This window comes from Abramis brama, assembly GCF_963993115.1.
Source record: "Abramis brama genome assembly, chromosome: 1".
Classification (NCBI taxonomy): Eukaryota; Metazoa; Chordata; class Actinopteri; order Cypriniformes; family Leuciscidae; genus Abramis; species Abramis brama.
The window spans coordinates 8964400-9091801 of record NC_139963.1 but is presented as its reverse complement, the minus strand read 5'-3'; the positions used below and the strand labels follow the sequence as shown (position 1 = coordinate 9091801).

The 127402-nt window shown below is 37.9% G+C and overlaps 8 protein-coding genes and 1 long non-coding RNA gene across 15 annotated transcripts; 3 read left to right on the top strand and 6 right to left on the bottom strand.

Moving 5' to 3' along the window:
* Positions 1-13225: 13225 nt before the first annotated feature.
* Positions 13226-17633, bottom strand: cenpx (centromere protein X). The gene is made up of 5 exons (XM_084134956.1): positions 17529-17633; positions 17330-17381; positions 14337-14390; positions 14164-14252; positions 13226-13384 (listed from the first exon to the last, which is right to left on the bottom strand). Exons 1-5 carry the CDS (start codon positions 17562-17564, stop codon positions 13370-13372), a joined length of 246 nt encoding a protein of 81 aa, XP_083991082.1. The 5' UTR covers positions 17565-17633; the 3' UTR covers positions 13226-13369.
* A 1541-nt stretch (positions 17634-19174) lies between these two features.
* On the bottom strand, positions 19175-23643 carry LOC311091853 (putative RNA-binding protein RbpA). 2 transcript variants are annotated; one of them, XM_084127960.1, is made up of 5 exons: positions 23330-23643; positions 23061-23149; positions 22466-22561; positions 20736-20882; positions 19175-19439 (listed from the first exon to the last, which is right to left on the bottom strand). In XM_084127960.1, exons 2-5 carry the CDS (start codon positions 23130-23132, stop codon positions 19386-19388), a joined length of 369 nt encoding a protein of 122 aa, XP_083984086.1. In that variant the 5' UTR covers positions 23133-23149; positions 23330-23643; the 3' UTR covers positions 19175-19385. The 2 variants fall into 2 exon arrangements, with proteins under 2 accessions (XP_083984086.1, XP_083984085.1); XM_084127959.1 differs by having other exon boundaries at positions 23061-23643.
* A 146-nt stretch (positions 23644-23789) lies between these two features.
* tmc6a (transmembrane channel-like 6a) lies at positions 23790-40971 on the bottom strand. 5 transcript variants are annotated; one of them, XM_084127928.1, is made up of 20 exons: positions 40819-40958; positions 38762-38798; positions 37297-37411; positions 37071-37208; positions 35496-35642; positions 34760-34868; positions 34522-34609; positions 33243-33506; positions 32895-33061; positions 32674-32818; positions 31246-31413; positions 30390-30538; positions 29421-29505; positions 29116-29213; positions 28949-29044; positions 28790-28865; positions 26482-26615; positions 25224-25400; positions 25058-25136; positions 23790-24736 (listed from the first exon to the last, which is right to left on the bottom strand). In XM_084127928.1, the coding sequence occupies exons 3-20, from the start codon at positions 37394-37396 to the stop codon at positions 24641-24643; spliced, it is 2316 nt and encodes a 771-aa protein (XP_083984054.1). In that variant the 5' UTR covers positions 37397-37411; positions 38762-38798; positions 40819-40958; the 3' UTR covers positions 23790-24640. The 5 variants fall into 5 exon arrangements, with proteins under 5 accessions (XP_083984054.1, XP_083984056.1, XP_083984055.1 ...); XM_084127930.1 differs by having other exon boundaries at positions 38762-38801; positions 40819-40952; XM_084127929.1 differs by lacking the exon at positions 40819-40958 and adding an exon at positions 40699-40781 and having other exon boundaries at positions 38762-38801.
* Positions 40972-44534: 3563 nt separating this feature from the next.
* On the top strand, positions 44535-52042 carry syngr2a (synaptogyrin 2a). The gene is made up of 4 exons (XM_084130299.1): positions 44535-44751; positions 46633-46870; positions 48590-48723; positions 50674-52042. The coding sequence occupies exons 1-4, from the start codon at positions 44653-44655 to the stop codon at positions 50866-50868; spliced, it is 666 nt and encodes a 221-aa protein (XP_083986425.1). The 5' UTR covers positions 44535-44652; the 3' UTR covers positions 50869-52042.
* A 777-nt stretch (positions 52043-52819) lies between these two features.
* On the top strand, positions 52820-62849 carry LOC311093129 (soluble calcium-activated nucleotidase 1-like). The gene is made up of 4 exons (XM_084130275.1): positions 52820-52947; positions 58042-58703; positions 60107-60310; positions 61718-62849. The coding sequence occupies exons 2-4, from the start codon at positions 58064-58066 to the stop codon at positions 62086-62088; spliced, it is 1215 nt and encodes a 404-aa protein (XP_083986401.1). The 5' UTR covers positions 52820-52947; positions 58042-58063; the 3' UTR covers positions 62089-62849.
* LOC311093135 lies at positions 62526-67339 on the bottom strand. The gene is made up of 2 exons (XR_014608367.1): positions 67083-67339; positions 62526-65098 (listed from the first exon to the last, which is right to left on the bottom strand). It is a non-coding gene; the product is annotated as an uncharacterized lncRNA (long non-coding RNA).
* Positions 67340-69744: 2405 nt separating this feature from the next.
* On the top strand, positions 69745-73910 carry LOC311083784 (galectin-3-binding protein A-like). The gene is made up of 5 exons (XM_084115532.1): positions 69745-69886; positions 70206-70412; positions 70507-70638; positions 70734-70995; positions 71142-73910. The coding sequence occupies exons 1-5, from the start codon at positions 69814-69816 to the stop codon at positions 72187-72189; spliced, it is 1722 nt and encodes a 573-aa protein (XP_083971658.1). The 5' UTR covers positions 69745-69813; the 3' UTR covers positions 72190-73910.
* Positions 73911-103211: 29301 nt separating this feature from the next.
* On the bottom strand, positions 103212-106000 carry LOC311067636 (galectin-3-binding protein A-like). 2 transcript variants are annotated; one of them, XM_084089636.1, is made up of 5 exons: positions 105884-106000; positions 105236-105442; positions 105014-105145; positions 104658-104919; positions 103212-104511 (listed from the first exon to the last, which is right to left on the bottom strand). In XM_084089636.1, exons 1-5 carry the CDS (start codon positions 105954-105956, stop codon positions 103452-103454), a joined length of 1734 nt encoding a protein of 577 aa, XP_083945762.1. In that variant the 5' UTR covers positions 105957-106000; the 3' UTR covers positions 103212-103451. The 2 variants fall into 2 exon arrangements, with proteins under 2 accessions (XP_083945762.1, XP_083945763.1); XM_084089637.1 differs by having other exon boundaries at positions 105242-105442; positions 105884-105993.
* Positions 106001-111933: 5933 nt separating this feature from the next.
* Positions 111934-116151, bottom strand: LOC311080894 (soluble calcium-activated nucleotidase 1-like; the record flags this gene model as incomplete). The annotated part of the gene is given in 4 exon segments (XM_084111078.1): positions 111934-112307; positions 112309-112561; positions 115234-115437; positions 116142-116151. Coding segments are annotated over 4 exon segments (582 nt in total). The 3' UTR covers positions 111934-112192.
* Positions 116152-127402: the final 11251 nt, after the last annotated feature.

The following is a 127402-nucleotide window of genomic DNA, read 5'->3' as shown; positions in this document are numbered from 1 at the left end:
AAAAAGTATATAAATGTTTTTTTTTTCTTTAGAACATGACCGATGGTTTCACTAGATCAGACCCTTATTTGTCGGCTGGGAAAGAAAGACATGAACATCTTGGATGACGTGGGGGTGAGTAAATTACCAGGAAATTTTTTATTCTGACGTGAACTAATCCTTTTAAAGTAATTCACTCTCATTTGTAATGTGTTGCCATCCTGTTCATTTTAGTGAATCGGATGGCCCTGACTTAAGCCCAAAGTTTGGTTTTCACATGAATGCGTACAGCGTGCTTGACATATATTTCATCATCAGCATAGTATTGCACATACAGCTCAACTTTTCTAACCGTGCGAACTCTGTATGTGCCTTAATTAGCTGGTCCACAAGGTGGCAATACTGGCCTGGACCGTTGTTTCACTGGGACGAAATAAACTGTAGAGACAGAACAGCATCATCACACTAGAGGCTATAGATGCCCGTGTTGACAAGAGTTTGTGTTGGAGTTAGAGATACCCGCAACTAGTTAAAAAGAGTAAGAATACATTTTAGAAGTCAAAACTAAAGTATACTTCGGGCTTCAAGCTGATCTACTTTTTAAAATTACGAGTAGTTTGGAACGCTACAGTTTCAGTTAGCTTCGGCAGAGATAGCTGTTGGGTACCTCTCAATTTCTCAGCAGCATTCATGGATGCATGCCTGACTAACATCTGGCTATGCGCTTGACAGCTCCCCAGACAACACCACCCTCCCTCCCCCATTATGCCAATTCATGTCCTGCTCTCTGTCCCAGCATGTTGTGAGATGTTTTTCATAGCCAATAGCTAAAGTCTTTTTGTTTTATGTACAAAAAGGTGAACGCACAGGCGGCTCCTTTGAAGGCTTTGCAAATTTATTGCTGTTTTTCCAGCGGGCCGTTTTTTAAATTACAGCTCATTGAGATTGGATCTGCACTGGTGCTGTTTTTGGAGTGGGTTTAATTTTCATGTCTGGGAAGGAGTAGAACAGTCAGATCAAGGAGGACGCTGAGTATGAGGGAGGACGGGGCCTGTATACAGAGGTTATTGCCGCATTTAACTATTTCCTTTCACATAGACTTGCCTCATCGGGTTATATATCCATATAATTACACTATAGCACCATTATACCTGTGCTAATATAATTATGGGTGGGGAGTTCAATCTACAATCTTTTATCATGGTATGAGTAATCATATTTTACAGTAATTATTATAATATAAGTTATCACTTGAAATTCAAATAAATAAAAAAACAAAAAAACATGTGGTATGACTACTGTTAGATAGTCCAGTTAATAAAACACCTAAATGCACTTTATCTCATAAAGATATATACAGTGCAATGCATAAGTTAATACACCCATGCTAAAGTTGACTAAAAAGAGGAATAAAAAATCATATTTTGGAAATTGAACTTAATGCCTTAATTTAAAAAATTAGGAAAAATCCAACCTTTTAGGACACCAATTTTCTTTGTGAATGAATAATGTATCGTAAATAAATAAATGTTCTTCCTTAAAATACATGGTGCATAAGTGTGTACACCCCTATGTTAAATTCCCATAGAGGCAGGCAGATTTTTATTTTTAAGTATTTTTTTATTATTATTTTTTAGGATACTATGCATCCTGATAAAGTTCCCTTGGCCTTTGGAATTAAAATAGCCCCACATCATCACATAGCCTTCACCATACCTAGAGATTGGCATGATTTTATTTCAGTTAGCCTAAAAGCTAGTTTGATTTGCATTGAGAGATGATCTTATGGAAAGTACCCCATGCCAATCTCTAGGTATGGTGAATGCTATGTGATGATGTGGGGCTATTTTAATTCCAAAGGCCAAGGGAACTTTATCAGGATGCATAGTATCCTAAAAATTAATTTAAAAAAAATACTTAAAAATAAAAATCTGCCTGCCTCTATGGGAATTTAACATAGGGGTGTACACACTTATGCACCATGTATTTTAAGGAAGAACATTTATTTATTTACGATACATTATTCATTCACAAAGAAAATTGGTGTCCTAAAAGGATGGATTTTTCCTAATTTTTTAAATTAAGGCATTAAGTTCAATTTCCAAAATATGATTTTTTATTCCTCTTTTTAGTCAACTTTAGCATGGGTGTATTAACTTATGCATTGCACTGTAACTATTTGAAACTTTACTGATGCAGTCTGGCATCATTGAAAAAACAGATTAGAGTGTGGTCACATGTTAGTTCTAGTTGAAAACAGAAGACTCAAAACAGTAAAACTTAAATTATTAAGGACATATTTGTGACTCTAAATTTTGATTGGAAAAGGTTTAACAATGAATTTTACTTTAAAATACTGTAAATTTTATGGTTTCTTGAAGAAAACTATGAATTGCTATATCATTTACAGTGGAAAAACAGTATAAAGAAAGATATTTCCAGAAGTCCCTGCGTGATTTCACATATGATTGTACTTTTTTTTAATAGTTTTATTTCTTTGATATTTTTGTTAATATGTACAAAGTGATGGCAAGGGTAAGTTAATATGTACAAAATAAGGGTGTTTTGTGTCATGCATTATGTAATTTAGTTTATGTTTATTGCATTATTTTAGTGTTGCGTGCTATCCCGATCGTGTTTTGTCTTCAGGTGTATGACCCTGTGCACATACAAACAGGTATTGTCCATTTTTTATGGATAAGATCATCGTGTCAGAGTGTTTCCACAGAACTGTTGAAACCATTATCTGACTGTTGACTTGAGAGCGAACTGCTATCAGTGTGTACTTGTGGTCATCATTTAATATACTGTATATATATATTGTATAAAGCACTATATAATTAAAGGTGGCTACTGCTATTGACTTGAGAACTACTGCCATGGGATCACCACTATACTTATGAATTGTTTTATCTGTTATACTTTATACTTCTCAGCATAAAGTCTTACTTTTTACAGTGTACAGTATAATAATTGTGCCCCTTAATAAGTTCATTTCCAGTCTGTAAAGCAGTCCTGCCTACTGATCTGCAAATTCATCTTTGCGGTTGGCACATTATTTCTGCCGTCGCGTGGTAAATATCTTCATGTATGGTCATGTGTTAAACTACTCTGTGAACCTGTCAGATGTGCCATGTGAGTAACAGTTCTACCCTCCTACTCCCTCAAACCAACCTATTTCCAACAGCTCTGCTTTATTTCAGCTCTGATGTCAAGACAGGTTGGTAAATCACCCCTGCCGCTCACTCTTTGTTTTATTAGATTTCCTGCCACAGAGACGTAAAAGAGGTTTGAATAGCGTCTCCTTGGTCTCTTGCCATGAACAAAAAAAAGAGGCCTTGCTTTTAAGTACCTACATTTTTCCTTCTTAACTCAACATTTTGATTCTTTTGAGGTTTTATGTCTTTCTATAATAATAAAAATCTTTATATCCATACAATTTAAATTACACAACAGGTGTACGTACTAACCACAATAAGACAAAAAAAATTAGTTACTAATATTAATGTAGAGTATTCACATGCCCAGTATTTCTCAGCTTTTTGTGAAATAAGTTTATGGTCACCATTTGATATAGCTACAAAGCCATTTGGCGGTCTGTTTTCAGCTAAGCAGGCAGATAAACTTGTCGCAAGGAAAATTTCTGCTTCATATAAAACACCTGTGAGAGGTCCAGTAAAAACAGCTAAACCCATCCTCAGTTGGTGTCTCGTGTATATGATCATGGCAGTCTAAACGGAGTACAAAGTTTGCACTGGCCTCCTTTAGGAAGACCAAGGACAGGTCATGTCAATCTAAATGTATAAAGCGCCATAAAAAGTGTATAAAAATGCTATATTCCAAGTCTTTGTGTAATGAACAGATCAAAAAGAAAATTTATTCACTGAAAATCTTCTCCTTCGTTGCAATTCTCAAATCAAATTGTGACGTTTGATGAAGAACCAATGGCATTTGACCCTATCATTTTGTAGTCCATTTCAGAGCTTCAGCAGTGAAAGATGCATAGTAAATCCGATTAACTCTTATGTATTTTGAGTGAATAAAAAACATTTCTGAATCAGTTGGAGAGTTTACTGAGACTTGGGATCAGTACCAGAATCAACAACTCAAATTGTCGATTCCCATCCCTGGTGAATTAAGGCTTAAATTTGTGTTATAGTGAGGCATTGTGGTTTGAGATGACTTGAGAGTGTAAATGGTGACAACTTTCATATCTGGGTGAACTTTTCCTCCAGAATTCCTCATTTACCATAACTGTGATGCATCACCTGTGAAATAATATGAAGGAAACAGTTACAATCCAACACTTTCTCAAACAATGCTGCGGTAACCTTTGCTCTAACGGATGAGGTCTAACTATGGTGTGACACCATACTGTGTTCACCACAAGCTCCCTGCGGGCTCCTAAAGAGATTTCATTCATTAGTTGCTCCTTTTCAAATATCACCAGGCCGTCGCCCTTTCATGATCTGGAGCACATGACATTATGATGCACTAGGTCTACTAAGCTTTGGAGAAGTACATACAGGGCCTCTGCAGTGGTGTTTTCAATCTTTGAAGGGCCTAAAAATAGAGCGCTCTGCTAACCTCCAGTCAAATCACTTCTAATTTGGGTTACCCATCGCCCCAGTCACTCCTAACCTTCTGACGTCACTCAAGTCAATGCAGCTCTTTATTTTTAGAGGCCTTCGCAAAACTAATTGAAAGACGGGCACTTACAGGCTGGTGTTATGTAAGGGGATTACCTTGTTACTGCATGCGCCTCAGGCGTCTATTGGGACTTGCTCAGTGGTTACTAGCAAAGGAAAGGGCAGAGTGCCTCCAGGAATAGCCCAGTCTACAGCCTAATTGTTCATCTCTTGTGCACTTTTTCCCCTCCTCAGCTGCAAGCCAAGGTCGGTGACCCCATCATCCACCTCGCTTGTTCCGGAAGAGTCTTTTCCGCCCCCCATGGCTCCAAGAGCACCAGCCAATAGGTAGAGCACAGCAGAGGTCCGACCTCAGGCCCAGACAAACAGCCAAGCGCCAAAAGCACTTAGCAGTGATCCCAGCAAAATGCCCTACTGTCAGAAGCTGCCAGGTATGTTCTTATTAGCACAAACACAGAGCCAGAGGCTCCCCATTGAAGCCGAGCCAGTCTTTGGAGGAAGGCCCCTCAGAGGCCAGGTCATACAGGCTTGCTTGTTGCCCCAGGTCAGGTCACAAAGGCAAACAGTGAGCTTCTCTCCAGGCATTACTGCTGAACATTTTATGTAGGTCTTTCCAAATTCATGAGATTTTCTCATCTGTCTACACTCTGAATCAGTTCAACTGGCTAATTCTACAACCACTGGAAATTGACTAGTTTCACATTCTCTTTTAAGGGTGCATTCACACCTTTAGTTCGGTTGTCTTGGTTCTTTCGGTCCGAACCAAAACAGAAAATAAAACATTTAGGCTACACCCGAAATCGCATACTTCCCTACTATATAGTAGGCGAAAAACAGTATGTGACAAAAGTAGTATGTCTGAATTCACAGTACTCATAAAAGAGTAGGCAAAACGTGCCCAGATGACCTACTACTTCTGCTGAGACTCTGAAGTGTGTATATGATGGACACTTTACTATCCCATGAGGCCACAGGAGAGGATTTGTGAATGACAATGAAGCGACACAACTGACGCTGGTAGGTCTTGTGACAACATGGTGGATGTAATATGTCCAGATTACATTCATAATACACACATTCATACTATATAGAACACAGGTCGTGAAGTAATTACTTACTCAAAATAAGCACCTACTCAAGAGAGAATGTGATTTCGGATGCAGACTTAGTCCTGGATCGCTTAACACTTTAATTTTTAACATTAAACCTAAAGAACTGCTTTTATGACGTATATTTTGTGATGGAACTTGTCGATCATTCAAAACAATGCCCATATTATTGTACATATTATGGTCAGGGTTCTAAATTAACTTTTTTGATCACCAGCCAATGTGGCTGGTAACTTTCTAAAGTTACCAGCCAATCTGAATATCCACTAGCCAAATTTTTTTCCGGTGAAAATAAGAGAAATTATAAGTGCCACTTAATGTATTTAATTATTTTATTAGAATTTCTGGCATGAAAAACACAAAGTACAATACAACAAAATATACACAGAAAGGCAATACGATCTGTCTTGGCAGTTTTAATCCTTAGGCTCTCCTGATGACTTCGGGAACTCTCATGGTCCTTACTGCCTCTACTTTAAAATTATTAGATCCTAGGCCTACTACGAAATTGTTTTGTTTTTTTCTTTTGCGTACATGACAATACATGACGATATTATTGTGATCAAACACTAGCCATCCCATACACAAAAGAAATGTATTTGAAATATGTTTTCACAATATATTTGAAATATATTTTTGGAATATATGCAAATATTCGAAATTGGCCCAATAAATATATTTTAGTTATATTTCAGAATATATTTCAAAATGATAAATATAAGTGAACAACAATGCAAATATATTTCAATGTATTTGGAATATATGCCACATATATTTTTGACACTTTAAAATATATTTCAATTTTTTTTTTTTCTGTATGGGATTCACGACCCGTCAGCCATTTGGCATTAAATGTTCTTTTCTTAGTTTCTCTGTCGATACCCTCCTCATCCCCTGCCTCGTTCCTCTTCTCGCCCCAGAAGTCTGTCCCAACCACCGCCGCATTTCGTTTAATATTAACCTACTTTACTACCAACTCCGTTCGTCTTATTTCTTGTGTTTTCTGTGTCCGTTCGTTTCCATGGTTTCTCGCGCTGGTTTCACTGCAAACTGCGCGAAACCAATGGGCGTATGAAACGTCATCACGTAGCATTACGGCACAGTGTTCATGGGAAATGTAGGAAGTACTGCCAGGGGGATAAATGACCGAGAACAGAGCGGAACAGAGCCTTATATGTATCATGCCTCATACATCACCGGCCAAACTGGCTAGTAAGTTTTTAACAACACCCGCCAAAATGAATTTTAACCCGCATTTGGCGGGTTGGCGGGTGTTAATTTAGAACCCTGATTATGGTATATGATGGAGCTGACAACTCGTGAAGAACTTATAAAATGTGTAAAGGAGTCTAAACAGGGGCAGGAATCCCTCCGTCACACAGGTATTTCAGGTATGCTTGAGATTCTGTCCTTTTTAGGGTCACATCTTGTGATATTATTTCCTGTGTTTGGTTCATTTAGTTGTCGTTGGTCCATGTTGTGTTCACATTTCTCCAACCGCACCAGAATTTGTTTGGAAGCGGACTGAGACCCATATTTTCAGGGGCCTCCATCCACACCAGGGTTCAGATGGCATTGTTCACACTTATTCAAACGAACCGCACTAACAGAGCAATTGCACCAGTTTGTTTTAATCCAACCAAACCTGCCAAGTGTGAACACACCCTAAATTAAGTTAAACTGAACACATGAGCTGCCAATAAAGATAGCAATTGTTGAATTGCATTTTATCTGATTTTATTTCATGATTTAAACAAGCTGCCTAATAACGTAGAGCTTGGAATAGAAAAGAAACTGGTCTGATGCAAACCCAACTGTTTCAGAATGACATCACCCAGCAACAAAGCACACAGTACAGCTTTTTACAAAGTTAGAGTCCATACTTACACCATATTTAGACATAACATTACAACACATACACAGAGTTCTGCATTCCAAAATTTCTTGAACACTGTTTTCTTGTTTCTTTCTTCAACATATTTTCTTTCCAAACAAGGGGCATAAGACAATAATACGGTCTTATGAGAAGTTCAGTGTTGTAGTCAGTGTTGTAATCGAGACCAGCTTATTGAAGTCTGAGTTTAGGCCGAGACCCGAGTAGGTTGAGTCAAGACAGAGACCTGAAGAGGGTCTGAATGATTCAGACAGTGTAAATAAGCTTTCCTTTGGCGTGAATGAAGCCTGGTTTCACATCAGTGTCACATGAACCACCACATCGCACACACACTGCGCACGGAGATACGACAGCACAGAGCGAATCATATGCACAAGTCGCCGCAGACCACAAAATGTATCCACAGTGTTGTAAAACTTGAGACTGAACACTGAGTCCAGGTCAAGACTGAGACCAAATGCACAAGTGTTCATGAAAATATGATCTTTGACTCTACACAGACTCAAAACTGAGTCCCGTCTCCAAAACGTAGTAACAATACGCGTAGTAACAATACATAGTATGGGTCAAAATTATCAATTTTTCTTTTATGCCAAAAATCATGAGGATATTAAGTAAAGATCATTTTCCATGAAGATATTTTGTAAATTTCCTTACGTAAATATAAAAAAACATTTATTTTTGTGAGTAAATGCAGCATAATCGCCAATAGAAATGGACAACTTTAAAGGAGATTTTCTCAATGTTTCGATTTTTTGCACCTTCAGATTCCAGATTTACAATAGTTGTATCTCGGCCAAATATTGTTCTATCATAACAAACCATACATCATTGAAAAATTGACCCATGTGACTGGTTTTGTGGTCCAGGGTCACATATCATTTCAGTCTGTTCCTCAAACAAAACTATGGTATGGCTTCAGAAAACTGGGAGAAATTATTTTTTCAGTGGCAGCAAAGGCTATTTTCATGGCATCAAATTAGTTTAAAATGAAAGCAAATAAAAATTAACTAAATTTAGATGAGCTGAGGATGGACCATATTATACTTCAGTAGCAATTCACTGTAACAGCATGGTCTTCAGAACTTCTGTAATAATCTAGATTCAACAAATTTAAAACAAAGGGCAATAACGGATTCATGCATCGGTTGTAAACATGCTTAATGTTTTACTCAACTACAACTTAATTTACAGTAATGCAGTTACAATAGAAGTAAGTTCTTGCTTTAAGGAGTTTTTTTAGTAGTCAACAACACCACAAATGCTGTCAAGTACAGCTTAACTTGAACCTGCATCCCTCAATCTATTCCAGTAGATAATGTCTTTGCCAGAAGTGACAAACCGATCAAGATGTACTCTGTGCTATGTTTTTAATGAGATTTACGAATCCAAGGGAAACTTTTGGGTGAAATCCCATGGAGCTACTGTAGAAGATTGATCTCCTGACTAGTCAGAACGCCACGCCGCTGTAACTCCTGCATCCATAACATCATATCTAATTCACTGCTCACAAACCACAGACCTGAATACTGACTTATGTGTAGACCCATCCAAGCTCTACTGCCGAATTGGAGACGGATCAGTCTCTGTCTCGCTCAGCGCTCCAGAGCTTCTCCAAAGAGTCTGGAATGGCTGTTGACACTCCCAGTCTTTAATGTAGGATCAAGAAAAGTCATTACTCTTTTCAACCCACCCCTCCATTCTTGTCTTAACTACTTTCAAATGTTTAATAACGCTGCCTTTAGGGGTAATTTGTTCCACTAAGATGCACAAAGAGTTGCAATGATCATACAGTATATGCCACTAAAATGGACAGGCTGCAACTTCGTTCTCTCAATAGACACATACCATAAAGATATAGAAAGTGATCAATTTAAATGAATTTGGTGCCTTCATAACATTAAGCAATCATCATTACCATGACTACATGAAATGGCCGCAGATGAGTGGTACTGAACAAAAATCTGTAACGGAATCAGAAATTTGTTTTTAATCCTGCATAATTAACAGTCTTTTAGAATAATCAGTTGTTTGAAATGACTCCCAGTGACTCATATAAGTAAGCAAAGCTGTTCTTGAAAGACAGAACCACCCAAGGTAATTAAACTAAGATGTTTTTGCTATTAAATGGAGCTTTTTTTTCCACAAATGGTAAATAAGCCATATACGCATGATCCACTGATGGATCTCTTTAATGATTTCCAGCGTACGTATTTTTCATCCTAAGTAAAAAGCTGTTTCTTTCTCTGACACGTTTGGACAAACCTTCAAAAAAGTTAAATTCTTCTATGTTCACGGGAATAATGAATGCAAGATAGATCAAATAAGGGCAATTATGCTCTTAGTGAGAAATCATTCCAATTCAAAAATTATGTTTTAAAAAAATGAATTATGGTAGGCCTAACATTTATCATTTACCTACTACTAAAGATTAATTACCAAGTTTGAAGTGAACCGTAAAGATGATTTTAGAGAGCATTTATGTTCATTAATATTTTGTAACAGTCTATGTTCATTAAGCACTATAGTATGTTTGGATTCCCACATTTTGACGCAATTTCTAAACTATAACATCGGTTAAAACATAAAACGGTTGGTTCCAGTCCTTGATTCTGATTGGTCACTATGACCGCTTCACTCAGCGGTTTTATGCATCACAACCAGGCGCGGATTTATGGGTGGGCCTGGGTAGGCACGTGCCCACCCAGATTTACCGGTGGCCCAACCAATCAGATTAATAAAAACTATTTACATTTTTAATTTTAATAATAATAATAATAATAATGAATTAATAAATAATATCATTTTCATTAATATCATTTAAATCAATATCATAATATTCATTTATGTACAGTAGCTACGAAAAATAGCTACAAAAAAAATATTATGTCGGCATATCACGTGTCAGTCCAGTGATGCTATCACGCAACACTGCTCTCTGTGCGCGTACTGACTTTCGTTGTGATAGTCTACATGCGAGTCGCGTGACAGACAGATGACCTTCAGGTTAAAAACAGCCGGGAGGGCTGAGTGACATGAGTACAAGGCATAGGCCTATTTAAATTCACTACCGAAGTACCGATCTGCTATAGTTGACATATTTATCAGGCGTGTACATAGGCGTAATTTGCGGGTGGGACATGTCCCCACCACTTTTTAAAACATCTCGAGGCACGAATGTGCCAATCATTAAAACATCTCCAGTTAACTGGCAGAGTTTTCATTTCATTCGTTTTTTTAAAGAGACGATCTAGCGCTGAAATGTGTTTTTTAAATCAAGTGATCAAAGTGCTTGTTGCCGCTGCGATCAGTGGCGCGGATACAGCGTTTTCTTGTGTGGCTCGCGCACACCGCACTGTCTTCACTAGGACGCGTGCTTCAATCCGTTGCGGATACTCTCTATTCGTTCTGGTGAAATCACAAAACATAATGCACACAAACATGTCCCTGCTTGATATACAACCACTGATGAACATAATCGGTTTTGATAAGAAAAAAAAACTATACGAGAAAAAAAAAAAAAAAAACGGATTAGAACCCAGAACCTATGACACGGTTAGCGAAAGTTCTACCACTGGACCATTAAGGTACACATTGTTCAAGTAGACGGATCTATGTATTTATTCACACGAAAATTCTCGGCACTGACAACATATATTAGGCTACATCTCATTAAACCCCATGTAGCCTACTATTTAAATCGATTGCTGGACATCGTAATGTTATTGTACATATATCTGATTTAGCAAAGTTACGCCACTGGGCGTGTAGGCCTATATAAGCTTAAAAAACCGAGGCCCCTCCGTATATTCACCAGGCCCACCTACATTCTGTATCCGCCACTGATCACAACACCCCTAGCAACGTAAACATGTTCTCATTGATATTGTTCATTGAAGCTTATAGACCTAGGCCTTTAGACCTTATGCGCCAGAGAAACAAGGGCGCCACTATCTTTAGAATATTGTCTTTGAACTTCCATTTTTGCGGTCGCTCTGTATATTCCTATGGCATTGCTGTCCAGGAGTAGCTTTTGAAGTGGATTTACTTAATGTAAAGTTAACATGAGGATTGTAATGTTTAAAGTGGATGTCTTAATGTCAGTAGACCAGGAAGATTTTAAAACGAGCCGTTCATTCATAAATACGCAAGATCGCTGTGAAAATACAGACCGGAAGTCAAAAGACAACGAGCTCAGCGCTGAAAAGGGGCGGGGCTACATACGGTCTATTACTACAGAATTGTGAGAGATCAAGTAAGTGAGTGTACCTGCATTTACAGTAGATTTGGCATTTTCCTTCAGGTCAGTCCTATATTTGTAATAAAAATCCGTTTGAATGTCCGCTGTGATATCTATCATTTTTACAGTTAAGGGGTTTTCCCGTGCCCTGACATTTGTCAGTTGCGTCTTGCTTTTCCGTCTTCACAAGTTTCGATCCTTTCAATATAAAAGTCTTCTCTTCTGACTGACTCATAGACAGTATTTGCTGCCATCTAATGGATAAATAATGTAATTTCTGTTACTGTTCACGGTCAGGGACTCTTTTTTTTTTCAGCAGAAGGAAGTAAGGCTTTAAATAATTTTACTTCATGAAAGTTAAATTGATACATATTTTTTGGCTTTAATATTTGTATTGTGTGGTAACCGTTTTATAAAATCAATAAAGTACTCGAGCCTACTGCTGTATTCACGATAACTGTTACATACATAGCTGAACGTAACTAGAAAAAAAGTATATTGACTAAACAAATTAATTTTCCACACCTGTAAACCACAATTATAAAATATCCCAGCATTTTCAGGCTTTCCATTAATGTAGAAACCTCAATTTAAGCAAATAGGCTTGTATCCAGCATAAAAGCAGTATTTTCTTGCTGTTGCCCTTAACTAGGATCTAACCAAATCCAACATGTTGATCTTTCCTTGTGCTCTGCTTACCCAACAACAAACCCATGCAAAGCAAACCCCTTAACCAACATCATTCACTACTGGAAACTCTCTGGCGGCAGGTTAGCACAATTATCAGAGCAAAATGATGAAAGACCGGGAGCCCCCTTGAGCAACCCGACGTCTTGTTTATTTACCCTCAAAATTACACCCCTCTCTCTTCCTGTGTCATGTTCCTCGGTCCCAATTTGTTTTGTTATGCTTCCACTAAAACTGAACAACTATGCGTGTGGTCGCCATAATTTTAACAGGCTGACACTCTCTCTCCACACACACACACACACACACATTCCGCCCTGTTGCCCTCTCACCCCCGTGACACCTTTAACCGCAGCACTTTGCAGGACAGCGAGGGGAAGAAGGGGAACTTCAAAGTGGCCGGAGGGGGTGCTTCTTTTTCCTGCCACTTGTCATCATCTAAGGGTCTTTGCAGCCTCCCTTATTACTTTAATCAATTCCAACTGCTTGGAGAGGCTTTGATGGGGGCCGGAGCAGAGCATGCTGGGAGCACCTGCCGCTGAGCAGAGCACAGGTGGCCCACAGAGACTCCAGACCATAATAAAAGCGCTGTTACCCAGTGATTTATGCACATAAATAAACCACTAAACAATACCAACGTTTGACAGATTGAGCACAGGATCACCAGTAAAATTACAATTTTATTAGTCATACATTTAATACATGCACACAGTCAAAATAAAGTTTGCTACATTTTGTAAATGTGCAAAAGTGAAGTCCAGGATGTTGGCGTTTCAGCAGAACTAGGTTGCATCGCCCTCTGCTGGCATCTCTAGAAGTCAAGAAGCTGCAAAGGGAAAGGAATTGTAAGAAATTCTGATAGTTTTGCTAGTATGCAACACACAAAACAACGCAGTCTGACACATTGAGAGTATTTTAAGGTTTAGTAAAAGCACAGAAACACGGCTAACCGTACAGAACTGTAACGGTTTTCAAAATCCAATATTAAGAAAGTCAGCTTTTAGAAAAACAACTGTTTTGTGATAATTTTTAATTTTGTGAGTCCATTGTTTGTTCAATAATTCAATATTGATGTAAATATATAGCACCAGTTTTGGAAACATAAAAAAAAAAATGTTTTTAAAAGAAAAAATGTTTTAAATCAAAACTCCAGTGAAAAAGTAATAATGAAATATTACAATTAAAAAAAAAAAATTATGTGAATATATGTTAAAAATGTAATGTATTCCTGTGATCAAAGCTGAATTTTCAGCATCATTATTCCAGTCGTCAGTGTCACATGATCCTTGAGAAAACATTGTTCTATTTAATAAATAAATAAATAAATATATATAATACTATATATATATATATATATATATATATATATATATATATATATATATATATGCTGTTCATTGAACTTTCTATTCAAAAAATCCTGATAATAAAAAAAATCCTTTGATAATACTCACAAATGTTTCTTGAGCATCAAATCATCATATTAGAGTGATTTCTGAAGGATCATGTGACACTGAAGACTGGAGTAATGATGCTGGAAATTCAGCTTTGAACACAGGAATAAATTACATTTTACAATATATTCCAATAGAAAACAAAACTCACCAATTGTGGCAGAATCTTCTCAAAGTGCTCAATGTCGACGGTGTCACAGTCTTCACTGCTGGCCTGTTTAACAGCTCTGCGCGTCGCCTCTGTGGCAGACAGACCATCCTCACATCAGTACTGAGAGAAACTGCACTACTGTATCAGACCAGGACAGGTAAAGTCTGTCTTACCTTCAACAAACACTTTCAGCATCTCCGTCACGAGGACGACAGCATCACTGCTGACTGCACAAGAAAAACGTCATGACTGAACACTGATACGAGTAACTGGAATGTTTCTGTCTTTATCCGACTCCTCCTCACACATGTGCAAAGCTACAAAACTGCACCAAAAACTAGTTCAGGAGAAGTGAACTGGAACGGGAACCGGCTGCAAGTGATCATGTTGCGTTTGGTGTTCAAATGTGAGGGGAGATTTCACAAATACATCAGACCGAAACGACCAGAGAGGGAAAAAAACTAAACTGTACTCAGAACACTTGACCTGAGAACTGAGAGTTTGTTCATTTAAAAGCCTGATTCCAACACAGAATAAAATAATAATAATAATAATAATAATAAAGGTAATTGCGAATTTATCTCTCACAATCCACAGGAAAAAAGTCAGAATTGCAAGTTATAAACTCACAATTCGGTCTTGCAGAGAAGTTATTTTTTTATTTATCTGATGTGAGAGGATCAATTAGTCACAAATTATGTACTAAATTAAAAAAAAATTTACCTCAAAACAAAATTTGCCACTTCTTTATACCTCGATTAATACATCTGAGATGATTTGATAGATGCCAGATCTTATAATCGTGATCACTGATCTATGGATAATTTGCTTCTTCAAACAAATTTGCTGATTTGCTTAAAATATCTGGATTAAGTTGTCTGAGATTACTGCGCGATCTTGTGTTTATTGGAAAGGCCAGATAGAGATACTCGAAACCACGATCAGCGATTGGCTAGCGGCTAGACTCTTTCATTGTCAATACAAGATCTTCACCAAAAACTCATGCACCTCTTGATGGAAATAAATGTTGTGATTTTACATTTACATTTAGCAGACACCTATATCCAAAGCAACTTACAAATGAGGAATGCAGCAAACGAGTCATCATGAAGAGGCAAACGACGCAAGAAGTGCTCAAAATACAAAGTTTCAGACAAGCATAAGAGAAGCACATGCCAGACAAGGGAGGGATTTCATTTAAGAGGTGCATCAAAGATCTTGTATTGACAATGCAAGAGTCAAGAATTTCTGGACCTTTATAATGAAACAGCCAAACGACCAAAACAACTCAAAAGTTATAATAGAGATAGGCTAAATGAAATGCACTGTTAGTAACATGATTCACAATTATTTCACGATTTCTAGTATTTCTCCAGGCTTTACATTTTTAATTCAATGTTGCATTTAGCAATTCATTTAATTTTACATGTGAAGCAACATTATAGGCTAATATTATTTGCAAATGTATTTTTAAATGATATATTATTGTTCCTGGTTCAATAGTGTACTCTTGTAAGAAAGTAGCAGTGGCTGGGACAGACTAAATTAAGCATCACCACATTTGAATCTTAAATGTTTCCAAACCCCTTTGGTCGAAACCTTGTGACTTTGAGTGTGTGAGTGTATAAATAACAAATAGGGGAAATGAAACTAGACAGATGTCTAAAAACACTTAAACTTGTGATTAACAATGAAGTAATCAAGAAAACAGAGTTTGCTTCTACCTAGTAACAGAAGGGTTTGCATATGAAGAACCAATCAAATTGTAGGGAAATTATTAGGGATGCACGATATATCGGCCACCATATCGGTGTCGGCCGATATGTGTTCATTTTTACTGTTATCGTTATCGGCCTGATAAGAATTTTTGGCTGATATATTAAAGCTGTATTAATTCCTGTATTAATTCCTTCAGCTGAGACACTTCTGATGTGCACTGTTCAACATGATGGATTTGAATCGCTTGAGTGGAATCACTTAAAAAAGGAAAATACGGTTCAGTGCAACATGTGCAGCGCAAGTCTGTCATATCAGCTTACATAAAATTATAATGAGAACATCATTATAATTGTGTGCTTGGGACGTGATTTTAATGGTGAGACTTTTGTTTTTGTAATCAGGCTCTCAAAAATGATATAAAAATTTGGGTTTATATTTATCTGCCAATATATCGGTTATCGGCTTTCAAATATAAAGAATTATCGGTATCGGCCAAAATGTTCATATCGGTGCATCCCTAGAAATTATTTAATGTATCACATCATTCTCGCCATGCTCCTATTTAATAAAAACTATTGTATTCTTTTTTCTGGTGGGATTCTCTCTGATCCTCCGGCCGTGATTAAAGCATATTTGTAGGCTTGTCTGAAGTATGTTTAGTTATTGCTGCGCAGCAAGTTAGGGTTAGCCGACGTCGATGAGGAGACGCACTAGAGTATAAATATTATTGAACGGGGACGTCGATTGTAGACGAGACCCAGATAGACTTAAATCAGGTGCGAAAGAAGAAAAATAAATCTACCACAAAGCACTTTGAGTTTATGGACCTGTTGCTATGACAGCAACTCCGCGATGAGCTTCGAACAACCAAACAATCCTGGATCATGTCAAATTATCAACAGTAAAATCCAGAATCCCAAGTACGAAGAGCACATGTACGTCTGCAAGACGTCTGTTAAAGATCACTTCATCTGGAAAGCATCAGCGTCTTTAAGATGTCAGTTTTACTGTATTCTAAATCATAAACATCTTAGACATTTTCTAAACATCTATTTGACATTTGACAGGAAACGTCTTAGAGATGTATTGCAGATGAGGAAAAAAAATATGTTGTCACGATGTAAACACACATCAAATATACGTCTCAGATGTACGTGTGCTATCAGATGTTTAGCTGGGAATACTAAAGGTTTGGTTTTTGTTTCATTTTCGTATTATGTATAAGTAGCACTCCCGGCCACAAAGAAAAATGAAGAACAAAATGATGATGCGTTTTGACATTATGACAGGTGGCCTAATCAAAATACGACGAGAAAGAAATATTTATATATTGTTTTAATTTGCCATGCAGGAACGTTTTAAATGCATAACAGTTTCCATAACCAACAGCTTCTCTCATTTTACCACATTGACAGGTGAACCCTGCGTGTGTCTGACTGTTTCTCACCTTTGGTTTTGTCCTCCTTAAAAGAGCGTGTCAACAGTTTGGCAACAGTCTCCTAAAACAGAGGGATAGATAGGAATCAATGCAACGCCGTGGCATCATGAAAAACGCTCATGACCTGAATGTGTTCGACTTGCTATGGCATTATGAGATGCATGTTAAAGACCCGAAGACGTAAAGAGTTAAACGTGTTGAAATATACCTTTTTAAACGCGATTTCATTTCCCGCGTTTGCCATTCTTTCCCGCTCGAGGAATGTCACTGGTGAATCGGCTTCTTCCTCGTTTGCTGGATGGTGTGTTGGACATGAGGCTGTTGCCCTCTAGCGCACGAACACAGGAGGAAATCACACGTGGCCTTCAAACGTTTATGGATACACATATTTAATGGGGAAAATGATAATTACCAGACATTTTAGAGCTCCTTGGTTGAAATATCAGCTTAATTAAAATCAAATGCCATTCAACTTTGCTGCTGCATTTGTAAGCCTAATGAATCTTGACACTGTCATCCTGGGAATGGCCATGATTTGTTTAATAAGAAATGAAAAGCTACACACTCCATCAATTAGGGTTAGAAGAACTGTTGTCAACAAACAGTTTTCACCCGTTTTTTATTTATTTTACTTGTGTGGTTCAAAATTGACACAGGCTATGGAAATGCTTTGCCTGTTTATGTTTTGACAGGAATGTCATGAGTGTTTAAGATGGAGCAGATTTTTCTAATTCAATCTGCATGTCTTATTCAACAGAGGTAAAAAAAAAAAAAAAAAAAAAAAAAGAAGATTGTTGCATTATAAAATGGTCAGAATTTTACTGCTGCTACTATAGTATTATAGAGGTCCTGAGAAACCCTATTGTGTTTGAAGCTACCGATTTGCTGCTTCTTCCTTAATTTTCTGCCCTAAAAGTGTATGGGCGTCAGAGACCATAATCGTAGAGACCCTAAAATTGGCAGGATGGTTTTGTGAACTGTACACAGTTACTCAGTGAACTCACCCATCCGACACTAGGTGGCGCTATAATATGACAATTTGCATTTGATTCCTAACTCTGTAACCCTAAGGGCAATAGAAGCAAAATAATTTTTCCCCAGAACAAGCAATGCAAAATACCCGTGTCATTTCCACCTATAATTTGTTTTTCTGCCATTCTGAACCTAGAAACGCACTTAGGCCTGTGTCTTTGTTTTCATTTTTGTTTTTAGGGGAAACTTGCAAGTGCAAATACTTTATATGAAAACATCTTTGTTTCCATGAGCAAATGATAACTGGGCTAAGCAAGGTGATGGACATTTTAACAAGCTCTTCAAGACTTATTTATGTGGGCATAAAAAAAATAATAATAATAAAAAAAAAAAAAACTTTAAAGGATACTTTAACAATAGAAACCAAAACAAAATGCAGATTTTTATTTTATTTTATTGAAAGACTGAGCTAAGATTAACATTCCCATTTCAAGTAATTTTAATCTTCACAAATTCAGAGGAAATTGCCATAAAAAAGACTTTTCACAGAAGCACATATATATATATATATATATATATATATATATATATATATATATATATATATATATATATATTTTTTTTTTTTTATTTTTATTTTATTTTTATTTTTTTTTTATTTATTTATATATATATATATATATATATATATATATATATATATATATATATATATATATATATATATAATTATAACACTGTTCTAAATTATTATAGTTCCCATTATTATCACATTCAAACTCTACTTAAAATCTCACTCCGTTGTAAAAGCTGAAAATAACCCTCAGTATAATAGGTATGTATGTATGTATACCATCTTTCTCAACAAAAAGACACCAAGAATTGTTCTGAGGATAAATTTATTCAGCATCTCAGGCATACATAAAAAAAGTGATCCTTCACAGTACAGGGCATTTCATAGACATTGAATGCAATAATGAATGTATAAAATTAAAAAAATGTACATTGAATTACAGCAACATTTAGTTCACATTTCTTCCAGTAAAAGGATAGGATGAGGTTTAGTGCAAATCATATTCCTTATATTCCACTTCTAGTTCACACACAGGTTTGGCTGAAAGGATCGGTGTTGAGTATCAAACCGGTTCTGGACAAACAGATAAATAAGTAACTTTATCCTTGGCTAGTCAATTTCACAAATAAGTACAAAGACACAGCAAGTATCGCATTGAATTAAATGAGAAACTTTAAAGTAAAGACTGAAATAGTATTTTCTTGTTTTATTTACAACTTTTGACTAATACTTGGAAATAACAACAATCCTTCAGTTTTCTCCTTTCATCTCAAGGGCAGTTGTCCGGCTGGTGCAGAAACATGTGCTATGAAATCTGCTGATGGCTATTCAGAGATGTAGAATTCTGCTGCCAGGTTGATTTGAGCCAATCACCTGAACATAAAATGCCATGTGACCAGGGGCGTGGCTAGCAGGGGGGAAGGGTAACTGTGTAAAGAGGCCCATAACAATCTCTCCTGAAGGCCCCCGCAATTTCCACCAATTTTCTCCCCCATACCATAATTTCTTCTGAGGGTTCCCAATGCAATAAACTGTACAGGGGACCCAGTTAACACTGTGATGCCACTGCATGGGACTACTGATACATGACAACACTGATTGACTGATCGCACCACAAGAATAAACGCGAACAGTCCCAAACCCCACACTTTTACAGCTCATATGTGACCCTGGACCACAAAACCAGTCACATGTCGCACTGGTATATCTGTGGCAATAGCCAACAATACATTGTATGGGTCAAAATGATCGATTTTTCTTTTATGCCAAAAAATAAGTAAAGATCATGATCCATGAAGATATTTTATAAATTTCCTACCGTAAATATATAAAACATTTATTTTTGTGAGTGAATGCAGCACAACCGTGAACATAAATGGCCAACTTTAAAGGAGATTTTCTCAATGTTTCGATTTTTTTGCACCCTCAGATTCCAGATTCTCAAATAGTTGTATCTCAACAATATCTAACAAACCATACATCAATGGAAAGCTTATTTATTCAGCTTTCAGATGATCTATACATCTCAATTTCATAAAATTGACCCATGTGACTGGTTTTGTGGTCCAGGGTCACATATGACTGGCTCAAAAAAAGTGTGCTCATGAGCAATGATGGCGGGCAGCGGGCAGCTGCCATTGAGATGAATGGATGTTATTGGATTGGGATGCTGGTGTCCCTACATGCTTAGCTAGCTTAATTAGCAGGCTTCCCTTTATCAACCAGATTAATCAGAAATACCATTTTTGGCTGGTGACAGATATGGTTATGCTGGTCCACCTCAAACCAACATACAAGCCAATCTGGACCAGAATGGAGGTCTAAGCAAGTAGTCTAGGCCTCCTTGCGACAAACAGTATTTTGACTCACTTTAGGCGTAACAATTTTGTTGATCCATATCGGAAAACCTCCAAGTGTGTGTGGCTCATCCGCTTTGGCTGCTTCAGCTTCCTCTGAAGACGAATATCTCACAAAGCCCACACCCTTCGGCCATCCTGACGACTTGTCAATCGTGATCTGTTCATTGAGACAAAGAAAAAAAAAAAGTCTACAAATTAGTAGAGCTGAAAACACATTTAAACATTACAATAAAGATCATCTAAGATACAAGATAATGAAGAGAAGGGTGGCAAAGTATGCTACACTCTAAAAAATGCTGGGTTAAAAACAACCCAATTTTGTGCCGTTTTGGCAACCCAGCACTGGGTCAAAAACGGACAAGGTCCGGCACTACTGTAGTGAAGTGCACGATGCAGGAGATTCTGTGAAATATACTGAATTTAATAATATTAAGGAGAACACAACCATTAAACAGAGATGATACCGGACACAGAACTACAGTACACAGTAAAACACGTTGGGTTATTTATTTAACCCAACCGTTGGGTCACACATATAGGGTCAATATGTTGGGTTATTTTCCAAAAATATTGGGTCATTTTTTAAATCGTTGGGTAATTTCTAGAAATAAACTAGGAAACTGTGGAGAAAATCAAGCTTTTAATGTTGTTTATTTGTCTATGTGGTGTTTTTAATATGCTTTAAGACAAACCATGTGTAAATTCATAAGTCGACACCATTGCTGAGTATTTTCTCCTTAAAACTGCAGTGAACCAAAGACAGTCTCAAAAACACGCTTTGAAATCGCTGGTGTTTCTGACGTCACAAACTACCTTGTAACCAATCAGATCAACGTGTGATCGTCAACGAGTGGATCTCTGAGCTGAGTGAGTGAGTGGAGGCGGGGCTCATTTGCATATTCAAAGAACCACGCATACTAAATGAAGCAAGGGTGTTGAGTTACATACAAGCTATTTTAAGGCATGAAGATGTGATTAAAGGAAGAATTTTTTTTTTTTAATGTGTCATTTTGGGGATCAAAGATGATTTTTCAGACGGGGGGGGGGCCCTTGTCTGAAGTTTAAAATCATTGGTTACCCGTAAGCCAATCACATAACGTTTGGTTATGGCGTGTGTTATGCGCATGCTCAGCCGCATCTAACTTCCACTGTAAACACATGTATGATGCGAAAACAAAACCATCTAGCGAAATACCGGAGTAAACATGGCTGTGAACGACTTTTGCAGATTATGTGAAGTAAATCTACGCATCCACGGTACAATCAGTGTCTACGTCACGGCTCTCAGCCCGCCCTCTGTTCGTTGATTGGCCGGCTGTTTTCAGGCCGGAGGAAAACGGAAAGCTCTGACGCGGTCTCAGACTGAGTACAGAAGCGAAATGAAATTGAGCGGAAGTACGAAGTCTGACGTAGTCAGGCTAAGGCAGATCTAGATGCAGGGTAACTTTAATGATATTCATGATGATGGTAACAGTGTTGCCAACTATTTTCCATGCTCAACAAGTCTCTAAATGTCGCTAGATGATGTAATATGCCACTTGTCGGACACACAGCTGGGAACAATGAAGACTAATCATCAACACAAAAATCTACAAAGCACAACAAACACGGTAACAGGGACACACTAAAACATAAAAGTCCAGGGCACATATAATGGAGACAGAAGTTGTTTTAGAGTCTGTGGGGGTGTATGTATACATTTGGCAGTGTAACACATCTGTACCCTGTTCAAGTACTTACATCAGATTCTGTAATTGTCCCGAACTTTTGAAAGTAGGCGTGAAGCTCACTTTTGGTCACGTGTGGATTCAGATCTGTGACAACAATTCCATGGTCCTATGAAGAAAGGTAGACAAGATGACAGATTACATTTACTTTCATCCATCCATTTTACAAACCACTTATGTGTATTACAGCATCTCAAGCAAAATCTTAAACTTACACGTCTTAAGACTGAAAGTCAATGACAGTGGTTATGGAATGGCACTCAGATAATATCCATTTAACCTTAAAGTTTTCATTGATTTGGCTGTCCTAAAATATCACACCTATAGCCTCTGTGTCGACTGCAAAACAAATGTGATTGTGTTCTTTTTTTATATTAGATAATTTTGAGGCTCTTTTTGCCTGTCAATCATTTTGCTTTGGTAGTTTATGTGTTTTGGATTATTCTGTTATGTTTTGTGGATTATTTCTGCCTAGTTTACTACCCTTGAGTTAATATTACAATTATTTTAATAGACATTTTATTTGATATTATTCCTCATAAAGAAAAAATCATTTTTGAGAAAAAAATTCCGAAAAAAAATTAATTTTTAACATTTGGTTAGCTTACCCACTCTCCAGATTTTAGGAATTCCTTATAATCTTCAGGAAGACGGATGTATAAACGCACCGTGGATTCCATTATACGACACTCTTTATCTAAACAGAATGAACACAATACAACGACTGAGGCAACATTTTTGAGCTTATAAACAGATGAAACATAACACAAGCTATTAATTAAAAATAAAAAACAGCAAAATTAACCAATTAATAATGGATGCAGAAAATGTAAAAGTAGTGGGAAAACGCCAAATTACAAGAGGAAAATAAACTCACACTGCACATATACCCTCCTCAGATGCCTGGACGGCTGTTGTAGTTTACAATGGTGTAGTGTTGATACAGATAAAAACCTCACCTTTTATAAGATGGAGTTCAGAGATGTTTAAGAAACGCCTCCCACAGAACTTCACAAGCTCTGGCCAGCACGTGACACAATTCCTCAGAATTTAGTCTTACAGGTTTAGACAAAACTTCCTCTACTGCGTAGCTTTATATTACCACATACCATACATTACAATGTCCTCAAGTACAATGACCTAAGCAGTCTTCGTGAAAATGAAATATACCGACAAATTAGTCAGCTTTCATCACAGAATCGATTAAAAAGAAATGAAAATAACACAGCTATGTTTGTAGGAAAGTTTGACCAATCAGACACACGCATTTCAGAAAGTCGTGTGATAAACAAGAATAGTAGTAAAAATAAAAAAAAAATCAGTAATTCACAAAAAAATTGTCATTTACAGATATGTTGCATTTATTGATTGTCCTTAAACCTCCAAAAGACAGCCGGTAGATAAATAAACTAAATCTAAACATACCAAAATCTACTTAAAATACATCTATTTCATACTAAATACTTCAAATCACAAATATCACTTACTGATATAAAATTATAATTAAACTTTATTTCTTTATTGCACAATGCACATTTCTTAATATTAAGCCTTAAAATGTCTTTTAATATCAGTTATAGTAAGGATAGTATGATCTCTGTATAATATCAGTCTTTAAATGCAAGATATTTTAAGTATACTTGCAAAAGTTTCACTTTAGCACAATCAAAAACACTTGAGTTTGTCTTTAGTTGCACCTCAGCACTCTATATTGTTTTTCACGATAGGGTATTCATAGCCTGTGTCTCTGAAACAGTTCTCCATCATCTAAAATTATCATCACATTATTATTAACACCACACAAAAAAATATAGATATAGATCTGACAAAAACATTTCCACAAGCAAAAATGAACCTTGTGCGTTTCAAAATATTTGTATGTGATTACATGACAGTGGCACTACTAGATATCAGTGTCATTTGCTAACTCCGAAATGCAGTGGTAATTGACTTCCATCTTCTACATAAGCAAACCAGTTTTTCAGGATTTATGTTTGTTGTTGAAGGTAAAGTGTATTCTTCCAAATAAGTTTTCTGTAGAATCCAGCCTTCCAGGGTAATAACAAGTAATCAGCAGGTGACGCGGTCATTGAAACACCTGTTCACAAGAAGGAAATCAGCCACAAGAAAAGCTGTGGAATGTGTCTTCATCTGTCAGACATCCTGAATGCATGAGGAAGAGTCAGATTTAAAGGAAGGACCAAATGTTGACCTCACGGCTGAGCGCGCTCGCCTCATTGAGGGCCTGTAGTTTAGCTATGAGGAACTTCTTATCTTCACCCTCCTAAGAAGACGGAGATGTTAGCAAGAAAACCCGAATTATTAAATCAACATCCTGACAGCAACTCAGAATCAATGCAAACACCACTCACAATTTTCTGTAAAAAAGTTGAAATGCTATTCTCATTGTGTATAGTGCGTCATTTGGGACACAACTGTTGATTATGAATTTAACTGTCATGTTATTCAATATTACATTTAAATTCATTATATTTTAAATATACTAAGTGCCCAAAACATTATATTCAGTTTGCACTTAAGTATATTATTTCCGTTATAAGTACCCTTAAGTAATGTACTTTTCCACAAGGGTCATAACACTCACATGGTCTATCTGTTCTTGTAACCTTCCAATGATCAACTTTTGGCCATCCAAAACTTGCATGTGAATGTATATAATGGTTCTGGAAAGAGATGGAGATGACAAGTTAAAAATGACCCAAATCTGAGATATTCACCCAGGAGACCCATGATGGGCAAGGGAAACTCACAGAAACAGGCCTGCCAAAATGAAGAGGAACAAAGGGTTGTCCACCAAGTGAATATACGCCCAGCTGAGCCATTTCAGACTGGGATTCGAGCGGTCCAGACCCATGATCCACTGCTTGCCTAAGAGGAGCATGTTGTGGAGGCTCCTGAAGGGCCCACAGTGTGAGGAGGGCTTGATCCTGAGAAAACAGAAGCAGCAAACAAAAAGCTTTTTCTTTTTTTTCTTTTTTTTTTAAACAAGCAAAAGTATCTGCCAATTTATTGAAAAAAATAAAACAAAAATAATAATAATAATAATAATAATAATAATAATAATAATATTAATAAAAATAATAAAAAATAAAAAATAAATATAAATAATAATAATAATAATATAAATAATAATAATAATAATAATAATAATATATATATAATATATATGTTTTTTCTGCTCATCAAGCCTGCATTTATTTGATCAAAAATACAGAAAAAAAAAGTAATATTGTGATATATTATTATAATTTAAAATAATTGGTTTTCAATTTATTATACTTTAAATTATCATTTATTTCTGTGATGCAAAGCTGAATTTTCAGGATCATTACTCCAGTCTATCACATGATCCTTTAGAAATCATTCTAATACGATGATTCATTATCAAAGTTGGAAACAGTTCTGCTGCTTAATATTTTTTCATAACCTGTGATACTTTTTTAGGATACTTTGATGAATAAAAAGAAAGAAAAAAAAAGAAAAAAAAAAGAAGCAATTTCTTTCAAAATAGAAATCTTTTTAACAACAATATACACTACTGGTCAGTAATTTGGGGTCAGTAATTTTCTTTCTTTCTTTTTTTGAAATAAATCAATAGTTTTATTCAGCAAGGATTCATCAAATATATTAGGCAGCAGAACTGTTTCCAACACTCATAATGAATCATCATATTAGAATGATTTCTAAAGGATCATGTGATAGACTGGATGTCACATGTGACACTGAAGACTGGAGTAATGATCCTGAAAATTCAGCTTTGCATCACAGGAATAAATTATTTTTTAAAGTATATTCAAATAGAAAACTATTATTTTAAGTTGTAATAATATTTCACAATATTACTGTGTTTTTTTTCTGTATTTTTGATCAAATAAACGCAGCCTTGATAAGCATTAGAGACTTCTTTCAAAAATATAAAAAAATCGTAATGTTTCCAAACTTTTGACCTGTACTGTATATATATTTTGTTGCAGTGAAGAGTGTATGTAATATTCTGAAGAGACAAACCTCCACATCGTATATATGATACACATAAGGGCCCCAATGAAGGAGGGTAAGAACAGGAGGCTGACGAAGACCGTGCTCATCTGAGTGGCCCTCCAGTGTTTCCTGGGCGCTTGGAAGTTCATCATCAAACTTGTCTATAAAGGGGGAGACACATACGCCCTTAATTGACAGAGGATATCATAATAATATCAATAAATCATATTACACAGGTAAAGACACAAGCTCTTTTCTACATTGCAGCAAAGGGAATAGTTTTGTCACCAAAATATGACACTTCTGACATCCTGCCATTGCAACCCTGTATTGTTCCCCGCTGTATTTTCTTTCTTCAATGAAACACAAAATTAAATGTTTATCAGAATGTCAGAGCTACCCTTTTCCATATTTCGAAATTGGATGTTGACATGTTCAAGATTTTCTTTTACAAAAATGTATAACAACTTGTAACTGGGGCAGTGCCCTTAAAGGGACAACTTTGTCAACCTCTAAATAATAGTATATTACCAGAGCCCGTCTACAGAGAGCCTGCCCACTCCCTATTAAGTCCTATTGTACCGAATGTTGGTTGTATTTCCACCAGAGTTCCACTGGGGGCGATCGCCCATGTGTGCAAAATGAATGGGAGTTTATGGGGCTAGACGGCTAAATTTGTCTCTTTCACACGATTGCCGTTGAGAAATCTCAGATTTTATTGTAGGTTTTGCAAGTTCAACATGGGTTATAGGTCGAAAGTTGAATGAACGAGTACTTATGTCCTTTCGATTTCTTACAGATTGAGTTGTTGTTGCCCATAACACACTAGCATTCTGCTAATGAACGCTGATTGGTCAGTGAAGGACTGATTACGACCAGAGATACCGCTTGATGGCCGCTTGACCAGTTCAGAAGCCGGAAGTGGAAGTTCAGTTCAGAGTGGAACTTCTCCCCTTATTAGACATTCTCTGATATTAATGTCATGATCCCGGCCTGTGTTTGCTTAGTGCCTTGTTTGTCGCCATACCCTAGTAAGTTCCCATAGTAACTAATCACTTACACCTGTCCCTCATCAGCCCCTTGCTACCCTGTGTGTGTTTAAACACCAGTGTTTCTCATGTTCCTTGTCTGGTGATGACCTACTTGGATGCATAATGTGTGTTTGTTTTAGTTCCGGTTGTTCCAGTGTATGGATCATCTTGTTCTTTGGCTGGACTCTTGTGTTTTCCGTCTGGATTTACCTCTGTTATTTTGTTTAAATAAACCCTTAAATTGCATTTGTTGTGTTCAGACCTTTATTTTGAAATAGCGATGATCATGAAAGAATAGTAGAAACCTTAGTTTGTTTTCATGCCAAGAGTTCAAAACATAGCATCCATTACATTTTTTTTATTTTTTATTTTAAAGGTCTGAAAATGTTTTAAATATAAAATAAAATAAAAAATAGATTCACCATTTGTGATGTGGCAGAGCTATAACGGACAAACGTGTTCTTTTTATGCGTTTCTTGGTTGAATTATCAAAATCTGCCAAACTTCCAATACTACTTCTGAATAGGATGTCTACTTCATAAATTGTATGAAAAATGATGAATAATGGTTCAGATCACTCAAACCACATATGGAAATGGAGGCACCCTTATATGGGCAGTGATGGAGTCTGGTTGTCACCTAGTGAAAAAGTTTGGTACTGCGCCCAAACAAAATCTTACTGAAAGCTAATTTTTTTTTAGATATCATCCTAAAATATGGAACACAATTTGTTCAGGATTTTTTTTTTTTTTTTTTTTTTTGCAGTTTTAGAGTCCAACATGTTTTGAAAATATATATTTTATATAAAATATGAATAATTAAATGTTTTACAGGACTCTTATTCTGCTGTGCGAAACTGAGGAAGAACTGATGATGGGACACTTTGATCTTCGGCTGACAAATCAGAGGAAAGGCTGCGTTTCATTCCCGCCCACATGTAGAAATCAAATATTCAAGCTGTTTATTAATTTTTCTACCTCAGAACGAAAACGAAAAATCAAGCTGAATTCTTGTTTTTCGTTTTTTTCGGAACGAAAAAGGAACCGTTTCCTAATTTTTCTACTTTCAATATTAAATCAAAAAACGACTGAACGAACGATGCACAGATTCAATTCAGCCTATCATCTCCTTTTGTGTTTCACTAAAGAACAACATGAGGGGTAAGTAAATTGTGACCGAATTGAATTTGGGGGGTGGGGACTACATCTTTACAATTAAAGCAATAAAGTCATTAAACGTAATCTCCTATCCTCAATGAACTGTCATCCAAATGAAGCCTATAAAAATACTAAGAAGATCGTGACCTTTTTGAAGTAGAACAAGAGACACAGTTTCCCAATTTGTACTGCAGGCAACAGGGGTGAAAACAGCACACCAAACCTATAACAAGAGGACACAGAAAAGACTGTTAGTGCGATGCCATCAGAACAAACTAATGTTTCTTCATGAGAAGGTGACAGTACCACACAAGCGTTTGACCATAGATGAGCTCCAGAACATCTCGTGCAATGTCAAACTCCAGTTTCCTCCCCCTAAATGTGAAGTTTCTAATGCACATCCTGAAGGGGCAGAAAGAGTCAACAACCCCCGCCAAACATCACTGCCATTATCTGGGATCACGAGAACTTACCCCCACAGAAACTCTGCTAAGATGATGTGCAGCACTGCAACTATTAGATCCATTAAAACCAAACGATAAAGCTCTTGACCAACATATGTCTCCCAGCACTGCAAGTACACAAATGAAAACAATCATGCTTTATTTCATATTCAACTAATAAGCACATAGATAGAAAAAAATATACCCTACAAACAAATCAACGCATGAACTGTGAGGATTGGCTGCTTGATCAACATTGCTTTGAATAATTTTGTCGAAATAACAACATTACTGGATTTTTAAAAGAGGTCTTCAGGTTTCATGATTTCGGTCACCTTTTGGCCTTTCTCGCCGCCATCGATTTTCGTGAGCCAGTAGTAACACAACACACTAAAAATGCAACCCTTCAGCAACAGGTTCCTGTGAAAGAAGAAACCGAAAGGTTGTTGCTGATATTTGACTCTAATGATAACAACCCGTCTTGAACTTGTGTGAACTGAACAAATATTTGACATCAGTTAGGTTATTAACATATATTCAAATGACAAATAAGCATGTCCAAAATAATGAAAACGAGATTTTATAGAAATCTTGTTTCAAATGCAAGATTCTTGTACATGTAATCTCTGTATTCATGCATTTAAATGATAAAGTATTACATATTTTAGCAACATTGTAAGGTAACAAGTATGTCTTACACATATTATGACTATCATTAAGTTTGATGAACAGAGAACAAAACGGAATTTAAGCACAGATACAAACAAGCTAATTAATCACACACAGCTGAACCAAACAAACTCACAATGACGGTCACCATGGTAACGAAGGAACAAACAAAGGAAAACAGGAACTGAGGAAATACAAACTAAAATTCCACAAACATCAGCATAATTCTGACTTTTGGGGGTTTACCATTTGACATGTGAGAGTTTTTTTTTTTTTTTTTTAACAACGTTTAAAAACAAACATTACTGTTTATGTGGAAAATGCTGTAAGATTCAATTTTAATTTTCCATCTTAATGGCTTGGTCGAATGACTTTCTCGCTAATTAAACAGACAAATGATGCGTCTAATAGGTTTGGAGTACTTTTCACGATAAGAGTCATGCAAGACTGTGCATAAAAATGTCACACTAGAGTGAGCAGCAAATCTAAAAGTGATCTAAAGGCCAAGGCAAATGAAGCATGCTGAAGTTGCTTCCTGCTGCACTGAATCGAAAATGCTCATAGCGGAATTAGACAGGAAGTGCATAAATAGTTAGCGAAAGTATGGTAAGCAAATAATTAATTGCGTCCCTGACCTCAAAATGGACACGTAAATGTGAACACTTGGGGAGTTGTAATCTTCCCCCTTGGATAGCATGTCAAAGAAACCAGGCAGTAGATGACTGATGCAAGACACGACCAAAGGCATGGTCAGCAAATGGACTGGATCATTTTTCTGAACAGACTTGATAAAGACATGCACACACAATATATCAGATAAAGTGTTCAAAAACAACATGCCAGATCATATATGCAGCCCATTCTAAGGAAATGCCATTTCATACTGAAGATTTTAGCTTTAAATGTCACAGCATAACAGGGTTCAGCAGAGAATTCAGAAATGCATTTTAGTGGAAAAATCTGTGAGCATTTCAATGACATTAAGGTTTTCTAAATAACCCATAAGAATGCAACTTGATGAATGGGGACAATTCTGCACATTTACATTTACAATTTAAATAGTATTATTTTATGACTTATTTTTGCATTGCACACTGAACAGAGAACTTTAATTTATCAATTGCCGTATCATACAAATGGTATTTTTTCTGGAGAATGAACACAGAAGTTCTGCAAAAGGCTAAACTAAAACACCCTGAAAACAAGTTACGGATCAGCAAGGCAACAGTCCAAAAAAAAAATCTAAAAAAATAAAACAATAATCTTCAAGACGTGGAGTCCAGATGATATCTGAAGACAACAGTAACCCAGAGAATACCGCTGAAGGACACATAAAGCTGTTTGCAATGTAATGAAGCATCAAAAATAACTGGTGTGTGACCTGAAGAGGAAGTGACTGGTCTTTTCCACCATTATTTGTGTGATTTTTTTAAGCGTTAAGTTTCCTGTTGCCTTCCTGTTGTCTATTCGACACTATGACCAGACCCTTACCATAGGTACGCCCTGCTCAATGTAAGGGTGGAAATAGTAAACAGCCGTCATGCAGGCACCAATGCAAAGTAGGCAAATGGACCATACTAGTAAGTGTACACTCAACCAGCCCAACGTTGAACACAAGTTCCTCTTCTTTTTTCTGCAGCTGAGCTCTGACAGCATTTCCTAAAAACACAAAAATTCAGCAGAGTGACTCAAATCTATGGTAAGAGTCAACTAATTATTATGCATTGTTAAAGCTGAAGTGCGTAAATTATGCACCACTAGTGTCTCCAAACGAAATTGTCCCTGTCTTCCATTGTTTGGACAAACATATTGTCCTGCTTCAGACTTTCCAGCAGTGGTTTTGCTGAAGATGCCAAGTCAGTTGTTTAAAAAAAAAAAAAAAGTGTTGATTGTGCAATGGGCTTGGAGGAAGTATTTTACATTAAAAATGACAGTAGCACTTTATACTGGTCCCGTCATTAATGAATTACTACACCGGAACAAATGAGTAACACATTATTAGCATTCCAGCAACTACTGATTACTAACAAGAAACCCTGATTAACAAATTAAGTAATAGCACTACTGAATGCATAGTTCACTATTATTAATCAAAAACTACATTTTGAATGGGAAACTAAAACCACACATCACTAAAACCAGCATAAGGTTGTTGGTGGTTTTTGAGGTGGTTTCTGGCTGGTTAAAGTGGTTGACCAGCCAGTGGCCGTCTGGCTTGAGAAGGGTTTAGCTGCAGACTGGAGATCTCAAAGCTTTAAAAGGGGGCAGGATCTACAAACTGAGACATAGGGAGACCTTAAACCTAACCCTAAAAGATTAGGGTACACTTCATTCTCCACCTTTCCCTCCGTATAGTGCACTGTTAAGAGCTCAAGTCATTCAGGGTACACTCCATTGAAAACCTCATTGGTTCTTGTAGAGGCTCAAGCGTGCTGCGTAACACGAGAATGATCCTCACTGGTTCTCACACGTCAAGTGAACATGCTTGTGCTTACGTTTATGATATCGGATTTGTGTGATGACGAATGTTTATATGTGAATAAAAGTCTATCATATAAAGCAATCGAGTCTCTTCAGAAATTCATATAGACTAAGCTACTCAATTCATATGGATTCATTTCACAATTTCGTTTTGAACTTTTTGAAGAGTCAATTTATTTTATTTTATTAAAAGATTTAATTAAAAAAATATATTGATCTGTGTTTTCCGGAGATTAAAAAAAGTTTTACGGGTTTGGAACGACGTAAATGATGACAGAATTTTTATTTTTGGGTGAACTGACTCTTTAAGGGTACATATTTACTATTCTAAGGAACTAATATGCATCTAACATTTGCGTATGACGTACTGTAATTTAATTATTAGTGCTGTGGAGGATAAAGTAGTTTTAACATGAATGAAGTCATAGTTCCACAAACCTTCAGCTGAGTGCAGATGTTCACCGCCTGCAGTTTAACAGACCTTTTCCTGCAGACTTTAAAATCCCAAGAGCAGAAAACCTTTAAAGCTAGGTTACCAGTAGCCTTGAATGTGCAGAAACTCTTTTCGAAGGATTTTGACATCCTGGAAGGAAAAAGAAAATCTGATTTAATCAAGCTAATGATGTGAAAATGAATTAAAACAATGACAATAGACAAACCTGTAAACCAGCATTACGCATGTAACAAACATGCCCATTCCAATCGTAAAAATATATGCCAGGGGTATGTTGTAATTGTGAGAACACATTTTAGTTTCAGCTTGGCAATTTCCACTTGTGTAGTTAGTATAGTGGCCATAAAACATCACAGAGTCTTTGAGAAAACCCTGTTGAGGAACAAAGAACGATAGCATTCGGTAAGTAATATAAAGCAGGGCATTTACTTAAATTCACAGGGAATGGGATGTCCTTTCCCCTTGCCCAATGAATCATCTATATCATGGAGAATCCACAAAAACACAATGACCCTAATATAAAGGACTTGCTTTTTAAAATATACATCCTTACCGTGCCAGTAAGCATCCAGAGGTAAGTGTGTTCATCTTTTGAAGATGGAGGTGGAGGTGGAGGTGGATTTGAGATTTGTGGTAGGAGCAGGAAAAGGCCGTTGATGAGGAAGAAGAGGATGTTGTAGAGTAACAGTCTTCTGAGGAAGATGAAATAGGACAGGATCCCGGTGCCAAAGCGAGCACTGATGTTTTTAAGCACTTTCTGCCAGAGCTGTATGGATTTCTTCTGTGAGAGTCCACCTAACCAGCAACCACACAAAACCTATCAAAAAGAAGTGCGGGCAGGGTTTCAATATTAACATCCAGAAATCTCAATTTAAAATTTTTAAAAGTGTCATTTTCAACAGTGATTTATATACAAATTGGGTGCAAATTGCTGTCCCCCTTACATTGTTAAAGCATTGAAGACATAAAAACAGTCTTCTTGAGAGACAACTGAAGAGTGACTTTGCATTGTTGTTAAAATTGATTGATTTGATATTAAATTAATTTGTTAATTAAATTAACAGCTGAACCGAACAAACTCATAATGACGGTCACCATGGTAACAAAAGAGGAGCGGAAAACAAACAACAGGAACTGAGGAAATACAAACTAAAAAATCAGCATAATTCTGACTTTTGGGGGTTTACCATTTGACGTGATGTTTTTTTTAGTTTTTTTTATTACAAAATTTAAAAACAAACATTACTGCTTATGTGGAAAATGCTGTAAGATTCAATTTTATATAGTAAATGGTGCATCTTAATGGCTTGGTAGAATGACTTTCTCGCTTATTAAACAGACAAATAATGTGTTGAGAAACAACTGAAGAGTGACTTTGCCTTGTTAAAATTTATTGATTTGATATTAAATTCATTTGTTATATATTTCAGTTTAGCATGTCCTAGTTAGTTTCCTTAGGGTACTTTTACATGACAACAATGCACTAAAAATGTTTAGTGCATTGTTACTGCACAATATAATCGTCAAAACGATCCCCGTTCACACTGATCCGTGGAAACGACTAAAACACTGTATTAGACTGAACACGTAATACGCATGTGCAAGACATCACCGTTTTCACAAATTAATGTTTTTGTAGTTAACGCAGAGATAGTAACGGCATCGGTCCGAATGCAATGTATTCCCATGCCTCTCTGCTTGCGCAGACATCACACATCATCAGCAAGTGTTTAAGTTCATTTAAACACTATTCATGGAAATTACCAGATGTAATAAATATATAAATAAATATGTATTAAAGTTAATCTGAAAGTTACTGTGCAAAAAGTCACCTTCAGGAAGCAAGCTCGAAAACGATGGCAGCACAGGGCTTTGTTTTCAGAGAGAGGCTGTGCAAGCTCCCAGGAGAAGCACAACGCTCTAAAAAGACACATTTAGATAAGGTTACACAAATACTTGTACAAAGAAATGAACAATTTTTACTATATATTTTCAAAAATTTCCTAAATATATATTTTTAAGAAGCTTTAATGTTATGTAAAAGTCAGTGTACTGTAATGAATTCTGTACCTGATCTCACGCTTCTTAGAGACACTAAGAGGCATCTCACGCAACAGACGTACACTTTCTCCAGCAGGCAAATCTTGTAGTTTATTCAGCAGCTCCTCATCTTGGGTAACTGGGACCAGGACACAGAAACAAAGTCAGTGTCAGTTTACTGAGGTCCACTTTAATGTGAATAAAGTTTAAACATTTGCACATTTTCCTCTCTCTTTCTTGCTGCCATTCAAAGTTCTGTCATGAAACTCTAGATGGCGCCGGCTGGTCGCTCCTCAACTCAATCTGCTTGCAATCACATCATTCTCTATAGGGCACAGCTGATTGGTTACTGCTGTATGAGTAGCCAATGAGCTCGCTGCACATCCTTCAAATACTTGGTCAGCATTTGCTGTAGTAGTGCAGCATGCTTTCAGAAACCCTCCACCTTCCCCAGCTCCACCTGTCTAGATCCACTACTGGTAATTCATGCGTGTTATATTGTACTGTATATTACCATGCCAAACAATGAGAGAGTTGTCATGACAGACCTGCCTTTAAGACTTTTATAAATAAGAGTGACATTAAACTGCAGAAGTTTAGAACGAGTCGTCTTTGCAGTTCACTGTGGAGGAACTTCTGAAAGTTATGGTGTTTCGCACCACATCAAATTATTTTATCTTAAAAGATCAAGGAAAAGTGATTCCTCATGATATGAGCCCTGTTTGATTGAAACGATTGGCATTGTGAGTGTTTTACTGCTGCAAACCATCATCAGCACAGTTCTCCCGCTCTCTAAACACATCCCGGGTTGCAGCGCTGGAAGTGGTGGAGACAGGGTTAGGCGCTCGTCGTCTTCTTCGCGTTTTGGTGGATCGGCTCTGGTTCTGGGAGAGCACAGCCGTCTGATTCCATCCTGAGAAAACACACTGTACACTTAACTATGGAAGCTTGTTTCCGTCACAGAATAAAACATTTAAAAAGATAATTGCAACCTTTTATCTCACAATTGCGAGTTAACATCGCGCAATTTTGACTTTATTTCTCAGAATTGCGCGATATAAAGTCGCAATTGCGTGTAATAAAGTCAGAATTGTGGGAAATACACTTGCAATTCTGACTTTTTTTCTCACAATTGCAACTTTATATCACGCAGTTCTGCTTTTATAACACGCAATTTTGACTTTAGATCAAGACTTTAGACTTTAGACTTTGGATCCATAACAGAGACCAGGACACCGAGAACAGAATGAGAAACACCAAACACACATCCATGTAGGACAAGACCTGACCAAGAACACAGGGGTTTAAATACACAGGGTTAACAAGTTAACAAGTTAACAAGACACACCTGGGGAAGACTAATCATCAATATGAAAAACTACAAAGAACTACAAAACATGGCACAAGACAGGAAATAACAAAAGGTCCACACAAGATCATGACAATATCACTCAATTCTGACTTTATAACTCGCAATTGCGACTTTATATCATGCAATTCTGACTTTATAACACAATTGCAACTTTATATCACGCAATTCTGACTTTATGACTCGCAATTGCGACTTTATATCATGCAGTTCTGACTTTATAACACAATTGCAACTTTATATCACGCAATTCTGACTTTATAATACAATTGCGACTTTATATCACGCAATTCTGACTTTATAACTCGCAATTGCGACGTTATATCGCACAATCCTTTTTTATTTTTCATTCTGTGGCGGAAACAAGCTTCCATTTTTTAACAGTGGAAACGAGTTAATGAACACATTGCTATAAAGTGGAGAAAACTATTCTGTTTTGAACCTCAACGTACAGTAGCTCTGTTACAAGTAACTACAAGTAAATGAATGTATAAAAGGCATTGCATTTGATAGGAAAATAAAAATGGGCATTTATTTTAAAGAAAGGCAGCGCATGCACAAAAGGAATAGCAAATGTGATTCTCTACACCTGTGTTACTCTGCTAGGACACCTGAGTGAACTTCGGGGAAACTGACCGCACACATGCACTAGAAATCACAAGCTGATTAAAAGAAATCGCAAAAGTCCGTTCAGAGGAAATTTCCAGAATCATTCCATGTGCATTTAACTGAGTTGAATGTGAAGTGTACTTAAATTGTAATTTAATATGAATTACATAAAAAGTGCATACAAAGTTATTGACGACGGGCCTTTGAATTTAATAAGTTTATCTAAATCTGCCTATTCTCAAGGGTTTGTTTGCAAATACTATTAAGTATTAAGTTTATTATGTTTTTAAGTAAAACAGCCATGATTTTTGGTTTAATATGAATTAAAGTTCCTTGGGAAACTGTATCGAAACATTCTCTCACTGATAGAGCGACTGGGCATGGAGGACAGGACCCTCTGCGTTGAAGAGGACCAGCTGTTCCTCTGCAGGGTATTTGTGTGTTTGGGCTCATGGTAATGCTGTGCCTCTAGGTCTTCTCGATCCCCGTCAGTCAGATCAACTACAAGACAAAAACAATAAGTTATTACTTCCCTCCGGTCTTTAATTAATGGGATTTACACCAGGCTGTCTGTATGGTGTGTGCCCACATCTCACTGCTCTGTGTGATCTCCCAACAGCTTCCAGCTCAATCAGGTCTTCATCTTCATATCCATTGGGAATCGTCTCCATGATCAGGGATGCAGCCATCCAGGCTGTCTAGAGCTGTGTGCATCAGAGCAGAAACTGTATCATAATCAGAAATCAACTTCCTTATTAAAGGGATAGTTCACAACTAAAAATGAAAATTACCTTATGATTTACTCACCCTCAAGTCATCCTAGGTGTATATGACATTCTTCTTTCAGACGAATACAAACGGAGTTATATTAAAAAAATGTCCTGGCTTTTCGCTTTATAATGGCAGTGAATGGCTGTTTCTGTTTTGAAGTCCATAAAAGTGCATCTATCCATCATAAAAGTGCATCCATCCATGATAAAAGTGCATCTATCCATCATAAAAGTGCATCTATCCATCATAAAAGTGCATCCATCCATGATAAAAGTGCATCTATCATCATAAAAGTGCATCTATCCATCATAAAAGTGCATCTATCCATGATAAAAGTGCACCTATCCATGATAGTCTTCTGAAGTGAAGCGATGTGTTTGTGTAAGAAAAAGATCCATATTTAAAACTTTATCGACTAAAATAACTAGCTTCCGGCAGACTGAAAGAAGAATGTCATATACACCTATGATTAAATCATGGGCAAATTTTCATTTTTGGGTGAACTATCCCTTTAAGGTGTAATATTTGCATGGGATTTATTTCCCAAGAGCCTTTCATACTTAAACCACATGGATAAACAAAAAAACTAAAAGTGTGTAATTAATTTATGTTAAAATCAACATCAAATACACAAGCTATCATAACTGTTACATGTATGGTCTATCTCCCATCTATCATAACTGTTACATGTATGGTCTATCTCCCATGTCTCATAGTGTTTTTGGTTTAGTCATGTGACCAAGTTTTCCCCAGTCTAATTAGTCATCTCCTTCACCTGTGTCTATCTAATTAAGTTCCTTTGGTTTGCTCTGTGTATTTAGACCCTATGTCAGGGTTCACCAATCTCGGTCCTGGAGGGCCGCTGTCCTGCAGAGTTTAGCTCCAACCCCAATTAAACACACCTGAACCAGCTAATCAAGGTCTCACTAGGCATACTAGAAACTTTCAAACAGGTGTGTTGGAGCTGGTTGGAGCTAAACTCTGCAGGACAGCGGCCCTCCAGGACCGAGATTGGTGAACCCTGACCTATGTCCTCCCTCGTCCGTTCTCGTAAAGGCGGGCGTACACGGTGCGAGTTCGGACCAGGATCGGACACTCGGGAGGTCGTGAGATATTGCACACGTTGCGAGTCAGTTTAACTGATAATCGCGTCAAAGCGATTAGTGTATTAAAACTTAAATGTATGTTTTTAAAAAAATAAATAAATTCTGTACTTGCAGACAAGGCTTGACATTAAAGGAATAGTTCACTTAAAAATGTAAATTATGTCATCATTTACTCACCCTCAAGTTGTTTCAAACCTGTATGAGTTTCTTCTTTCTGCTGAACACAAAGGAAGATGTTTTGAAGAAGGTTACCAGACAGTTGATGGACCTTGACTTCCATAGTAGGAAAATGAGTGAGTAAATTATGACAGAATTTACATTTTTAAGTGAACTAATCCTTTAACACCCGCCAAATGCGTGTGGATTTCATCAATGGCGTGTAACGAAGTCACTCCTTCTAGCCACTTGGCGGGTTTCATTTTATATATAATTATAGGCTATACAGTACTGTGCGACAGTCTTAGGCATGTTAATACCCCCCCCCCCCCCCCCCCCCCCCCAAAAAAAATGTTTTCAAGTCAGTTATTTATATCTTTTGCTGTAGTGTGTCAGCAGGAAATAGCAGTTTACATTTCCAAACATTCTTTTTGCCATTAATTGTAATAATCCAGTGAGATTTGTGTATGCACAAGGAATCTAACAGCCAGGATGATCTGATCTCACCATCATCGAGTCCGTCTGTGATTACATGAAGAAACAGAAGAAACTGAGACAGACTAAATCCAGAAGAACTGCGGGAATGTCTCCGAGACGCTTGAAGAAACCTTCCTGCAAAGCTACAGTAGCCTACTGTGAAAAGTACTGGCACTTGTGTTAAAATGCTGTAAAGTGAGAATACTTTCAAAAATAAAATCACAAATTGAATTTATTTATGATTTAACTTCTATTAACTAATTCAAATCAATTTATGGTGTAACGACCCTTTGCGTTTAAAACGGGGGATATTAACATGCCTAAGACTTTTGCACAGTAGGCTACTGTACATTTTTCAATTGTAGACTTTTTTTAAAAGACAATAATAAACTTAAGTAAACAGTCAAAATGTCAGTCTTGGTGAGTTTTCAGGTAAACATAGTCAGTTGTTTTAAGTGAGAAAGAAAACGCATGTGTAACAGAACAATGGATCTGTGTTTTCAGGTAAACATAGTCAGTTGTTTTAAGTGAGAAAGAAAACGCATGTGTAACAGAACAATGGATCTGTGTCAGGTCTTAAAGGGACAGCAGCCTAATAAACCTGCTGCCAAATGATAATATCATATTTAAATGATCTTTATGGCAGTTTTTCCCCGTGGTATTGGTGTCAAAATTGTGGCCAGTGAAAATGCTAAATGTAAAACCACTAGCCACAGTGGCTGTTGTGCAATGAAATTAATACCAGGCCCTGCGAAAAGGGTACCCCTAAAACGTCCATATGAGACGAAGACATTAGCGCACCAGTAGCGCTTCCTAGCGGTACCCTAACGCATACCTAAACCTACCCATAACCCGAATCGTCAAATATGGACGTTTTAGGGGTACCCTTTTCGTCGTATGTTGCCGTTTGGTCAAGACCCGTCAGTACGTGACGTTTTGGGGTGAGACTGTGTTACGCTTGCAGATACAGTAATATAATATTAACAAAAGAAAAGCCCACTTAATTATACATATAGAAACTACACTTTCTTAACACACTTAAGCACTTTTAAATAGTGCACTTTGTAATAATGTCAAATTAAAAGTTTTACTTTAAAGTACAGTACATTTGAACTTTGTCGTGTTTTAAAGTACACTTATTTTGATGTGTTGACTAACAAACTAAAGCACATGTAAAGTGCTAGATTATGTACTATGTACTAAATTGCAACTTCATCATTACAAATGAAGTATATTTTAGTTTAAATCCTAGTCAGTACATTCAGCAGTAACTTTAACCATGTTTCAAAGACAACTGAAGTATAAAGATCTTTATACTGTTGCTTAAGTGGGTCAAAGAGCTCTCTAAAGTTCACATAATTGCATTTAATATCAATTTAAACTACAATACATGTTCATTTAATTGCAATTAACATGCAGTTAAGTGTCTGAAAACATTACATTAGGTTCGCATATTCTAAAGTAAATTATTGAATAAATACCTTTTGCTCTAGAGCTAGTTTTAGTTTGTCCATCAAACCACTTAATCTGCTCATTCAACAACACTCCTCTTAGACAGAACATGCAGTCCTCAGTAAAGCATCAACAGTTATGATACTCACCTTAACAGCTGCTGCTATACAGAGTTTCAAATGCAGTCTCAAGAAAACATACGCTGCAAAAAGTGCATACGTATAAAAATAAATGAGCAGCTCGCAGTTTCACATTCGGGGAGTGAGCAGAAGCACTTCACAGTTGACAGACTGCATCTAGTGACAAACCACAGTCAGCTTAAAGGAGGAAGAAACAAGTGTGGACGATCTTCACAAGCAACACTCTCATGCAAAGAAAACAATACATCCATATATATATATGAATTATCAATATATTAGATGATTTAACGGTATATTTTTAAATATACAGTCAGAATAATATATTGTGTTGATATATTACAATATATTGAATAATATATAAGGAATTGGCACTTTTCATATATTGAAAATATATTTACTAATATATCATAATGTATGTCATTTTATATTCAGTAATTTACTTCATAATATATATGTAGATGTATATGTGATAAGATATGGTACTGCTTGTGTATAAATATACTGCAGATGTATTTCCTCAAAATATATACACACATACATAGAAAAATATATGATGTAATATATTTCTTATATTTTATAATTCTTTATATTATACATGTTTCATAGTTTATACTGTAGCTAACAATAGCACAGACCCATCTATTTGTACTAGCTAGCAAATACTTGACTCAACTAGGCCTAAATCTTAATATATCTATAAATATAGATTCAACTGGTTTGCAATTTCTGAAACGGATAATATTTGCAATTTGTGAACACAGTAAACTAGTAAACATATGGTAAACTAGAGAAACAATCAAAGACTGTGTCAGAGATGCATCAGATGTAATTACAGTAGTGTTATACTGTTATACTGTGTAAACCGTCGTAGAGACTGTCAACTTCCTGTAACTCATCCTGCATCTGAAAAGCTGATTTACAGTAGATTCAGTCACATGGTAGAGGAGAGCGGGGCTAGTTGTAACACCCTTGTTTTAAATACTTCCACACATGCTGACGAAACTTAGTGTATTTACTGGTTGCCATAGAGAAATAAAGATTCTGAAATCTTTGGAAGATATCACTGAACAATTACCAAAAACATTACCAAAAAGTGATTTTGGATATTGTCACCTTTGGGGGGACATTTTTTTTTTTTTTTTTTTTTAACAGCTTATAAATCAGACACATTTGTAAAAATGCAGAAAGTTTTGTGTGATGGTTAAGTTTAGGAGATATAATATACATTTTGGACAGCATAAGATCATTATGTCTAAGTAAAGTCCCCATAAAACATGAAAACACAACACAATGTTTCGATTAAAAAAGTTTCGCTTGTGCTATATTTCTTTAAAACAAATGCTATTTGTTTATATATATATATATATACATACACATCTGTAATTGTGGCTGAAGTGTCCAAACGTCATACCAAAAATGGAAATCACTTCATCATTTACCATTTGCAAACCTTTTTTATTTTACTTTAAGGGACAATAAAGTATATTTTGAAAAATGTCTCAACTCTCTATGTATTTTTTTTTTTTTTTTTTTTTTTTGTCTATACAGTGAAGGTCAGTGGGGTCCAATATTGACTGGGTGTTCTTCAAAATGTCTTCTTTTGAGTTCCACTAAAAAAAAAAAAAAAAAAAAAAACAGGTTTGAAAAATATGAGGGTAAATAAATTATGAATTATATTCATTTTTGGGTGAACTATCCCTTTAAGTTACAACTAAAGATGAATAGCGCCATCTAGGGGACTATATTCACTAATACTTATACATCCAGTGCAGTGTTTTGAAAGATTAATTAAAAAGAGAACAAACTAATAAATAAAAAGTCTTAGGATGTTTAAAGTGAACATTGTAAAGTATGATAAATGTGTCTGTGAATGAGTGACTACAGACTGAGTCCACGTGGTCCTTCAAACAATACTTCTTCAGTTAGATCACAGAGAGCTAGCTGTGTAAACGATAGAGGGCAATCATTGTGTGTGTGTGTGTGTGTGTAGAGTGATGAAACATCAGGCCTACGCCCTAACAAACAGTAGAACTCCTACAGTAGCCTACACTCATTAATATTTAAGCTGTTCATGCCATATGTCAAATAGCTGATATACATACACTCTCAGAAAAAAAGGTATACGAAAGCTGTCACTGGGGGTGTACCTTTTTAAAAGGCATATTGGTACATTAATGGTACATATTATACCTAAAAGGGACAAATTAGTACCTAAAAGGAACAAAAGTGTACCTTTTGAAAAGGTACAACCCCAGTGACAGCTTTCGTACCTTTTTTTCTGAGAGTGTATATGGGTGATTCTTAGACTATGGGCACTTTTATGTTCTTTGGTCATATTTTTTACTGGTAAAACTAGTTACTGGGATGTGGTGGAAATTACTTTTGTTCATTGCAGGTCGGAAAAAAATGTAAAATATTACCAATTTCTCTTGTCCTCTTACAGACCTTAAACCTATAGACAAATTATTTAAACTTATGAGACTGTGTTACGTGACTTTTTAACAAGTTTTTTTTTTTTTTTTTTTTTTAACTTCACAAGGTTAAAAGTGCTATATATATATATATATATATATATATATATATATATATATATATATATATATATATATATATATATATATATACACTACCGGTCAAAAGTTTTAGATCGGTAAGATTTGTAATGTTTTTAAAAGAAGTCTCTTCTGCTCACCAAGGCTGCATTTATTTGATTAAAAATACAAACAAAAACAGTAATATTGTGAAATATTATTAGAATGTAAATCAGCTGTTTTCTATGTGAATATATAGTAAAGTGTAATTTATTCCTGTGATCAAAGCTGTATTTTCAGCATCATTACTCCAGTCTTCAGTGTCACATGATCCTTCAGAAATCATTATAATATGATGATTTGATGCTCAAGAAACATTTATGATTATTATCAATGTTGAAAACAGTTTTTTAAATTTTTATTTCATGATGCTATGATGAATAGAAAGTTCAAAAGAACAGCATTTATCTGAAATCTAAAGCTTTTGTAACATTAAACACTACCGTTCAGAAGTTTGGGGTCAGTAAGAATTTTAATTTAATTTTTGGGGGAAAGAAATAAAATAAATCAATACTTTTATTCATCAAGGATGAGTTAAACTGATCAAAAGTTAAAGACATTTTATAATGTTAGAAAAGATTCTATTTTAAATAAATGCTGTTCTTTTGAACTTTCTATTCATCAAAGAATTTTGAAAAAAAATGTGTACACAACTGTTTTCAACATTGATAATAATAATTTTTGATCATCAGATCATCATATTAGAATGATTTCTGAAGGATCATGTGACACTGAAGACTGGAGTAATGATGCTGAAAATTCAGCTTTGATCACAGGAATAAATTACAGTTTAAAATATATTAAAATAGAAAACAATCATTTTAAATTGTCATAATATTTCACAATAATACTTTTTTTATTATTATTTTTGTTATCAAATAAATGCAGCCATGGTGAGCAGAAGAGACTTCTTTTAAAAACATAAAAAATCTTACCGATCTAAAACTTTTAGGCTAGTGTGGTATATATATATATATATATATATATAGCCTATATCAGTAGATAGATAGATAGATAGATAGATAGATAGATAGATAGATAGATAGATAGATAGATAGATGCGGTTTTAATACTATAATAACTGACTGGCTGCCTGTGGGAAAGTTCGCATTGACGTGACGTGTACTTCCTTGAAGGGCGGTGCGCTGCTTTGCTTTCAGGAAACAAGTGTGAAAGTAATTTTATCATCACGCGGGACAGTTTGCCGAATCTGTCGGCAATAAAGACGGGCTAGAGTCTCAATAAAGCGGGCATGGAGTCGAGTGCTTACGGGGCATCGCTGGCCGGTGGGGCCTTTGATTTGTGGAGCTTTCTAAAGCAACCGCAGACTATCACCAGGCTGTTCAGTTGGGTGAGACCAGAGTCATCGTTAGCTAATCGAGCTAGTGCTCCTGCTGTGTCAAAGTTTGTCATATTACAACTGCTGGCCTCAAACTGTGATGTAGTTTAACAGTGTTCGTTCGCAAAAACAAAATACTAGTGCTGTCATAAGTTGCAAAGCACTGACCATATGGCAGCAGTTTGAGAGTTTGTTGTTGTTGTTTGCCTTGTCATGTGACTCGACAACAACACGGATACAATTATCGAGATGTCATGTCAACATTAGCTCGAGCTCGTTTTAATAGTTAACATACTTTTATACAGCTAGCTTCTTTCTTTCTTTCTTTCTTTCTTTCTTTCTTTCTTTCTTTCTTTCTTTCTTTCTTTCTTTCAAAACAAAACAGTTTATTACACTTATTTATTCATCACAACCAGTGTTACTAAGTAATCTAAACTGTATTTAATTACTTTTCCGTTGAAAAAGTTAAGAAAGGGGTTATCCTTGATATTTCTGTAGTTTAATTCCCGTTACTTCTGATGTCATTGCATTAAAGTACAGCAATTCTAGTGTATTATGGCCTACATATTGTGGATTTATAGTGGATTTAGCATCAATTCAATTTAATTTAATGTTAAAATGTATGTTTTTTATGTAACCTTCTCTCTTAACACGTACTCTGGTCAGTTCAGGAGCAATTTATATTATTTGAAAGAATTAAAAGAGCAGTTTCATGTCTATCCTAAATCCGTATTGTTCAACTGATTGAGAGGTTGATGTGGGATTTAGAAAGTAATTAGTAATAAGCAATGCAATACATAGAGAGAGTATTAAGTACAGTAATCTAATTGCACTTTTGAAGATGTAATTAGTAGCTAGTTATTAATTACTTTTTGGGAGTAAATTGCCCAACACTGATCACAACTATTCTACATTACATATTACAGTGGCCCCCAATAGTATTGCGACATTTTAGCCACACTTTAAAGTGCATGATGAATGTCAGTGCATTTTCATTTTTGTTTTTGTGAATATTAGGGGCTTTCGCACTGGGTATTTATAGGAACTTAGTTATAGGAACTGGCCACCTGGGTGGTTCCCCGCAAACTAATGGTTCCCATAGGAACGTTTTCCTGGTTGCATTCGCAGTGTTCAACTCGCCTGTAATTATTAGTCAGGGACTTTTACCAAACTACCCTAATTATGGTGAATGCACTATTGTACACTAGCCTACCGTTCCCAAGTTTGGGGTCTGTAAGATTTTTTAGTTCTCTTGTGCATTTATTTGATAAAAAATACAGTAAAAACTGTAATATTATTACAATTTAACATAGACATCTGTTTTCTGTCATAGTAAACTATACTGTAATTTATTCCTGTGATCAAAGCTGAATTTCCAGTCTTCATGATGAGAATTAATTTTAATATGTTGATTTGCTGCTCAAGAAACATTTCTTATTATTATCAATGGTGAAACCAGTTTCATATTTTTGTGGAAACCATGATACATTTTATGCAGAATAAGTTGAAAGAACAGCATTTATATGAAATAGATTTTTTTTAACAGTGTAAAACCCTTGACTGTCACTTTTGATCAATTGTTGAATAAAATATTTCACATTTTAAAAGTTAAATCTTTAGGCAGAAAGCTTTAAAACGTGTAGATGCCCAAATGCCAGCATTACTGGCCTACTTCTGCTTTTGCTGTATGGTAAGATACTCTATTGTGTGCTTTACGGTTTGTTTGACTACTTTTTTTTATTTTTTATAACCAAAGTAAACATCTTGTGAGACCGCCACTCCTTCACACACACAGTGTTGTTCTCTGTGAACTTCTGTGATCTCTCAAATGCAGTGTGTTTGGTGTGCCTGAATTGACGTTGTCCTTAATGCCTCTTCTTCTTTCCACCGCAGCTCTTCTCCATAGTGGTGTTCGCTACCATCCTTTCTGAAGGCTACATCAATGAGTCGACTGGAAAAGACACTGAATGCATGTTTGCTGGGAGTGACAGTGCTTGCAGCTTTGGAATTGGTGTCGGGATTTTAGCTTTCCTGGCCTGTGTTATCTTCATTATTCTGGATGCCTTCTTCCACCAGATAAGCAATGCCAAAGAGAGGAAATACATTGTCTTGGTTGATCTTGTTTTCTCTGGTAAGAAGTAGTCCAGGTTTTTCTTTTTAATGATCGGTGTCTAAGAGCCACATATTTGCTTCGATATAAAACCAAGTGAGCTTGAAAGCCCAGTTCACACTGCCAAATAGATGTCGGCGACACGCCAAAGTTAAGAGAAGTTTAACTTGACGAAGACAACAGAGCTTAAGTAATCCCATGTACACTACCAGTCAAAAGTTCTGGATCGGTAAGATTTTTTATGTTTTTAAATGAAGTCTCTTTTGCTCACCAAGGCTGCGTTTATTTGATAAAAAAATAATAATAATAAAAAAAAAACGTTAATATTGTGAAATATTATTACAATTTAAAACAGCTTTTTTCCATGTGAATATATATATATATTATAGTAAAGTGAAATGTATCCCTGTGATCAAAGCTTAATTTTCAGCTTCATTACTCCAGTCCAGAAAACAGTGATTTACATTTTTATTTCAGGATTCTTTGATGAATAGAAAGTTCAAAAGTACAGAATTTATCTTCTATAGAAATATATTGTAACATTAAACACTAAATGATGTTCTTTTGAACTTTCTATTCATGAAAGAATCTTGAGAAAATAAAAATGTATCACAGTTTCCACAAAAATATGAATCATGTTACATATGAACTGTTTTCAACACAGTGCTAATTATAATAAATGTTTTTTGATCATCAAATCATCATATTATAATAGCAATGTTACATATTATGGAGTAATGATGCTGAAAATTCAGATCTGATCACATTTTACAATATATTCCAATAGAAAACAGTTATTTTAAATTGTCATAATATTTAACTATATTACTTTTTTTTGTATTTTTAATCAAATTCAGCCCTGGTGAGCAGAAGTGACTTCTTTTAAAAACATTAAAAAGCGTGCTAATCCAAAACGTTTGACTGGTAGTGAATGTCCAAATAGCCCTTAGATAGATGGCGTAGCGTCACACATTTTTCCTCCAGATTGCTAGCAGCAAAACAACTGATTTAATGTCATAATAGCTGTATTTCTGTTCCTCATGTACGCTTGTTTTTAAAGGGATAGTTACCCAAACATTTAAATTCTGTCATCATGTGGGATCAAACACATGAGAATTTTGTGTGTCGAAACACAAATTAAGATATTTTTAATAAAATCTGAGAGGTTTCTGTCCTTCCATTGAAAATCCACACACTTAAAACTTTGAAGATTCACAAAGATCATAAAGGTGTGCTCAAAACTAATCCATATGAAATTAAGTGGTTTAATGTCTTGTGGAACAGGTTTAATTTCGGGGTTTATTTGAATCATGTCGTTCCAAACCTATCAAGACTTTGTCTTCGAGACACAAATTAAGATATTTTTTAATGAAACCTGAAAGGTTTCTTTCCCTCCATTGAAAGTCTAACTGAACAAAACTTTGAAGTTGTCGGAAAGCGAATCCATATGAATCGAGTGGTTAATTCCAAGTCTTGTGAAAAGATATGAAAATGTGCGTGTTTATTTGACTTTATCACTTGACTTTTTAGGATCAACGCTAAGAGCATACCTTAAATATCTTAGATATCGCATATCTTAAAATAAAGTGTTAAAAATAAAGTATAAAAAATATCTTCATTTGCTGTATGTTTTGAAGATGTCTTTTGTGTTTGGAATGACATGAGGGTGAGTAATTGATTACAGAATTGAATTTTTTTGGTAGAAATGACTAATAAAGTTTCTCTCCGGTTTCTCATCAGCCGTGTGGACATTCCTGTGGTTTGTGTGTTTCTGCAACCTAGCCAACAAGTGGTCTAAAAGTGTGAAAACAGGCGTCCCAGCTGATGCAGCTCGAGCTGTGGTGGCCTTTTCCTTCTTCTCCACGGCCAGCTGGGTGAGCAGAGCACATCTCACTCTATTAAGGCTGCGACACACCAAGCGAACGTTAAAGAACTAGCGGCGACGAAAGCGGAGTGTATTGTCGCCTCTTGTTGGTTGCGTCTCAGCCAAAAAGCTGTCTCTCTCTTGAATCCAACACGGAAGTGACTTAAACTGCAATTCATCGACTGGCCACTAGAGGCAGGCTCCAAAAGAGACTCAATCCCATAGACCCCCCATGTTAAAATGTCCAACTTTACAGCAGAAAAAACTGTTTACAGCCTGGTACAAAAAATTGGTTGTGGCCTAAATAGCTAATTTTGCTATGGGGGTGAATTTTTTTTATAACTCATCCATTTAAATTATATTGAGCCTTAAAGTTGTGCATAATTGGGGCGTGGCCACTTGAGTGACAGGTGGATTGCCGCTAATGCTACTACTAGCTGTTTGCCTGTTAGCGTCACGTCACCTCAGCTAATCCGCCTCTTTAGCGTTACGTCACCTCAGCTAATCTGCCTCTTTAGCGTTACGTCACCTCAGCTAATCTGCCTCTTTAGCGTCACGTCACCTCAGCTAATCCGCCTCTTTAGCGTCACGTCACCTCAGCTAATCCGCCTCTTTAGCGTTACGTCACCTCAGCTAATCCGCCTCTTTAGCGTTACGTCACCTCAGCTAATCCGCCTCTTTAGCGTTAATGCCTCAGCTAATCCGCCTCTTTAGCATTACGTCATCTCAGCTAATCCGCCTCTTTAGCGTTACGTCACCTCAGCTAATCCGCCTCTTTAGCGTTACGTCACCTCAGCTAATCCGCCTCTTTAGCGTTACGTCACCTCAGCTAATCTGCCTCTTTAGCGTTAACGCCTCAGCTAATCCGCCTCTTTAGCGTTACGTCACCTCAGCTAATTCGCCTCTTTAGTGTTACGTCACCTCAGCTAATCCGCCTCTTTGCTAATTTTCGGTTTATCCGGGAGTGATGCGCTGCCAAGATGGCGTCGGCCATTTTTTGCACCAGGCTGTAAACAAGTTTTAACATGGGGGGGGGGTTTATGGTATTGACTCTCTTTTGGAGCCTGTCTCTAGCGGCCAGTCGATGAATTGCAGATTAGAGGCCCTATCATACACCCAACGCAAGTGTTTTTGCTAGTTTCGATGCAGTTTTCATTTTCACGTCCTATAGACAAATAGACTGAGCCACTGACCAACCGGAACCTGGTCTAAAGTCAATGGCGCAGTAGTTTCTTTGTTATTTAAAGAGCGCATTAGTAATGTGCACCTATAAGCGGGTCCACAATGCACGTAAACTCTGCTTATTACACACACAGGGACGTGTAACAGCACACAAACATGCCAAATATTAAAAATAAAATAAAAGGATAACAATATAAAAGAATATTATAGTGTACATAAAGATATGGTGTAATCTGCCTTGTCCCGTAGATGATCTGGGCTCTTTTACCTCGCGCACGAGCAGATCCGTTTCCTCTCTAGAGAAGCGTTCAGTCTTTCCGCTTGCAAATTCCTCCATGTAAATAGCGAATCCGCCATGGCGCGAGCACAACTGGCTTTTAAAGGGAATGGGAGATGAGACTCTGATTGGTTAATTGCACGTTACGCCCAAAAACACACATAACTCATTAAGAGAATGGGGGCGACCCTTTTAGACCATGCACCGGGAGCGCCGACCATTTGTCCTGTTGTTAAACTAGCAAAAGTGGATTCGGATGCGCCCTAAGTGCATTGCCCTTTAGACCATGCTCTTACATCGTTAAAATAGGGCCCTAAGTCACTTCCGGGTTGGATTCAAGAGAGAGACCGGAGAGTCGGCGCTTGTGTGGAACACACACCGCAAAAACTGGGCGGGTTAACCGTGCGCTTGGTGTGTCAGGACCTTTAGACGTCCTGTTGCTGCCCGATGGCCTCATTGTACATTTGATTAACTGAAACAAAATTATCTTTCTTTCTCAAGGGACTGATTACTGTGTTCGCGTTTCAACGGTACCGCCAAGGGTTGGTCGATGTTGGCCTAGGCTACAACGATCCCGTCAGTGACCACACGTCCCCGTACCCCTCCGCCTATGCCGGCGCTCCAGACGGTTACCAGCAGTCCCCGTTCACCCCCGCCTCTGCGGGAGAGAGCGCCTATCAGCCTCCAGCGTACTGAGGGGATTTTAACACGTCTCAAAGGCTCCCCTGTGTGGACGCATTCATACGCTCCACATCGTTTTTTTCCTTTTCCATAAGAGTTTAAATTGTGACCTGGGATTGACACTTGGTGTGCTTTGCAAGTGTGCATTTTCAAGTTTGAAAAAGTTATTTATTTTTTATTTAGTTTGGATGCGAATGCTAAACTTAACCCTGAGTGCAAACATTCTTTGCACTTTTTTTTTGCTCCCCCAAATTTGATTCTGACAAATATATTCTACACCAGCTGCCATTTTTACATCAATGAAACACAGAAGTTGCTTAATACACAATCACACAATCTTTACCATAACTCCTTCAAGGTATGTTTGTTTCCATAACATATTTAAACAACAGAAAGTGAACAGACTCTGTGTGCCAAATGCATTACCACAATGAAGTAATTCCTTAAAAGCACAGCGTTGCCTTACATCACATTTGCTGAAAAGTATGCACTAAATCTATTGCCAAATGGCTTTATTAACTGAGGATGTTGAGGCTGTTAGTCTTACCAAGGCTGGGATAGATAACTGATGAATAGTTATACTGATGTTGGTATGAAATGATAAACTACTGTAAACACGTGCTTTAATTTGTATTTGTGACAGACAATAGGCTTTGTGTGGATGATAAGCCTTATTTTTTGTAAACTTTAAGCACCTGAGTTTTGAAGTGTTAAACAATCATAAAATGTAATATTGTTGATGACTTCTAGCAGTTTACCTTTAAAATGTGCTCTTTATGTCAGGCCAAATTCACTGCAAGATTTCTACCTCTTCCTATTGAAATTGTGCCTTATTAGGAAATTAATATCTAGGAATTGAAACATTGACTATTTCTGCATTGACTGTTTTAGAACGATTTTTTTTTTTATGGTTCTCTTCATTTTCCTAAAATTAACAAAGAAACTTTATCTAAGTTGACCACTAAATTGAACGTTTTTAAATCTCTTTGTGGTTTTTGCTTAAGGTAGTGAAATTTCCTTTATTTTATTTTCACAGTTCTGTCATAGCACATAATTTTGTCTTTCTGTTGATTTTCTCTGCAACTGTTATTGTAACAGCAGTTATTGCAACATTCTCTCACTTTTTTTTTGTTTTGTAAGGAAATGATGCGCAATAAACAGTTGGTTCTGTCTGTTAACAAATATCAAAGACTTGAGTTGTGTCCCAAATAACGCACTTATACACTATGCACCGTGTACTCAACTGTGTATTGTATGAATTTTAAGTTTTATTTAGTCATGGAGTCTGATGCCCCTCCTCATGTTAAATGCATATCTAAATATGTTAATATTTAAAAGTAAATGCACTTTGCCCTTAAGTGGGGCATTTTCCCTCATATTACCCTACTACGTATTGCATGTCTGTAAAATTACTGTTAAAAAACATGAAACTTGCATTAATATTTTTATGTTAAGCCTAAACTAAAATATAAATATAAATCTTTCACAACTAAAATCTAAATATATAGTTAATTAATTATTAAATAAATGGTAGTATGCATTTATGAGAGAGGTCTCAATCTCAGACAAACTACTCTATTAGATATCCAAGGTTGGCATGTTCAAGTTACAGCCCCTGCTGGTAGATGCCTTGAGTTGCATTATTAAAACAATGAATTTAGTGGAGAAATAAAATGCATATTTCTACACAAAATTCATGACAATATTACTGTAGTCGTGTCTTGTAAAGTACATGATTGAGCAGAATAAAGAAAGCCATACACAGTTTGTAATGAGGGTGTAATTTCCTTTTATTACACTCCTGGTACCTTTTAATTGGCACTTTTTCTTATTTTACTGATTACATAATTGAACGTGTGGTTTAAAGCATTGCTATAATGCAAATGTCTCGGTCTAGTTCAAGCTTTTATGCGTAAAATGTACGCAGGTATGAGCGGAAAGAGCTGGTTCTAGCGCGCACCCGATTGCGGAAGTGCACGGGTCGCGCGCACTGCTGAATGGACCCGTGAGGAGTGATATGTAGTTCCCGAGTCGCGATCTAAACTGATCAAGTTCATTCACTGGTTCATTTCAAGCCTTGTCTTCCACTCGACAGTAAGTAGAGTCCGCTTTCAAACACTTTCAGCTCTAGAGGAGGACAACACTGCACTGTGTTCATGCAGAAGCTCGCTTTAAAGACAGACATGGCACTGTAATGTGGGCCAAGCGAACACTGACTTTGTGAAATAACATGCAAATGTATTAAAATAGAGAAATACCTTCACTGTAAATGCCGTTTGAAAGCCATTCCTTTATAGGCAATGTTTTCATATATGAATATGTGAGATAGTTGTAAATGTTGGGAGGTAGATGGACTCTTGTTAAATGTTTTGTTTAACTACTTGCATTTATGCTACTAGAACAGATATTTGACCGAACAGGTAGGTAAATATAATTGTATAATAATAATGCGTTTTATCTTTGTTTAATAAATGTCAGATTGATTCCGGAAGATAAGCACTCCCTGATTGGTCCAGCAGTTTATGTTTACATCACGTGATTAAAAATTTTGGCAGTTAGTTTAACTGCTCTAATCAATTTCTTACTTGGTTGTATTTTTGTAGTATTAAATCCATAAATAGCTACCTGGTTGTATTTTTGTATTGTTAAATCTATAAATAGATAGCTCACCGTACAAATCCTAGTCCTTGACTAGCTTTCATTCTTAAACTTTTATTCTTAAAATTCTTAACTGATAAAACTGTATTTATTTGTGATTATACGACGTTACTACTGAATAATCCAGGGAAAGAACTCTCTTAGTTGGAGAGAATCTATACAAATGATGAAATGATAAATTAAAAATTAAAAATTTCTGAATGTCTGGACTCTCCATTACATCTACACATCTTCTTTTCAGTTTTGGCGCACAACCAGGAAACACTTAAAAATACACGTAAAACAATGTATTTAAAACATTAAATGTGATAGAAATAAATCCAACACATGCCATCTGATGCAGAGTTCATTGGCCGAGTTTACACATTTGCTCTTTAAATAAATCGATTGCTATTTGTGGACAAAGACCAACATGAGAGTCACGGCCAGTCATCAAATAAAGGGAAACTGAATGCAATACAAATAAATATTTTGCAATTTTGTTGAACCCTTATCTTTGTGATCAGATATGCAAAATTCGGTCATTGCCAAGTTTAGAAATGCAAAGAGTGTTTTGAACTTGCCCAGTATTGAACAAGAATTGATGACATTCCTGAGTTAATAATATGTGTATTTTTACTACAGTGAGCCACAAAATTGTATTATCTAAACAAGTATGAAATCATTTAGTTTATGAAGGGACAAGTAATGTTAATGGCAAGTATGCAGAGAAATGTATGTATTTACAAAAAAATAAGCTTCAATAGGTCATTTACAGCATTTGCTTTGTCCATGTACATTAAAAGAAGTAGCCTAGTTTTTTAGACTTTCAGTTGTTAAATATTAACATTTCAGATAAATAATTTGTTAACAGGCTACATTCCTCAGATATAGTTCTTTGTGGTCTGTATTGTTGGGGTGATGCACATTACAAACTTCTAGATAAGACCAGGGCTGCTGCTAACAATTGTTTTAAAGTGAGAATTGTGGCAAACTTCTTAAACTGACTAGCTGGTTTAACATCAGAGCTGTGGTATCCAGCTGTACCTGTTTTCATCCTGTTTGTCTACCGTTCGTTCGCTAAGCCACTCCTTACCTCCACGTCAACATTGTTCATTTCCTACGCTAAGTGTTGCCGTGGCCTCAGTGGATCCTGTCAGAGTTTGACAAGCTGGTGAGTGTCTGGTGCTTTGGGTCCAAAATTGGTTGTGTCTTAGGTAGGACTGTTTTAACACTTGCTTGTAATTTTTGTTATTGGTGCAATTGTCTGTTTTTAAACCTTTAAGCTTAGACAAAAATAGCTTATTGAGAATCTCCCGGATTATATTTGTTGTTTAGAAACTTAAGAAGAGGAGTCATGCAGGAGAGATGGAAATAGCCATCTGTGCATTTCTAACCTTTGCTCCTGTTTGTGTCAAAGAATACAGTGGCTAAGACTGACAGTTAAAGTAAGCAATGGAGAAGAAGCAAGGTTGCTAAACAGGTTTAAGGGGTATTAAAAAAAAAACTTAAAGGGGTGGTTAATGCCCTTTTCACAAGATGTAAAATAAATCTCTGAAGTCCCCAGAGTGTGTGTGTGAAGTTTTAGCTCAAAATACCGCACAGATATTGTAAAGGTCCCGTATTATGCCCCTTTTCACAAGATGTAAAATAAGTCTCTGATGTCCCCAGAGTGTGTATGTGAAGTTTCAGCTCAAAATACCCAACAGATCATTTTTTACAGCATGTTTAAATTGTCATTTTTTGGGGCTCAGAAAAACGTGCTGTTTTAGTGTGTGCCCTTTAAATGCAAATAAGCTGCTGCTGCACGACACAGGGGGCGGAGCTTCATGAGCTCGCTCATTTCATCTCAGGGAATGATGATAAACTCTCAGTAACGGTGTTCATTTCGAGTCGGACAATAATGCCTACAGAGTCAGAGTGCTGTATAGAGATGGAACAGGTATAGTTTAGTAGTTTAATTACGGTTATTATAACGTATTTGTCATCTGCTTGTATGTATCCATTATTTATTAATAGCCTACAAGTCTGCTGTCTGAATGATGATCAAACATATACTGATGAGTTTAATAAAGTTTATTGTACATCACACAAAAGATGAAGCGTCAGTTTTACTTCAGAAAATCACCGTAAGAGCTGAGTAAACACAGTAAATTATAAGAAGTGCGCAAGTACATAAACGAATTTCGGTAGAGTTGAGGGAGCATTTCTGTGGGCGGAGGTTAGTCAAAAAACGGTTCTAGTGACGTCATTAAAGAAGGAAGTAGAGGGATGTAGTCCAAACGGGCCGTTCGATGTAGGCGACTTCTGTTAAATAAAATATGTATTGGGTGGCATGCCCCAATGGAAGAAAATTCTGAAAAATAACCCCTGAAATGATGACTTCTGGTGAATATTGTGGAAACTAATTGATACATTTAGATAAACATATTTCATACATTATAGCATTATAATACAACTTCTTAGGCCTATATATTTATAGAATAGCAAAGTAGGCCTAATCAATATAACGCACAAGACTGAACCACATAGATGTGAAATATAAAGGCTATCATGATCATTTTGCCAACAATGAACCATGGATTTCTTTAGTTTATAATACGTTTTATTTTTAACTTAAACAAATACAACATATAACATTCAGAACTCATCGGCTTAAACTGCATTTGAAGAAAAATAAACACAACAGTTTTCTGTAGCCTTGTGCGAACTTATTCAATAGAGTTAGACTTCTAGAATGTTCTTTTCAGTGCAAAAAAATTATATTTTTAATTTAATTAGACAACATTTTAAGGAAGTGTAGTGCAAATATCTTTATATAATTATACTTCCATTATAGTTAACTTTCTTTCCAGTGCAAAATAATAATACATAAAAAAACAGCTAATAAAGAAAATATAAAATATTTCACTCAAATACTGCATTCAAGCAATACAACAGGTATATTTTTGTGCTCTTTTCTTTTTCGCCGGCTGCTCGGAGGTAGTCATTTTTACATTTCCCGCTGTTGTCACTTGTCGTCATCGTTGCTACGATACGTGACTCACAATGACTGAAACGACCAATTAAAAGGGCATTCTCTGATGATGTTCCAAGATGCTGAAAACGCTATGCTGATCATAGACAAACAGGGGGAGAAATTAATATCTACCGCACCGTCGGGGTTTTTTTCTTATCATAGCCTACAAATGTCTTCGTTCATAGTCTGACATGTGTCTGTCATGGATTTGCACTGAATTGATTCTCAAAAATACGGAACAAAGTGCGTTCCGTATCAGTTCAATACGGAACAAGGCTTTTATGTGTCAAATACGGGACGATTCCGTATTATACGGAACGGTTGGCAACCCTAGTTAGTGATGTCACTAACCCTGCAGGAATGTCGTGTAGTCCCTACCAGCCGTTTATTGTAGTCCTTAAATTATTTCTTTAAAAGCAAATATCTCCCTTTGCTTTGAAGTTTGGGCGTTGTAACTTTGCAGATGTTGTTTATGCTCAAACAGCAACATTACACACTAACTAAAGTTAGAAAAGTGAAATCATACTCAACCACCCCTTTAAACTAAAAACAGGTTTGTTTATTTAGTAGTATTCAGTAACGTGATGTAGTTGAGTGTGACGGAAAAAGAGGCGAGGGTCTCCACAAAATCCGAACGCAAGAGGTCACAGAAGACGCATTTGAAACGCCTGTTAAGTAACAGATAATGTACTTCCAGCTTTTGTTATCTCAGAATAAACCCAGACAGGGTGATCGATCGGGATCTTGCATAACTCTGAAGGGGTTTATTCTGAGATAATAATTATTCCCGCTTATTACATGGCTACTTGCCAAATAAGTAATTAATTAGACACGAAATATTGATCTGAGTCAAAATATTTTAATAGCTCTTTAAACGCAAAGCTTCTGTGGAGAAAGCAGTTGCTAGCGCGGGAAGTTAAAACTAGACGCACATTTAAGGGATACGGTATACAATAATAATATATAATAAATAATTATGGGGATAAGAGATATTGATTTGAGATTAATCTGTTTTACAGTCGTATCTGTTTGTTGTCTTATAATCCATTACAGTGTTCAAAACAATCGTCACAAAATGGCGGCAGCTGCGTTTGTATGAAACGAGAGACTGAGTCTGCGATAACCGGATTACATAACTAATTAACTGTACACAAAATATTGATTTGAGCTTTAATATTTTATTAGCTCACCAAAGGAAAAAACTTTCCTAGCAAACGTATAGCACCGATTTCAGTAACCCGGATGAGCCCGTGTTATCAGTTTTTACCAGGAAATGACATACCGCTGAATGGAGCGATCTGAATGACCAATCAGAATTAAGTATTCCATAGAGCTGTGTAATAATACCTGGTAATGGTAATGATACATGTACGTCTTGGCTAATCACTTGGTCCACGCAGCTTAATACCAGGTGAAAACAGGCTTTCTCTCTCACTCGCTCAATGTCCGGGATATTGTACATATTTTGGGTGTGTAAAAGTCTGTAAAAGTGTCATGTTGACCCTAACTATTCTCTCTGTTTTCCTGTCTAGGTGTGGCTGCCGTCCCTCCCTAATGCCTGTTTCTCCAGGCTATGCACTTCTCAACCATAATGAGCCTATGACCTCTCTGCGCATCTCTGTTGGAGGGCTCCCGATGCTGGCTTCCATGACCAACACCACAGACCCCCGCTTCCGCATCAAATGGAGAGCCATCGTGGTGGTAGCATCAGCGCTAACCCTCGTCCTCCTCATCTACATGCAGCTTTTGCCCTTTCACCCGCATCCTAGTGGCAGATATGGCTCAAAGTTAAACCATCATGAGGTGAAGTTGGACGACCGCTACAATGACACGTACCCCCTCAGTCCACCGGAGCGCACGGCCCAGGGCACGCGCTACCGGATAGGGGTCATTGCTGACCTGGACACAAACTCTCTCAGTGACAAGAAGCTGACCTGGTTTAGCTACATGCTAAAGGGTCACCTCCTGGTGTCGGAGAGTGGAGATACAGTGGCTGTCGAATGGGATCAGGAAAGGGTGGTCTTGGAAAGCCACCTGGCAGAGAAGGGTCGGGGCATGGAGCTCTCCGAATTAGTGGTGTTTAATGGCAAACTGTACAGCGTGGATGATCGTACGGGCGTAGTTTATAACATAGAAGGACTTAAGGCGGTGCCCTGGGTCATACTGCCAGATGGGGATGGCTCTGTGTCAAAAGGTTAGTGTTTCTATAGTACCTTTTTTTTCCCACCAAAATGGTGCTGTTACCGGGACCTCAGATCCATCCAGAGTTTCCACGGACTTGAGAGCCTTGAGAATGAATACTTTTAGTCTGCCCCCAAACAAACATGCATTGCTGTCTTTGTTTGACTCGTCTTGAGTTTTGAGGAAATATATTAAAGTGCCCCTATTCTGCTATTTTAAAGGTTCCAAATTTTATTTTGGAGGTCTCCTACAATATGTTTACATGCATTCAAGGTCTGATTGGTCAAATGACCCAGTCTGTTGTGATTGGTCTACTCTGCTCTGATTGGTCAGATGACTCAATGATTGGTCTACTCTGCTCTGATTGGTCAGATGACTCAATGATTGGTCTACTCTGCTCTGATTGGTCAGATGACTCAATGATTGGTCTACTCTGCTCAGATTAGTCAGATGACTCAATGATTGGTCTACTCTGCTCAGATTGGTCAGATGACTCAGTGATTGGTCTACTCTGCTCTGATTGGTCAGATGACTCAATGATTGGTCTACTCTGCTCTGACTCGGCTCTGATTGGTCAGATGACTCAATGATTGGTCTACTCTGCTCTGATTGGTCAGATGACTCAATGATTGGTCTACTCTGCTCTGACTCGGCTCTGATTGGTCAGATGACTCAATGATTGGTCTACTCTGATCTGATTGGTCAGATGGCTCAGTCTGTTGTAATTGGTCTACTCTGCTCTGATTGGTTAAACGGCCCAGTCTGTTGTGATTAGTCTACCACTTACAGTGCACGTCAGTAACCAAACGGCCATTACCATATCTCAATTTCAGCTCTTCCTCAGCAATTGTACACACAGTGATACGAACAGTAATGATGGCATTGGTTTTACGGTGTCAATTCGAGCCCGAGTCCTTTTCATTTGGAAGTGCATCAAAGTGGATTTACTTTCGCAGTGCAGAAAACAGCATCTTCTCGACATGTCAACAGCATAAACCAAACTTTTCCAGCCTCAGCTGCAACTACAGTGTTAAAGGGTAGGTCAAAGTAGACATTGATTGCGACCAGCTGGTGAAGAATATAATTACTGATGACTGCTTTCAGGCAGTTCAGAATCAGTTCTTTCTTTTGAGTGAGACATTAACTTAATTTATTGTGCACTTTGATCTTTGAAACTTTACAGACCTTTGACATACACAAATAACTAAATTACACACCGCATGAAAGGTACATTCCAGAAAAAAAGCATAATCGGGGCATTTTAATTTACCACCCTTAAGCCAGCATGAGCTGACTTTAGTGTAATGGTCAGAAACTACTGAAATATATGTCAAATAATGAATCAAATTCAAAGCAATCAATTTACATGATATCTGATTTCAGTTGTGGTTTCTTCTTTGGCGTTCTCTTACCTAGGGTTTAAGGCAGAGTGGCTTGCAGTGAAGGACGAGCATCTATATGTGGGGGGTTTGGGGAAGGAGTGGACCACCACCAGTGGAGAAGTGCTGAATGACAATCCTGAGTGGGTGAAAGTGGTGGGAATCCACGGAGATGTACAGCACCACAACTGGGTTCCCAAGTACAACTCTCTCCGCAGAGCCGCAGGCATCAGTCCGCCCGGTAAGCGGCAGCCATTCACTCACATGCAGTGTGTATTTGTAGTGAGTAAATATTGTAATGCTTGGTATTTTAAAAGTGACATTGATCTCTCAAGAACTTCTGTGTTAAGAGGTCTTATAGTTTTAACCCTCTGGTGCTCCTTGCGTGTCGGTTTTTTGACACTTGGCAGATTATTGCTTCAGAATTTTACGTATATTGTTATGAAAAATGCACAAAAATACTATTCAATTTATATATTAAATATATATTTCCAAAATCACGTTTTACTCTAAAAATGCAAGAAAATCAAAGCCATAAATCTAAACAAGTTGTGGTCCAAGTTTGATATCTCAAAAAAATTAGCTTTCAGTGAGATTTTGTTTGGCTGCAGTACCAAAAGTTTTCACCAGATAAAATTTGTCTCTCATTCATTTCAAATGCGCTCATTTATGACCGCGAGGAGCACAGGTGTGACTATTTTTTACAGGACCATTTAACCTTTTTCGAATCATGTACATAATTTTTTTTGTGTGTTCACATAGCAAGTGCCAAAACCTTTACCAAGTTTCATACCATTCCGATGAAGAAAAAAAAGATTTTTCAGTCAAAAATTACCAAAGAGCACCAAAGCCCGGGAATACTGTCTAGTGCACAGTTGAGCGCACAAGCCATTCATATTACACTCATGTTAGACAAAAATAATGAGGACATCAAAGATCTTTATGAATGAGAACTTTATTACAGCATAGCAGTGACAATCTACTTGCAGGACTTCAAATTCGTCAAAATGAACCTAGAATAATCTTCTCTCGAGCCATTTTTTGGCGAATGAGCTTGTTTTAATTTCTACCTTTGAGAGGAACACTCCATTGACAATAAGCACGGATGGAGACGTTCCCAGAGGACCTTAGTTTACAATCTTAACTTATATTGTGCTTTATACAGTACACATTTCTTTAAAGAAGCTTTACAGTGATAAATTGTCCACTCTGACACACAAATCGTGCTGTGTGGAAATTACTGATGGCAAAAAATGACGTCACATAGCGGAAAGTGGACATGGAAGTGGCTTTTGGCTTTATTAGTTTTACCAAATATAATTTATTTAACAGCTTTCCTAATTTAATATTTTTTTATTTATTTTTTACACTGGACTACACATTATTGTTGAATAATGAAAGTTAGAATATATTTTTATAGAACATGAGGCTTTAGTGTCTCAAGGAAAATGTAATCCCATGTGTTGTGGACCCTTTATTGTTCATGAAAATAGGCTTAATTTTCTTCATGCAAAATGTGAAAAAAAATTTTTTTTGTTGTTGTTGTTTTTCTCAATTTAGGGTAAAATATGGCTTGTATGACACAGGCTTTTCACTAGTACTCAGTCTCTTAGATTAAATGCTCATTTCCTCTCTACGGTCCTCTCAGGGTACCTCATTCATGAGTCTGCAGCTTGGAGCGACACATTGCAGCGCTGGTTCTTCTTGCCGCGGCGTGCTAGCAGCGAGCGCTACGACGAGACGGCGGATGAGCGGCGCGGCACCAACCTAATGCTCAGCTGCTCCCCAGACTTCCAGGACATTAAAGCGAGAAACGTTGGGCCCCTGAACCCTACACATGGCTTTTCGTCCTTCAAGTTTGTCCCCAACACGGATGACCAGATTATTGTTGCCCTGAAGTCTGAGGAGGATGCTGGGAAAATTGCCACTTACATTGTGGCATTCACCCTGGACGGCCGAATCTTGCTCCCTGAAACTAAGATTGGAGATGTGAAGTATGAAGGACTTGAATTCATTTAGTGTCTAAGGGATTGTCTGGAGGTAAATACGTGCCAAGGACTGGTAAATACCGTCGTCTAGATGATGTACATCTAGATGTGGACATTGAGGTGTCTTTAGGTTGAAATGGTTCAATGACGTTCAAATAATGCCAAATGACTATTGGCAGACATTGCTTAAAATGTGGTTGTGGTTATAGAGACTGAAGAAATTAGGACATGTTGACTCTTTAATTGTTTTGAGAGACTTATCTGAGCCTTCATCAAGAGTTTTTTATTTCTTTGTTTTCTTTCTTTTTTTTCTTTCACCACCATTTTCAGCAACGACCTATAGTGGTTTCACGCCAGTACAGTGTAATGAATGTAACAGAATGAAGTGAAGTGATAGACTATAGAATATGCATAAAATAGTTTACTCTACACACATTATTGCGGTTGCCATGTGGTCTTGTGAATGTCTTTTTTTTTTATCATGCTTTTTTGTTTTTTACTTTATTGATCAATGTCTTAAGAATTTCAGCTTCTTTTAAAATGAAATCTAAAAAACAAACTGATCCGTCACAGAATGATGAATGTTATTTTCCATTAATGTGCCACAGCTATGTATTTGTCATCGCTGTTTTTTTCTTCCTGACAACAACAGATTGAAGGTTTTTAAGAAAGCTATTAGTGCACCTGAATTTCTTTTATCTAATTGTTATAATCAGTCTGTTTATATGGTTTTACTGTAGGGATGTTGCTAAAAAAAGAAAATAATTAAAAATAATCACATTCATTAGGAAATGCTGCACATTTCGAGTTCACATAATGAGTTAATGCATTTATTCATTCATAATTGTTTTTAACAAAATGGCAAAATTACATATTTGGGGTTTTCATAGAGTCTTGGACTCCTGACCTAAGCCATCAACATTTTCATTAGCATTTTTTTTTTTCTCACTCCGTGACACAACCTTGAGCCTGTGAGAAGAGATCAGAGAATAGTAGTACCAGCAATTTCTGAGAGAGGCATTGTTTTGGTTTTCAGAAAGCAGTATAGTAAACCAGAATACTGTACAAACGAATAGTAAACAACGCTACAGTAATAAGTCAAGTCACCTTTATTTATATATCACTTTTTACAATTCAGATTGTTTCAAAGCAGCTTTACAGTGATAACAGGAAAATAATGCAACAAAGTTTGTGTCAGCTGCACAGCGATGAGTAACACTCACTTAGTTTTCATCAAAGCTAGCTCTATTTTTTTGTAGATCATTAAACCGTACACTGTAAAAAAATAATCCTGTAAAAAAAAAGGTAAACTACTGTTAGTTGTGGTTACCAGCATCATACCGTAAAAATCTAAATACCGTTTTGTCAGCTACAGTATAAAACTGTTATTATTGTTATATTTGTTATTATTATAAACTGTTGTATACTATAGCTGACAAAACGATATTAAGCTGTTAATCTAAAAAAACAGTAACACACCGTATTTTTACAGTATGATACTGGCAACCGCAGCTAACAGTAGTTTACCGTTTTTATTTACAGGATTATTTTTTACAGTCTCAAAAGTCTTTCCGAAATCAGTTTCGTAAGGAACCTTAGTGTGCAAAGACTCCCTGCAGAGTCATTGCCTGATAGAGCAACGAGGCAACAAGTCACCGCCTACGTTTTCAGATGCAGACATGGACTCCACAAGACCTCTGAACGTGTCCTATGGTATTTGGTACCAAGACATTACCAGCCGGTCCTTTAAGTCCAGCAAGTTACAATGTGAGGCCTCCATTGATTGGATTTGCTTGATTCCAGCGCATCCCTCAATGCTCAAGATCTGGGAAATTTTCAGTGCTGGGTAGTAACTGATTACATGTAATCTGAATGTGTATTGTAAGGGATTATGTTACTAACTACAACTTTTGTCATGTAATCTGGAATTAGTAACCGACTACTATTTGTAAGTGATCTACACAGCAATGGTAATTTGTAGGCCACCTTGACCTCTGTCATGTTCCTCAAACCATTCCTGAACGATATTTGCAGTGTCCCTGGGTGCATTATCCTGCTGAAAGAGGCCCTTGCCTCAGGGAACACTTTAAAGGGATGGTTCGGAGTAAAATCAACCAAGGGTCCTTTGCACCATGACCTCGAGCCAAACACCCCCCAGAAGCCTTTTTCCCCTTGGTTTAACATTATTAAAGTTAGAGCTTATTTAGAGATATCAGCCGGATGGATTAGTGCAGGTGCTAATGGATCCAAGGATGTATCTCGTAAATAGAATAGAATAGAATAGAATTCAACTTTATTGTCATTGCACGTCACAAGTACAAAGCAACGAAATGCAGTTTGCATCCATCCAGAAGTGCTTTAGCAAGAATATAGATATATTACAAAAATTACCCCACTAATAATGCCCAGAATGGTACCAAACAGTTGTACAAATAGGTTCTGTACTCATAAACGAGGCATTGGAAAGTTTGTAAGTACATCAGGAGTTTATTTAAATAACACTTGCCAGAATGGCTATTCTCTGCTATGCCCACCTGTTCCACTTCCACTTCACCTGTCTGTCCTACTTGCAACAAGAGCACGAAAAATCACTTTGTGGAAACTGGCCTCATTCCACAATATTTAGCAGACATCCTGGTCACACCCACCTTTGGCCAGAGAGCGGAAGGGATACGGCGTCGGGTGCCACTGCAAGCCCGGGTCATAACAAGTGACGATTATGTGGCACACCTCGACAACCTAGAGGCCAAAGAAAAAGAAGAACAGAAGAAGAAAAGGAAGGAGGAACAGGAGAAGAATAGGGAAGCAAAAAGGGCTAGACAGGCTAGGCAGTAAGAAGAGGAGCGTCTGCGATGGATGATGGCAGCTACTGTTCTGTTTGCAAAAGCAGCTTGCCACCAGGCTCCAACGCAGAGGTGGACGAGTGGATCCAGTGTGACCTCTGCCAGCTGTGGTTCCACATGGCGTGTGTGGACACAGACACTGTCCCTGATGGAGAGTGGCTGTGTCACAAGTGTGGTGTCACTATGTAAATAGATAGCCTATAGATAGATAAACAGATAGAATAGATAGATATAGACATAACGTTATAGACATATATCATTATAAATTGTTATTGTTAAAATTAAGTTGTTATTTTTATGTTATATTTGTGTTCATTCAGTTTATGTTTTGATCAATTTTATGTGTTAATTAGTTCTCTTTTGTAATAATTAAATGCGTTCAATAATTCAACAAATTGGCAGAATTGTGTTTATTTACGGTAAATAAATCATCCACATGGCTTTACATGAGCAGTATTTCTAGCTATAACAATATACTAAGATGATTTAAAATTCTTAAATATAACGTTAACGTTAGAATATAATACTGCCATGTGCTTCACATGTGCAATCGTCGATTAAAAGAGTGTATAGTAAGTAAGTAAGTAAAGTTTATTTCTAAAGCGCTTTTCACAGATAAAATCACAAAGTGCTGTACACGAGAAAGGTAAAACAAAACAATATAAAAAATGTATATACATATGTCAAATCAAAGTGACACTAGTGAAAACCCATCAACCAAAAGCTTTCTTAAATAAACAAGTCTTCAAATCTTTTTTAAAAGAGTCAACAGAGGCTGCCAGACGCAGAGACAGGGGCAGGGCGTTCCACAGTCTGGGGGCAACAGACTGAAAAGACAGGTCCCCTCGGGTCTTAAAACGAGTTTTTGGGACCATAAGCAGGTTCTGGCCAGAGGACCGAAGAGTGCGGCTAGAGGAGTACGGGGTCAAAAGGTCCTTGATGTACTGTGGGGCCTGACTGTTTAAGGCCCTAAAAGTCAGCACTAAAATCTTAAAATCAATCCTGAATTTTACAGGGAGCCAATGGAGAGCCAACAAAACGGGAGTGATATGCGACCTTCTGGGGGCACCAGTTAGAAGTCTAGCAGCAGAATTTTGAACCATTTGCAGTTTGTTCAGAGCTGACTTATTCAAGAAGGTAAAGACAGAGTTGCAATAATCAAGTCTAGTTGATATGAAAGCATGAATAATAATTTCCAGATCCTTCTTTGACAACATTTTGCGTATTTTAGAGATATTCCTAAGGTGATAAAAGCAGTTTCGGACAAGCTGTTTTGAGTGTATCTCCAAAGACAAGGCCTGGTCAAACACAACCCCCAGGTTTCTGAGGGTGGATTTGACAGAGGAGCCAAGGGAGCCAAGGTGCTGTTTGATCAGCGGGATCTTGTGGTCTGGAGCAAAGATCAGTGTTTCAGTTTTACTTGCATTTATCTGCAGAAAGTTAGAGGCCAGCCAGTCTTTGATGGAGGACACGCACTCTAAGAACAGTGACAAACGATGGAACTCAGCATCATTGAAAGAACAGTACAACTGGACATCGTCGGCATAGAGATGATACATCCTTAAAACAACCCATAATATGACCAAGTGGCAAAATGTACAGTAAAAACAAAATAGGGCCCAAAACTGACCCTTGTGCCACTCCGCAGGCCAAATTGGTCACATCTGACTGTACATTGTTTATAGCGACATTAAAGGTTCTGTCATGAATATAGGAAGAGAACCACTGGAGGACAGATCCAGATAGTCCCATCTCATTATGAAGCCTGTTGATCAGTATACTGTGATCTACCGTGTCAAAAGCAGAAGTCAAATCGAGAAGTACAAGTACAGTGTAGCGGCCAGTGTCCGCCGCCATCATCACATCACTAGAGACTTTGATAAGAGCTGTTTCAGTGGAGTGCAATTTTCGAAAACCAGACTGAAAAATATCAAACAAGTTGTGCTGCTCCATAAAGGAGGTCAGCTGGCATGCCACTACTTTTTCCAAAATTTTTGAAATAAATGGAAGTTTTGATATGGGCCTATAGTTATTAGGTTCTGAGGGGTCAAGATTGGGCTTTTTAAGTGTATAGACGCTTATAAATAATAAATATACAACATATGAAGATTAATATAATTATTTTACCAATTTATAGTTGTTAAAATGTATGTGTTTTATATTAGAAATGACTCCTTCTTACCTGTCCAAAACACGGTGAGTAAAAAAATTCAACCGTCCGGAACACAGTGAGTCCTCACGGTAATCCGGACACTGCGTCTCCCGGCGGTTTTTTCAAGATTTCTCCAAAATGATTGGTCCAAAATGTGTCAATCAAACTTTGGAAACGTGTGGAAGGCATGTCCCCAGAGACAGACGAGCCAATCAGGTTTCTCTTTCCGCGGACTGATATCTTACGGGACTTTTTACTGTGCAAAGTGTCCGGAATACAGTGAGTCTACGTTAAATTAACAGACCCACTGCCACAAAGACTGTAGAAGCGGGAGTCGGCGGGACATGACCAAATAAGGGATGATACTTTGCTCTAACCTAATATTACAAAAAACAACTCACACAAACCTATTCAGTTTTAAATCTTCTAAGAAAAAACAGCTCTTTAATATCTCCCTAACCAAGCGCTGGTTAATAACAGCAGCTCACGAACGTTAAGTTAGCTAAGTTAACGTTAGCAATAGCCAACGGAAATTCAAAATGGTATACACGATGAACCCAGACAATATAACATTTAAAACTAACGTTACTGCAAATAAAACAGTCACTTGGATAACGTACATTTTTCCAAAAGAAAATGACTTACCACTGAAAGGCAGACCTTGCAAAATCTTTTTTTGACGTTCTGCTTAAAACGTCCGTCTCTGGCCACGGCAGTTGGCAGTTGCAGCAGAGATCAAAGTCCCATAATGCAATTCGAAACGTAAATAAACAGAAATACACCCGTAAATGACGTTCTATGGACAATTTCTGTAAAAATATACAGTAATACAACTGTTAATAAACAGATATTTCTCTGTTATGCCACAGTAGCAAGATCATCACAACAATAATTATGGAAAGAATAACGAAGAAAACGGAAGAAATCCTCTCCGAAGAACAGGCGGGCTTCGGAACATCACAGAGCACAATTGACCAAATATTCACGCTCCGACAATTAGCTGAGAAGTATACCGACTTCAGCAAGGACTTATTCGTATGCTATATAGACTTCAAAAAGGCATTCGATAGCGTGTGCCGTGTGGAAAGCGGGATTGTGGAATGTGATGAGGAGATTAGGATACCCAGAAAAAGTTGTCCGAATATTAGAGAACCTATATAAAGGTACTTTCAGCGCTGTAAGAATAGGTGCTGATGTGACTGAATGGTTCGAAACAATAGTAGGAGTACTTCAGGGCTGCATGGTGTCTCCACTTCTCTTTAATATCTTTTTAGAGGTGATCATGGCAAGTGCGCTGGAAGAGGCGAACGAAGGAGCAGTCATGAATGGACGAATCATCAACAACTTCAGATTCGCAGACGACATCGCAGCTTTGGCAGAAAACCAGGGTGACCTACAAGTAGTGATCAACAGAATCGTAGAGGAGAGTAAAAGGATGGGCATGAAGGTCAATACAGGAAAGACAGAAGTACAACATATTGGACGGGAAAAGATCAAAGTAATCATCCAAATAGAAAACCAGGAACTTAAGCAGGTAGAAGAATTTGTGTACTTGGGAGGAAATATTAGTGAGGACGCCTCGAACAGGACCACAGAAGAAGAATTGGACTAGCGTGTGGTGCAATGCAAAACTTGAACTCCATATGGAAATCTAAAGATATTTCCAGATTTACAAAAATAAGAGTTTATGAAGCCTTGGTACTTAACATACTATTGTACAATTCAGAAACATGGACACTAAGAGAAGCAGACAAGAATAAACTGAGAGTGTTTGAAATTAATTGCTTACGGAAAATCCAAGGGGTGACAAGAAGAGACCGAATAAGAAACGTTGACATAAGAAGAGAATTAGGGATGGAAATCGATGTGGTACAGCGAATTCAGAAAAAGAGGCTTGGATACTTTGGACACGTGGTCCGAATGAAAACAGAACGACTTCCAAATGTCGCTCTATTCGGCCATGTGCACGGGGCAAGGAGGAGAGGGCGACCAAAGAAAAGATGGTCAACAACTTGGAAGAGGATCTGGAAAAAATGAGGCTGAACATCGTCGAGGCTTGCAGACTTGCAGACTTGCAGCCGCTGACCGAAATAGATGGAGGGACTCCGTGTTGGGGCTGTCGGAGCGTGGGCTACCATCGCCATGACATACATACATACATACATACATACCTCCTGCTTCCAAGGTATGAAATTCAAGAACAGACTGTTCGCTTGCTGTCTAATATATCCCACCCCTTGACAGGTGACGGGACATTTTAGACAGTCTTGAGTTGTGCCAGGGTAAAGGAGTTTCTATACAGAGTTACAGTAGTCTCTAAGCAAGGTGATGAAATTGCATATATTACATGTTCGTAAACTTGAGAAGAAGGGAAGTTTGGAAGAAGAGGGGGGAAAAGCAAGATCTGACAACTGAGTTTACTTGGTGATCAAGATTCAAATCGCAATAAAGCATTGCTCAACTGACTTTGCTGACTTTACTAACTTACTTATTATTAACTTACTTTCTGTATTGTGTGAATTTGATGAGCTGGACTGGTCTCACTCGCACTGCATGCCCAGAATATGCTGACAGACAGTTCTTGTAGCCTTTTCATGAAATGAAACTTGTGGTAGCCCTCGAATGTGATTACACAGCGTCTGATACAAGTTTCACAGTATTTGACCTGATTTGGTCCTTATTTAAAGGAAAGGCAAGACGTTTTGTAACTCATTCAGCTGAGAATTGTGTTTCTGTCTCTGCTGTTTGCAATATTTCCAACATGAGAAGAATCATGTATCTTCTATTGCCTCTACTGTTTCTTCATGTTTCAGCACAACGTTGGACGCCGTTTGGTTAGTAAACCTTTTCTTTCTTTCTTTTGCATATAAAATACATTGTTTGCATTATTTGTATTTACAGGATTTTCATGAGTTTTATAAAAATGAATACAATGTTACAATATGTGAACATTGCAATGTATTTTTTTACGCTAAATGTAATCTACAGCGTTTATTGGTCTATTGGAATTTTACAACCAAATACTGTATGTCTTCCTGTTGCAACAACAAATGCACAGTTAGCTGAGGTTGAACAACAAATGTGATTGATTTTCTGAGCATTTTTTTTTTTTTTTGTAAAATATCTTAAACTTTTAATTGCTGCTGGATGAAGGTTACACACCAAAGCAGACAACACAGGAGGGCAGAGTGAGATTGATGGGGAATCTTCCTTCTTCTGGTCGTGTGGAGATCTATCATGATGGACAGTGGGGAACAGTTTGTGATGACGGATGGGAAGTGGCCGAAGCACAAGTGGTGTGTCGTCAGATGGGTTTTCCTGGAGCAATCGCAGTTACACCTGGAGGAAAATATGGTGAAGGTATATGATCCTCCTTAGTCCATTTTATTGTTACACATTATGATTACAATAATTGTCTTATTTTTAAACCACAAATTTTTGTTGATTTTTTAAGGCTCTGGTCCAATCTGGCTGGATGACATGAACTGTAAAGGTTCAGAAAGCTCATTGTCTGATTGCAGCTTTAAAGGCTGGGGTGTTACTGACTGCTCACATAAAGAAGATGCAGGAGTGATCTGTGATACTGGTAAAAAATTAAACTACTAGATATATTTGCAGTTGTCCACTTGTATTTCTATTACTTCTATTGTTTTAACCTCTTTTATTACATTTTCTTCGCAGGTACAAACATAACCAGCAATCGTCAGTTCTCTGTGGATAACAGTCTGGGTTTGTCTGATGATCTCGGTCTTCTGTTTGACAGTGGAGATGGTTGTGATTTCAGCATTAATGCACGAGACCTCAGTGAAGAGGCAGAGTTGGCGTTTTGTGTGCACCGTATGATCCTCATGATTTATCCAGAACTAAACATAACAAATGAGTCCAGAAACCTCACAGTGGATGTCAGCCAGACGTGCCATCCTCATGTCTCTGCTTTTCTCAGGTACATTTCTTAAGATCACTTCAATTTGTAGCTCAGTCCAATTGTTTCAATTCATCGAGAATGTTGCTTTGAATAGTGCATATCATAATTCTACTGAATATATTATGGGTGATAGATGCTTACAGTGTCTGAACTGTTTTTCTCAGGTATTTGTACACTCGTCGGATTGATGTTTCCATCACTTCGGCTCAATGTCTCCATCAGCTGTCATTTATCTTCGGAGTGAAGACGCTTATGGAGGATGTTGGCAGGGTCTTCACTTCCCTCCTTCCAGAAGACAACACCTTCCGGACACAGCTATCAATGTACGAGTATGGCGTCCGCACAGGTGACCTTGTTCTGCAGGAGAATGTCCTTCAGTATCTCTCCTGGAACTGTGAGTTCCTCATAAGCTCTCCGCTGTGGAGCACCATCTCCTTTCACATGATGGACGCTCTGATGCAGCGCTCAGACCTGGTTGTGGAGGATGAAGCTTTTCTTCTTGAAGCTCTGGAGAGATGGATCCAAGACAAAGGTGATGAAATTAGTTCAGAACAACAGGCCAGCCTCCTGAATCACATCCGCTTCCTCTTGATCCCAGTGGATAAACTGTATGAAATGCAATTTTCCTCAAGTGTTCTCCATCAGAATCATGAGAAACTGTACCTAACTGGTCTGCTCAGAGGTTTTCAGTTCAATGCTCTGCCTTTCTCTAAGATCAGGAATAAAATGGACAGCATGAGTAATGATTATCTGCCCAGAATCTACACTTCTGATGAGTGGAGTGTAGGCCTACTTATCAATGACACAACCAACAATTACCCGTACTACAGGCATAACTACAACTATGGCCAAAGTAACAGAATCCAAACCTTCTCCACTCCTGCACACCCTAGTGCTCTTTACAAAGAGAAGAAGATCCAGTGGCAAGCCCAGGTTTTTCGTAATGCTCAGGAATGCTCTAACTATGGTGTCTCATGTAAATCTTTTCCTGTTGCAAGGTTCTTCGCAAGTGGTAATCAGTACAGTTACACTAACACCATTCGCTTCAGCAACAGGTTGATTCTCACCTGTAAAAATCAAAACAATGTCTTTCATGTTCAAGAATTCAAAAACAGCATGGCAGTGATTCAAACCAACAGCAGTATGGGCCTGCCTAACCCCTGTCCTGATGACTACAGTTTTAGATTTGTTGTGCGTCCAGAGTATATCTGATTGCAGTTACATTTGGCTACTGTAGTTTACTACAGGCATTTCAGTTCATTCAAATCTATTAAATCGAATCTAGTTTAATTGAATCTATCAATTCTATCAAGACTCTTTTTAAAATTCATGTTATTCATTCTTGAATGATTTCTCTAAAATGTTTGTTGATTTTAAACTTGATTTATTTTAGCAATAAAAATTCATTATTTTGAAAGTGCATTCAAAAATAAAAAAAAATATATAACTTACATGATCTTTGTCAGTTTAATTCCTCTTTAATGTCAAAGTAACATCAAGACGCTGGACTTCAACATTGGGCAGATGTCAGATTTAGGTTGGAGACGAAAATCAGGTTAACATCAAAGCACAATGTTGTCTTTACACCAAACTCCAACGTTGAGATCTGAGACTTGGAAGACAAGCTAAAGAGAAAATAAATAAAAGATTAGTTAAAAAGCAAAAACAAGAGGTGGACCAAAAATAAAGTTTGGAAGAACTAGAGCAAAATAAAGACTTGACTATCATGACCAAAGAAAAGAATACAACAGCAACTGACAAGCTAAGCAAAAACACGCACACAAAGATTGCACATAACAAACCAGCAAACAGATGAGGGAAAATAGGCACAATAAAAGGGAACAGCACATGAGGATCAGGTGAAAACAATCAAGCAAATGAGGACTAGACAAGGACTAAACAAGGGGGCGTGGAAACGGGAAACAAGGAGGCGGAACAAGAGCAGCACATGGCAAACACAGACAAAGACAAAGCCATGTGCTGACACACAAAACATACACAGAGACACAAAACAATGACAACACAGAGAAGGCTGTCAGGGCAGAACCCTGATAATAAGTTTATCACTTCATGCACCACTCTGACAAGCAGCCCACCACTATAATATTGAGCAAAAACTCCAGTGTTAAATAAACTCTCCTGGGAGTCTCTTTGGCTCCACACTCAAGAGTGTTAGTGTTAAATTTAGGCTTAAAATGAAGCAGTGTTCAAATAAATGAGATAATTAAGTGATTATTTCAATGATTGACCATTATTGAAGACACCTGATGTTCACAAGCAGAATCACCAAAAGAGAAAAATCACAATATTCAATCATCATTATGGTGATCAGTGTTTGTTTTAGTTGGGCTTTGGACCCTTAAATTATTAACATTAAATTTAGTTTGGCTGCTGTAACTGAGTTATAACCGCCAGATGAACAAAGAGAAAAGGTGATCTGATGGTGTTGGTTGTGTTTTGATGTAATCATCATTTGACCTGAATCACCGAGCTCATATAGAGCCTAATCACTAATCACATCAATTACTTTTATTTATTAAGTGTGACATAAATAGTGGAAGGCGCTGAAGCATGTGAAAAGTACTATTCCACTGGAAATGTAGAAAATAAAGTTAAAGTTCCAATCTCCTCCCAAAAATCCCGGAAAAGTCTGTTTGTCATGATTCCTGTCTTGTGTTCCCCTTGTCTTGTGTGGACTCATGTTTTGTAGTCCTTTGTAGTTTTTTCTTGTTTATTAGTCTTCCCTAACTTGTTTCTAATTAGCCACGCCCCCTTGTTATCTTGTTTAGCTTGTTTGCCTGTGTATGTAAGCCATGTGTCTAGTCTCAGTCTTTGTGAGTTCTTGTTATTGTATGTTGGCTGTTTGATTCCTATGTCATGTTTCCCTAGTCTGAGTTTGTCTAGTTTTGGGTTTATTTAATAAAGTTTGCTGCATGTGGATCCTGCTTCCTCCTCATTCAACCACAACGTTACACTGTTAGTGCCTCAGTAGCCGCGTTTCCATTACCCTTCAAATTGCGCAAATTGAAATTGTGAATTGAAAATACGCTTAATGGAAACACGTCAATTTCGCAAAAACTCCCATTTATCGCAAAAAAGTTTTTACGCTATCATGAGGTGGTTTTTCAGGCAATTCGAAAAAGGAATATTTCGCAAAACTGCAATGGAAACTGTTTTTGCGCATTTACAGTCACCTGACTTAGAAGATGCGGTGTGTTTGAGGTCCATGTATAGCTATGCATGTATTGCCGTGATTTTTGGAATGACTTATCGCGAGGGAAAAAAGGACGTTTTAGTCGCATAACATCGGTTAATGGAAACGGCGTCATTTCGCAATAGTTTTTTATCGATATTTAGATAATAGCGCAAAACATTTGCACAAATCTGTAATGGAAACGCGGCTAGTGACTATTTTGCTCAGAGTCGTTTTTATAGCATTAGCCCTCAAACCGTATTCACTTTATAGCCCTTAATTCTGTAATTGTGGACAAATGTGGGCACAGAGGACTCAGATGTGACCCTATTTTTTATTTATTATAAATGTTATATCACTGTCTTCGATAAAATTTTGTCTATCCATTTATGGTGTGTTTTTTTATTTTGGGGGTATTTTTGAATTTATTTACTTCAAAAAGTACCATATTTTCTATGTAAATTATGAGATTATGAAATTCTATGAGTTTTTGGCATGATGAGAATATTGTACAGGATCAGCCCTTCATTTGTGTGTATGTGTATGCATTGTATTGGATCTATTGATTTATTTTTACAAAAAAACAAGAAGAATGCTCTAAATTACAGTTTTTGCTCTAAATTACATTACTTTCACTTTCACTTTCACTTTCACTGTCACTGTCACTTTCACTTTCACTTTTTCCCATTCATTTCTATGGGTGCCCATTTTTGACCCAAATACAAGATTAAGGATTATTTTTTTTTTCACCCACTTAACATTGTAGAATTGAGTCAAAAAAAATTGTGTGTGTTCAGGAGGCAAACTTAGGAAAAGTGGCCAAGTCTTGTACCACTCAGATCAAGGGAAGTATTTTTTTAAAAATAAATCAAAATTATTTTGCCCACATTTGTCCAGAATACGGTTTTAGGGCTAAACAAGTAACTAAAACAAAACTTATTTAAAAACAAAAACAAAGACTTGAACTTACACCAGCATGATATATATATTAAAAAAAAACGACCTAAAATTACAGAAACCATCTTTGGACAAAATTATTTGAAGTGTAATTTGATTGTTAGTTTGTCTCATGTCCTATTAGATTACATGGAGTGGGTGGGGTTTATGACCTATAATGCATCTAACCACCTGGGGTGATCAAAATGCTTTGGCTTCACCTTTCAGGACTTGTGTGGCACACTTGGGCTGCATCTGAAATCACATACTTCCCTACTATATAGTACTATGAAAAACAGAATGACAAAAGAACTATGTCCGAATTCACAGTACTCATAAAAGAGTAGGCAAAAAGTAGTTTATATCTCACAATCCTAACTTTATAACACGCAATTCTGACTTTATATCTCGCAATTCTGAGAAATAAAGTCAAAATTGCAAGATGTAAACTCACAATTGTGAGATAAAAATGTGCAATTATCTTTTAAAATCTTCTATTCTGTGGTGTAAACAAGCTTAGCTGCGTGCTACCTTTATGTAATGTCCCTTTTTCTGTCTTTGTATAATCTTTGCTCTAGTCTACCGTTTGAAATCTACTCCATTTTTTCTGTTATTATTTTGTCAATTCTATTGCTGCTACGATTTCATTTTTGTATACGTTGTAAAGGGTCCTTTAGCTATATGGAAAAGCTCTATATAAATAAAACATTATTATTGTATTACTAACAAGAAGAGTATAAACTGTGTATCTGACCAGTAAACTTTGAAGGAGGGGATGTGAAGCATACCACTTTGTGTTTGTATCATTCTTCCCATGTTGGACTGAATTAAAAGTATCTGAAGCAGCACGGACGGAACAACAGACAAAGTTTGACAGAAAAAAAATTAACTAAAGAATACATTTTTCGGTTACACTTTATTTTGATGGTCCCCTTTAGATATTCTGCTGACAGTAAGTAGCATTGCATCTACATGTCAACTAACTCTCTTTTTGAATTAAGGTTAATTATGGTTAGTATAGTCAACAGAATGTGTAAAGGGGACTATAAAAATAAAGTGTTAGCAATTTTTCTTACATTAACCTTAGCCCAGATGTGCTGACAGACAGTTCTTGTTTGAATGCATATGTTGCAAAAAATTATCATTTTCATGAAATGAAACTTATCATAACCTTTAAATGTGATAACACAGCGTTTTATCCAAATTTCACATGGCCTGATCTGGTCATTATTTGAAGGGGAGGCAAGATGTTTTATAACTCATTCAGCTGAGAATTGTGTTCCTACTGTTTGCAATATTTCCAGCAAGTATTACTGTTTGACCATATTTTCATGGTCAGAATTGTCACCCTTGGTAAATTTGAACAAAGATAGCAGTGAAAACAAATCTGCATTGTTTATCTTTTTGATCTTGCATTAAAAAAAAAAAACCTTTCATTGAAGTAAAACAATTAAAAGTGGGGTGAAAATCACATTATGAAATAAATGTTTTTCTCCAAAACACGTTGGCGACAATTATTGGCACCCCTATAAATTATTGTGAGTAAAATATTTCTATAAAATAAGAATATTCCCCTTCATATTTACAATTATTAGCACACCAGGGTGACTAGGAACATGAAATTGTCCAGCCACGACTTCCTGTTTCACAGGACTATAAATATGAGGTAACACAAAGGCCAAATTCCCTTAATCGAACTTTGTGGCTTTGCTGGATCCCACATACACGTCTGCCATCTAGACGGACTCTGAAGAACATGGTGGTCCAGAAGTATGAGGAGGAGAAGATCAAGGCTAGGGCTGTCATGCATAAGGTAGAAGCTGTTAGCCTGACTGCTGATATGTGGACCTCCATTAAAGGAGAACTCGGTGAATCTGACTGCAGTAGATGTGAAAGATATGAATAAAAGTGATGTTATTTCAGCCAGCGCACATACCTGTATTTACATCCTGTTTTCGGTCGAAGTCCACAGTAATCGATTGTCGAGTTCACCCGTGTTCACTCTGAAGGAATCACTCACATTGGCTGTGCACTTGTAATGACACATCAAGGATGTTAAGAGGCTAAAAGCAAGTTTAAAACTCGCCCCATTGAAGTCAACAGGGTGCAAATTTTAAAAAGAGGATAACACGGTGTAGGCAACACCGATTTTTGTCGTTGTTCTCTGTACTGACAGCACTCCAAATTTACAAAAAAATGAGCTCAATGTTAAAACTGACCGGAGTTCTCCTTTAATATGGATGCATATCTAGTCACCTGCCATTATGTGGATGACTCTTCAAAGCTGGCCACAGTTCTTTTGGGAGTGTTGCCTTTCCCTGTGGCTCATACAGCAGATAACATCTCAGCAGCACAGAGGTCACTGATGGAGGAATGGGGCATTGAAACCAAAGTCACCTCCATTGTGACAGATGCAGGAGCCAATGTGGTTGCCTGAAGAAATTTAAATCTTCTCCACATGGTTTGCTTTGCACATGCTCTTAATTTAGTAGTTAAAAAGAGCCTGGATGCAACTCCTGGCCTAGCAGACATACGATCAAGGGCAAGGAAGGTGGTGGCATATTTTAAGACCAGCACCACAGCCAAGGAGAAGCTAAGAGAAGTGCAGGAGCAAATGCAGTGTCCCGTCATGAAGCTTATTCAGGAGGTGGACACACGTTGGAATAGCACTTTTCACATGCTTCAGCGCCTTTTTGAGGAGAGACGTAGTGGGGGTGTCTCTTGCAACACTCAGGACTGACGTGAGACCTCTGTCCGACTTCTCAGAGGACCATGACACCATCTCTGCATGCCTGAAATTGCTTGCCCCCTTCTACCAAGCCACAGTATAACTATCTGAGGAGAAGAGAGTCTCTGGGTCAAAGATACGTGCACTAGATTTATTTTACTCATCTAAAAGCCTCCTGTCCACTATCTAGCCGGGATAATTTAGATGCAGCCTTGGCACTTCACCAGAAGAGGTCGCTGTTACTGAAGCTTCGAGTAATGAACCCATTTTCAAAACAATTCTTCTCAGTGCTTCACCAAAGCTACATTTGCCCATCACTACAAGAAGGACACCCCCAGCTCTTTGTTGCCAAGCTAATTCTGTTCACTGTAGCTCTAGCAAAGTCAGTTGAGCACTGCTTGTTTGTGATTTGAAACTTGATCAGCGAGTAAACTCATTGTCAGATCTTGCTTTTTGTCTTCTGACCAAAGTCGTTCTACATCATTCTTAGATTTTTGGAAGATGTTATATATTAATTACTTATCACCAAAATTTAAAACCAACAAAATATCAGTGTGTAATGATGTTACATTTTAATGTTGTATGTTGTATGTTATGATGTTTAGCAGATGTCTGGTTTTGGTTACCATATACTGTTAGTGTTTGATGTCAATATGCTGTCCAAGTGAACATTTCCATGTGAGCCTCATGTGGGTTTTTGATGGGCTGTCACTTGGGCCCAAGTGGGCAACCCAAATGGGGCCCATGTAGAGCCGATGGACAAATTTCTATGGGCCCCATTTGGGTTGCCCACACCCATGTATGTTAGCCCATAGGGGCACATGATAGGTCCATAGTGGGCTCTAAGAGGGGCCCATTTAGAAGTTCATTATATGGGCTCACTTGTGTTGCAAATGGGTGCTAATAATGGGGCAGAGGTGGGCTACATAAAAAAACCCTTATATGGGACACACACTGTAAACCCAAATAAGTTACCAGAACTCAAAAAAATTGAGGCAATCGATTGCCTCAAATTTTTTAAGTTGATTAACTTAAAAGTCACAATTTTCCAGAACTTAAAAGGTTGGATTACTGTTACTTGTACCTTTTGATAACGGTTAAATTAAAGTGCTCATTTAGCTCAACTCAAACCATTTGAGGAAACCGATTGCCTTAAATCATTTAAGTTTATTAACTCAAACAATTTAAGCATAAAAAAAATATTTGATTTGTGTCCAAGTAACTCAATAACTTATTGTTAAGATAACTTGGGTAAATAAAGTTAATAGTACTAAGTCCATTCAATTAATATAACTCTATGAATCTATGAAGTACACTGTAAACCCGAATAAGTTGGCAGAACTCAAAACATTTAAGACAATCAATTGCCTCAAATTTTTTAAGTTCTGAAATTCAAAGTACATTAATTCATACAATTAACTTAAAACTTTCATGTAATCTCAATGTGAACACTTTTATTAGTATAAACTTAGCTTTTAAAAGCTAATCTGCTAACATTCTAATTTGCTAACATATTAGCAAAAGTATGTTATACAGAAGCACTTGCTGTATGAGCGCATTAATATAAAGGGATTATTTGCTCTCAAATCAAGCTGCATGCACCACTTGTCACCATGATGGTAACTATCCTACACCGTAAAAAAATCCAAATTTTACAGAAAATAACTGTGATTTTTTGACGATCATTTTCTTTCATTTTAAATTGTTCTCAAAACACTGTAAAATTACAAATAATATCTGTAAAATAAAAATCCAGCTGTTATTTTAGGTATTGTGACATTAATGACAAATTCCAGTAATTCACATTTTTTATACAGAAAATTGATTGTATTTTTCATATAATTTCTGTTTTCTTAAATTACATAAAAATGTATGTAAAATTACAAATATAATATGTAATTAAACAGTAACAGAACAGTTAAATGATAAAATGGTCAACTGACTGTCAGCTCCCCAAAAAACTGTAAAACATCCTAAATTAAATAAACTGAAAACACTGTTATTTTACAGATATTTCCTGAATAATCACGATCATTTACCTTCATTGTAAAAAAAATCTTTAAAAAATGGTCAAATGACTGGCAGCTGCGGCTGCCAAACAGAAACCATAAAATTAATGTAAAATATGCTAATTTAAATAAAGTGTAAAAAACTTTAAAAGAAATTTGATGTCACCATGATTGAGATCAGTGTCTGCTTTAGTTGGGCTCATGACCCTTGAGTTTTTAACTTTAGTTTTCTCTGGCTGCTTTAACTGTGTATATGATACACATTTGTTATAGCAATAAATGCAGGAGAAAATATCAGATTTTGGTCAGTTAATGGTGATGTTATAGTCATCATTAGTGATGGGCGATACTGCAAATTTCGGTATCGATCCGATACCAATTAAATACAGGGCCAGTATCGCCGATATCGATACCGATACCAATACTTTTTTATTTTAAAAGCATGCACTTGAACTTGTATGCACTTTCCTGTGCTAGAGCCGTGTGTCATGATTTATGAGGTGAATGCATCATTAATATGCTAAATCTGAATACGTTTTCATAACTACTAGCCCTAAATATTTTGTGATTTGTGCTCTCAACTCGCCTGTAATTAGTCAGTGACTTTTACAAAACTACCCTAATTATAGTACTAGCCTACTGTTCAAAAGTTTGGGGTCTGTAAGATTTTTAATTATCTTCTGCATTTATTTGATCAAAAATAGCCTACAGTAAAAACTGTAATATTACAATTTAACATAGGCTATCTGTTTTCTATGCCATAGTAAACTGTAATTTATCCATGTGATCAAAGCTGAATTTTCTGCATCATTAATCCAGTCATGATGATATTTCATTTTAATATGCTGATTTGTTGCTCAGGAAACATTTCTTATTATTATCAATGTTGAAAACAGTTTCATAATTTTGTGGAAACCATGATACATTTATACAGAAATATTTGATGAACAAAGTTGAAAGAACAGCATTTATATGAAGTAGATTTTTTTTTAACAGTCTACCTTGACTGTCACTTTTGATCAAATTAATGCATCGATCCTTGTTGAATAAAAATATTAATTTCATTAAAAAAATCTTACTGACGTCAACATTTTGAACCGTTATGTACACTTTTGGTTTGTTTATTGCGAAATAACCCGATTGTTTCTCTGTCATCTAAGCAAGGCTTCGTTTCCCAAACGCACTGGGCCTGTGAGCTCAGCGAAGCACCAGCATCGAACGCTCTCTGTGATTGATTGGTTTCGTCTTGTATCCAGATGACTAGGAGAAAAACTTCTATCCTACACATAGACAGTATATAAATGATCCTACACAATTATCCGCTAACATTCGATTATTTTCCCACTTAGAAGCTTATTTTATGCACTGAATTGCGTGCTAAATTAATAAAAAATTACTGGTAAAAAAACACACATTTGGATCGATATTTTTATGTGAGGATCGATCCTTTTCGATACCACGTCAGTATCGAAGTATCGATACTTAAGGATCGATCCGCCCATCACTAGTCATCATATGATGGTTAAATCTCTTAATATATTAGCTTAGATTATATAATATGTAGATGGATTTTAGCTTTATACAAAGTCTATAATTAATGCCATAATTTTTCACATGACCCTTGAAATATTATGGTATCATTATTATAACAATCTGAAAAAAAAAAAAAAAAATTATTCAGAAAAGGTTTTGAGCTGATTAATTTTTATTGTAATATAGAGACATCAAGAATCAACATATGAATCTCAACAATGGTGACAACCAACAAAGCTTTTTTGTGACTTTATAGTAGTTCAGAGTTAGGGCTGGGCGATATATATCATGAGATTGTTATGCGCATCTCATCAGTAAAGCCGGTTCCTTGATTAGTAGTAAATCGCCATCACCTGCTTTCAGATGTATTGTTCTCATCAAGCCGGACAACTTTCTAATTTACAGTCATTACCTCAGACCCACAGGAAGTCAGATATTTTGGTTTGAATGTGGATTTTCTGGAGAATTTTCTCTCTCTCTCTCTGTGTGTGTGTGTTGGTCTATTCCATTTAATCTTTGTTTTTCAAGGTTTCAGGGGCTTTTGGGGCCCTTAACGTGCTCAAAAACTCTTGAAACTTTTCACACAGGTCAGAACCCATGGTCAGCAGAGCCGGGCTGAAGCTGGTACCCGGGCGTGGCAGGGGGGCTCAACAGCGCCCCCTTGCACACGGTCTTAAAACTTGGTCCATATATCAAACACGCTTGCATGAATTAATATGAAACTCGGTACACATATAGATCTCATCGGGCCGAACAACTTCCGCACTCTAAGTTATTAGCTCCGCCCAACAGGAAGTCGGCTATTATGGGTTGTTTGAAAAACGCATGCTGTGGAATTTGATGTATTCCTCCTAGAGAATTCATCTAATCGCCTCCAAACTCGGTCAGCATGAAGTCAAGACATTGAGGATGATAAATTGCGGACGGATTTTGAATATCTCGAACGGTTTGGTCGTGGCGAGGAAATTAATTTATGACGAGAAAAGAGAAACACAAAGTAATATAACTTCTGCATACATTAACTGATCTTGATGAAACTTCAGCAGTGTGTTCGTGCTTCAGCAGTGTGTTCGTGCTTCAGCAGTGTGTTCGTGGTAAGAGGCCGATCAGATGGATGTAACTATTGTGAGTCAAAGTTATAGCGCCACCAACTGGCATATATATATATATATATATATATATATATATAAATATAGCTGCGAGCAGCGATTGCGGGCCCAAGCCGGTGACACCGCCACCCTGGTGGCTTTAGTGTAACTAAAGGCACCAGGGTGGCGGTGCCACCGGCTTGGGCCCGCAATCGCTGCTCGCAGCTATATTTACAGATTATATTTGTAATTTTACATACATTTTTATGTAATTTAAGAAAACAGAAAAAAATACTATATGAAAAATACAATCAATTTTCTGTATAAAAAATGTGAATTACTGGAATTTGTCATTAATGTCACAATACCTAAAATAACAGCTGACTTTTTATTTTACAGATATTATTTGTAATTTTACAGTGTTTTGAGAACAATTTAAAATGAAAGAAAATGATCATCAAAAAATCACAGTTATTTTCTGTAAAATTAGGATTTTTTTACGGTGTAGGATAGTTACCATCATGGTGACAAGTGGTGCATGCAGCTTGATTTGAGAGCAAATAATCCCTTTATATTGATGCGCTCATACAGCAAGTGCTTCTGTATAACATACTTTTGCTAATATGTTAGCAAATTAGAATGTTAGCAGATTAGCTTTTAAAAGCTAAGTTTATACTAATAAAAGTGTTCACATTGAGATTACATGAAAGTTTTAAGTTAATTGTATGAATTAATGTACTTTGAATTTCAGAACTTAAAAAATTTGAGGCAATTGATTGTCTTAAATGTTGTGAGTTCTGCCAACATATTCGGGTTTACAGTGTACTTCATAGATTTGAGTTATATTAATTGAATGGACTTAGTACTATTAACTTTATTTACCCAAGTTATCTTAACAATAAGTTATTGAGTTACTTGGACACAAATCAAATATTTTTTTTATGCTTAAATTGTTTGAGTTAATAAACTTAAATGATTTAAGGCAATCGGTTTCCTCAAATGGTTTGAGTTGAGCTAAATGAGCACTTTAATTTAACCGTTATCAAAAGGTACAAGTAGCAGTAATCCAACCTTTTAAGTTCTGGAAAATTGTGACTTTTAAGTTAATCAACTTAAAAAATTTGAGGCAATCGACTGCCTCAATTTTTTTGAGTTCTGGTAACTTATTTGGGTTTACAGTGTACTTATTTGCAGCTGTATCATACAAATAAATAGTTAAAAAATCATACATTGTGATTTCTGAATTTTTTTTTTTTAGATTATGTCTCTCACAGTGGACATGCACCTACGATGACAATTTCAGACCCCTCCATGATTTCTAAGTGGGAGAACTTGCAAAATAGCAGGGTATTCAAATACTTATTTTCCTCACTGTATATTGTTATCATTATTTGTAAATAAAAAAGCATTATGAGACTTCAAAGAGCCTAATGGCTACACTAATCAAGAGCCGGGGGTGTCCTTCTTGTCCATGATCAGAGGCTCTGAAGGCTGGGAACTCCCTCCTCGGCTGTGACTGGGAGAACAGGCAGCTAAAGCCTGGAACACACCAAGCCGACGGTCGGCCGTCGGGCAGTTCTCTTACGAGAGTTCTCTCGTACTGCGTTTTAACCAAAACGCTACGGGAAAAGTCTCTTTTCACGAAACACTGAAGCAAAAAATTATCCTTTAATTTTCATATATGTAAAACGCGTTGCGGCAGCAGTCAGCTATGGCGAGACGGCTTGCTCGCTCATTGGCTGCTCTGCAGCAACTGCATAAGCCTATCGAGCGAGGCCTGAGGTGACGTCAGGCCAATGAGGGCGCTTCGCGCCCTCCTCGCCACTTCCCGCCGAGACGGGCGTGGCTTACCTCTATAAAAGGAGCTCGAGAAGGCTGATTCACTTGATTTTAATCTCTTCAGCGAAGCGCACGCATCGCTGGATCACGAGGAAGCACGCGTCGTCTGATGCAAGCACTTCAGCGGGACGAGCCCTTGAAGCCGCTGGCCAACGCCGCCTTCTACCGCCGTACCTGCTGCGCTTTCCGACGCCATATCCTTTACATTCTTTGTTCTTGTGTATGTGTGTGTGTGTGTGTGTTCGCTTGCAACACACACCCCTAAAAGAGCTGCGTCTTTTTCAAGACGCCTTCTCATGCAGCGCTCGCGCTCGCTGACGGCGAACGCCTTCACTCCGAGCAAATTGCCTACGGTGACTCTGAGGACTCGCCGGGCATCCTTTCCGAGGCTGCCCTTCCTGGAAGCGGATGGCGGGATTAGTTTTTCTTTACGTTACAAGAAAAGCTACCCTGCCTCTGCACGCGTCATTCACCGGCGAAGGAGAAAAGAGTGTTCTTAGTCCCACCGTTGGTCGGTCTGACCTCTTTTCTCTCACATTTCTCAGTTCCCTGTTCGGCGACTGGAAATATTATTGCAGCAAGTGAGTCTGTTACACGCTTGCCTGCCAGCAAACGCCGAAGAATACATGTTGACGCCGCTTTCAAAAGCCTGTATCCCCCTGTGGCTCAGTGGTGGAATTATAGGTTTTTCACACGGGAGGCCGGGGTTCGGATCCCGGTCTAGCGGCATATATATTTATGCCGCCAATGCTTTGCTCTGTCAGTCCCCTGAAGGCGACTGCAGAGATGCATTTTGCAGCCAGCGAGCGCGTAGTACCCGCTTGCCTGCAACCGAACACCGTTTCTACGGTTCCCGTGCGTCACTGGCGAAAGGAGAATGGAGTATTTTCAGCCCCGCTGAAACTGGGCAATATCCACTCTTCTCACATTCTGGCATTTTGCAGGCGTCTGAAAATGCAAATCACTCTGTCTGTTCCCCGAGAGGCAACTGCAGACGTGTTTTTTTTTGCTGCCCACAAGCACGTGGTACATGCCTGCAAGCAAACGCCAGTGTGGATAATACTCGCGCTGACTTTGTCTATGTATCTTCACTGTGGTCCAGTGGTAGATTCTTAGACTTGCGCGTGGGGGATCAGAGGTTCGAACCCCAGGCCTGCCGGCAGAAAATATTTATGCCGCCGAAAGCAAATCACTCTGTTTGTTCCCCGAGAGGCAACTGCAGACGTGTTTTTTGCTGCCCACGAGCACGTGGTACATGCCTGCAAGCATACGCCAGTGTGGATAACACTCGCGCTGACCTTGTCTATGTATCTTCACTGTGGTCCAGTGGTAGATTCTTAGACTTGCGCGCGGGGGATTGGAGGTTCGAACCCCAGGCCTGCCGGCAGAAAATATTTATGCCGCCGAATGCAAATCACTCTGTTTGTTCCCCGAGAGGCAACTGCAGACGTGTTTTTTGCAGCCCACGAGCACGTGGTACATGGCCGGACTTCTACCGAAGTCCCGGCCACGGCCGATGATGCTATATGTGTAGAGAAGATGCCCACTGCTAGTGCCCATCCCTACACACTAGCACAGCCCTTCACACAGGGCCCGCGCTCATATATTCGACTCGGGTCGATCACGCACACAACATAGTGAACGTGCCCACTGCCTAGTGCCCACAAACACTATGTTCTGCATGCCTTGTGGTTTCTGTAAAGACGAAACCTGTGTGCATTCACTCTGCTCAGACAGACAGTGCACTCATTGCAGTAACTGTGCCCGCTCTCCCGCGCCCACACTTACTCACGGTATTTTCTGGTGTCCCGGCCACGGCCGATGGTGCTATAAGTGTAGTGTCGATGCCCACTCCTCAGTGCCCATCTCTACACACAAGCACAGCCCTACACTTAGGGCTCGCGCACATAAAATCGACTCAGGTCGATTGCGCTTCCAACATAGTGAAAGTGCCCGCACAAACACTATGTCTCACAGACCACAGGCTCTCTGTAAAAACGAGATCTGTGCGCGCTCGCTCTGCTCAGTCAGACAGCGCACCCAAAGCAGTGAATGTGCCCGCTTCCCGCCCACATTTACTCGCAGACATGAGTCCCGCGGGACCCGCTCAGCCCTCCCTCACTCAGTCAAGCGCTGTAGTAAGGTTGAGGACGAGCGCTCTGCCCGCTGTAATAAGCGCGCCCCCCGCCTCGAATGCCACAGGTATAACGCCTACGTTATTGCGCCCCGAAGCGCCTCTGTCGCACGGCGAACAGAGCGCGCTTCGCATCCAGCCCTTAGCCAACCATGCAGAAGCATGGGCAGCGCTTCCAGGGGTTTCGGACTGGGTGCTAGGCATTATAAGAGAGGCTTCTCGCTACAGTTTTGTCGACGCCCTCCCCGCTTCACAGCGCGCGTCCAAACTACGGTGGTTTCAGAAGTAGCACACCTACTTCGCGCCGAAATATCAAAACTGGTAAGCAAAGGGGCGATAGAGCGTGTGCCCCAAGCTCAAAGCGAAGGGGGGCTATACAGCAGATACTTTCTAGTCCCCAAAAGGACGGTGGTATCAGACCCATACTGGATCTAAGACAGCTGAACAAAGCATTAGTGAAACGCAGTTTCAAAATGCTCACGACCAGGAAAATCCTCGCGCATGTTCGCAGAGGAGACTGGTTTATGTCAATAGATCTGAAGGACGCGTATTTTCAAATACAGATAGCGTCACATCACAGGCGATACTTGAGATTCGCCTTCGGGGGTCAGACATACCAGTATACAGTCCTGCCGTTCGGTTTGTCCCTGGCACCTCGTACATTTACGAAATGCATGGACGCAGCGCTCGCTCCTCTCAGACTCAGAGGCATGCGAGTGCTGAACTATTTGGACGACTGGTTGATCCTAGCCCAATCACGATCTCAGCTCGTGGAGCACAGAACCATTTTACTCGATCACCTCGAGAATCTTGGTATCACGGCCAATTGGGCGAAGAGTTCACTGAACCCCAGTCAAACGATTTCGTTTCTGGGTATCGTTCTGGACTCGCAGTCTATGACAGCGCGGCTGTTGCCACAGCGCGTGCTGCACATTCAACGCGCGGCGAAGTCTTTCCGCCGCGGCGCTTTCACCCCGCTCAGGAAGTTTCAAAGGATGCTGGGTCTCATGGCCTCAGCATCATCAGTTCTCCGGCTGGGCTTGCTCCGCATGCGCCCGCTGCAGTTCTGGTTGAAAGCGCGGGTACCCGGTCGATTACGCCTCAAGGTCAATCAGAACTGTGTTACAGCCCTGGTGCCTTGGATGGCGGACGACTGGTACCGATCAGGTGTAAGCCTGGGGACTTCCTCGGGAGTGAGGATGGTGTCGACAGACGCATCCACCTCGGGATGGGGAGCGCTGCTCGAGGGCAGACCGTTCTTCAGCCTGTGGTCGGAACGAGAAAAGCTCCAACACATAAACTGCCTAGAAATGCTGGCAGTGCACAACGCGCTGACGCGTTTTTGTCCCCACATCAAGGACCAACACGTCATAGTCCGTTCGGACAACATGGCTGTGGTGCCCTACATAAATCGCCAAGGCGGTCTGAAATCCACATCCCTGTACAGGCTGGCGAAACGCCTCCTAATATGGGCTCAGCACAACTTACGCTCGCTGAGAGCAGTGCATGTACCTGGGCGTCAGAATGTGGGCCCAGACAGACTGTCCAGGAACAACGTTCCCCCGGGCGAATGGTCTCTACACCCACAAACAGTCCGGCTGTTGTGGGAGAGATTCGGCAGAGCGGAGGTGGACCTATTCGCGTCCCACGAAAACGCTCACTGCCCCGCGTTCTCTTCAAAGAGCGACAGCGCGCTGTCCCGAAGGTGGCCGCGCTGCCCGCTATACGCTTTTCCCCCCGTCTCCCTCCTGCCACAGGTGTTGGAACGGGTCAGGGAAACAAAATGCCCAGTGCTGCTTGTAGCACCGTTCTGGGAGAACCAAGCATGGTTCCCAGTCCTGATGCAGTTAGCAGACATCGCTCCATGGCCAGTGCCGTTGAGGAGAGATCTCCTCTCGCAGGCCGGGGGCTCGATTTGGCACCCACACCCGGAACTGTGGTCCCTTCATGTGTGGGCGCTCAACGGATACCCGTTGGTCTCGCAGAGGGAGTCATGAATACCATCACTCAGGCTAGAGCACCGTCGACTTGGCGGCTTTATGCTTCGAAGTGGTCGGTTTTCTCCGGCTGGTGTACAGCTCGGAGCCTTTCACCCCTCGAATGCGAGGTAACGGAGGTTCTCTCCTTCCTACAAGAGCTGTTGGATAAGGGCAGATCCCCTTCCACGCTCAAAGTGTATGTGGCGGCTATTTCAGCGTTCTCCGGTTCAACGCTGGGTCAGTCACTGGGAAGGAACGATTTAGTCATCCGCTTCCTCAGGAGAGCTAGGAGACTGAATCCACCCAGACCTCCTTCAGTCCCTATGTGGGACCTTTCTACGGTCTTGGCGGCCATGAAAGGTGCCCCTTTCGAGCCTATCCAGTCTATTAGCCTCAAACATTTGTCTTTCAAAAGAGTGTTTTTGATGGCTCTCGCTTCAGTGAAGCGCATAGGTGATCTGCACGCGCTCTCTGTGAGCCCGGCGTGCTTGGAGTTTGGTCCTATGACTCTAAAGTCATACTCAAACCTAAGCACGGCTATGTGCCGAAATCCCTCAACACGCCTTTTCGGGCTCAGGTTATTTCCCTGTCTGCCCTGCCGGCATCGAGTGAGGAGGGGGACTCGAGTTTTCTTTGCCCTGTTAGGGCTTTAAGAGCTTATATGTCCCGCTCTGCTGTCTTCAGACAGACAGAGCAGCTCTTTGTCTCGTTCAGCGGATGTTCCAAAGGAATGGCTGTTTCGAAACAAAGTCTATCCAGATGGATAGTTGACGCCATAGCGCTGGCTTATGCTGTCAAGGGCATTCAATGCCCGTTGGGAGTTAGAGCGCATTCTACGAGAGGCGTTGCCTCCTCGTGGGCTTGGTCCAGCGGGATTTCCCTACAGGATATATGTACGGCGGCAGGCTGGGCCTCTCCGTCTACATTTATCAGGTTTTATAACCTAGAGGTTCCCGCCTTACAGGCTAAGCTTTTGTCGGTGTAATCTATTCAGCTGTCTAGCCAGACCTCTGAAATCGCAGGTGCAATGCGCTACCGACTATCTTGGGCAGAACTGTGTAAGACCCACATTTCCCACATTAGTTCAGGCTCCCTACCCTGTCTATGTGATGTCATATTCGCGTCTGTGGACATGTCTATATAAGGACGGAGGGAAACCCCTCCTGTCTTTAGACTCTCCCTGTGAGGTCACGTTAAGCCTGCGGACGCTACAGTATAGGGAATTAAGGCTCCCCTCCCTTATTCCCTGACTCTGTGTGAGTCTATCTGGTGATTATGCACTGTATGCCTGAAATAGCTTCCGGTGATCAGTGTTTTTATCCCAGCACGCACGGCGTTTTACAAGGGGTTCCCGTAGCGTTTTGGTTAAAACGCAGTACGAGAGAACTCTCGTAAGAGAACGTACTCGGTTACTAACGTAACCTCGGTTCTCTCTAGAAGAGGGAACGAGTACTGCGTTCTCTGCCGTGCGTCTGGTTCACTCTGGTTCGCTTCGGCGATCAAAATCAAGTGAATCAGCCTTCTCGAGCTCCTTTTATAGAGGTAAGCCACGCCCGTCTCGGCGGGAAGTGGCGAGGAGGGCGCGAAGCGCCCTCATTGGCCTGACGTCACCTCAGGCCTCGCTCGATAGGCTTATGCAGTTGCTGCAGAGCAGCCAATGAGCGAGCAAGCCGTCTCGCCATAGCTGACTGCTGCCGCAACGCGTTTTACATATATGAAAATTAAAGGATAATTTTTTGCTTCAGTGTTTCGTGAAAAGAGACTTTTCCCGTAGCGTTTTGGTTAAAACGCAGTACTCGTTCCCTCTTCTAGAGAGAACCGAGGTTACGTTAGTAACCGAGTACGTTTCCATGCGTCGGCCGACTAAATCTTCTCAGTGTGTTCCGCACCGTCGGCTGAAATTGGTCCTCGTCGGCTTTGTAACGGCCGATTCAACATGTTGAATCGGTGTCAGGTGTTGTACCGAAATCCGACTCCCCAAACAAATCGCACTCCCCTTCGCGTGCACGCGCAAGCGAGTTTAAATGCACTTCCTTTGCCATATATCCGTTTATCGATCGATTTTTCACACAACAAGCACCCAGATCCTGCATGGAAGCTTTGTCAACACTTAAATAAATTAACAGAAAGTGAACTAGTGTGGATAAAAGATGCAAAAAAAAAAACAAAAAAAAAAAACATGCCAGATCGATTCAAACTATAAACTTCGACGGGTAAGGAATAAAGCTCCAGCTATCAAAACAAAACTGTTAATTTCACTTAATTTAACTGAACTTATCGTTTGTGTGTTAAACATGCTGTGGTTCATAGTAAAATATTGTATTACTCTCCCCATTGCACATGAATGTCATTAAAAATAATAATATTTAACCTTTTTTCACGAAGATAGGCTTTAAGAGTTCATCAAATACATATTGTAGATATATGAGGCAAATACCTGTCTTTTTGTTTGTTTGTTTTTTGCTTAATTGCGTCTTAAAATAGAAATAAAACAAATTATTAGTGATAATTGACACTTAACCCTTTCATGCATGAATTATGATAACCTCAGTCAGGATTTTTTTTTTTCCTGTGTTTTTATTGCTCTTAGGGCATGGAAAACAAGAATTGATTTTTATTTTATTTTTTTTAACAAATTTTTCAAAGAGATCTTCAGATGTCCACTTGAGTGGACAGCATGCGGTTATGGTTTAAACTGAAGATATACTGTATTAAATATAAGACAATAATCAAACAGATAAAGTATGTGAATTTAACAAACTAATCAATACAATTATATTAAATCATGTGAAAACTATAAGATATATACAAAAAATATAAATGCAAAATATTGCAAAGGCTTCATACAACTTCATACAAGTTGCACTTCGCGTATCTTTGATATCAGAACATGAGGACGTGATTCCATCAGAATTTTCTACAGCCTGTCAAGGTACAACTGTGGAAACCACTCAGATGGTCCCTCCAGTGCACCAGAGTATGGAGATTTACCCTTATTAGCTGATAATTCTGATTATGTTCAAGATGGACATGCACATTTCTATCATAGCCCTCCTCTGAGAAAACCTAGCGATAAGTTTTTTCAATCTCATCTGAAATGATCAGTGTTGGGGGTAACGCATTACAAGTAACATGCATAACGCATTCAGATTACTTTTTTGATGTTACAAGTAAAGTAATGTGTTAAAAGTAACATGCATTATGTAATCAGATTTGTTTTTTATGTTACGAGTAATGTATTGTAACATGCATTACCTAATCAGATTACTTTTTGATCTAACAAGTAATTAACTACATGTAATGTGCATTACCTAATCAGATTACGTTTTGATGTAACGAGTAAAGAAACGCATTACAAGTAACATGCATTACATAATAAGATTACTTTTTGATGTTATGAGTAAAGAAACATTACAATAACGCGCATTACATAATCAGATTAATTTTTGATGTTATGAGTAAGGAAACGCATTACAAGTAACATGCATTACATAATCAGATTACTTTTTGATGTTATGAGTAAAGAAACGCATTACAAGTAACATGCATTACATAATAAGATTACTTTTTGATGTTATGAGTAAAGAAACATTACAATAACGCGCATTACATAATCAAATTAATTTTTGATGTTATGAGTAAGGAAACGCATTACAAGTAACATGCATTACATAATCAGATTACTTTTTGATGTTATGAGTAAAAAAACCATTACAATAACGTGCATCACGAAATCAGATTACTTTTTGATCTAACAAGTAAAGTAATGCATTACAAGTGCCATACATTACGTAATCACATGACTTTTTTCGATGTCAATGAAAATTACATTCTAATAATACAAATACATTTATTTACAGTAAAAAAAGTCACTGCAGATTAAGTTTTTAAGTTTTAAGTTTCAAAAACAATATTCACATTATAATTGTGAATTGTAGCTGAAATATAGCAATTGATGCATGACGTCCACTACAGTGGACATGTGATTAATCAGAGTTTTCTCTCAATCTAAAATCAAAACCTGGAAAATTTTACTGTGATATGACTCATTAGATATTGCTTGATGCTGCAATATTTTTTTTACCTACAAGAGTCTCCTAGGAAAGAAGGAATGGGTGGATATTCCGGAGCAACTTGGCATGTCTGACTGACCCTTGGCCATCTTGATTTGGAGGGGGAAAAAATCGAAACACAACGGCTTGCCACTTGGTTGCAATGTATAGGATGATGCACCAGGGTCCAATGAAGAGGCTGATGTGCAACTTTGCCATAAAAACCCGTGCAAATTCAAGAAAATGATTTTTTTTAATAGCTGTCCACTGTAGTGACCACTATGCGTGAAAGGGTTAAAGCTAAGAATGTAAAGAAACCTTAGACATCTTTTTAATAGTTATTTTCCAGCACATTAGGGCCCTAAAAAGCATTATTTATTTTATTCATTCTTTCAATTTTACATCTTACATAGCTTATGGATATACAATTAAAATAGCTGGAGCAATTGCTTTGCGGTCAAGTGCCCTTTTTTAAAATAAAAAAACTGCTAAAAAACAAGATGGGTTTAGCAGGGGGAGTCGGATTTTTACAGCATTAAAATATGGACTGGTGAAATCACACTCCCCTCTCCAGCACAGGTGTATAAGGTCATAGACTCACCACACTACTGCCCCTGTCACATCTTGGTTTAGTGATTGTGTGGTGACAAAAGCATTTGATTGTAACTGCATTAAGATGGGTTTTCCAGGGGGAGTCGGATTTTCACAGCATTAAAATACGGACTGGTGAAATCACACTACCCTCTCCAGCACAGGTGTATAAGGTCATAGACTCACCACACTACTGCCCCTGTCACATCTTGGTTTAGTGATTGTGTGGTGACAAAAGCATTTGATTGTAACTGCATTAAGATGGGTTTTCCAGGGGGAGTCGGATTTTCACAGCATTAAAATACGGACTGGTGAAATCACACTCCCCTCTCCAGCACAGGTGGATAAGGTCATAGACTCACCACACTACTGCCCCTGTCACATCTTGGTTTAGTGATTGTGTGGTGACAAAAGCATTTGATTGTAACTGCATTAAGATGGGTTTTCCAGGGGGAGTCGGATGGAAAATGTTTAAGGTTTCTTTACATTCTTAGCTTTAAGTGTCAATTATCACTAATAATTTGTTTTATTTCTATTTTAAGACGCTATTAAGCAAAAAACAAACAAACAAAGACAGGTATTTGCCTCATATATCTACAATATGTATTTGATGAACTCTTAAAGCCTATCTTCGTGAAAAAAGGTTAAATATTATTATTTTTAATGACATTCATGTGCAATGGGGAGAGTAATACAATATTTTACTATGAACCGCAGCGTTTAACACACAAACGATAAGTTCAGTTAAATTAAGTGAAATTAACAGTTTTGTTTTGATAGCTGGAGCTTTATTCCTTCCCCGTCGAAGTTTATAGTTTGAATCGATCTGCCATGTTTTTTGTTTTTTTGTTTTGTGTTTGTTTTTTTGCATCTTTTATCCACACTAGTTCACTTTCTGTTAATTTATTTAAGTGTAGACAAAGCTTCCATGCAGGATCTGGGTGCTTGTTGTGTGAAAAATCGATCGATAAACGGATATGGCAAGGAAGTGCATTCAAACTCGCTTGCGCATGCACGCGAAGGGGAGTGCGATTTGTCCGGGGAGTCGGATTTCGGTACAACACGGGCCGTCGGTGAAAGAGGGAACTCTGATTGGCTGTTCAGCTTAGTGAAGGAGGCAGTGCACGAGAATAATAGCAAAACAGCGAGCAAAACAGTCAAAACGGTACAGATAGAAGGCTGTTCTAATGATATGTCATCTTACCTGAGTGTTCCTTGGCGCATATTTCAATATTAACACGAGAGGAGTGGAATAAAGAAAGTGTTTAGCAGGATTGATATTCAAAACGGTAAGCACGCACTGCTTTGTTTATGGTTTGTGTATCTGCAGCCGCAAGCGTCGATTTCCCTTTTTGAATGACGAATATAGTTGATATATCTGCAGAAATAGACGGTTGTCTCATTTACACGCAGGCGCAGAACGCGCTTTCTAGCTAACAGTCGGCTGTAGTTCTCTCGGTGTGTTCAAGTGCACTTTTTACCCCGACGCGAGGCGACAACACAGTCGGCTTTCATCAGCGCTAGTTCGTCGGCGTCGGCTTGGTGTGTTCCAGGCTTAATAGCTAAACAAATTAAATTAACACTACACACAAACAAGATGACCCAGAGGAAAGCCGCCATGTCGTGAGCTGCAGCAACATGCAATCAGAGGTGGGTAGTAATGAAGTACATTTACTTCGTTACATTTACTTGAGTATTTTTTTTGAAAAATTTTTTACATGTGGGTACTTTTACTTTAACTCGAGTACATTTCTAATGAAAAACTGTACTTTTACTTTGTTACGTTGGGCGACGAATGTTATCAAGTATTGTTCTGTATTTAGTTTTTTGTACTTGAATCTATGTTGCTGTGTGCTAACTTTATGTAATGTCCCTTTTTCTTTATTTGAATTTTATTTGCTCTAGTCTACTGTTTAAAATCTACTCCATTTATACTATTGTCTGTTATATTGTCTTTTCTATTTCTGTTATGTTTTGTTTTTTGTATATACGTTATAAAGTGTCCTTTAGCTACCCAGCCAACATTTGTAGGCTATGTGGGGCCCATATGGGTATGAAATGGGCTGAAAAATGGGCCCCATATATGATTGTCCGTGTCCATAATGGCCCCATGTTAATTGCCCAGATGGATTTCATGCAGGATTGCACTTGGTACTAGGTGGGACCCAAGTGGGCAACATGCACAAGACGCATCTCGGCCCCAGCTTTAATGTTCTGTTTGTTTGAAGAATCTTATTTTGACGTTGTTTTCTGTTTCTCTGAGTTACTGACTGTGGTTACTGAATTTGTTCTTCACCTCTGTGTTTGCGGGTGATGTGTTGCTTGTGGTGTCGGTTATTGCATATGCATTTATGTAAAGCTTTTGTGTTTTTGCTCTTCAAAACAGGGTGACATCGCAGGCCTAGAGGGCCGAGGTGACGTCGTCGGCCCGAGTGACCAAGGTGGAGGCGGGGAAGTCCCCAGCGAAACCAGGGTGATGAGAGACCAAGGTGGAGCTGGAGGGATGAGGGAGCCCGGTGGAGCCTTAGTGATGGCGGTCTACAGCGGAGCTAAGGGGACACAGAGCCAAGGCGGATCCGAAGGGCTGACAGGACAACGTGGAAAACTGGGCCTGGTGGTCTGAGGTGTAGCCAGGGGATCCAGGCTAGCCAAGGGCTATGAGACACCAGTAGGGCAGGCACATCCGAGGAATATGATGAAATCAGCGGAGATGATGGTGACAATGGGGTGGGCAGGATATTGAGTAGGATCGCATAATCCATGATAGAGGGTGTAGTTGACTGGAGAGGGACGAGCTCCATGGTGAAATTGATGAGCCAGCGCTCCTCCTCATCTGAGAACTGTCTCACAGGACCTAACTTCTCGCTGGATCTACATCTGACTATAAAAGAATACATTAAATCACTCAAGATCTCAGCAGAGGATTAAACAACTCCACAAACAGCATTACCAGCTTCACTTATTACTAAATGTTTCTCAAAAGCATTGTTAGCAAACTATGGTCGCAAGTTCCATTGAACTCCATTGGTAACGACAGAATTCGCGCCCATAGTTGGCTCTGGGAAACGCACCCCCATTTTGAGTTTATTTCTGTCATAAATCTACAGACGCTCTAAATGTGAGAAATAACAGAGATTTAGATGTTGATCAGAGACCATTCCTCCATACAGAATCACTCCAGATCCTTCAAATTCCCAGCTCCATGTTGGTGCTTTGTCTCTTCAGTTCAGCCCACTCGTTTTCTATAGGGTTCAGGTCAGGGGACTGGGATATTTATGGCAGAAGCTTCATTTTGATCAGTGACACCTTTTTGTGGTGATTTTGATGTTTGTTTTGGATCATTGTCCTGATGGAAGATCTAACCACGGCCCATTATACGAGGCCATCAGGTTTTGACTTATTTTATCTGTATTTGATAGAACCCATAATACCATGTATCTGAACAAGATTTCCAGGACCTCTGGCAGACAAATAGACCCCAACATTAAAGCTCCAGCAGTATATTTAATCGCACACATGAGGTGCTTTTTTATCCCTGTGTGCACCAATTCCCATCTCGTGGGTTTGCTGCAATAAAGGTCTTTTTTTATAAAGTTAACTTTTTATAAAGTTAGTATTGTGAAATATAAACTCACAATTGCGAGAAATAAACTCGCGTTTTCTGTGGCGGAAACAAGTTTCCATACGCAGCAACATAGATTCAAGTACAAAAACAAACAGCAGAACAATACTTGATAACAATCAGACAACAAATGTTTTAAGTTGTGATTTAAATTCAGAAATGTTATTAATGCAGTGACTGGGGGAGAGAGTTCCAGAGTTTAGGTGCAAAAACACTAAGGCCATGTACACACTGTAAAGTTTCAGGAGAGACAACCGTATTTAAATGCGGAACTGCAATGATTGACACCAGAATCTCGCCAGAAGAAGTAGGTCATCCAGGTACTTTTTGCCTACTCTTTTATGAGTACTGTGAATTCGGACATACTTCTTTTGTCACATTCTGTTTTTCGTCCTACTATATTGTAGGGAAGTATGTGATTTCAGATGCATCCCGCACAAGTCCTGAGAGGTGAAGCCAAAGCGTTTTGATCACCCCCAGGTGGTTGGATGCATTATAGGTCATAAACCCCACCCATTCCATGTAATCTAATAGGGCATGAGACAAACTAAACAATCAAATTACACTTCAAATAATTTTGTCCAAAGATGGGTTCTGTAATTTTAGGTAGTAATCCCACTGATGTAAGTTCAAGTGTTAGTTTTTTTTAAATAAGTTTTGTTTTAGTTACTTATTTGATGCTATAAAAACGTGGGTGTGACTCTGAGCAAAATAGTCACTGAGGCACCATCAGACTTTTCCGGGATTTTTGGGAGGAGATTGGAGCTTTAACTTTAATTTCTACATTTGCATAACTATTTATTTTGCACCAACATAATGAGTTGTTGTACTAACCGATTCTGCAGGAATTGATACCACGGCTCCACTTCACACTCACTATGATGCAGACTCGGGCACCAAGATGTCAGCGCTATATTGGGACATTCACTTCACTTTTCAAGCCTTCACTTTTCAAGCCTTTACTTTTCAAGCCTTCACTTTTCTACAATGGTAGAGAGTAAAGGTGCGTTGCCCATCTTTTTTGTTGGGTTTGTGTTCTGAACAAAGAAATATTACAGTAACAAAAGACTCGTTATGTTCAGCAATTTTAACTAAAGCAAAGTTGACAAAGGAGTCGTGTTTTGCTTATGCTTGGAAAGGCAACTTCACAGAGCTCGCTCTTGTGTTGCCATGTCCATTTATTATATTTAATGATTAAAGGCTGTGGTTGAAGTCAGTTCTTGTGTTTATCTTTCCTTCAGTGATTCTGCTTATTAACAGCAGGTGTTCATCACTAATGCTCAATCATCACTTAATTATTCACATAATTATCGTATTAACTTTAAAACTTTAACATTGCTTCAGTGTTACTTTAACACTCTGTTGTGTGGGAACATATGTGCCCCGAGCATTGTTGATTTAATACTGGGGATTTTGCTGTGCAGAAAGTTTGACAGATGATAATTATATATTCCAAATTAGGGGAGTTTTGATGATGTGTATGCTCGTTTGGTTGCACCACAAATCATAAAACAGATGCCACCACCTTTCTTTTCCCCCGTGAGACTGTGATTGCTGTCCATTCAGTTTATACAAAAGTCTATGTGTGCACGTGTCTGCATGGTGGAGCCGATGGCAGGAGGAGCCAGGGTGGAACTTTGGCTGAAGTGCTCGGCGTAACCGGGGGACCGATCTACGGAGGTGGAACCAGGGTGCCTAGAGGAATCGACAGAACAGAGAGACCGATGGACCAGGGTGACATCCACTGCCCTGGAAGCCCAAGGCAGAGTTGCTGGCTCACGGGACCGAGACAGGGACTTGACTGCCCGTGGCAACGATGGAGCAAGCGAGGATGATGGGGAACCTTGAGGAATGGAGGAGTCCAGAGGAGCTGAAGGGGTGGAGGAGTGGAGGGTCTAGTCACAGCCAGAGACCTGGAAGTCTGTGGCAGAAGCTGAGCGATGGCCGACCGAGATTGATCCGGAGGGACGAGGGAGTCTGGAGGAGTCCCAGGGCAGATGGGTTGCGGTGGAGACGAGGGGAACGCAGAACCAGGGCGGAGCCGATGGGCTGACAGGCCAAGATGCTGCCGGCGACCGGCTGAGCTGGTGGAGGGGAAGCCTGAGGTGGTGCTGAAGAACCGCATGGAATTAGTGGACTGGATGGAACCGGAGCATCCAGACAGCCGGACTGAACCAGTGGGAAAAGAGTCAGTTCGAGGGTGGGGACTCGGGTGGGACCTGGATCCGTAACCCACAGGTCTATCAGGCAGTCGTCTGCTCCTGGCTCTGGGATGGACTGAACAGCGTACTTATACTCCAGGACTGACAGGGTAGCTGACATTGGCTCCGGGACGGACTCTTGGTAGCCTCTGGCTCACAAACTCTCCTTTCTGGAGAACCCACCACAAATATTTCATTAAAGGCCTTTGTTGAGGGGGTAGGAGGATATGCACTGCTTGTGAGTCCATTTGATCTATTTTATCTCTTGTAGGTCCGATCTTCTGTAACATTATGGGTATGTACAAAGTGCATGACAACCGAGATAATCAATGCAAATGGTCCTTTAATAAATAAATCTAAATGACACAGGAAAACTCAGGGGATGGTATCACAACCACGTAAAAAAACGAGATCGGACAAAGAACTGAAGCTTATAGAACAGGTGTGTACTAAACTGGAAGTATAGAAACTAACTTCCGAACAAGAAGATGAACTAGAAATCAGGCAAACAGAAACTGAGAACAAAGAAAACTAAATCAAAACAGAATATAACAGAATACTTTTTACACATTGCATGTTGCGGGAGCTTGCGACATGGCGGCCTTCCTCTGTACCATCTTGTTTGTTTGTAGTGTTCATTTAATTTGTTAACCTGTTAGCCGACTGTTGTCCCAGTCACAGCCAAGGAGCTCGCAATCCGAGGGTAACGGAATCTACATTTCCTTCCTGAAGATAAAAGCAGGGGTGCAGCCAACCCCCTGGGAGGTATGGGAAGGGACTGTAGATTTTAAAATCAAGCTTTTCCCCATTACCAAACTTACACCTAATACCTAAATTATATATTTATTTTTTTTGCATTTTCAATGTTATCCAAAGGATTTCTTACAAATTGTTCTAATACTATCCTTTTTTTTTTTTTTTTTTTCTAGACACATACAGTAGACATCAAGAATCAGCCTGTGGATCTCAACAATGGTGACAATTATAAAGCATGTTGCAGTGCATTCTGGGTGCCACAAATCAAAACTCATTCATGGATCCCATCATGCATTGTCGTATGAATAAATTAGGATCTGAATTGCTTGGTAATTTCCTTTATTCTTAACATTTTCTTTTAAGATGTTTTTATGTGACTTTTTATTCGCTTGTTTTCTAACATTCAGAGTTGATCTGTTTATCTGGATACGCTGGTAGTCACCATTGCATTGATTCATATGCTCATTCCTGATATCTGTGTGTGCCAACATTTTTTTCTCTTCTCAGAACAACTTTTAAGAAATTCTTTGGATTAGTTTGAAAAAGTTTAATCTTATGCTGTAAAATCACAGTGATGCTGTAATCAACAGTATAATTCTAACTCATTGATTAGGCTCTATATGACCTCAGTGATTCAGTTCAAATGATGATTACGTCAAAACACCCTCAGATCACCTTTTCTCTTTGTTCATCTGGCTGTTATAACTCAGTAACAGCAGCCAAACCAAATTTAATGTTAATAATTTAAGGGACTAAAGCCAAACTAAATCAAACACTGATCACCATAATGATGGTGATTTTTCTCCTTCAGTGATTCTGCTTGTTAACATCAGGTGTCTTCAATAATGGTCAATCATCACTCAATTAATCACTTAATTATCTCATTTACTTTAACACTGCTTCATTTTAAGCTTAAATTTAACACTAACACTCTTGAGTGTGAAGCCAAAGAAACTCCCAGGAGAGTTTATTTAACACTGGAGTTTTTGCTCAATATTATAGTGGTGGGCTGCTCGTCAGAGTGGTGCATGAAGTGATAAACTTATTGTCCGGGTTCTGCCCTGACAACCTTGTCTGTGTTGTCTTTGTTTCGTGTCTCTATGTTTGTTTTGTGTGTCAGCACATGGCTTTGTCTTTAGGTGTGTTCAACATCAGCTGCGGCTGGATGTAACCGATCGGCGAGAGTAGCACACTTTCTGGTTCCCGTAGTGACCGCTCACATGGTGTTTGCATACTTTACCACAGCTGCAGTGAAATTAATGCAATATTTGTTTCAGAGACATTTTCATTCAATACTTTATGTACTGCTTCATACAGCGTCTGTTTGAACAAGAATAAAGTTCAACATAAGCCTCTATCAATGAAGTGGGGTCTACGTTTTTTAATCAGTTTTAATTTGATAAACATGACACAATATAACATTGCAACTACATGAAAAGGGTGTTTACTGTTATAAAAAACTGATTTGTGAGCTTTAGAGGAACTAAAGGTGTTCGAATAAACACGAAACACACGTGATCGTTGTCATGCGGTGAATCCGGCCAATCGTGGAACAGCTGTGTCGTCATCAGCCCTCCTGCAGCCGCTCTTGAGAAGCTGCGCTGGCTGAGTTCTCCGGCTACTCTCGAATCGCTCTTGTGGTACTTTGATGGCTTACGTCACAGTCACATGGCGTCAGCGCTGTATCAAGTCGGACAAAATTTCTAACCGGCATGCACTGCTTCAAGTCAGCCGCCGATCGGTCTGCGCAGAGCTGCATGAAGTCGAACAAGCCTTTTGTCTATGTTTGCCACATGCTGCTCTTGTTCTGCCTCATTGTTTCCCGTTTCCACGCCCCCTTCTTTAGTCCTTGTCTAGTCCTCGTTTGCTTGATTGTTTTCACCTGATCCTCATGTGCTGTTCCCTTTATATTGTGCCTCTTTTCCCTCATCTCTTTGCTGGTTTTTTTTTTTATGTACAATCTTTGTGTGCGTTATTGCTCAGCTTGTCAGTCAGTGTTTCTGTCTTTTCTTTGTTCCTGATTTTTAGTCTAGTCAAATCCTAGTCTTTATTTTGCTCTAGTTCTTCCAAGCTTTATTTTTGGTTCACCTCTTGTTTTTGCTTTTGTTAACTAATCTTTTATTTATTTTCTCTTTAGCTTGTCTTTAAGGTTACAGTCTTGTTTTATTTCTTTGTTTACTAGTTCCAGTTTTATTTCTTTGTTTACTAGTTCCAGTTATTCATTTATATAACTTATTTATTTTTCATTTGCTATTGCTCCAGTTATATTTAGTTTCTTATTGTTTTCTGGTGTTTTGCCTGTTTTTATTTTGCTCTTGTTTTTGTTCCTGTCTGCTCCCTGAGATTCCCTGCCTGCTGGTTCCTTCTCCTTGGCAGTTAGACTGGTTCAGGGTCTGTGTGCAGCAAGTATCGGATCTTTGCTTCATGGTTCCTTGCCCTGTCTTCTCCACACCCATCTGCCTGGCCTGGTCCTCAGCAGTTCTTCGGCCTGTTGTCCTCTGGAGTTCGTTCCAGCAGTCACCCACAGCTGTTCTGTCGTTGTTTCCTGTTGACCCTTCTGTTTGGACTGTTCCTGCCTCACCCTATCTTGTACTGTCTTCTGTTAATAAATATCACTCCCCTGCTCATTCTGCGTCTAGGTCTCCCCTCTCTGAATCCGGACACTTCTATTCAATGCTTTACTCAAGTGTCACAATTGTGATGCTATTAAATAAATTTATCTTTAGGCTTTTCCAAGCAAATATGGATGAATGTGGTTGTTGGTGGTTAATTTTATTACTAATTATATCATGTAATTAGTGAATGGTTATCCTTTCCCTTTTTATCCACAGGAAGATGACAAATAGAGTGCTGCAGGAATAAGTCCCAATCCTTAGAAATTAGGTTACATTTTTGTACTTCTGGTTCAATTGTCCCAACGTCAACAAGTACAAATGCCTGACATAACACAAACTCAAGATTTTATTTGAAATTTTGTTTATAGAACATACCACATAAAATACATCAGTAAAATCCCATTCCTGAAATGTAAATGTGCTAGCTGGGTCCAAAAGAGGGGTATGAGTTCTGGACAGTTTTGAATTTTATGAGGACATTTTACGAACAATTTTGATTATATTTTTTTCAGTTTGATACATTTTGTAAATTAATTCACTGAAGGTTTGGTAAAGCCATTTCTTTAAACAAGCAAGCATGTTCTTTAAGAGTGTTACATGTTTATTTTGATCCATTGATTCATTGCACGCTTTATTTATCCAATAAAATGTCTTTTCAGTTTTATTAAGATTTTAAAGTTTGTTACCTTTCTCTGCTGATGTCTTAAAATAAATACTTTGGGACTGGCTGACAGTACATCTTGACATTTGTCTGACCATGGTATTGAAAGATCTCTGGTATTTATTCCAACCAAAATGCAACGTCCACCCAACGTTGGAGTTTGATGGAAAGACAACAGTGTGCTTTGAGGTCAACCTGTTTTTCATTTTCAACCAAAATTTGATGTCTGCCCAACGTTGAAGTCCAACATCTTTATGTTACTTTGACATTAAAGAGGAATCAATCTGACAAAGATAATGCAAGTTATATATTTTTATTTTTGAAGTGCACTTTCAAAATAATGAATTTGTATTGCTAAAATAAATCAAAAGTTTAAAATCATCAAACATTTTAGAGAAATCATTCAAGAATGAATAACATGAATTTTTAAAAGAGACTTGATAGAATTGATAGATTCAATTAAACTAGATTCGATTTAATAGATTTAAATGAACTGAAATGCCTGTAGAAAACTACAGTAGCAAAATGTAACTGCAGTCAGATATACTCTGGACGCACAACAAATCTAAAACTGTAGTCATCAGGACAGGGGTTAGGCAGGCCCATACTGCTGTTATTTGGAATCACTGCCATGCTGTTTTTGAATTCTTGGACATGAAAGACATTGTTTTGATTTTTACAGGTGAGAATCAATCTGTTGCTGAAGCGAATGGTGTTAGTGTAATAGTTCTGATTACCACTTGCGAGGAACCTTGCAACAGGAAAAGATTTACATGATACACCGTAGTTAGAGCATTCCTGAGCATTACGAAAAACCTGGGCTTGCCACTGGACCGTCTTCTCTTTGTAAAGAGCACTAGGGTGTGCAGGAGTGGAGAAGGTAGGAACTTGGGTTCTGATAGGTTGGCCATACCTGTCATAATCATAGTTGTTATAGCGCCGGTAATTGATAGTTGGGGTTGTGTCATTGATAAATACACTCCATTCATTAGCAGTGTAGATTCTGGGCAGATAATCATTACTCATGTTGTCCATTTTAGTCCTGATCTTAGAGAAAGGCAGAGCATTGAACTGAAAACCTCTGAGCAGACCAGTTAGGTACAGTTTCTCATGATTCTGATAGAGAACACTTGAGGAAAACTGCATTTCATACAGTTTTTCCATTGGGATCAAGAGGAAGCGGATGTGATTCAGGAGGCTGGCCTGTTGTTCTGAACTAATTTCATCACCTTTGTCTTGGATCCATCTCTCCAGAGCTTCAAGAAGAAAAGCTTCATCCTTCACAACCAGGTCTGAGCGCTGCAGCAGAGCGTCCATCATGTGAAAGGAGATGGTGCTCCACAGCGGAGAGCTTATGAGGAACTCACAGTTCCAGGAGAGATACTGAAGGACATTCTCCTGCAGAACAAGGTCACCTGTGCGGACGCCATACTCGTACATTGATAGCTGTGTCCGGAAGGTGTTGTCTTCTGGAAGGAGGGAAGTGAAGACCCTGCCAACATCCTCCATAAGCGTCTTCACTCCGAAGATAAATGACAGCTGATGGAGACATTGAGCCGATGTGATGGAAACATCAATCTGACGTGTGTACAAATACCTGAGAAAAACAGTTCAGACACTGTAAGCATCTATCACCCATAATATATTCAGTAGAATTATAATATGCACTATTCAAAGCAACATTCTCGATTAATTGAAACAATTGGACTGAGCTACAAATTGAAGTGATCTTAAGAAATGTACCTGAGAAAAGCAGAGACATGAGGATGGCACGTCTGGCTGACATCCACTGTGAGGTTCCTGGACTCATTTGTTATGTTTAGTTCTGGATAAATCATGAGGATCATACGGTGCACACAAAACGCCAACTCTGCCTCTTCACTAAGGTCTCGTACACTAATGTTGAAATCACAACCATCTCCACTGTCAAACAGAAGACCGAGATCATCAGACAAACCCAGACTGTTATCCACAGAGAACTGACGATTGCTGGTTATGTTTTTACCTGCAAGAAAATGTAATAAAAGAGGTTAAAACAATAGAAATAATAGAAATACAAGTGGACAACTGCAAATATATCTAGTAGTTGAATTTCTTACCAGTATCGCAGATCACTCCTGCATCTTCTTTATGTGAGCAGTCAGTAACACCCCAGCCTTTAAAGCTGCAATCAGACAATGAGCTTTCTGAACCTTTACAATTCATGTCATCCAGCCAGATTGGACCAGAGCCTGGAAAAATCAACAAAATTGTGGTTTAAAAAATAAGACAATTATTGTTATCATAGTGTGTAACAATAAAATGGACTGAGGATCATATACCTTCACCATATTGTCCTCCAGCAGTAATTGAGATTGCTCCAGGAAAACCCATCTGACGACACACCACTTGTGCTTCGGCCATGTCCCATCCGTCATCACAAACTGTTCCCCACTGTCCATCATGATAGATCTCCACACGACCAGATGAAGGAAGATTCCCCACCAATCTCACTCTGCCCTCCTTTGTTGGCTGCTTTGGTGTGTAACCTTCATCCAGCAGCAAAAGTTTAAAAGGTTAAGATATTAGTCAATCACATTTGTTGTTCAACCTCAGCTAACTGTGCATTTGTTGTTGCAACAGGAAGACATATTTGGTTCTAAAATTCCAATAGACGCTGTAGATTACATTTAACGTAAACAATACATTGCAATGTTCACATATTGTAACATTGTATTCATTTACATTTACATTTGGCAGATACTTTTATCCAAAGCAACTTACATTGCATTTCAAGGTACACATTTACATTCTTATCAATTCTTGCTTTCCCTGGGAATCAAACCCATGACCTTGGCGTTGCAAGCACCAACTCTCTACTGTTTGAACTACAGGAAAGCTCATTTTTTAAAAACTCATGAAAATCTTGTAAATAAAAATACTGCAAACAATGTATTTTATATAAAAAATGAAAGAAAAGGTTTACTAACCAAACGGCGTCCAACGTTGTGCTGAAACATGAAGAAACAGTAGAGGCAATAGAAGATACATAATTCTCCTCATGCTGGAAATATTGCAAACAGCAGAGACAGAAACACGATTCTCAGCTGAGTGAGTTACAAAACGTCTTGCCTTTCCTTTAAATAAGGACCAAATCAGGTCATATATTGTGAAACTTGTATCAGACGCTGTGTAATCACATTTGAGGGCTACCATAAGTTTCATTTCATGAAAAGGCTACATTTGAGTTTCAAGTTTCATTACTGCAAAACGTGAATTTAAACAAGAACTGTCTGCCAGCATATTCTGGGCATGCAGTGCAAGTGAGACCAGTCCAACTAAATTCACACAATACAGAAAGTAAATTAGAACTAAGTTCATTTAATTTGTTAGCCACCTGTTGTCCCAGTCACAGCCGAGGAGGCAGTTCCCAGCCTTCAACACCTCTGATCATGGACAAGAAGGACACCCCCAGCTCTTTGCTGCCAAGCTAATTCTGTTAGAAAGCCTGTTCACTGTATCTCTAGCAAAGGTGGTTGAGCACTTCTTCTCAAGTTTTGCTTGATTGCGATCACCAAGTAAACCCAGTTGTCAGATCTTTGGGGATCTTTTCCCCCCTCTTCTTCCAACCTTCCCTTCTTCTCAAGTTTTCGAACATTTGATATATGCAATTTCATCATCTTGCTTAGAGACTACTGTAGCTCTGTATTATAGAAACTCCTCTACCCTGGCACGACTCAAGACTGTCTAACATGTCTGTCACCTGTCAAGGGGTGGGATATATTAGGCAGCAAGCGAACAGTCAGTTCTTGAATTTCATATGTTGGAAGCAGGAGAAATGGGTAAGCGAAAAGATCTAAGTGACTTTGACAAGGGCCAAATAGTGATTGCTAGACAATTAAGTCAGATTATCTCCAAAACGACTAGTCTTGTGGAGTGTTCCCGGTATGAAGTGGTTAGTACCTACCAACAGTGGTTAGTACCTACCAATAGTGGTTAGTACCTGTATTGGGAAATGTTGCAAGGAAGGACAAGCACTCATGGGGTCATGGGCACCCAAGGCTCATTGATGCTGGCCCGATTCACATAGAAGAGCTATTTTATGTTAAATTGCTGAAAAACATAATGCTGCCTATGATAGACAGGTGTCAGAACACAGTGCATCTCAGTTTGCTGCACATGGGGCTGCGAAGCCAAAGAGAAAAGCCCATGAAAACCCATTTACACCACTATTATGAAGATTGAAGAAGAATGCCTGGTCTGGTGAATCTCATTTTCTTTTAGATCAGGTGGACGGCCGGGTGCATGAGCGTTGTTTACCTGAGGAAGAGATGGCAGCAGGATGATCTGGGCAATGTTCTGCTGGGAAACCTTGGTCCTGGCCTTGATGTGGACGTTACTTTGATACAGTACGTACCACCTACTTAAAGGGATGGTTCGGAGTAAAATCAACCTAGGGTCCTTTGCACCATGACCTTGAGCCAAACAAGGGGGTGGACCAGGCGCTAATGGATCCTATGATGCATCTTGTAAATTACCCCACTAATAATGCCCAGAATGGTACCAAACTTTTACAGTAGTACAAATAGGCTCTGTACTCATAAAACGAAGCATTGGAAAGTTTGTAAGTACATCAGGAGTCTATTTAAATAACACTTGCCTATTAGTGGGGTAATTTACGAGATACAGCCTTGGATCCATTAGCGCCTGCAATAAGCCATCCGGCTGATATCTCTAAATAAGCTCAAACTTTAATAATGTTCAACAACCAAGGGGAAAAAGGCTTCTGGGGGGGTGTTTGGCTCGAGATCATGGTGCAAAGGACCCTAGGTTGATTTTACTCCCTTTAAAGTGTTCCCTGATGGCAAGGGCCTCTTTCAGCAGGATAATGCACCCTGGCACACTGCAAATATCGTTCAGGAATGGTTTGAGGAACATGACAGAGGTCAAGGTGGCCTACAAATTACCATTGCTGTGTAGATCACTTACAAATAGTAGTCGGTTACTGATTCCAGATTACATGACAAAAGTTGTAGTTAGTAACATAATCCATTGCAATACACATTTAAAGTAATATAATCAGACTACTTTTAGATTATTTTTGACCAAACTTGTTTATCACATTCATTTGATTAGGATAATCTTGTACCACATTGATATAAAAACACAAAGAGAAAGAAAATATTTTCCATTCTTTTTTTATAAACACCATGAAGTGCATTAAATATTATATTACATCAGGGTTCCCCAGACTCGTGGTGGAACTGCAAGGGGGTTCGTGAGTTTAATGAAAATCTATTATAAAATTAAATAACAAAATAAAAACTCACTACAAAAGATAAAAAGATCATTTGTTTAATTGCTAGATAATGGTTAGATATGCAATGCTGCAATTTTGTGAAAACACTTGTTAAAAGCTAAATGATTTCTGTAAACCCAGCAGTCAATGCTGTGTTGGGTCTCAGTTTTGTTTTCAGTGATATCACATGACTAGTGAGGTAACATGACTAGAGGCTGGTCTGTGAGCGCGATTCCTCAAACCTGTAGGACGTATACTGTATATTAAGATGTAGACTTTTATAAAAATGAACAAAAAAAAAGGAAAGAGGTAGTAGGGTAAATAAATTATGAATAATTTACTACCATTGTGAGAACAAAATGTAATCATGTAATCAATAAAAAATAACTTTAGTCTGATTACAAGTATTTTAAAAAGTAATATACTCTAATTATAAGTAGTTAATTTCTTTAAATCTGACATAATCCAGATTACATGTAATCAGTTACTACCAAGCACTGAAAATTTCCCAGATCTCAGTCCGATTGAGCATCTAAGGGATGCGCTGGACCAACAAATCCAATCAATGGAGGCCTCACATTGTAACTTGCTGGACTTAAAGGAACGGCTGGTAATGTCTTGGTACCAGATACCATAGGACACGTTCAGAGGTCTTGTGGAGTCCATGTCTGCATCCGAAAATGTAGGCAGTGACTTCGCTGCTCTATCAGGCAATGACTTTGCAGGCAGCATTTAGGTTAGGTTAGGTTAGGTTCCTTATGAAACTGATTTCAGAGAGACTTCTGAGACTGTAAAAAATAATCCTGTAAAAAAACGGTAAACTACTGTTAGCTGCATTTGCCAGCATCATACTGTAAAAATACGGTGTGTTACTGTTTTTTAGATTAACAGCTAAATACCATTTTGTCAGCTATAGTATAACACAGTTTATAATAATAACAAATATAACAATAATGACAGTTTTATACTGTAGCTGACAAAACGGTATTTAGATGTTTACGGTATGATGCTGGTAACCACAGCTAACAGTAGTTTACAGTTTTTTTTACAGGATTATTTTTTACAGTGTACGGTTTAATTTGATGGAAACTAAGTGAATATTCAATGACTACAATAGTAATTTCTCGCTAGAAATGACATCAGAAGTGGAAAACATTGATTAAAAATGTACAACTGATGACCAGCCGCAACTTTCAGACGCCATCTTTATTTTTCTAGCTCAACTGTCACAGAATGGAAAGCACAGGATTGTGGGATATCAAAGGCAGTAAAGGATACATCTATACTGCCTTTAAAAATCGATCAGATGAAGGGATCTCTGGAGACAGGAAGTGAAACTAACATTGCAATCTGACGTGCCTTGATGCCTTTATACCTTAGAATACGTCCTCCAAAGGCAGCATTTATCAGTTTTCGGATGCAGCTCATGTCTCGATGAATAAGAGATGTTTTGCCAGCACAGGGGGACCCACATGATATTAGGAAAGTGGTTTTAATGTTGTGGCTGATCAGTGCAAGTGACTCTCAGCTCTTCCTCCTCTAGCAAGCCCTGTGGTTCTGGTTGCCAGTTTCAGATTGATCTCACGATACTGTCCTGCCTCTTGGCCCCAACCTTGCATCTTGATTTCTCCCTCTTGCCTGCGTGCTCTTCTTGTACGGCCTTCCCCTTGCCGGAAGGAGTTTGCTCCAGGACTCCAAGGCATGCACTCTAAACAATATTAAACTCTTAAAGTCAGTGGTTCCCAATCCTGGTCCTGGAGGACCCCAGTACTGCACAAAAAGTGTTCAAAATCGCCCTCTATACCCTCATTCACTATTCCCTACAGTACTCCACTAATATAGTCCAGCTGAAGGAGTGGATGAAAATGAGTGAGTAAATTCGGACACTGAGTGCACCGGTGTTTGCATAGTTTTTGCTTGCTGTTTAATAATCATTTGAAGCTTAGCAAACTGGCAGCTCCAGTTGTAATGAAAAGATTTATCATAAAAACTAGCATGTATAAACCGTAATATACAATTTAGTAATCAATTAAAAAGGAATTTATACCTGTATTATATTACCCTGGCTGTAGCCACATTGGAAAAGCAGTTTGGAAAATGGATGGATGGATGAATCAGCTGCAGCGCCATCTTCTGGTCAGACGCGGGAATTCATTCGGCCTTTTACTCTCACAGTGCATTATGGGTATTCTCTACTCTAGCCATTGAGTGTACATCAGTTGTACGCTTGTTATTGTGGTGCATTATGGGATTGAACAAGTGCACTCGATAACGTCGTCCAATGGTTTCGGACACCGCTGCAAATGGCTGTCCTATTAATCAAATATTGCCCTATTTAAGGATATAGGGGCGTTTCAGACACAGCCAAATACCTCGAATGAGTGTGTCACATAAAATTAGCAGCACCAGGATTGGGAAACACTGAGTTCAATGATTGTTTGAGTTGGACATACCAAAATAAATGTCTACAAATCCAACAGTTAATTTTGTAAAACATTTACAGCTATTACGTTTTTTTTTTTTTTTTACAAAAAGAAACTAGTATTTGACTAACAAATTATATTTTGAAAATATACTTAATACTTTTGTTAAATAAAAAAAAAAAAAAAATTGAGAATGGAGAAATTAATCTGATCAGTTTCAAGGACCATAATTATTACATATTTCAAACCATTATTATTCATCTTTAACAAAAACTTAAGATATTGAGTAGGCTGGACATAAGTGAAACAATCATTTGGTTAATCTTGCTGACAGTTGAAACAAACAATCATCTGACACAATAACCCAGCAGCTTCTAAAATGTTTGTTAACAGAGTTTACATTTCTAAAGTTGTGTTAAATTCCAGAAAATCTAAAAAATCAGTTTTTTTTACTATGTCAGCAATTACTTATCGCTGTACAGCTGACACAAACTTTGTTGTATTATTTTCCTGTTACCACTGTAAAGCTGCTTTGAAACAATCTGAATTGTAAAAAGCGATATATAAATATAGGTGACTTGACTTATTACTGTAGCGTTGTTTACTATTCGTTTATACAGTATTATAGTTTACTATACTTACAGATATACTATACAGATTGTTCAAGGTTGTGTCAGGGAGTGAAAAAATGCTTAAGAAAAAAATGTCCAAGTCTCTATGAAAACCCCAAATATGTAATTTTGCCATTTTGTTAAAAACAATTATGAATGAATAAATGCATGGACTCTGTCTACAACCACACTGTTTGTGCAGCATTTCCTAGTGAATGTGATCATTTTTAATTATTTTCTTTTTTTAGCAACATCCCTACAGTAAAACCATATAAACAGACTGATTATAACAATTAGATCAAAGAAATTCAGGTGCACTAATAGCTTTCTTAAAAACCTTCAATCTGTTGTTTTCAGGAAGAAAAAAAAAAACAGCAACAACAAATACATAGCTGTGGCACATTAATGGAAAATAACATTCATCATTCTGTGACGGATCAGTTTGTTTTTTAGATTTCATTTTAAAAGTAGCTGAAATTCTTAAGACATTGATCAATAAAAGTAAAAAAACAAAAATGCATGATAAAAAAAAAAAGACATTCACCAAGACCACATGGCAACCGCAATAATGTGTGTAGAGTAAACTATTTTATGCATATTCTATAGTCTATCACTTTCTGTTCTATTCTGTTACATTCATTACACTGTACTGGCGTGAAACCACTATAGGTCGTTGCTGAAAATGGTAGTGAAAAAAACAAAAACAAAGAAATAAAAACTCTTGATGAAGGCTCAGATAAGTCTCTCAAAACAATTAAAGAGTCAACATGTCCTTATTTCTTTAGTCTCTATAACCACAACCACATTTTAAGCAATGTCTGCCAATAGTCATTTGGCATTATTTGAACGTCATTGAACTATTTCAACCTAAAGACACCTCAATGTCCACATCTAGATGTACATCATCTAGATGACAGTATTTATCAGTCCTTGGCATGTATTTACCTCCAGACAATCCCTTAGACACTAAATGAATTCAAGTCCTTCATACTTCACATCTCCAATCTTAGTTTCAGGGAGCAAGATTCGGCCGTCCAGGGTGAATGCCACAATGTAAGTGGCAATTTTCCCAGCATCCTCCTGACTTCAGGGCAACAATAATCTGGTCATCCGTGTTGGGGACAAACTTGAAGGACGAAAAGCCATGTGTAGGGTTCAGGGGCCCAACGTTTCTCGCTTTAATGTCCTGGAAGTCTGGGGAGCAGCTGAGCATTAGGTTGGTGCCGCGCCGCTCATCCGCCGTCTCGTCGTAGCGCTCGCTGCTAGCACGCCGCGGCAAGAAGAACCAGCGCTGCAATGTGTCGCTCCAAGCTGCAGACTCATGAATGAGGTACCCTGAGAGGACCGTAGAGAGGAAATGAGCATTTAATCTAAGAGAATGAGTACTAGTGAAAAGCCTGTGTCATACAAGACATATTTTACCCTAAATTGAGAAGAATTTTTTTTTTTTTTTTTTTTTTCACATTTTCCATGAAGAAAATTTAGCCTATTTTCCTGAACAATAAAGGGTCCACAACACATGGGATTACATTTTCCTTGATCTTTCAGAGACACTAAAGCCTCATGTTCTATAAAAATATATTCTAACTTTCATTATTCAACAATAATGAGTGTAGTCCTGTGTAAAAATAAAAATAAAAATATTAAATTAGGAATGCTGTTAAATAAATTATATTTAGTAAGACTAATAAAGCCAAATTGGGCAAAAGCCAAAAGCCACTTCCCTGTCCACTTTCCGCTCTGGCTCACAGTCTGTGTGACGTCATTTTTTGCCATCAGTAATTTCCACACAGCACGATTTGTGTGTCAGAGTGGACAATTTATCACTGTAAAGCTTCTTTAAAGAAATTTGTACTGTATAAAGCACAATATAAGTTAAGATTGTAAACTAAGGTTTGTTGAGAACGTCTCCATCCGTGCTTATTGTCAATGGAGTGTTCCTCTCAAAGGTAGAAATTAAAACAAGCTCATTCGCAAAAAATGGCTCGAGAGAAGATTATTCTAGGTTCATTTTGATGAATTTGAAGTCCTGCAAGTAGATTGTCACTGCTATGCTGCAATAAAGCTCTCATTCATTGAGATCTTTGATGTCCTCATTATTTTTGTCTAACATGAGTGTACTTTGAATGGCTTGTGCGCTCAACTGTGCACTAGACAGTATTCCCGGGCTTTGGTGCTCTTTGGTAATTTTTGACTGAAAAATCTTTTTTTTCTTCATCGGAATGGTATGAAACTTGGTAAAGGTTTTGGCACTTGCTATGTGAACACACACAAAAAAATCATGTACATGATTCGAAAAAGGTTAAATGGTCCTGTAAAAAATAGTCACACCTGTGCTCCTCGCGGTCATAAATGAGCGCATTTGAAATGAATGAGAGACAAATTTTATCTGGTGAAAACTTTTGGTACTGCAGCCAAACAAAATCTCACTGAAAGCTAATTTTTTGAGATATCAAGCTTGGACCACAACTTGTTTAGATTTATGGCTTTGATTTTCTTGCATTTTTAGAGTAAAACGTGATTTTGGAAATATATATTTAATATATAAATTGAAAATAGTATTTTTGTGCATTTTTCATAACAATATACGTAAAATTCTGATACTTTTTTTTCACTTCAGCAATAATCTGCCAAGTGTCGTCTTTCAATAGAGATCAAACTTAAGTCTGTGCTCTAAAGCATTCAAGATTTACAGCAGTTTAAGCTGGAAATTAAATTCAGGTCTATGCTCAAAAAGTTAATAAATGGATTATAAATACAGCATTGTAAGGGGGGTACAGTTTTCAGACCCAGGACCAGATATGATGAAAGAAGACCAGGAGTCGTGAGGTTCAATCAAATAAGTAGAAATTTACTGAAGAATAGTTTGCAGTTAAATTGGTAGAGCCAGCGTCAAAGTCTCACGAGGAGGTCGCAAGCTAACTCTACCTTACACAAAATCTTACACCAATTATACCATTTCCAAGGGCATTCATTACATGTTTGCTACTTCTGATTGGCTAAGAGAACATAAAGTCTAAACAATTCTACACTTATAGATAGACAGTAGGGTACATTGACATTAATCAAGATAATTGTCGTCCGAGTCCCTGAAGGTTCGATGTTGACCTCGGAGGTCGTCGAGAAGGGTCCCGAGATCTGCTGCTACATATCACGAGACCTGCACAGAATATGCAACGCATACACAAAAGCACAAAGAGCATAACAGTTCTAACAAGGTTGTAGAGAGCCTGAGCTCATTGTTATCAGGACAGACTACCCAAAACATACTGATAACACCTTCCCTCCTCAGGAAGAAGTACAGATAATATTCACTTTATTCTCTAGAGAAATACACATGAAAGAAATACAATTCTGTGAACTAACTGTGAAATAGATCATATAAGTCACGTAGAAGTTGACCCCTGTAACCTTAACTTGGTCAGCAGAAAACAGACACAGAGCCATCTGATGGGCCTTCAGGCTTGCCCTCTTCTATTAGTTATTAGCTGTTTTCCCAATACAAAGGACCTGTTCTCAAGGACCTCGTCTAGGGCAATAAAGATTAGTCACAGACACCATAATGCACTTAAAAATATATGAGCAGAAATGCGGACAACAAAAATAGGATTAAAACCATATATGAATCACTCGTGAGTATAGTTAATGATTATAAAACTTGATTAGTATTTGTTATAGGAATAATGTAAGAATTCAAAAGGATATATTTTGATATAGTGAAGAGGCAAGGGATTCTGACCCCAACCCTTCAGCATAAATATAATTTAGTATAAAAAAATTCCCCTAAAAATACAAAACATTAAATAAAAAACATTATCAAACTAAAATATAGTACATTCATTTCATTGACAAAAAACCAACAAGCAAGGAGCACCAGAGGGTTAAAACTATAAGAGCTCTTAACACAGAAGTTCTTGAGAGATCAATGTCACTTTCAAAATACCAAGCATTACAATATTTACTCACTACAAATACACACTGCATGTGAGTGAATGGCTGCCGCTTACCGGGCGGACTGATGCCTGCGGCTCTGCGGAGAGAGTTGTACTTGGGAACCCAGTTGTGGTGCTGTACATCTCCGTGGATTCCCACCACTTTCACCCACTCAGGATTGTCATTCAGCACTTCTCCACTGGTGGTGGTCCACTCCTTCCCCAAACCCCCCACATATAGATGCTCGTCCTTCACTGCAAGCCACTCTGCCTTAAACCCTAGGTAAGAGAACGCCAAAGAAGAAACCACAACTGAAATCAAATATCATGTAAATTGATTGCTTTGAATTTGATTCATTATTTGACATATTTCAGTAGTTTCTGACCATTACACTAAAGTCAGCTCATGCTGGCTTAAGGGTGGTAAATTAAAATGCCCAGATTATGCTTTTTTCTGGGGGGAATGTACCTTTCATGCGGTGTGTAATTTAGTTATTTGTGTATGTCAAAGGTCTGTAAAGTTTCAAAGATCAAAGTGCACAATAAATTACATTAATGTCTCATTCAAAAGAAAGAACTGATTCTGAACTGCCTGAAAGGAGTCATCAGTAATTATATTCTTCACCAGCTGGTCTCAATCAATGTCTACTTTGACCTACCCTTAAACACTGAAGTTGCAGCTGAGGCTGGAAAAGTTTGGTTTATGAGAGAAAATTGGTTTATTTGGTAAACTGAGAGAAAGATTGTCGAATTGGCAAGACAGCAAGTGATGCAGTTCGATGTGGCTCTACAATTTCAGCAGAGCGCAGCTGTAGACGCCATTTCATTCAGAGACAAAACACTCAAGTAGCATTAGAGGTAATTACAATAACACATTTCTTTGCAAACACTGTCGTGTTAACATGAGTTTGGTCAGTGTCCTGTCTTCAATAAAAGGCAGTGGTGGACAGTAACTAAGTATTTTTAACTAACTGTTACTGTACTTGCGTACATTTTTACTCAGTACAGTATTTTTACTCAGTACTTTTTACTGAATACTTTAGTTTTTCTTCGCTACATTCCAAAGCATAATATCGTATTTTTACTCACTACATTTCATAAAAGTGATTTTGATTCGTGAACAAGCCGATTCTTTTCAATTAATTTGTTAAATCGGTTTGCAAATCGAACTGAGCAATTAATTCGTGTATTAGACCGATCCGATTGCATCTGTTCTCTAGTCGACAACGGACCGATTCAAATGATCTGGTCAGAGCGATTGTGTCCCTTCAGAAAATTTGGACTAAGCCGCTCAAATATGGATTAGTTTTATAATCTCTTTATGAACCTTTTGAAGCGTCAAAGTTTTAGTTGCGTGGACTGTCAATGGAGGGACAGAAATTTTAATTTCTGGGACAGAGGGACAATTAATTTTATTAAAAAAATCTTAATTTGTGTTCTGAAGACGAACAAAAGTCTTACTGGTCTGAAACAACATGAGGGTGAGTAAATAATTACAGAAGTTTTATTTTGGGGTGAATAAATAATTTTTTGGGGTTATTTTTGGGTTATTTTTGTAATGTGGATAAACATGAACACTGTACAATGGTTCCAAGGATGTTCTTTTAAAACAGCACACAAAACCTTATTCATTTACAGTTAGTTGTCATTATAATGTTTAAAAGATGTTCCAAGAATGTTTTCTGAGCACATTTAAAAATGTGCACCCATTGAGGATTCAATGTCAGTTCAGTTCTCATCCAATAGTGTCAGTGCAGTCAAGTCAATAATATTGCACATGAAAAAAAAACAGCAATGTCCATACAATATACATGATCACTCTCTTATTTGAAACTCTTTAAAATACAAAATTAGGATGAACACAATTCATGAAAGTTCTTGAATTGAAAGACTTACAGTTCTTAAGAAAGACTTACAATTCTTATTGTCTTCCATTTAAATATCTACCAAATAAAGTCAAGCATTGTGAGATAGGTATCACTTACATGCACTGTCCAATCAAATTTGAGGACTACCTTAAGTTTCATTTCACAAGAAAACAAAACCAAGTAACTGCAGTGTGCAGACAAAACCTGTTTGAGTGGCTTTAAGTTTGCCACAAAAACGTTTCCCACAATGCAAAGAGGAGGTTCTCATGTCTCATCACTGGTATGAATATAAAAAGTCTATTTTCAAATAAACCTGACTGTTTACTTTTTCATTTTTCATGAGACATTTTTAATGCTGGGTGTTGACATTCCAGTTACTTTTGTGATTAGACCTGGCTTTGATCTGGTCTTGACATGACACAGCTGAAACATAGCATTAAAGGGGCTATATGCAACTGTTTCCCCAAAATAAACGTAACAATAGCCTTTTTATTTGACCATGTATGACTCAAACATCTCCTGATGAGCATACTGACACCTTGTCAGCTCACAGTGGGTGCACCTATAAGCCTGTATCCTATTTTTCCTATTTTCTGTCGGGTCGGATTTTTCGCGCGCTGTCTGCGGATGTGACGTCAAGCGCGATCATGTTAAACGTTTCAGATCACTCTGCCACCACCGCTAGTCAGCAAACAAACTTAGTTTCTCAAACAATATATGTATTTGACTGTTCTTACCTCTGTAAACATAATGTTGACTTCTTTGCAGCGGATGACTTGTGAAGTGTGCACGTACGAGAGCGAGCAGAAAGGAAGAGCAGTTCCGTTTTTTGGCCACAGGTGTCAGTCGCGAGTTTAAATTTCAGAAAAAAGCATATAGCCCCTTTAAACAGTGTATCTTAAATTCTTTCCATAAAATGTTAATCTATGAAAATTTATCATTGATTAATTATTGAATTAGTATTTTTGCATAACGCAAAACTAACAAGCATGGTTAAATGAAGCCTCTGCTAAACTCACTGACGGTGAGGTAATTCAATGTTCACTGTGGTTTTGCTCCGGTATTCAAGAGTTTGAAAACTAGGTGCGCTGCAGCTATTTTTTTTTAACTAGCTATATTTAACAACATTTTATATTTGTACCGTTCAATGACAGGACAATTTTAACCATAATGGGCCAATTGTGACCATTTGTGGGTCCAGTGTGATCACCCATGCACTGTAAACCCAAATAAGTTACCAGAACTCAAAAAAATTGAGGCAATCGATTGCCTCAAATTTTTTAAGTTGATTAACTTAAAAGTCACAATTTTCCAGAACTTAAAAGGTTGGATTACTGCTACTTGTACCTTTTGATAACGGTTAAATTAAAGTGCTCATTTAGCTCAACTCAAACCATTTGAGGAAACCGATTGCCTTAAATCATTTAAGTTTATTAACTCAAACAATTTAAGCATAAAAAAAATATTTGATTTGTGTCCAAGTAACTCAATAACTTATTGTTAAGATAACTTGGGTAAATAAAGTTAATAGTACTAAGTCCATTCAATTAATATAACTCAAATCTATGAAGTACACTGTAAACCCGAATATGTTGGCAGAACTCACAACATTTAAGACAATCAATTGCCTCAAATTTTTTAAGTTCTGAAATTCAAATTACATTAATTCATACAATTAACTTAAAACTTTCATGTAATCTCAATGTGAACACTTTTATTAGTATAAACTTAGCTTTTAAAAGCTAATCTGCTAACATTCTAATTTGCTAACATATTAGCAAAAGTATGTTATACAGAAGCACTTGCTGTATGAACGCATCAATATAAAAGGATTATTTGCTCTCAAATCAAGCTGCATGCACCACTTGTCACCATGATGGTAACTATCCTACACCGTAAAAAAATCCTAATTTTACAGAAAATAACTGTGATTTTTTGACGATCATTTTCTTTCATTTTAAATTGTTCTCAAAACACTGTAAAATTACAAATAATATCTGTAAAATAAAAAGTCAGCTGTTATTTTAGGTATTGTGACATTAATGACAAATTCCAGTAATTCACATTTTTTATACAGAAAATTGATTGTATTTTTCATATAGTATTTTTTTCTGTTTTCTTAAATTACATAAAAATGTATGTAAAATTACAAATATAATCTGTAATTAAACAGTAACAGAACAGTTAAATGATAAAATGGTCAACTGACTGTCAGCTCCCCAAAAAACTGTAAAACATCCTAAATTAAATAAACTGAAAACACTGTTATTTTACAGATATTTCCTGAATAATCACGATCATATACCTTCATTGTAAAAAAAAATCTTAAAAAAATGGTCAAATGACTGGCAGCTGCGGCTGCCAAACAAAAACCATAAAATTAATGTAAAATATGCTAATTTAAATAAAGTGTAAAAAACTTTAAAAGAAATTTGATGTCACCATGATTGAGATAAGTGTCTGCTTTAGTTGGGCTCATGACCCTTGAGTTTTTTAATTTTAGTTTTCTCTGGCTGCTTTAACTGTGTATATGATACACATTTGTTATAGCAATAAATGCAGGAGAAAATATCAGATCTTGGTCAGTTAATGGTGATGTTATAGTCATCATATGATGGTTAAATCTCTTAACATATTAGCTTAGATTACATAATATGTAGATGGATTTTAGCTTTATACAAAGTCTATAATTAATGACATAATTTTTCACATGACCCTTGAAATATTATGGTATCATTATTATAACAATCTGAAAAAAAAAACATATTCATAAAAGGTTTTGAGCTGATTAATTTTTATTGTAGTATAGAGACATCAAGAATCAACATATGAATCTCAACAATGGTGACAACCAACAAAGCTTTTTTGTGACTTTATAGTAGTTCAGAGTTAGGGCTGGGCAATATATATCGTGAGATTGTTATGCGCATCTCATCAGTAAAGCCGGTTCCTTGATTAGTAGTAAATCGCCATCACCTGCTTTCAGATGGAGCGGCATTTACTACACAGCAAAAACTCCAGTGTTAAATTAACACTCAAGAGTGTTAAAGTTAATGAGATAATTAAGTGATTAATTTAGTGATGATTGAGCATTATTGAAGACACCTGATGTTAACAAGCAGAATCACTGAAGGAGAAAATTGTAAGCCACCGTTATGGCGATCAATGTTTGCTTTAGTTGGGCTCTTGACCCTTATATGTTTACTTTAAATTTTACTATTGTTTGTCTGCTGTTATTGATTTTTAACAGTTAAATGAACAAAGTAAAGTGTGATCTGATAGTGTTGGTTATGTTTTGACATAATCATGCTGTGATCTGAAAAATGAAACTTATTTAGATAGTTTGGTGTAACTTGTTAGCAGCAGCTCTGTGATTCTACAGCATATGATTATCAGTATTTACCTTATAATCCAAAATATTTAATAAACATTGTTCTGATCAAAAGACTTTCAAATGAATTCATTTAGAAACACAGACATCAATAATCAGCCTGTGAATCTCAACAATGGTGACAATAATAAAGCATGTTGCAGTGGCTGCCACCAATCACAACTCATTAATGACTCCCATCATGCATTGCGGTATGAATAAATTATGATCTGAATTGTCTATGTAATTTACTTTTCCTAATTTAATATTCTGCTCGTCACCATTGTTGAGATGCATAGACTGAATCTTGACGTCTGTGTGTGCCTAAAAGTAAGTTTTTTTTTTGTTTTTTTTTAAACAACTTTTAAGAAATCCTCTATATTATATCAAAAATTCTGGGCATTTATGCAGAATCACAGTTATTTTGTAATCAACAACATAAATCTACGTCAGTAAGAAGGATCTTAATGAGTTCAGTGATCAAGTTCAAATGATGATTGTCATAATATAACCAACACCATCAGAGCACTTTATTCTTTGTTCAACTGGTGGTTATAACTCAGATACAACAGCCAAACAAAGTCTAAAGTAAACATATAAGGGTCAAGAGCCCAACTAAAGCAAACACTATTCTCCATAACGGTGGCTTACAATTTGTGATTTTCTCCTTCAGTGATTCTGCTTGTTAACATCAGGTGTCTTCAATAATGCTCAATCATCACTAAATTAATCACTTAATTATCTAATTAACTTTAACACTCTTGAGTGTTAATTTAACACTGGAGTTTTTGCTGTGTAGTAAATGCCGCTCCATCTGAAAGCAGGTGATGGCGATTTACTACTAATCAAGGAACCGGCTTTACTGATGAGATGCGCATAAAAATCTCATGATATATATTGCCCAGCCCTAACTCTGAACTACTATAAAGTCACAAAAAAGCTTTGTTGGTTGTCACCATTGTTGAGATTCATATGTTGATTCTTATCTCTATATTACAATAAAAATTAATCAGCTCAAAACCTTTTCTGAATAATTTTTTTTTTTTTTTTTTCAGATTGTTATAATAATGATACCATAATATTTCAAGGGTCATGTGAAAAATTATGGCATTAATTATAGACTTTGTATAAAGCTAAAATCCATCTACATATTATGTAATCTAAGCTAATATATTAAGAGATTTAACCATCATATGATGACTACAACATCACCATTAACTGACCAAGATCTGATATTTTCTTCTGCATTTATTGCTATAACAAATGTGTATTATATACACAGTTAAAGCAGCCAGAGAAAACTAAAGTTAAAAACTCAAGGGTCATGAGCCCAACTAAAGCAGACACTGATCTCAATCATGGTGACATCAAATTTCTTTTAAAGTTTTTTACACTTTATTTAAATTAGCATATTTTACATTAATTTTATGGTTTCTGTTTGGCAGCCGCAGCTGCCAGTCATTTGACCATTTTTTTAAGATTTTTTTTACAATGAAGGTATATGATCGTGATTATTCAGGAAATATCTGTAAAATAACAGTGTTTTCAGTTTATTTAATTTAGGATGTTTTACAGTTTTTTGGGGAGCTGACAGTCAGTTGACCATTTTATCATTTAACTGTTCTGTTACTGTTTAATTACAGATTATATTTGTAATTTTACATACATTTTTATGTAATTTAAGAAAACAGAAATTATATGAAAAATACAATCAATTTTCTGTATAAAAAATGTGAATTACTGGAATTTGTCATTAATGTCACAATACCTAAAATAACAGCTGGATTTTTATTTTACAGATATTATTTGTAATTTTACAGTGTTTTGAGAACAATTTAAAATGAAAGAAAATGATCGTCAAAAAATCACAGTTATTTTCTGTAAAATTAGGATTTTTTTACGGTGTAGGATAGTTACCATCATGGTGACAAGTGGTGCATGCAGCTTGATTTGAGAGCAAATAATCCCTTTATATTAATGCGCTCATACAGCAAGTGCTTCTGTATAACATACTTTTGCTAATATGTTAGCAAATTAGAATGTTAGCAGATTAACTTTTAAAAGCTAAGTTTATACTAATAAAAGTGTTCACATTGAGATTACATGAAAGTTTTAAGTTAATTGTATGAATTAATGTACTTTGAATTTCAGAACTTAAAAAATTTGAGGCAATTGATTGTCTTAAATGTTTTGAGTTCTGCCAACTTATTCGGGTTTACAGTGTACTTCATAGATTTGAGTTATATTAATTGAATGGACTTAGTACTATTAACTTTATTTACCCAAGTTATCTTAACAATAAGTTATTGAGTTACTTGGACACAAATCAAATATTTTTTTTATGCTTAAATTGTTTGAGTTAATAAACTTAAATGATTTAAGGCAATCGGTTTCCTCAAATGGTTTGAGTTGAGCTAAATGAGCACTTTAATTTAACCGTTATCAAAAGGTACAAGTAACAGTAATCCAACCTTTTAAATTCTGGAAAATTATGACTTTTAAGTTAATCAACTTAAAAAATTTGAGGCAATCGATTGCCTCAATTTTTTTGAGTTCTGGTAACTTATTTGGGTTTACAGTGTATTTGAACACCTGAGAAAATCAATGTTAATATTTGGTACAGTAGCCTTTGTTTGCAATTACAGAGGTCAAACGTTTCCTGTAGTTTTTCACCAGGTTTGCACACACTGCAGGAGGGATTTTGGCCCACTCCTCCACACAGATCTTCTCTAGATCAGTCAGGTTTCTGGGCTGTCGCTGAGAAACACAGAGTTTGAGCTCCCTCCAAAGATTCTCTATTGGGTTTAGGTCTGGAGACTGGCTAGGCCACGCCAGAACCTTGATATGCTTCTTACAGAGCCACTCCTTGGTTATCCTGGCTGTGTGCTTCGGGTCATTGTCATGTTGGAAGACCCAGCCTCGACCCATCTTCAATGCTCTAACTGAGGGAAGGAGGTTGTTCCCCAAAATCTCGCAATACATGGCCCCGGTCATCCTCTCCTTAATTCAGTGCAGTCGCCCTGTCCCATGTGCAGAAAAACACCCCCAAAGCATAATGCTACCACCCCCATGCTTCACAGTAGGGATAGTGTTCTTGGGATGGTACTCATCATTGTTCTTCCTCCAAACACGTTTAGTGGAATTATGACCAAAAAGTTCTATTTTGGTCTCATCTGACCACATGACTTTCTCATATGACTCCTCTGGATCATCCAAATGGTCATTGGCAAACTTAAGACGGGCCTTGACATGTGCTGGTTTAAGCAGGGGAACCTTCCGTGCCATGCATGATTTCAAACCATGACGTCTTAGTGTATTACCAACAGTAACCTTGGAAACGGTGGTCCCAGCTCTTTTCAGGTCATTGACCAGCTCCTCCCGTGTAGTTCTGGGCTGATTTCTCACCTTTCTTAGGATCATTGAGACCCCACGAGGTGAGATCTTGCATGGAGCCCCAGTCCGAGGGAGATTGACAGTCATGTTTAGCTTCTTCCATTTTCTAATGATTGCTCCAACAGTGGACCTTTTTTCACCAAGCTGCTTGGCAATTTCCCCGTAGCCCTTTCCAGCCTTGTGGAGGTGTACAATTTTGTCTCTAGTGTCTTTGGACAGCTCTTTGGTCTTGGCCATGTTAGTAGTTGGATTCTTACTGATTGTATGGGGTGGGCAGGTGTCTTTATGCAGCTAACGACCTCAAACAGGTGCATCTAATTTAGGATAATATATGGAGTGGAGGTGGACATTTTAAAGGCAGACTAACAGGCCTTTGAGGGTCAGAATTCTAACTGATAGACTGGTGTTCAAATACTTATTTGCAGCTGTATTATACAAATAAATAGTTAAAAAATCATATATTGTGATTTCTGGATTTTTTTTTTTTTAGATTATGTCTCTCACAGTGGACATGCACCTACGATGACAATTTCAGACCCCTCCATGATTTCCAAGTGGGAGAACTTGCAAAATAGCAGGGTGTTCAAATACTTATTTTCCTCACTGTATCTGAAGGTGAGGTGCTTGGTGTGTTCTGCTGAACTGAAGTACAATGGAAATACTTCATCCATGAATAGGCACTTCACCGCAAAGCATAGAGCTGCTGTAAATCAGGGGAACACAAGTCATGGTAAGGTATATGTTTTATTATTAGACACACTACTGATTACTGTGTCCATTCCATGACTCCTGGGCCTGTAATTTTACATAAATCTTTCATTTATTTTGTTATGGAAGTAAAATAGTGTCAAATGTTTTTGAAATAAAAAGCCTGTTGAATTGCACTACTTGAAAAAAAAATAGGCATTGCATTAACCATGCTTGCATTTTAATGCATTGTATTTTTAGGGCTTGCATTTTTATGGGCTAAAATTCAGCATGGTTGAATATTTAAGCTTTGAATATTTCAATTAAAAACATTTCAAACACCTTTTCATTATTAAAAATTCAATAATCCATATTCACCTTTCATATTTCACTTCCAAAATATTCAAACTGTTTGAAAATACAACCAATAATATTCAACAGGCAATTTTCGGTCCATTTTATTTCGCTTTGCAAATTCGCTTCCACAGATTCAGTGGTTCAAATTCGACAGTAAATTCAACATTGACGTCCAGGAACTGCAGGAAAAGCAATAGATTACCGAGCACACTCTCCATCTGCTGTTAGTCAACCTCACCATCAGATGGTGCAAAAGCGCGTGTTGTTTACGAAGACCAGCAACAGTTAGAGCAAGTCATTCATTCATAAAACTCATTTACAGCAATGTAAGTGTATTTGTGATTATTATGACGGCTGTTTTATGGTAAATTCAGTGCCTTCACGGTTACTTTTCCTGTGTAGCCTACATGCATCTTTCTCTACCGTGAACGAGATTATAATGTTATTCCCAGATGCGGATGTACAGATCCAATGTTACATTTTTGAGGTTGACATATATTTCTCTTGGTTGTTTAGTTGCCTTAACTTTATATTGTGGCGATGTGCTGCATGCAGGCTATTAGGGTTTCCCTCAATACTTCTGGACATATACAACGCTTAACGTAGATTAATGGACTACAGTGATGTAAAAGACCAAACTCGCAGGCAAGCAGATGGACTCAGAATAACGCGCAAAGCTGAGCGTTTCCCAGTGATAGACTGGCATAAAGATGGCTTGATGTTGGACATTCGCACATTTAGGGACCGTCTCTAAAGTGTATACGACTTTGGTATACACGTTTCTAACTCCGATAGCATTTGAATAGAACGACTTACAGTCATAAAACCAACTGTAAAGTGTTCATGTAGTGTCAGGCATAATGCGCACCCTTTGGATTTTTTATATTTATTCAAATAAATTTAAGTTTGCTATTGAAGTTAGAAACATGTATGCCAATGTTGTATGCAACTTTAGAGACGGTCCCTAAATGTGCGAATGTCCAATGTCAAGCTAATTTTACATTTAGTCATTTAGCAGACGCTTTTATCCAAAGTGAATCACAGTTAAATTAACAATAGGACAACAATATGCAAGTGCTATGACAGTTTAAGCTAATGCAATACACGTAGGCATACTATATATAGTATATCAGTATATGTATATCACCAGTAGGCTTATATGTATATCGCCAGATATCACGAAACGCTCAGCATGAAACTTTGCGCGTTAAGTTCATATTCTGAGTCCATGCTTGCCTGTAGCCTATATAGTAGCCTACAGCCTACTTCCCCAATAAGGTGCAAGATTGATCTTTCATATCACTGTATTAGTATATTAAGCTACGTTAAGCTTTTTGTCCCAACTGAAGGGGAATCCTTGAGTATGAGATATTGAGGGAAACCGATTATAATCCTGTTCAAGGTAGAGAAAGCTGATGACATGTAGAATACACAGGGAAAGTAACAATGAAGTTATTGAATGAAACATAAACACACAGCTTTTGTGTGTTTATCATCTTTTCCGCACATACTGACACAGATAATCATTTCCATTTTATGAATGAATGTCTTCGTCAACAACAAGCGCTTTTGCACCATCTGATGGTGAGGTTGACTAACAGCAGATGGAGAGTATGCTCGGTAATCTATTGCTTTTCCTGCAGTTCCTGGACGTCAATGTTGAATTTACTGTCGAATTTGAACCACTGAATTTGTGGAAGCGAATTTTGCAAAGCGAAATAAAATGGCCCGAAAATTGCCTGTTGAATATTATTGGTTGTATTTTTAAACATTTTGAATATTTTGGAAGTGAAATATGAAAGGTGAATATGGATTATTGAATTTTTAATAATGAAAAGTTGGTTGAAATGTTTTTAATTGAAATATTCACAGCTTAAATATTCAACCATGTTGAATTTCAGCCCATAAAAATGCAAGCCCTAAAAATACAATGCATTAAAATGCAAGCATGGTTAATGCAAAGCCTTTTTTTTTTTCAAGTAGTGCAATTCAACAGGCTTTTTATTTCAAAAACATTTGACATTATTTTACTTCCATATTATGTTAATTCTATTTTTATGTCTTTATTTATTTGTTTGTTTTAGTGGACCGAAAGCAAGAGCTGGATGAGGCTCTTGTGAATATGATTGTGAAAGACCTGCAGCCTTTTACCATCGTGGACGACAGCGGTTTCATGGACTTTGTGGCTTTGCTGGATCCCACATACACTCTGCCATCTAGACGGGCTCTGAAGAACATGGTGGTCCAGAAGTATGAGGAGGAGAAGATCAAGGCTAGGGCTGTCATGCATAAGGTAGAAGCTGTTAGCCTGACTGCTGATATGTGGACCTCCATTAATATGGACGCATATCTAGCAGTCACCTGCCATTATGTGGATGACTCTTCAAAGCTGGCCACAGTTCTTTTGGGAGTGTTGCCTTTCCCTGTGGCTCATACAGCAGATAACATCTCAGCAGCACAGAGGTCGCTGATGGAGGAATGGGGCATTGAAACCAAAGTCACCTCCATTGTGACAGATGCAGGAGACAATATGGTTGCCTGAAGAAATTTAAATCTTCTCCACATGGTT

Excerpts from the sequence above, each read along its gene's own strand:
- LOC311083784 (XM_084115532.1), top strand. The coding sequence starts at position 69,814 with ATGAGAAGAATCATGTATCTTCTATTGCCTCTACTGTTTCTTCATGTT. Across the intron at positions 70,413-70,506 it reads TGGAGGAAAATATGGTGAAG|GCTCTGGTCCAATCTGGCTG; the intron begins GTATATGATCCT and ends TGATTTTTTAAG. Across the intron at positions 70,996-71,141 it reads CATGTCTCTGCTTTTCTCAG|GTATTTGTACACTCGTCGGA; the intron begins GTACATTTCTTA and ends TGTTTTTCTCAG.
- cenpx (XM_084134956.1), bottom strand. The coding sequence starts at position 17,564 with ATGGCAAACGCGGGAAATGAAATCGCGTTTAAAAAG. Across the intron at positions 14,391-17,329 it reads TAAGGAGGACAAAACCAAAG|TCAGCAGTGATGCTGTCGTC; the intron begins GTGAGAAACAGT and ends TTTCTTGTGCAG. Across the intron at positions 14,253-14,336 it reads GCTGAAAGTGTTTGTTGAAG|AGGCGACGCGCAGAGCTGTT; the intron begins GTAAGACAGACT and ends TGTCTGCCACAG.
- LOC311067636 (XM_084089636.1), bottom strand. The coding sequence starts at position 105,956 with ATGAGGAGAATTATGTATCTTCTATTGCCTCTACTGTTTCTTCATGTT. Across the intron at positions 105,146-105,235 it reads TGGAGGACAATATGGTGAAG|GCTCTGGTCCAATCTGGCTG; the intron begins GTATATGATCCT and ends TGATTTTTCCAG. Across the intron at positions 104,512-104,657 it reads CATGTCTCTGCTTTTCTCAG|GTATTTGTACACACGTCAGA; the intron begins GTACATTTCTTA and ends TGTTTTTCTCAG.
- tmc6a (XM_084127927.1), bottom strand. The coding sequence starts at position 37,396 with ATGGCTGCATCCCTGATCATGGAGACGATTCCCAATGGATATGAAGAT. Across the intron at positions 33,062-33,242 it reads TCTGGATGCTTACTGGCACG|GGTTTTCTCAAAGACTCTGT; the intron begins GTAAGGATGTAT and ends GTTCCTCAACAG. Across the intron at positions 29,506-30,389 it reads ATTTACGTGTCCATTTTGAG|GAACCTGTTGCTGAAGGGTT; the intron begins GTCAGGGACGCA and ends CTTCTTTCACAG.
- syngr2a (XM_084130299.1), top strand. The coding sequence starts at position 44,653 with ATGGAGTCGAGTGCTTACGGGGCATCGCTGGCCGGTGGGGCCTTTGAT. Across the intron at positions 44,752-46,632 it reads TCACCAGGCTGTTCAGTTGG|CTCTTCTCCATAGTGGTGTT; the intron begins GTGAGACCAGAG and ends TTTCCACCGCAG. Across the intron at positions 46,871-48,589 it reads GGTTGATCTTGTTTTCTCTG|CCGTGTGGACATTCCTGTGG; the intron begins GTAAGAAGTAGT and ends GTTTCTCATCAG.
- LOC311091853 (XM_084127959.1), bottom strand. The coding sequence starts at position 23,132 with ATGGAATCCACGGTGCGTTTATACATCCGTCTTCCTGAAGATTATAAG. Across the intron at positions 22,562-23,060 it reads TCCTAAAATCTGGAGAGTGG|GACCATGGAATTGTTGTCAC; the intron begins GTAAGCTAACCA and ends CTTTCTTCATAG. Across the intron at positions 20,883-22,465 it reads GGACAATTACAGAATCTGAT|ATCACGATTGACAAGTCGTC; the intron begins GTAAGTACTTGA and ends CTCAATGAACAG.
- LOC311093129 (XM_084130275.1), top strand. The coding sequence starts at position 58,064 with ATGCCTGTTTCTCCAGGCTATGCACTTCTCAACCATAATGAGCCTATG. Across the intron at positions 58,704-60,106 it reads GGATGGCTCTGTGTCAAAAG|GGTTTAAGGCAGAGTGGCTT; the intron begins GTTAGTGTTTCT and ends TCTCTTACCTAG. Across the intron at positions 60,311-61,717 it reads CGCAGGCATCAGTCCGCCCG|GGTACCTCATTCATGAGTCT; the intron begins GTAAGCGGCAGC and ends CGGTCCTCTCAG.